Source organism: Prionailurus bengalensis, chromosome C2 (assembly GCF_016509475.1).
Source record: "Prionailurus bengalensis isolate Pbe53 chromosome C2, Fcat_Pben_1.1_paternal_pri, whole genome shotgun sequence".
In the NCBI taxonomy this organism is placed as follows: Eukaryota; Metazoa; Chordata; class Mammalia; order Carnivora; family Felidae; genus Prionailurus; species Prionailurus bengalensis.
Window position 1 is genome coordinate 14,456,697 of NC_057350.1, and position 144,179 is coordinate 14,600,875.

A 144,179-nucleotide genomic window follows, 5' to 3' on the forward strand; every position below is an offset into this window, starting at 1 on the left:
AAATGAAAGGTGATGATCCAGCTTGTTAAGACGCTGTTTATTAAGAAGGGAGCCAGGTGGCTTTTTCCGATAGACGTCTAAAATGGAAGTGACCTACCAGTTTGCAGCTATGTATTGTACTCTTTTGCCGTTGAGCTCAGAAGAAGAGGGAGGAGTATGAAAGGCAGAATGAACCACTTATAGGTAACCAAAGGCACATATCTGAATGATACAACCGAACTGTGGGGTTATAAAAAAAAAAGCCAAAGACAGACACCTGTAGCACGGGTTAATAGAAAATGGTGCTATTATTATGTGAAGTGACATTTAACTTGTTTATATATGAATAGTAGTGCTGCCTATCGGTGTATATGAAAGCAAAGTTTGTATATTGATGTTGTTATAAAGGAATGATGGCCATATCCTTACCTTTTTGAAAATGATCATCTCAGAATAACAACAAAGGCGACGTCCAAAGACAGTTCCCCACAGAGACCTGCAAATCGATCTAAGTGAAATAATACCAAAAATGAAAAAACAAGTTCATCCAAAAGTTAACTTAAACTTTTCCATTATGCAATATATTGATCAAAACCAGAAAACACAGTACCAAAGTTACTTTGGTAACACAGTCTCAAAGGTAGGACTTATCTATAATTTTCGACACGGTCCTGGCCATCTTCATCAACTGAGAAGGACATCAGATCTGAAGTTTGTGTTTTTCAGATTATCATGGACGAGCTTGTCACAATTTGTATAGAGAATAGAATTGCTCTTGGGAAAAACCATGGAAGCTGAGTCAGGAAATCACAGTAGTACTGAGTACTGAGTACTGTAGGCTGAGCTGCTTGGATATTCCTCAGTAGAATTCATGGGGCCACTGTCTGCCACAGCAAGATAGGCAGCAGCCGCCATGGCCACATCCAGCCTATGGCCGAGTCAGAGCCAGAGCCCAGGCTGCCATCATGGTGGTGGTTACAGTGCATGGTGTCAGGAATAGAAGGTTCCACTGAGGAGCAGGGAATTATTTTCCTCAGTTTGAATGTCACCATCTGCGTGTGGCATTTTACATACCTTCTGTGGTGTATGAGGCAGCATGGCCTCATACTTTAGGCGAAGTTTGAATAATAACATTTCACGAAACACTTGTTTCAATAAGCCAGAAGATGTCCTTATAGGAAATGTTACTAACTATTTCTTTTGGAATACAATAATCATGTCACAGGTATTTAGATTCTTTTTATATTTTAGAGATCTTCTCACTCACGTTTTGTTATTAAAGTCTGTACTTAGGTTCCTTGAAATGTTGTTGATATTCAAGCGCCTGGACTCAATTTTCCTTGTTTTTTTTTGCTTTGTTTTTGTTTTGTTTTCTTACAATAGTAATTTCTATTGCGTATCTACATATACAGTCAAGGAATTTAGAGACTGTCTGAGAGAGGAAGTGATAAAAGTGTGGTTAGCTGAAGTCAAATATCTTTTAAATTCTATAATTCCTTTCCTTCAGGCAAACAATTCCTCACACCAAATAATATTTTCTACTACTTACTGACGATGAACTGACTATATTTCCGTTAAAGAGTGAATACAAAGCTGCATTTTTTCCTCTTGAGAGTTCAGCTTATTTGTTAACCGTAACTTTCTAGAGGACTACACCATTATACTATGCAATGAAGCATTTATTTAGCAATCTCAACCTATGTGCTGGTTCTCCTCCCTCATTTCACCTTTTGCGTTCCCATATACTCACATTGGCTTTAAAGTTGTTCTTGGATTTTTCCGGGAAGATTTTCTTGAAATAGTGGCAGAAGAAACATGGGCCGTGGATTTCTCATATCTGCTTCGTCATTCAGTCTATTGTGGCAGCGAGTCATGCAAAGCATATATCTGGAAAACTCTAGGGCATATTCATGGGGTTATTAGAGTGGAATAGGTAAATATATATATTATGAAAATACTTTGGGGGCTTATGAACCCCTTGAAAGGGTCTCTGGGTCCCACAAGTGGCAACAGACCACAGTCTGATAAGCCCTGGTCTAGAGCAGCGATCTTCAAACTTAAAAAAAAAAAATTCACGTTTATTTATTTTTGAGACAGAGAGACAGAGCACGAGTCAGGGAGGAGCAGAGAGAAAGGGGTAGACACAGAATCCAAAACAGGCCCCAGGCTCTGAGCTGTCAGCACAAAGTCTGGCACAGGGCTTGAACCCATGTACCGTGAGGCCATGACCTGAACTGAAGTCAGACACTTAACAGACTGAGCCACCCAGACACCCCAGTGTTCTTCAAACTTAAAAAAAGAAAACTATACCAGTAAATATTTGCAGGCTGCATCCAGCATTTGAAGATAAGAATTTACTTACAATATGTTACACGCATTCATTACTATTAAATAATCATTGAATATTAAAACATACAAAATTGGGGCACCTGGGTGGCTGGTAAGGTTAAGCAGTCAACCCTTGATTTCAGCTCAGGTCATGATTTCGTGGTTTGTGAGTTTGAGATCCGTGTCCAGCTTTACACTGAGAGCATGAGCCTGCTTGGGATTCTCCCTCTCCTTCTCTCTCTGCCTCTCTCCTGCTTGCACACGTGCCTTCCCTCTCTCAAAATAAATAAATAATCTTAAAGAAACATGCAACATTATTTATAACAGTAAGAACGCACATTTTGATAGGCTCTGCCTTAACATGTTAGAAAAATTTTTAAGATTTTGTAATACACAGATTTGAAGTTTTGGCTCTAAATTCAGTTTATTTTAATTTAATAATTTAATAATTTAATAATTTAATTATTGGAAAAAAGGTAATATTTGTTATGTTCACCAAATCTTTTTTTTTTTTTTTGGAATCAATCTGTATCCTATTATTTAGTTATATACTTTATTCTTGAAATTTGGCTAATCTATATCCTTCTTAATTTCAGCAGTTTGTTTTTACAAATTAATGTTGAGAATCTTTAGTTTTATATACATAGGGTGAAAACACACTTCAATTCTTCATTTGGGAAAAATTTTAAAACACTAGAATATTCCACTTCCATATTTTAATATTACATAGATATCAATGTGTAATCGATGGTACATCCATATAAAATTCAGTAACATGACAACGGAAACCATCTCAAATGACCATCTACAAAATGCTCTCTTTCCAACACAGCGGCATGCCTGGCATCCTTTAAACACAGAGTATTGAACGAATGAGAGACCGAGTGGATATATGAAATGGACTTCGTAATCGGAATGATCTCACATAAAGAAATTTACTAAAGACAGCCAGGTTCTCAGGGCTGGTCCAACACTCCCTAGGTCCACTTTCAGGCTGGGCATGAGTTCTATACAAATGACATCAGGCACCTGAGAAGCTTTCTTGTGATGAAGCCACTAGAAATCAGACGCCTGGAAAACTCACAGAAGCACCACTTAATGAGTGGGTGTGTTCCTCTGGGTCCTGGGGAAACCAGGGCAGCCCGCCAGCCTCATGCAGCTACCAGACTTCAGGTGTGTTTTGAACTATTTTGCCTGCAAATTAAAGAGAAGCCAAATTTATTGAGGGGGAAGCAACCAACCGTGTCACATGGAGGCTCAGCTTTAAATAGAATGGAAGATATTTAAAGGGACCAAAAAAAAAAAAAGATAGAAAAAAAACAGATGGAGGAAAGTAGTGTCAACCTGGGATAGTAACCACACACACATTTTTATCTTGTAATCATCCATGGGCAATAATGACAGTGAAAATAAAGAAATGTGACAGCATCTTTGCAAAAAAGATTCAATTTACTGAAAGATGTACTTAGAGATCAAGAAGAAAACTTTTGTTGCATTTTAAAAGATACTCTGTATGAGCTTGCATGATGGAGCCAGAGAAAGACGACACCTTTCTTTCACCATAGCCTGGATTGAGGATTTTGCTACTTTGAAGAGATAGCATGGGATGAATACGACCAGAAGCGGAATCCATGTTTCGCAGGAGGACACGTCTTGTGAGTCCAGGGGTTCTAGAATTTTTCAGTACAATCCATATGACCAATATCTACCATAGCAGGATGGGCTGCAGCCTCCATATCCGTAGCCACCGTACCCGTGACAGCCACAGCCGTAGCCACGGCCATAGCCCCCATAGCAGTTGCTGTCGTAGGTCATGGTGTCAGGGAGGATGGCGTAGAAGAGGAAGATACTTCCCTGAGTTCGAATGTCACTGTTTCCATGAGGTGTTTTATATTTCCTCCGTAGGAGGTGAGGCAAGTCACAGGCAAAGTTGCGCGTGTTGCAAATTATTTTGCATTAACTACGAACAACACCAACTGCAAAACTCTCATTTCGTTAGGCAGCGTGAAGCCTTCAGAACCCAAATTGCTCTGCTGTTGTGTCAAGGTTTTCGGTCAGATCATGTGCATTGAATGACAGATGTCTGACTTGGTTTTAAAGCCCTCTCTCACTGAGGGCTCAAATTTAAATTCCATAATGGAGTTCTATGAAATCACAAAAATTGTGCAGACTTTAATTGATTCCAATCGTTTTGGGCTTATTAATAACAACCTCAAGTTCATCTGCCTGTTGCAGATGAAAAAGCTACTCAGTTTAGCTTTGGAAAAACACAAGTGCTAAGGGGTAAATTTTATTTAAAGTATGAGATATATAATATTGCCCAATACGTCTTTTCAGTTAAAACAACTCATTTTATTTGAAATGCATAACCCAGGTGACATTTTTATAAGATCAATCTTCACAAGTGTACCCCTATGTTTTGTTTTCACATTTTACCAAATTCTATCTTGGATTGCCATTTCCACCTGACGGCACAACATTTCTTCTTGTCCCTTCCAGGCCAACAACAAAATTCAACGACATTCTAGTCTTCAGAATGAAAGCTCACTTGAATTAAAACCTGCACCTCTCCTGCCCCTCTTGAGGTTGACTTTATTGTGCAGAGGTATGCTTTTGATTGAAAGGGAATGCCTTCATCTGTCCTGCGCTGACATCTGTGTCTGCATAATGCAGGTTGTCAGTTTCCATTGCCATTAACCAAAAAACTCCTCTGGTCAATCCATTACCTGCCATCCAGTGCTACATCTTTGTGGCTTTACAGCCAGAAAAGTTTTTCGCTGTGCGAGGGAAAATCATGAGCCTGCACTCAAATCCATCCGGTAGGCACCAAGTGTATTCTCTACCTGCTGGTGTTGTGTTTCTTGGGTCACTCATGGGACTTGCTCCTTCTCAGGAAAATCGGAGTGTGCCTTTCTCTACTTTTATTTTATTTTATTTTATTAATTTTTTTCAATGTTTACCTACTTTTGAGAGAGAGAAACAGAGAGAGAGAGAGAGAGAGAGAGAGAGAGAGATACAGAGCTTGAGTAGAGAAGGGGCAGAGAGAGAGGGAGACACAGAATCCAAAGCAGGCTCCAGGCTGTGTGGGGCTCAAACCGATGAACCATGAGATCATAACCAGAGCTGAAGTCGGACGCTTAACTGACTGAGCCACCCAGGTGCCCCTTTCTCTACTTTTAGATGCAGAGCCTTCATGTAGGGGTTTCTTTTTCCTTTGCAATGACCCAAGACCCCTACATGAGGACTTAAGTATGTCTGACCGCTCTTGTTCAACTCATCCGCTCTCCACTAAAGCTTATAGCCAGGAAAGCAGTTTGGGGATGAAATAAATGATAATAAGAGCAAAGGATATTCTAGTACCTACTACGTGCCAGACAGTGTTGTAAGTGCTTGACACACACTAGCTAATTTGACTCTTCAAAATTGTCTCGTGGGGTAGGTGTTACTGTTACCATCCCACATACAAGCGGAGCCTACTGTTAAAGTCACAAAGCTATAAGTGATAGGGGTAAGATTTGAACCCAGAGAGCTGATTTCAGAAGTTTCATTCTTCTCTATTATGCTCTACTGACTCTTATGAATTAATCTTACTAAGAACACAAGTTCAGAGAGCTATTTCTCTTAATTATTGCAGTAAGCTCAGAGTCTCATTGCATTAAAAAACACTGGGCATTAGAAACGTATTAACGTTTCTCATAATCCAAGATATTTTACCAAGACGTCATTGCTTGTTGTTGAAACGCTATTAGCACCGTGAAAGATATCTCTGCCAGTATTGTTATTTTAAAGAAAGAAATGCCTATATTCACCTTTGAGTCAAAACACAAACATTACAAATGTGTTGGATTTTAAAGAAAACTCTTTCATGAAAATGCAATTTTATAAATTAAATAAAATCTCATTTCTGTTTTTTGGCTATAGATGCGGACATAAATTTGAAACCGTGAAAAAAATTGATGTTTTAAAAATGAATCATAAAAGGAAATATTAATGTAAGTGAAAAAGAAAAGCCCGGTCTTCCCGGGACTGGTGGTCCCGAATTTCAAACTGTTGGCTTTTTGTCGATGGTCTCATGAAATTGAGTGATACCTTTTGGCTTTTCCTAGTAAACCATCTCTCATGTGAAAATATGGAAAATCCCTAAAGAGGAAAAAAAAAATGAGTTTGGAACAGAAGAGATGGAGAATCTCAAATGAAGGTAGATTATTATGGCCTGTTGGATGTCAGCCAAAAAAGGGTAAAAAAATTGGTTGTTTGGAGCCCAGAATGTTTACTACAAATGTTGTTTCTTATCATAAAGGCTGGTTACAAATTGCTAATTTGAAGGTCTTGTGTAAGTAAGGTTTTGAAGATGAGACAATTGATTCTTATTAATGATTCACAAATGATTCAGGTTGTGGCTGTTGTTACAGCAAATGTCTTCATTACCCCTGAAGCCATACCCTAAAACCAGGAGTGAACAAATTACTCAGAGAGGTCTTGCAAATTATCCAGTGGCCTGACTTGTGTGGTGGGTCCCACTCACACTGAGGGCATATAAAAGGCCCTCTGTAGGGGAATCGTCCACAGTGAAGTGACACTTCTCTCCTTCTCTACCCAAGCACAACCTCAACAGCCAACACCATGTGTGGAAGCTACTACGGAAACTCTTACGGAGGCTGCGGCTATGGAGGCTGTGGCTATGGAGGCTGCGGCTATGGAGGCTGCGGCTATGGAGGCTGCGGCTATGGAGGCAGTGGCTATGGAGGCTGCGGCTATGGAGGCTGCGGCTATGGAGGCTGTGGCTACGGAGGCCTGGGCTGTGGCTATGGCTCCTGCTATGGCTGTGGCTATGGATATCGCTCCCACTCTCTCCATGGCTGTGGCTCTGGCTGTGGCTACTAGTAATGAGGGCACCGTGGGAGACTCTCACCCTCTACACCTGGACGTGGGATTCACCAATTCTGAGCCCCACACGTTCTGAGCCTTTCCCTTGGGTGACGATATCCTGCAGGATGAAAGTCTAGTAGGTCTGTTGCTGCCTACAGCCTAACCTACACATTCCTGGATTTACCTCGTGGAGTGGAAGATGGTGAAATTCACCTGTGACCCCACAGTTCCGCCCTCATCTGGATGATGGTGTCACAGCGACTGCCTTGATGATGTCCATGCTGGAGTTCGTTTCTGTGACCTAATAAACTTGTTCAATCCAAATGGCAGTCCTGGTTTTGATGTTGGTCATTTAATGCCCAGTATTACAACTTTTGTTTTGTTTTGTTTTCTGTTTTCAAGAAAGCTAACAACTGCTTTCTTTGGGAGGTATTTTTTTTATCTTTAGGTCAGTCGTCTTAGAAAAGTTTTTGTAAAGTTCAGTTTCCTCCTCCTCTGCTACTGAGGGAATGCTATCTCTTATGCTGGGTAACAGGTAGCAGTAAATCAAGTACTACTTACATATTAGGTTAAGCATTGCCTGGCATATAGTACATAATAAATAAAAAATTAATTTCCCCAAACTTTTATATTCGTGTTCCATAAATCAAATGAACATTGTTGCTGTATGCTTCTCTACTTTTAATCTTCCATCTCAAAGGTACTATTTTAAGGGATGCCTGGGTGGTTCTCTCAGTTAAGCCTCCAACTTTGGCTCAGGTCATGATCTCACAGTTTAAGTGCGGGCCCCGCATCAGGCTCGGTGCCGATAGCTCAGAGCTAGAGCCTGCTTCAGATTCTGTGTCTCCCTCTCTCTCTGCCCCTCCCCTGCTTGCACTCTCTGTCTCAAAAATTTTAGTATATGTGCTGCCGAAGCGAGCACGCTCTCTCTCAAAAATAAACATTAAAAAATTTTTTTTAATAGGCACACATTTTTTAAAGTTATCCATTTTATTTTTTTTTTATTATTTTTTAATGTTTATTTATTTTGTGAACTTGTGAACTGTGAGATCATGACCGGAGTCAAGGGTGGAGGTTTAACTGACTGAGCCACCCAGGCATCCCTCAAGGTATCCATTTTAAAGGTATGAGAGACATAACCTAAGGAATAGTTTAACGATCTATTACATCCCAAGCTGGTAATAAATTGTAAAACTATTTGGAATGCATGGTGGGCCATAATATTTAGATAAAATCTCTGTTTCCCATGTAGGCTGAGAAGCTTCAGGGTCTCATGAGATTCCAATTCCAGATGTTGGATAGGACTGTGGTCACATCTGAGGCTTAGCTGGGATGGATTCATTTCCAGACTCATGTTATTGTTGGCAGATCTCAGTTCATTGGAGTTGTAGGAATGAAAGGCTCATTTTCTTGCTGGCTGTTGGCCAGGGTCCCTTGCAAACCCTCCGCTGGCAGTCACCTTCAGTTGGAAAAGGTTGCCCATGGTTCCTTGCCAAGTAAATTTCCAACATGGTTGCTTGTTTTCTCAAAGCCAGCAAGGAAGAAGAAAGACTCCAGCCAGATGAATGCCATAATCTCATGTAACATAATCACTTACACATAACTATTAAATTTGCCATATTTTATTGGTTACAAAGCAAGTCACAGGTCTCCCTCACACTCACAGGGAGGAGGTCATCCCAGGGCATTTTCATCAGGAGGCAGGAATCAAGGGGGCATGTGGAGAGTCTGTGTACCACAGACTCAATATTATTCATCCTTTATAATAGGAATTAACAAGTTGTCCTTCATTTTCAGTGTTCTTCAACAACTAAGATAATAAGATCATCTCATCCTTGAATTTGGTAGAATTCTGAGAAATCGTCTGTGTCTTGGCTATTTTGTGAAGTATTTTGTTAATGATTTTCTTTATTCTAAAGAAATTGGTCTGCTTTTGATTTATAAATCTAATGGCATCCATTTTAGTAATCTGTATTTTCCTAAGAGATGATCTATTTCATCTAGGTTTTCAAATTTATTATATACATAGAGCTCTTAAAAGTTGCCTGCCTCATATGATGTTTAAAATTTCTTCTGTTTTAATGTTCCTTCATGTTATTTATTTTTTATATGGTTTCTGTCTCTCTTTTTTTTCTTCATCAAATTAGCAAGGTCTGTTAATTCTCTCAAATAACAGCATTTTGGCTCGTTATAAATCACCTTTTTTTTTGTGATTCCCTACCTCATTAATGTCTACGTTTCTATTTATTATTTCTATCTTTGTGCTTTTTTGCTTTTAAAAGTTTCCTTTATAAGTGTTTTAAAGCATAGTATGAAATATGAATTTATTTTATTTCATTTTTACTGATGAAAGTCTTCATGCTATAATCTTTTTAAAACACTGCTTTAAATATTTCTCATAGGCCCTGTTATGGACCATTTTCATCATTTTAATTATTTTAAAATCTGTAATTTCACTTGTATGACCTCTCTCACCCAAGAATTTTTTGACAGAAGGCTTTATATTTTCCATGTAAACGGGTATTTTTTTTTTTTTTTTACAGCTTGATTTTATTTTTAAAGGGCTTTCTGTTCTTTGGTTTTGTTAACAATTATTAGTTTTATTGTCAGACATCAGAGAGTATTTTTTTCTAGTATTTCTACTTTACAAAACTTATTAATGCTTTCTGTAAATACATAATAAATTTTTGTGGATGTTTTGTGGGAGCTTGAGAAGATGATTCATGTCTGTTACTAGTATATAAAGGTTAATATGTAACCATAAAAGCTACCTTATTGATCACATTGTTTAAGTCTTTGCTTTTTTTAACTTATTTTTTCCACTTTGTCTTGTTCTGAAAGTGCTGCTTTAAAGTCACCTATTACTAATATGTTACTATCTATGTCTTGGCATCATATATCTGTACCTTCATATGCATCTTGAGAAGTGTAAGACATTTCTTGTGGTTGGTTTTGTATTTGCATGAGAAAGCTCCCCTCTTTGTCGCAGTTCATGCTTTTTGGCCTGAATTCTATTTGGTTGATATCAGGATTGTTATATTTTCTTGTGACATTTTGCCCAGATACCTTCGTATATGTCTTTATTTTTGTATTCCTGAATATTTTGTTTTAGATGTATATGTAGAGCACATATATACGTGTTTTGTTTCATGAGCCAAATTTAAAATGTTTTCTTTAATAGGTAAATGAAGCCAATTCATATATGTTGATATGATGGATATGTTTCATAATTCAATACACTTTAATAAATTATAAAAATGGTATTTGGATGGTTGTGGTTTTTCTAGTGGTTATTTGGGTCTCTTTGTATCCATAACAATTTTAATGTGCTTAGTTTCCCTTTTGCTTATTCAACCTTTTATTATCTGACACATATATATTCATATATATCTGACATATATATATACTAGTTATATTCATATTCGTAACTTGCCCTGTTGTCTATACAACATCAGCTTCATTTATTTTCCTCTTTACCTCTTCTGCTACTCCCTTGTCTTTTAGTTGGATTATTACTAGTTTGTCATCACAACACATTTATATAACATATTTATATATTATTAATATAATTCTGTATAATTAATATATAAATTATATATTATTAATTAATATATTATAATCTTCAAGTCTAGTCTTTGTTTTGATTTGGCTGTATGTTACACTAAATATATATCACTGCACATGCACATAGTCACACATATGTATATACGTATACACACAGACATGTATACACACACACACACACACATCTATATATCTCTATGTCTTCAATGTTTTGCTACTCAGTATAGGCTTGTGGGTGAAGAATTTCCTAATTTCTTCTATGCTGAAAACTGTTGTTCTAATACATTGTTATATGAATAACAGCTTCCTTAGATATAAAGTCTTTAGTTAATGCTTGTTTTTATTAGTCTTTAAATGATTCTCTTCTGTCTCTTTTTGAATGCAGCTCTTGAAAATTCTGACTAATAGCCGAATTATTTATTCTATGTAAATTATTTGATTGCCTAAAAGCCTTGAGTAAGCTTTCTTTATCATTAAAATATACTATTTTAATAGCTTATATTTATAATTAATAATTTTATATTAATGTTCTCTGTTTCCAATTAGGACCTGTCAATGAGAATGTTTAGATCAAGCAAAATAAATTAATACCAAAATGCACCAAAATTACAATTTTGAAAAGTAAAGACAAAGAAAAAAATCTTGAAAATCACCAGACACACAACACATTATCTAAATAACAGCAATTTGAATAACAGTTGATTTGTCATCTGAAAGGATGGAGTAATAAAAAACAGCATAGTATTTTTCAAATGCTGGGAAAAAAAGAACTGTCAATGTATTTTACATCTTGCAAAACTATTTTGAAGAATGAAGGGTAGGGTCCCTGGGTGGCTCAGTTGGTTAAGCGTCCCACTCTTTTTTTAATGTTTATTTTTTTATTTTTGAGAGAGAAGGAGGGGGAGGGGCAGAGAGAGAGGGAGACGCAGAATCTGCAGCAGGATCCAGGCTCCGAGCTGTCAGCACAGAGCCTGATGTGGGGCTCGAACCCATGAACTGAAGCATCCCACTCTTGATTTTGGCTCAGCTGGTTCTGGGCTGCCAACACAGAGTCCACCTGGGATTCTCTCCTCTCTCTGACCCTGCCCTGCTTGTACTCTCTTCCTCTCTCTCTCTCTCAAAATAAATAAGTAAACATTAAAAAAATGAAGGGGAAATAAAAACATCCTCAGGAGAAAATAAATAATTTGTCGTTAGTAAACCTACATTTAAAGATTGACTTCAAAAAGTTCTTCAAACAAAAAGGAAATGCTAAAGGAGGGGATCTTGAACCATCAAGAAGGCACAATGGAAAAAACAGAAATATGAGTATATCCAATAGACCAATCTCTTCCTCATGACTTTTAGAAATCATAGTTGGTGATGGAAATAAAAATTATAACACTATAAGCAATAATATTAAAAGTAGACATGATGAAGGAATCTAATCAAAGGAAATGCCCAACACTTCACTTGTGCCCATAAATATTGATATACCAGTACACTGTTATAAGTTACATGTGCATACAGTAATACCCAGAGGAAGCATTAAAAAAAAAACTATGCAAATATATACGTTCAATAATACCATAAGTTAAGATGAGAGGAGAGGGGAGTTAAGATGACACAGTAGTAAGGAGACCCTGGGTTTGTCTCCTCACTCAAACACAGCTAGATCAACATCAAACCATTTTGAACACCTAGGAAATTGATCTAAGGATTAACAGAATAGCCTGCATAATTTGAGGGATAAAACTGGGCAGGCAGGTACCTAGTGTGGAGAGGTGAACTGGAGGAGAGAAGAGCCATAGTGCTGGAGAGGGGACAGTGCCCTTCTTACCAAGAGGAGAAAGAGGGAGAGGGAGAGCAGTTCATCAAGTTTGCACAAGAAAGCGTTCCCTCTGAAAGCAGCTGGGAGACCTACATAGGAGACTACACAAGAAAACTGTTCCCTAAAACCATTGACAGAGAAAAAAGGAGCAGGTTTTAATACCACTAGATTTTTATAAACAGCAGAGCACAGAGTCTGAAGTTTCAGAGGTCAGCCCCTGGTGGTGCTCTGGAGAGAAAGCAGAGCAGAGCCCAGGGAGTGGGCAGTGTGGTCTGAGGATTCCCTGGGTGGACTGGGGAGAAGCAGGTACCCTGCTGGGAGTGCATTTGGTAGAGGTGATGCAGTTGCTTCTGTGGGCAAAAGACCCACTGGACTTCATTAAGCTGCCACGTTCACCAGTATAGACGGGATCCGGCGCGTTCAGGGTGGTATGACCGTAGACTCATGTTCACCAGTATAGAAAGAAAGAGTCTAGCTGAGGGCAGCAAATCCTGGTGCCGGTGTGTGTAGTGATTTATCATAAACTCTAAGCTGCTGTGGCTATGCAGTGGCATGACTGTTTCCTGGGACAAGCTGACACCAGCCACAGCACGGTGAGACGGTTCCCCAGATGTTGTGGGTCTGAACCTCAGGGGTCGCTGAAGTGTGGGTTTTGAAACACCGCTGCACTTAAACTTCTGGAGAGAGGTACCACCTGGTGGGCAGACAGCTTGGACACAGGGGGAAGGTGGGGAGCTGATGGAAGTGGGGGATAAAGGAAGGATGACTGTGCATCTGTGAAGGCACAAACTCCCTGCTCTGAAGACCAGATGAAGCCATTTTAACATTAGCCCATCAACACTGATAGACCCCAGTGAACTAAACAGTGCCACCAAGTGGAGAATGGAGCCATTACTGTGCTGTGCCCTCCAGGCACATCTCCAGTAGGAGAAGTTGGCCTGAGAATCAGAGCAGCAGGTCCCTCCCCCAGGAGACCAGCACAAATCCCTTCCACCTGCTTAGTCCACTGACCATAGAGTTCTACAAAATTTCAGCTCTGGGGAAACTGGATTTAATTCCATTTAGTTATTTATGTTTATTCATTTTGTTGTTGTTGTTGCTTCTGTTTTTATGCTGTTGCTGTTGTTTTTCTTTTCTTTTGTTTATTGGATGGAGAAATAGCAAATTGTTTTATTTTATTTTACTATTTTTTTTGCTTTTTAGTTTTTTAATTTTTTTTCTCTTTTTGTCTCTTTTCTCTTTTTTCTATCAAGCTTCTCTTAAAAATCAGACCAAAATATGCATAAGATCAAGCTTCCTTTATTTGATTTTTTAAAATATTAAAATTTTAATTTCATTTTATTATTATTATTATCATTATTGTGTTTCTTCATCCAAAATGACAAGACAGAGGAATTCACCTCAAACTACAGAACAGGGAGAATAGGCAGCGAGGCATTTAATCAATGAAGATATAAGTAAGATGTCTTAACTAGAATTTAAAACAATGATTATAAGGATATTATCTGGGCTTGAAAAAAGTGTAGAAGACACAAAAGAATCTCTTTCTGCAGAGAAAAAAGAACAAAAATCTAGTCAGGCTGAAGTTAACAATGCTATAACCAAGATGCAAACACAAATAGAGGTGATAAAAACAAGGATGGACAAGGCAAAGGAACAAATTAGCAATATAGAATATAGAATTATGGGAAATAATGAAGCTGAAAAGAAGAGGGAAACAAAGGTCAAGGCTCACTAAGGCAGACTTATGGAAATCAGCAATTTATTAAAATGTAATAACATTCTTTTTTTAAAAAAATGTTTATTTTTGAGAGAAAGAGAGAGACAGAGTATGAGTGGGGGAGGGGCAGAGAGAGAGGGACACAGAATCTGAAGAATGTGAGGCTCCAGGCTCCAGCGTGTCAGCACAGAACCTGATGTGGGGTTCAAACTCATGAACCACAATATCATGACCTGAGCTGAAGTTGGCCACTTAATCAGCTGAGCCACCCAGGCACCCCAAAATGTAGTAACATTCATAGCATAGGAGTCCCAGAAGATGAAGCAAGAGAAAAAGAGCAGAATATTTATGTGACAAAATTATAGCTGAAACTTTCCTAATCTGAGGAAGGACACAGACATCAAAATCCAAGAAACACAAAGCACTCTCATCAAATTCAACTCAAGCTGGCCATCACCAAGGCATATCATAGTCAAATTCACAAAATACTGGGGCTTCTGGGTGGCTCAGTGGGTTCACCCACAGCTTGTGGGTTCGAGCCCCATGCCGGGCTCTGGGCTGATAGCCCAGAGCCTGGAACTGCTTTGGATTCTGTGTCTCCCTCTTTGCCCCTCCCCCACTCATGTGCTGTCTCTCTCTCTCTCTGTCTCTCTCTCTCTCAAAAATAAATAATCGTTAAAAAAAATTCAAATTCCCAAAATACACAAACAAGGAAAGAATCCTGAAAGCAGCAAATGAAAAAAAGTCCTTAACCTACAAGAGAAGACAGATCAGGTTTGCAGCAGATCTGTCCACAGAAACTTGAAAGGCCAGAATGGAGTTCCACAATATATTCAACGTGTTGAGTGGATAAAAATATGCAGCCAAGAATACTCTCTACAACAAGGCTGTCATTCAAAATAGAAGGAGAGACAAAGAGTTTCCCAGACAAACAAAAACTAAAGGAGCTTGTTACCACTAAACCAGCCCTATGGGAAATTTTAAGGGGGACTCTATAAGTGGAGGAAAACAAAACAAAACACCAAAAGCAACAAAGACTAGAAAGGATCAGAGAACATCATCAGAAACACGAACTCTATAGGTAACACAATGGCACTAAATTCATATTTTTCAATAATCAACTGTGAATGTTCCAATCAAAAACATAGGGTATTGGAATGTATAAAAAAAAAAATCCCAAAACAATATCCATCTATATGTGGCCTACAAGAGACTCATTTTAGACCTAGGACATAAACAGAAAGCTGGAGTAGCCATACTTATATCAGACAAATTATATTTTAAAACAAAGACTGTAACAAGAGATGAAGAAAGACACTACATCCTAATTAAAGGATCTATCCATCAAGAAGTTTGGGGAAATTGGTTCAAGAATTCCTTATACGTACATAAAAGGGTTAAAAAAAGCTTTGGGCAGAAAGCCACCACCACAGGGCAAAAGCACCCAAAGTTAATCATTAAGTAGAAAAAAAGCTTAGGGTGGGAAGCCGCTGCCACAGGGCAAAATTTCCCAGAGTTAGTTAGTGAGGTATTATGATGGAGTCAAGAGTAGCTGGCATATTATCTGCAAGAGACTACTTTCCATCTGGCACCTGTATACTTTGATCCCAACTTCAAACTCCACTTGCCCCCCCCGCCCGCCAGACCTTTGCTTCTTACACACAGAAGTTAATGATTACTATCTGATTGTTTTCTTCACATTTACCATGTGTAGAAGATCTTGAGAGATCAATGAACATGAAGACAAAATCCCTGTTTGGGATCCTTGTCTTCTCCCAGACATTAGCCTTCCTCATTTTCATTTCTGCATCTGCTCTCTTGCTGGACAAGAAAGAACTCCAGACTCATGGTCTGTGACAAAGAAGATCTAACAGTTGTAAATATTTATGCTCCCAACTTGAAAGCACCCAAATACATGATACAATTAATTACAAACATAGAGAAACTTACTGATAATAATAGAATAATAGTAGGGGACTTTAACACCCCATTACAACAATGGATAGATCATCTAAGCAGAAAATCAACAAGGAAGCAATGGATTTGAATGACACGGTGGACCAGATGGACTCAACATATATTCAGAACTTTTCATTCTAAGGAAGCAGAATACACTTTCCTTTTGAGTGCACTAGAACATTCTCCAGAATAGATCACATATTGGGTCATAAATCAGCTCTCAACAAGTACAAAAAGATTGAAGTCATACCATGCATATTTTCAGATCACAATGCTATGAAACTTGAAGTGAACCACAAGACAAAATTTGGAAAGCCCTCAAATACATGGAAGTTAAAGAACATCCTATTAAAGAACGAATGAGTTAACCAAGAAATTAAAGAAGACCTGAGCCAAAGTCAGAAGCTTAATTGACTGAGCCACTCAGGCACCCCTGTTGGATTTGTATATACCAGTAATGAAGCAGCAGAAAAACAAATCAAGGAATACAGATACAACTGCACTTAAAACAGTAAGATACCTAGGAATACACCTAACTAAAGAGGTAAAAGATCTATACTCTGAAAACTATAGAGCACTTATGAAAGAAATGGAAGAGCACAAAAAGAAATGGAAAAACATTCCATGCTCATGGATTGGAAGAACAAACACTGTTAAAATGTCTATACTATCCAAAACAATCTACAAATTCAATGCAATCCCTATCAAAATACCACCAGCATTTTCACAGAGCTAGAACAAACAATCCTAAAATTTGTATGGAACCACCAAAGACCCTGAATAGCCAAAGCAATCCTGAAAAAGAAAAACAAAACTGGAGGCATCACAATTCTGGATTTAAAGCTACATTACAAAACTGTAGTCATCAAGACAATACTGTACTGGCACAAAAACAGACACATGGATCAATGGAACAGAATAGAAAACCCAGAAATGGACCCACAAATGTATGGTCGACTAATCTTTGACAAAGCAGTAAAGAATATCCAATGGGAAAAAAACAGTCTCTTTAACAAATGGTGTTGGGAAAATTGGATGGTGACAAGCAGAACAATGCAACTGGACCACTTTCTATAGCATACATAAAAATAAATTCAAAATGGATGAAAGATCTAAATATGAAACAGGAAGCCATCAAAATTCTAGAGGCGGCAACTTCTTTGACCTTGGCTGGAGCAACTTCTTACTAGACACATTGCTGAAGGCAAGGAAAATAAAAAGTAAATATGATAACATCATGTTGACATCAAGATAAAAAGGTTCTGAACAGTGAGGGAACCAAGCAATAAAACTAAAAGATAGCCTATGGAATGGGAGATGATATTTGCAAATGGCATACCTAATAAAAGATTAGTATCCAAAATCTATAAAGAACTTATCAAACTCAACTCTCAAAAAACAAATAACCCAGTTAAAAAATGGGAAGAAAACATGAACAGACACCTTTCCAAATAAGACATCCAGTGGCTAACAGACATGAAAAGATGCTCAACATCACTCATCATCAGGGAAATACAAATCAAAACCACAATGAGATCCTACTTCACACCTGTCAGAATGGCTAAAATTAACAACACAAGAAACAACAGGTGATGGTGAGGATGAGGAGAAAGGAGAACACTCTTGCTCTGTTGGTGGGAATGAAAAGGGGTGCACCCACTCTGGAGAACAGTATGGAAGTTCCTCAAGAAACTAAAAATAGAACTACCCTATGATCCAGGAATTGCACTATTAGGGATTATCCAAAGGATACAAAAATACAGATTCAAAGAAGTACATCCACCTTAATGTCTATAGTAGTTTATCAACAATAGCCAAACTATGGAGAGAGCCCAAATGTCCATCGACTGATGAATGGTTAAAGAAGATGTAGTATGTATATACTACATCCCACATTATATACATATATAATGGAATATTACTCATCCATCAAAAAGAATGAAATCTTGTCATTTGTAATGACATGGATGGAGCTAGAATGTATTATAATAAGAAAAATAAGTCAATTAGAGAAAGAAAAACACCATATGATTTCATTAATATGTGGAATTTAAGAAACAAAGCAGATGACCATATGGGAAGGGGCGGGAAAGAGGAGAGATAGAAATAAACCACAAGAGACTTTTAACGATAGAGAACAAATTATGGGTTGATGGAGGTAGGTCAGTGGTTGATGGGCTAGATGGGTGATGGCTACGAAGTAGGACACTTGTCATGAGCACTGGGTGTTTGTTGTATGCAACACTGAATTCTACTCCTGCAACCAATATGTAACTGTATATTAACTAACTAAAATTTAAATTAAAAAAACCAAAAAAATTAAGATGTAATGCTATAAAATGTTAAAAAATAACATAGAAGGCAAGAAAAATAATCAGAGTAACAAGAATTAGAAGAAACAAATAGAAAACAAATAATAAAGTGGCAGACTTAATTGCTAACATATCAACAATTTGATTGAATGCACGTGGTCTAAATACAACAGCCAAAAGACAGAGATTGGAAAAGTGCATTAAAAAAATCCAACATGACCTACCTATATTCTGTTCATAAGAAACTGACTTCAAATTCATTGACATAGGTAGGCTGAAAGTAAAAGGATGGAAAAAGTTAGGCTCTATAATTGTTAACAAACTAAAGCAGGAGTGGCCACATTAAGACCAGATAAAATAGACCTCACATCAAAGAACATTACCAGAGACAAAGAGAACTATTACATATCTTATGAGGATTAATCCACCAGGAAAAATAATAATTCTAAGTATACACCAAACAACAGTATCAAAACATATGAACAAAATGTGATCCAGTTGAAAATAGAAATAGAGAAATTTACAATTACACTTGGATATTTTCAACTCCCTTCTGACAAACTGATAGAACTAGTATGCAGAAAATAACCCAAGAGACAGATGATCTGAAGAACACAATCAGTCAAAAGAGTTTTTCATATATAGAATTCTTCACCCAGCAGTGAGAATATGTATATAGTTTTTGTCTTTGTTTTGTTGTTGTTTGTTTGTTTGCTTGTTTGTTTTTTAGGCTAGTCTTTAAGGTTTGCCCTGCACCCAGGAGGGCTCTTAGCCATCTTTCCTCCTGGTTCTCTCTGGTAAACTAGCCAGCTTATGGTTTAGCTTGTTGTCTTAGAGCAATCAACTTCCTCTTAATTGTTTATCATCAAAATCTCTATTGTTTGAAGCATACCCTTAAGTTTGAATTTCCTACACACTATTCTAAATAAACTAATTCATTTGAAGAAGTGTTCAGAGCTCTCTGTTTTATTTTTCATTTATTTTTATTTATTTTTAATGTTTTTAAATTTATTTTTGAGAAAGAGAGAGAGAGACAGAACGTGAGCGGGGGAGAGGACAGAGAGAGACAGAGACACAGAATCCGAAGCAGGATCCAGACTCTGAGCTGTCCACACAGAGCCCGACATGGAGCTCAAACCTACGAACTGTGAGATCATGACCTGAGCCAAAGTTGGACACTTAACTAACTGAGCCACCCAGGCACCCCAGAGCTCTTTGTTTTTATGGCTTGCCTCCTGCTCTGTGCAAAATATCTGAGCAACTACTCCAGAACTGGAGATAGAAACAGTTGTTTGCTTATTCTCTCATAGAGACACATCTGCATTACTAGTAGTCACTGGGCTTGGGCAGTAGCCTCTAGGTTTTTAGGTTTGAGGTACCCGTCCTGTCATGAAACCTCCTTCCTATGAATGGTGTGATGGAAAGCAAGATAGGGACTTATGGCTGTTAGCTTGTTGGGTGATGGGTAGAGCTTGGCACTACAGGTAGGAATGGGTAGATGAAGGGAACCACCTACCTCTTGGCCAAGTTCACTTGCAACTTAGTCATTGCAACATAGAACAAGAGATCATGAGATATACTAATGGCCTGCCTACACAGGAGAGATACTGTAGCCTTTGACAACAAAGAGGGGGTACTATTTTTATGGCCTCCTCTGCCCAGTGTTGACCTTCTGCCATATTAACCTGGAGGAGAAGAAACAGAAGGAGCAGATTGTAGCTTAAGTAGATCAAGACTCTCACTAAGGGGCGCCTGGGTGGCGCAGTCAGTTAAGCGTCTGACTTCAGCCAGGTCACGATCTCACGGTCCGGGAGTTCGAGCCCCGTGTCAGGCTCTGGGCTGATGGCTCAGAGCCTGGAGCCTGTTTCCGATTCTGTGTCTCCCTCTTTCTCTGTCTCTCCCTTGTTCATGCTCTGTCTCTCTCTGTCTCCAAAAAAATAAATAAACGTTGAAAAAAAAAAAAGACTCTCACTAAACCTAGATTATGTTGATTTTTTTGAATGAATGTTTCTTCATCTGTTTTGTGTCCTTGGGATAATTTCAGAAAGACTTGAATTTTTTTAAGCGTGTAATATATCTGAAGAGGGCCTGATAGCTGATGGCCACTTTTTAAGTGTGTGGGATTGAGTCAAAAGCCATAGCTTCCACATGGCTTCCACTCTGACCTTTTCGACTGCTTTAAGACAGGGACCTCTGTTGACCTGCCTTTTAAGACTTCTGCCCACTATGGCAGGACCAAAGCCAAACTTATTAGAAAGGGACTTACCTTAGTGTTTCTCCCTCTAGTTTCACTGCCTGTCAATGTTTGTAGATGTCAGAGTGGTACAATTATGTGTTGTCTGTTTTCAATTGATGGAGGATAAACAGACATCCTCTGGATGCCTTCAGGAAACATGCATTTTGTTGCTGGTTAAGAGTTTTTCCAGCTTCATACTTTAATAGCCATTCAGGAAGTAATTTTGTATGAATCTTAAATTAGTTGTAAAGGCCCCAAATTCTAACATAGTCATTAAATGTTTAGAAGATATTGTTATGTTATACTTTACCATTATTGACATCATCATTAACATTAATAATAAATGGGGTAAATGAAGAAGTGTTATTTGCTGAACACGAACCAAACTAGAAGGCTCAATGCTGCACTTTCCAGCCTATAGTTGGGTCAAAGTTGCGTTTCGTGAATTTGGCCTACCCGAATTACTGCTTTGTTATGAACAATAAAAGGTCATTGGCTTGAAGGCAGGCAAATATCAACCTCTGTGAAAAATTTAGGGAAGCAGACTTAAATTCTGTGTTCACTCTATGCCCACATTGGAATCGCAGGCAGAATAGCTACCTGTGTAACCACCATGCATAGATTGAGTTTGAGAATATATTTTGTCGGTGAGTGACAAGAAACAGGCATCCTATATAATTTAGAGGAAAACAGTTACAGTTGCCCAGAACCACAAATTCAACTGCTGAGTATCAAGAAACAATGAAATTGAATGAAGCATTAAGTAAGGGGGCACTGTTTTTACCAATGATTTTAGCCAAACACTGGAGATACTGAAGATGAGGCTTTGATAAGACCAAGGTATATTACAGTAGCCTTTGGATCTGCCCATGAAAACACATTTTGCCAAAGTGCTGGTTGAATACAGCGATCAGGCTTAACACATCCATATTATCAACTATACATTGCCAAAGGGCGAGCAAACTGTCTCTCTTTCTTTCACACATACAGCAATATATATATATATATAAACACACGTGTATAGTGTATGCTGTGCATTTGTAAAATAAGATTACTTTCAGTGAAAAATGAATTTGGATATTTTTTCAAATGGAATTGTTAAGGTTGCTTATATTTAATCATGTAAGAATAACACAACATTGAGGCTTTTTGTTTTTGTTTTAAATTGTTAGAAACTCTAGATAATAGATCAAAGAAGTCCTGATGTGGTTCTTATAGGACAAGATTTGGTTGTCATTGTTTGAATAGCCCATAATACTGTTATTATAAATAATGGAGGGGATACACATAGTGCCTCACAGGGTTATGATCTATAAAGATCAACAATCTAGATTTCTGAGAAGAATCCAGAAGACCAGAATCTTTCATAGCAGCATGGACGATAAGAGGCATATCCATAGCCACTGTAGTAGCCATTTCCCAGGCCTCCATGGCCATAGCTCAGGCCATCATAGTAGTTGCTGTAGAAGCTCATCTGTGAGAAGAAGGCTCAGAAGAACAGAGTCAGTTTCTAGAGCTTTAAATTTATAATATACCCAGAACCTTACAAACGAACTGAGTGGTATGTGGGGCAAACCACAGGCACTGTTGGATTCATGTTTCAAACTAGTTGGTATTAAAACCATCTCAAGAATTTCTCATGACCAATATATTTAAGACAACTTTACTGTGTGTCAGGATGCCTATAATGAAATCATGTGCCTTTGATGAGAGATTCTTCTACTTTGGTGACTTGTTTATTCCAGATTCCAAATTTAGACTATGTTATTGCTACCATGCCATCATACAACCTATGCAGATTCTACCTGTGTAAAACCCTAGTTTTATGTAAAAATATTCTCCTTACACCTGAATATTTTCTGTCTTGGGAACAAAAGGACAGTTTCAAAGGGGGAGAGAAAGATGGAAAAATTGTGGGAGAGGAGACATAGTGCCAGGATTCACTTGTAAACATTGAATGACTAAGTGTTTTATCTTTTTTTGGGGGGAGTAATATTATTAGCTTTGGTTTTTACTTCACATGTACATGTAATCTATAATTATATACATGACCCCAAACCAGACAGTGACCTTGAAGTCTGACCCAATTACCCCTAAATATATAGAAAAGAAGGGACTTATTTTATTAGAAATTTGAGTTTTAAAGGATGCCAGAAACTCTCAAGTGGTTTATTGATGTCATGCACTGTTGGGTATGTTGCCCCGAAAAGACACATCTCTTCTGGTTTCCTTGCTCAAAATGTATACCCTCAATCTAAGTATGATAAAAATTCAGACAAATCCAAATTGGAAACTCTTCTACAAAACACCCAAATCTTTCAAGCTGTCAAGGCCAGGAAAGCCAAGGAAAGACAGAGAACTGTCACTAATTGAAAGAGACTAAAAAGATCCTGCAACTAAATGCAGTGTGAATTGGATTCTGAAACATAAAAAGGACACTAGTGGAAAAAAATGGTGAAACAAAATCTATAGTTTATTTTATTTTATTTTATTTTTAATTTTTTTAACGTTTATTTATTTTTGAGAGACAGAGAGAGGCAAAGAATGAGCTGGGGAGGGACAGAGAGAGAGGGAGACACAGAATCTGAAGCAGGTCCCAGGCTCTGAGCTGTCAGCACAGAGCTCGACACAGGGGTTCAACCCATGAACCGTGAGATCATGACCTGAGCTGAAATCAGATGCTTAACACAGGCACCTGTAAAATCTACAGTTTAAAGTATTGTTCAAAGTTAATTTCTTTAGTTTGATAAATATACCATGGTTATGAAAGATGTTAACATTATAGAGCATTGAGTGTTGGGCATATAAGAGTTTTCTGTACTATTTTGGCAACTTTCTATAGGTCTAAAGTTATTCCAAAATATGAAGTTAAAAAGTAAAAATAATCTTTCATTTTATTGACTTGGCCATTTACTAATTCACTTGTCAAATTTTATTAAGAACGAACTATATACTAGGCATTATTATGAGCACTGGGATGGGGCAATGAACAGGACAGACAAGGATGCTATTGTTACAGAACTTATGTTCTAGACTAAGTAGGGGCAGAAAATTCAAGACGGACAAAGATTAAGGGAGTGAATGAGATAACTTCTGATAGTGACGAGTCTATGTAAATAATAAATCAAGATGAGCTAAAGAAAACTTCAAGAGTTATTGGTGAAGGATTACTTCAGACTGGTCATGGAAAGCTTCACTGAAAGAAGCAAGAGAAAGATAAGCCATTCTCGATGTTACTTCAAGGGATCAAAGGCAGAGACTTTAAGGTGGAAAGAAGCTAGGGCCATTTGAAGAGCTGAGAAACCACTGTGATCTATATATTATAATGGAGAGGAATCATATGAGCTCATAGATGTAGTCAAGGCTCTGAGATGCAGGGTCATGTCGGCTGTATTTGCTAAGCTTCGGGGTTGCTAGGTGTAGCAAATAAATATTGAAATTCAAATTTAACTGCATGCCTGGTAGGTACTCAAGCCATCCTAATGTGGGTAGTAGACACTGAAGGATTACCATCAAGGAGGGCCATGATCTGATCTGTGCTACGCATGCCTTGAGACATAACAGGAAAGAATGAAAAAGTCTGGGTAGTATAAATAATCATCAGCTTAATTTTGTCATGTTAAATTTCTAATGATGATTAATCTATGAGGATATATACATTTATATATTAAGATTAGAAGTATATGAAATATTATATATAATACACCTGCAATGAGATTGGAAATATACATAGAGACTGATTGGAGAAGAGAATGTATACAAAGTGATCCATCTAACAAGAGTTTGGGTAGAGACCAGAGACCATAAGTGGGGCAAATACCTAGCGAGACCTTCTCACATTTGAGGGTAAAATCTGAGACGTAAAAAGACAGGACACTTAGAAGAAGCAGTTACTGAGGTTGGGATTAAACCAAGTGTGCCTGGTAGGTTGAAGGTGAAGGTTGGAGAGCCTTTCAGGAATGAAGACAGAAGTTGGTGAATCTGAACGCTGCTCAGAGGCTGAGTAAAATAAAGACTTGACCTCTAGATTTGGCAGGACTGCGGTCTTGATGACCTCAGTAAGAGCAGTCTCAGAAGCATATTGGAGATGAAACATCAAAACACAGGACCAGAGCGATAAAGGTTCTCAGAACACTGCCATGGAAATACAGTTGTGAAGTTTTGTTATGAGGCAAGATATAGAAATGGGGATTACTCGGAAGAGTACTAATTTATGATAATAGAATATATTGAGAATGGAGTATATTTAGGACAACACACCAGAAAAGATAGAAAAAAAGAAAAAGCAAGTGCGAAGCTTTCATTGCTATTATCAGAGAGAATAACTTAATTTTTCAGGAGAACCACATTAATTTTAGGAAGTAAATTCTAGAGAGATAAATGTCTAGCAAATGTTATTACAGATATCATTTGTACAAAATGCAATGTATTCGATATCCTTTAAATAAAATACAAAAACCTTAATTATAGTTTTTTTTTAAATTTTTTAATTAACTGATGCAATTCATGTTTACCAAATTTAGGCAATGTTTTAAGAGTGTAAGTATCTTTGAAGAACAATAAAAATCATGCTATTTCCACTATTTTTTCTTAAAAAATAATTGTTTGCTAAGGCTCTGAACTCTGAGAATTGAGTTTATTGCTATTTACTACGTGGGAAATTTGAATGTCATGTGGTGAAGATGTCCTACACCTATATGTTGGTCCAGCCGATAGTGACTAAAATGTCACAATAATGTGGCACTTTACAAAAAATGCACCTACCAAGAAATGCACCTGGAAAGTACATTCAAAAACATGATCACTGAATGTGATGAATGTGTTGTTGTGATCATTAGAATGAAACAACTTTTTGTTTAAGAGGCTATTTTTTTTTTTTTTACTCATTTGAAATAGTTACCACGTAAGACAAATTGAATAATTTGGGCAACTCTGTGTCATTATTCTAATGATCTCCAGAGAGAGTTGATTAAAATGCAGAAGGTGTCTAACTTCTTGAACCATCTTCATGGTGATATAAAGCATCCCCAATTCCATTCTACAAACCCTGCCTAACATTACTTGAGAGAATAGATAAAATGGCATTTTGCCTAAGAACTATAACCCAATATCAGAAATCAATGTGACTACATAGATAATATTGCCTTCCCACATGCATTTTTCTCAAATACACAGCAGTGCATTTTTTAACTCTAACATAAAACTCCCCCTCCCCACTTTTCTTTGGCATCACTTTAAGATGAGCTATCACACTATTTGAATGAAGATAGTTATAATTCAAAGGTTATACAAGAGGGCTCAGCATGTCGGGTCACAAAGCATACTGTTTTGAGAAAGAAACAGTTCTCTGTCTAAATTTATTAACAAAAATGCATGATGCTAAGCTTATTGGACAGTTACTTAGAATAGTAACTAATGATAGCATATGTAATTAGGACAAAAAAAAAGAAATGTAAAAATTGGATTCCACCAGAATAACTTGCATTGTCTTGTCCTTCAATAGAAGCTGGACATAAATGAGAATAAAACTCATTGGTATAAGTGCAAAAGTAGAAGATATTTTGTTCAGACCTGTTTCCCTTGAAATTTTAATGAGTTAAATTATTATCAACATTATGAGCATGAGAGATGCATTATGTTTTCAATATAGAAAAAGCCACTAAATCCCTGAAGAAATTAATTATTTGGATCAAAAGAGAAGAAAAACTCATTAATGAAAAGAAATGCTATTCTCTGTGAAATGTTTTACAATAATATAATTATTTGGGGGCCAAGACCATAGCAAATGTATTCTTTCTTGAAATAAAGGATGATTATAGGAGGTTAAAGTGAAGGTCTAATTTGGGGTAGGACTGTGTAGATGTGACTGAGTGCCTCCCCGCATTCAAGTTCTAAACTGGATACATGACGTCCGGACAAAGCAAATCACCGTAATACCTCTGAAGCTTTATCTTATGTTTGAAGAACAACAAACTAACCCAATTAGTCATAAAATTAGCCAACGACATGACACATGTAGTGGGTGACACCCACATCGAGAGCATATAAAAGGTCTCTGCAGGAAGAAATGTTCACAGTGAAGTGACACTTCTCCTCGCCTTCTCTACCCAAGCACAACCTCAACAGCCAACACCATGTGTGGAAGCTACTACGGAAACTCTTATGGAGGCTGCGGCTACGGAGGCTGCGGCTATGGAGGCTGCGGCTACGGAGGCTGTGGCTACAGAGGCTGTGGCTATGGAGGCTGTGGCTACGGAGGCTGTGGCTATGGAGGCTGCGGCTACGGAGGCTGTGGCTATGGAGGCTGCGGCTATGGAGTCTGCGGCTATGGAAGCTCTGGCTACAAAGGCTGTGGCTACAGAGGCTGTGGCTATGGAGGCTGTGGTTACAGAGGCCTGGGCTGTGGCTATGGCTCCTGCTATGGCTGTGGCTCTGGCTGTGGCTACTGGTAACGAGGGCACCGTGGGGGACTCTTACCCTCTACGCCTGGACGTGGGATTCACCAATTCTGAGCCTCACACTGTTGGGTGCTGATTATCCTACATCACAGGTTTTAGACACCACTTTTCTGAAGAGTTGAACTCTGGTTCTCTCTACGTCTGAACGACGAGTCCTTCCTTTCTTGAATATAACCCGTGAAAAGTAGAAGAATGTGAAAATTATCCTCTGAGCTCCTGTGTAGTGTTTCATCCGGATGAGGCTGTCATGGTTCCTGTCTTTTGATTTTCATACTGAATATTTTTCTCCATTTCTCTAATAAACTTCTTCAATTTGGCATAACAATCCTGGTTTTCTTATTTAATATTAATAGTTATCTTTTTTGGCTTGTGAAAAATTATTTGTATTAAAGGAAGCAATAGCCTTCTTTAGGGGATATTTTCTTTTTATATTTCTAATTCCGTTGTCATACCAAGTCCTTGATTTGTGATATGAAGAAAGTAACAATCTTTGTAATGGTCAGTTTTCTTCTCTGGTAAAGCAGTAATAATGTGTGACGCTGGGCTATTGTTAAGATAAACAAGACAGTATTTGCCAATTTAGTTACGCAGTACTATATATTCCATGTACGTTTACATCAACATTTTCATCTATGTGAAATTCCTTACAAGATATGAGTTTTGATGCATGATTCCAATATCTAGTCTTTGGTTGGGGCATATTTAAAGAATTTTTTTTTTTCAACGTTTATTTATTTTTGGGACAGAGAGAGACAGAGCATGAATGGGGGAGGGGCAGAGAGAGAGGGAGACACAGAATCAGAAACAGGCTCCAGGCTCTGAGCCATCAGCCCAGAGCCCGACGCGGGGCTCGAACTCACGGACCGCGAGATCGTGACCTGGCTGAAGTCGGACGCTCAACCGACTGCGCCACCCAGGCGTGGTTGGGGCATATGTAAACAAGTGTTTCTTACGCTTGTTCCACTCAAGAGTAAAGTGGTTCAAATCCACCCCAGCCTGTTTCCAGCTAACAAGTCTTGTTATAGTTTAAAAAATAGTTCTTAAAAGATTATGCCATTTCTAAAACCCATTATGTATTTATGTTTAAAGCTGTTTCATGGCATCCCCCATGAAAACAGGGTACTTGTTTATCCTGAGTTGTTTCTTTCCCATCATTTGTGTGGTTTCAGAGTTGTAGCTGTAGTTATTTGCCTTTCTCACTAGTGTGTGTGTGTGTGTGTGTGTGTGTGTGTGTGTGACTCATATGTCTGTAAACTTGTCAATTATTTTTTCTTGAAAAGTGATTTCTAAACCTTGGACATGAATGAGTTTAAGTGCTGTGCTTAGTTTAAGGTCATGGATATGCCCCAGTTCACAGGTTGATAGCTTCACACTTTGAAATTATTGACCTTGCAAGAAGGAATTAAGATAACTGGAAATATCAAACCCCCAAAGAGAGCATATTTTCCCCAAAGTATACCTATGTGAGGACTTGTCTTTCCTATTTATTCTTGAAGCTTAGAATTTTTGTTTAGTATTGAGTAAAAATTAGCCAATCTATGCTTACACATCAAAAGAAATAGTAGATTTTACAACTATTTTAACTTGCTTGGTAAGTCAAAACAGTTGGAGACAAGCAATGCCTTTGATGTAGCTCACGAGTGAAGATTGTTGGTTATGATTTTCCAAGATCTCCACCCACCATACGTTTTAATGTCACCTAGAATTAATTAACATTCTTAGTAGCTCTAACATATGGAATCTGATGTTAAATGTTACCATTATCATCCCCAAAGAAACATCCATTTTTGTGCTCATATTGGTTGGTTTGTGTCTTCAAAGTCTTCAAATTATGAATATCTCTAATTGAAACTGAATTATATAGGCATCTTTTACACATTACCCTATTCCTTATCCGTGTCTCTCTTTCTCTAGAGTGACAAACCTCCACCCCAACAACGCTGTGTTTACCCTATCCAACGATATACACAAAATATTTCCTAAATTACCACCCTAAAATGTAAAACATAGGTCTCATGACATTTGAAAAATTATGGAACCCCTTGGAAATTGGTGTTCTTACCTAAATGTGAGGTATAACGGTAGAACCAGTCTTCTCAGATTGCTATGAAGTGTTAGTATCTAGTAAATGTAACTTTTTGCTATCTCATGCATGGTTTATTTTCTGAATTCTTTGCATATAAAAGAACAATTTTCTGTCAAGCTTATTCTGTGCTGCTTCTGTAATTCATATGCCAAAGCTCTGTATATATTTATATTTATAATATATATTTATAATCTAAATAATAATAATAATAATGTAGCAGTTTTTAGCTGTTTACCATAGGACAATCACTTGCCAAGTCCTTATGCATATCATCCCACAGAAGCGCCAGAACAACTCTACAATGTGTTAAAATTACCCTGCTTTACAGCTGAATAAACAAGCAATGAGTTCACTCACTTTCTCACGGGCAGTTTTTTTTTTTAATTTTTTTAACATTTATTTATTTTTGAGACAGAGAGAGACAGAGCATGAACGGGGGGAGGGCCAGAGAGAGAGGGAGACACAGAATCTGAAGCAGGCTCCAGGCTCTGAGCTGTCAGCACAGAGCCTGATGCGGGGCTCGAACTCACGGACCGTGAGATCGTGACCTGAGCGAAGTCGGACGCTCAACCGACTGAGCCACCCAGGCGCCCCTCTCACGGGCAGTTTTAATGTGGCAAAGGAATGTTTTATAACTACTTGTTTGTTTTCTCTGTGCATGTGAATATAAATTTCTATTGGTTTGTCCTGCTTACATAATTGCCAGGATTTTTTTCCCCCCACTAAATGCAAAAGGAAGATAAGTTGAGTTACTAGTAGCATTTATTATTAACTAATATTAAATTTGTGTATAATGTGATGACTAAGTTGGTTTTCTAACGCTTCTTCCCCATTAAAAAGTCTTCCATTACATTCTTCCTTCCTCCTTTATTCTCTTCCTGCCACTTTGGTTATGAAATTCCAAGTCTCCTTTGCTAGTCATCTAGAATCATTGACGTATATGTCTTACTCTACTTGGCACAATTGTCTTTTTCTGCTTTTGCTCCAAATTTTAGGAGAGTCTTTCAGTCCTTCCCCCCCATCTCAGCTTATGTTAAATTTTCTACCTCCAGTAAATTTAGTACATTTTTCATGACAAATATATGTTTCTTCCCTTTATATTTTGCTGTTTGCTTGTATACTTGTAATAGCATCATCTATGCCATGTGTCCTAAACATTATGAATTCTAGAATAAAAAAAATATGTTAAAGCCTTCTCCCTTATTTTGCAATAGCACTTTGACAGATGGGCTTATTCCAAGCCCTTAGATAGATTCTTTGATTTTTGCAACTTTTTTTTTTTAAGAGAGAGAGAGAGAGAGAGAGAGAGAGAGAGAAAGAGAGAGAATGTGAGCAGGGGAGAGGGGCAGAGGGAGAGAGGCAAAGAACCTCAGGCAGGCTCCACACTGAGCATGGAGCCTGATGCAGGGCTCACTCTCACCACCCTGAGATCACAACTTGAACTGAAATCAAGACTTGGATATTTAACCGACTAAGCCACCCAAGCATCCCCCAACTCATTTCTTTCTCAATGGATATATATCCAATCTCTCTTTTTTAAAAATGTTTTTTTATTTATTTTTGAGAGAGAGAGAGAGAGAGAGAGAGAGAGAGAGAGAGAGAGAGAGAGAAGGGCAGGGCAGGAGCAAAGAGAGAGGGAGACACAGAATCTGAAGCAGGCTCCAGTCTCTGAACTGTCAACATAGAGCCCGACATGGGTCTCAAACTCACGAACAGTGAGATCATGACCTGAGTCAAAGTCGGACACTCAACTGACTGAGCCACCCCAGATGCCCCGATATCCAATTTCTTTTTTAGGGAACTTTGGAATTTATCAGGGCAACTGAAGTCTAGGAAAAGAGAATATCTAAATTTTTAGAATGCTATTGTCATAGGGTCTGAGCTCACGTTTATATAGGGACCCTAAATACAAGAATTGTCTCTATTAAGCTGGAGGCACACAAAGACCAGATGTCAGTCAGAGTTCTGATCCAAATCTGTCTCACCATGGGATTAATGGTTCCATAAACCCATTTCACAGTAATTTCGGCAGTCTTGTGGGCATAAATAGCATGGATATACGTAGAAGCTATGTTCCCTCACCAGTATAGTGGGAATGTTCGAATGGAAGACCCTGAAAAAATATATATAAAGAGAGAAAGGAGGATTTATGATAGGCATTGTCTCACAGAATTATGGAGGCTGAAAAGTCTCACAATTTGCTATCTACAAGCTGGGGAACTGGGAAAGCCAGTGGAATGTGAGTCCAAAGGCCTTGAGAACCAGAAGCACCAATGTCTGAAGGCAGACGATGGGCATCCTGGGTCAGGCAGAGAGCAAATTCACCCTTTCTCTCCCTTTTTGTTCTATTTATGCCCTCAGCAGATTGGATGATGCCCACTCACCTTGGTGAGGGTGACCGACCTTCCCTATTTAGTTTATGAACTCAAATGCTAATCTCATCTAGGAACATCCTCACAGACACATCCAGAAATAATGTTGTATCAACTATCTGGGCATCCATTAGCCCAGTCAAGTTAACACATAAAATTGACCTTCATAGCATAGAATGACAGGGATTATTGCCACCATTAAAGACTTATAGGATGTAGGAATAGTGATACCCATCACATACACACTTGATTCATTATTGTTCCTCCTGCAAAATTCAGTTTTTGGCAAACCCCCATGTGTGAGTTGTAGCACAGATGGCTAGCTTTCTGGAGCAAGGCCGTATTGTGGCAGAATATATTCACAGCGCAAAAAGAAGCTCCTGGCATACTAATGGACCCAAGCAGAGACTGAACATCTGTCACTATGCAACATCAAATGACGATGTGTGCTGACCTTCATGACTGGGTACTCTCAGACCCACCAAGTCATAAATTTTGGCAGACTTAGCGGCAGGAGTCTGATGTTAAGTGGTAATATAGATTCAGAGTCAGTTAGAGCAGGTGCAAAGGGCATGAATGAGTTGCACGTGTTCCTTGCCTGAAGACTTAGGGGGCCTAAAGCCTACCTGTAGCACTGAAGTCTTTCTATCAGTTCACTGCTATAGCCCTACGGGGGTGTTCAATTGACTAAATGGCAGAGCGAGAATACATTCAGGCCCGGTTCATGGATGGGTCTTCTCAATATGTTGGAATTAGCCTGAAAATGGACTGCTGTTGCATTCAGAATTGCTCTGAGAAAGAATAGTAAGGGAAAATGTTCCCAGGAGACAGAGCTTTCTAGAAGTATACCCAATCATGAAATTTACGTGGAGAGAGACGTGGCCTGAGGAAAGAACATACAAGGACATTTGGACAGTTATTAATAGTTTGGTTAGTTGTTCAGGGGTCAGAAAGAGTATGATTAAACAGAGATCTGGGGAAGAACTGTACAGATGGACATATTGGAGTGGATACAAATTAAGTAGATTTTTGAGCTTGATGTCAGTTTTCACCATAGTGCATCCACAACAGAGAACGTACAAAACAATCAGGTGGACAGTGACTCGGCCAGGAAATGTCTAACAGCTTCTGTCATCTGTAATACCAGCATATGTGCAATGGGCCCAAGAATAGAATAGCCATAGTGATAGAACTATTTCTTCTTTTACAAAGCTGATCTAGCTGATATTGGGATTGAATATCCAATCTGAAAGCATCAAAGGATTTTTCTGAGCCCTTGATGTGGGGATACCATACTTAGAGGATTCCAACCAGCTCTTTCTGGCAAGTTGATTTTATCAGGCGCCTTCCATATAGATGGAAGTTGCTATTTAATAAGAATGATAGATATTCTGGGTATGGGTTTGTCTCGGCTGCCCACAGTGACATGATCATCACCAGTATCTGAGACATGTGGTGGCTTATTTATCATCACAGAATTCTGCACAACATTGCTTTGGACTGAGACAGTCTCTGAGAAGAAAGTGAAATAATGCACCCATTGCTATGAGATCTATTCATCTTAGCACATACCACATCAGCCCGCTGAAATGGCTTCTTAAAATGCTGCGAATGAATGTGCTAAGGATTATAGTTTGTGAGATTTGGTATTGTCTTTACAATGGAGAATATATTTTTAACCAATGCTACCCCGTCCCCAATATCTAGAATATATCGGTCTGAAAAAAACACCTGTTAGGTAAAATTGCTCTCTTTCACCATGGCTCCCTGGGACCCACTAGTTAATGAATTAATATAGAGTTTTTGCTTACCTGATAATCGTGGGCTCCACCTACCAGTAGACAGAGAAATTAATTACAGTGTTGATTATAATGAAGAGATGTAGTTCTGCTCTATAGTGGGAGTTTGAATGTCCATGGCAGAAACTCACAGGATCTACTGGGGTCGCTTCTATTCCCAAAGGACTGCTGTACACGGGCATAAGACCTGAGGGGTCAGGCTTCTCAGGATAAAGTTTTAGCTGCCAAGAACAGCAGAGGTGCCAGAAAACTCTGAAGGCAATGGAGAATAGGTAATAAAGAACAGAGACAATGAATGTCGATTACTGCTTAGAAAGCAGTTTGGAGCTGAAAGGAGACTTTGGCTGGTCCGACCAATCTTTTTGCTGTTCTTTAATAGTGTTTTGTTTTTCAGAATTCATGACCGGCTATTGTCTTTAAGGAGTGGTGACAGAAAAACTTGAACATGACATGAGATACGCCTGCACCTGAGTGATGTAAAGAATAAACTCTAGATGATGCTTGAGGGTGCTTCATCAGTGTCTCATTCATCATTTCACTCATGCTGATGGCTTCCTAGTGCAAGCCATTGCAGTTCTCAGAATGAAGTCTTTGTCCTTTCAAGTGCCAATGAAGTCACGTCTTTGGAGCAGACTTTAGCTGGTAGAAAAATAGCAGCTATACAGCCACACACACACACGCACGCGCGCGCACACATTCTTACGCTCAGAAATGATGAAGATAAATAAATGTATGTAAACAAATATATGGCATACTTGCAAATGAGCTTTTATTTAATGAAAAATAAAAACGGAATTTTCCCAAATAAATATTAAGATTGGATTTGTGCACACGTACAGAAACGAACGGATATGTTTTCCGACAAAATCATTGGATAGTCTAGATAATGAATTGATTGGTGACTTTTTTTATCACAGGTGGCCTAGGATTTAGATATTAGTGTTAGAAGAGAAAATAATACTAATATAATAAACAATCCTTATATAATAACAAGAACTATCCAAGGTATCAGAAGTCTAGAATACTTCAATAGAAGCCAGAACACCAGTATCTTCCAAAGCAGCATGGACGGTGGCAGGCATAACCATAGCCACCATAGCCACAGCCGTAGCCACAACCCAGGCCACCATAGCCATAGCCCAGGCCACCATAATAGTTGCCGTAATAGCACATGGTGTCAGGAGCAGAGGGTTCAGTTGAGGAGCAGAATCAGTTCCTTGAGTTTGAATTTCATAATCTGCACAGGGCCTTTTATACAACCTGAGTGGTATGTGGGTAAACCACAGGCAGAATTGACTCATTTCCAAACAAATGATATTAAAAAAAATCTGAAGAATTCCTTATAACCAATATATTGGGGACTCTTTGCTGTAGTGTCATGTGCCTTTAAAACAAAACTTGTTTCCTAATTACACAGTGTTTGCTTACTTGAGAACCCAGCTTCTAAGAGATCTTATGAGCAAGGCTATAATGTTGTTATTTAATTTGAAAAAATATTTGAAGGTTTTTTTTTCTTTTTTAATGTTTATTTTTGAGAGAGAGAGAGAGAGAGAGAGAGAGCACAAGCAGGGGAGGGGCAGAGAGAGAGGGAGACACAGAATCTGAAGCAGGCTCCAGGCTCTGAGCTGTCCAGACAGAGCCCGATGTGGGGCTCAAACTCACAACCCTTGAGATCATGACCTGAGCCCAAGTTGGATGCTTAACCGACTGAGCCACCCAGGCACCTTCGATTTGAAATTTTTTAAGTTTTTATTTAAATTCCAGTTAGTTAACAGACAGCGTAATATTAGTTCCAGGTGTACAAGATAGTAATTCAACACTTCTATACAGCATCCGGGGCTCATCACAATTGTGCTCCTTAATCCCAATCACCTATTGCATCCACCGCCCCTCTGGTATCCATAGATTTGATTTTTAAAAGGTAAGATAGGTAGCTCCTTTTTTTAAAGTTATTTAGGGAAAATTGACAAATATAATGGTATACATTTAAAGTGTACAACGTGATGCTTCGATACACATATTCACTGTGGAATAATTACCACGATCAGGATAACTAGCATGTTTACATGTCTATCATCTTACATCGTTAACTCTTTGTGTGTGTGTGTGTGTGTGTGTGGTAATGAAACTGCTGTAGAAATGTAAAGATAGATGGAAATTAAGATGGACACCCTAGTGTCTCAGCAAGACTTGACTTTAAAGTAAACAAATTTCTCTCTTCTTTTCTTGAAACCTCCCCTTCTCTCTCACTTGTTTTTCTGTAGAATCCTCTCTTCCAGGACCTCGGTATCCATATTGGCAACCGGCTGACCTCAGTGAACACTTAGGAACAACACTCAGATAGAGCGCACCAGCGCTGGTCATGAGACCACCTTGAAGGGATAAGGAAAGTGACTGGTAGGACTACCAGATTCCTATCAAAACCACTCAGGTCCTGTATTTTCCTATAAAACCCCTCAGCCTTTTACCCCTGGTGGATCTGCGATTTTGAAGGCATTAGCCTGTTGCAACATCATTTGCCTGGTAAGGTAATACAACAATCATTCCTCTTAATCCCTAAACCCGGTCTTCATGTTATATGTTGGCTCTGGAACACATAGGTCAGTTTTCATAAACAGTAAGAGTGCGTGAGATCTTCTCTCAACAATGTTTAAGCATACAACTGTTGTGAACGATAGTCACCATGCTGTACGTCAGCTCCTCAGAACTTTTATAACTGAGAATTTATGCTCTTTGACCTACATCACCCCATTTTTTCCTTTGCCCCAGCCCCTAGCAAACAATGTTCTATTGTCTGTTTCTATGAAATTGTCTTCTGTTTTTGTCTTTTGTTTTAGCTTCCACACACGAGTGATACCATACAGTATTTATTTTTCTCTGTCTGGCTTATCTCCCTTAGTATAATGCCCTCCCAGTTGATCAATGTTCTCCCGAATGGCAGAAGTGCCTTCTTTTTTTATGGCTGGGTTTGTGCCATTTATCTTTATGGGACTTAGACATGGAGAAGAAATATTTATTCTATTGGAAATCTCAATTTAGAAAGCTATTCTACATTGTTGCTTTTTTTTTTTTTTAGTTGTTTTTTTATTATGAACTTACTCCATGCCAGGGATTCATTTCAAGCATATGGGATGAGGAAATGAAAATGATAGATATGGTCCATATTCTCAAGGAACTTAAATTTCTCATTGTAAGGAAGACCGTCAGTGACAGACACACAATAGGCAATTAAACTCTGAAAGAAATATATTAAATTCTGATAAGAATGACTACTTGAAAAACACAAAAACCCCAATGAGTTGAATAAGCTTATTTATTACTTGGGGGAGTTAATTTTAAAGTGAGTGGTCAGAGAAGACATATCTGAAGAGATAGCACTTTAATTGATACCTGCTCAAGGTAGGATTCAAGCATTCCTGCTGTAATTTCCAGACAGGGAGGTCAACAGTACAATGGCAAGGAGGGAGAAAACTTGGTCTGAGATACTGAAGAGCCACTGTGTTTGGCATATGGAAGATGAGAAAGAAAATGGTAGAGGACAGTGTTGGAAAGAGATAGTTTATTGTAGGATATTCTAAATGCAATGGAAAGTCTATGTAGGTATGCCCCAGGGGGAGGCTATGATTTAATTTTTTCTTGAGCCATGAGATTGAGATATTGGAAGAGAATACATTCGGTGTCATAATGGGCTCTTTGTGGGGAATGTTAAATTTCTGATGGCTATTTAAGATAAAAATTGAATTATCAAGTGGAAAGTTGAGTGGACATCTATAAAAGGGTGAAGATAAAGGACATAGAAAGGCCAAAAACAATGGTCTGAGATTTGGGTCAAAGTAGGGATCATATAATACAAAAATTTCTGAAAAAGTGAAGTTGGAGGCAAAATAAGTGAGTAGATTGTATCAGAATCCAAGAGAGAGAATATGTCAAGAACAAAGAGTTCAACTGACCTGAATTTTCAGAGCTTTGGTAAAATTAATACAGAGAAACAAACCATATTTAGATTTGGTAAGACATGACAGGCACGCTTTCAGTGGAGTGGTGGGTCAACAGTCTAAATGTTTGAGAGAAAAGGATACAAGACAGTAGATGCAGTATCTTAGAAATACATTCCTGAAATTTCTATGAAGAAGAATAGTGAATTAAGAAATTACCTTGGAAAACTCAAGGAGTTTTGTTGGGGAAAGATTTGTCTGTTGTTTGCTTTGTTTTTCATGAGAGACAATTAGCAGTAATTATATTTCAAAGCATTGGCCAGCAACACTTAAAAAAAAACCTGGAATGTCATGGTGCATACATAGGCAGAGCACAAAGGATTTTTAGGGCAGCGAGACTATTCTATGTGACACTACAATGGTGGCTATCTGTCATTATACATTTGTCAAAACCCATAGAATGTATAAAATCAAGAGTGAATCCCAATTTAAACTATAGACTTTGACTGTTAATATGTCAGTGTAGGTCCATTGGTTGTAAAACATATTCCATTCTGCTTCCAGATGTTGATAGCTATGGGACAGATGGAAACTTCCACAATCATTTTAACCAGTTACAAAACTACCCGCTACATAATTATTTTGTTAACTAATATAATTTAGTCATACACCCTTCTGGCAATGAATTTATTCAATATATAGGATTTAAGTCTAAAAAAATGACAATCACATTATTCCAACCAGCATTCATTAAAAAATAAATTTCCATGGAAAGATAACTGATTGATGGAATCTAAAGTATGATAAATTGAAACAAGTATCTGATGTAGTGAGATTTTCTAACAGTTATTACCATGGTGAAGGAGGGACTGAAATGATACACGACTGTAATGATGTGTCTAGTTTGTGGAAATACACTTATCGATAAAATAAATAAATAATACATGAAAAATGCATGGTAAATGGATAAGTGATTGTGTTTAACCTGATTATTAGTAGAAAAACATTGCTGTGTTCCATTTAGAGGCTATTTACCCTTGGATAATTTGAATTACTTATCAAAGCGGATGAACTGAATGAATTACAAAGATCTTGGGCACTGAATTCCACAGCAGGGTTAACTGTGGTTTTCAGTCTCGAACCCTCTTTGCTACTGCATAACCCATTCTTATACTCCTTGGTTATGTTTAAAGGTTATTTGAAGAGATATGTAATAACAATCTTTAGACACAGAAAATCATTGTATTGTGACCACCCTGGTCACTGACTATGGATTTGTGTGTGTAATTGTACCTCCTTCCTGAATCATCCTGATGACATAAAATCTAGTTGTTTTCACATGATGACAAGATTCTCCTGGGTTTTCTGTACCTCCTAATAGCCTGGATTATCATAGTGAAAACAATGAAATAAAAAAAATTCAATGATTATTTAAGAGAGTTCCATGTGCCTGATTAAAAATAGGTTGCCTTTTTAACATTGTATATCTTTACAAATGAACTTTCCTTTGTATAATGGGCAAAATCAAGTATCTGAAGATAAAAAGAAATATCAGTTAGTCAGAATATTAGCTGATTATTATATATTCCCAAATGTGAACAGATATCCCTATTGACTGGTGAGGAATTACCAAAAAAAAAAAAAGTTTTGGGAAGCACTGACATTTCAGATACATTTCTCAAAGTTAAAAAAATGGCCAATTGAAAATGGCAATTGATAGAAGTCTTAATAAAACAGGATTAATTATTATCACTCTTTCTGGTGGTAGGCTCTGAACAGAAATTGCAGTTCATAGGATAAACTATTTTTAGTGTCCTGAAGAAGAATTAGGCATAAAAAAAAAAAGACTAATTTGTATAAGTGAAAACCCGGAAATGCAGTTGGCTCAGGCTGGCTCTCAAGACATGGGAAACAGCCAAGACTGGCTGTTTGTTGAGTGTAGTACAGAGATGGACGGGCATTGCGATTTTCTGTGCTGCGTCATTTCAGGGGAGGACCGACAGCTGAAACACTGAAGAGGAAGAATGTTTTGAAACAAGGTAGAGGCAAAACTCATTGGTTAAAAATGAGTGCTATTGGTTTTTGGAACGATAGGGAGAAGAATAGAGATTTTATTTTGTGCCAAGAGCAAGTCAAAATTGGCCTGCTGCAAATGCTACCTCTTGAAATGATGGCTGTTTCTTGAGGTTTGAGTATTTGGTGTCATGCAGAGATTTGTATGTCTATCTGCTCTCATCGCTGACATTGAATTATCTCGAGGGAGTCCCGAGTCTCTAGATAAAAAAACAAGCTTCTTTAATGCCTCTGTGGTTTTATCTCATGGTTGAGAAACAACAAACTAATTATAGTCACAAGATTAGCCAGTGGCCTGACTTGTGTGGTGGGTCCCACTCACACTGAGGGCATATAAAAGGCCCTCTGCAGGGGAGTTGTCCACAGTGAAGTGACACTTCTCGCCTTCTCTCCCCAAGCACAACCTCAACAGCCAACACCATGTGTGGCAGCTGCTATGGAAACTACTACAGAGGCTGTGGCTATGGAGGCTGTGGCTATGGAGGCTGTGGCTATGGAGGCTGTGGCTACAGAGGCCTGGGCTGTGGCTATGGCTCCTGCTATGGCTGTGGCTTCCGCAGACTAGGCTGTGGCTATGGCTGTGGCTACGGGTATGGCTCCCGCTCTCTCTGTGGCTGCGGCTATGGATGCGGCTCTGGCTACGGCTGTGGCTTTGGCTACTACTATTGAGGACACCATGGGAGACTTTTATCACCTGCACATATAACTTCATCCTTCACCAGCCTTGATTCCCATGCCCTTGTGTTCCCACACTAGATTGGGATAATTCTGATGTGATTTGCAGATTACCTACAGTCTGGCGGCTCCTGTCTGGATCTGAAAACCTTAGTTATTTATCCCCAACCTTTGCTTCCTAAAAAGGGAGAATGTGATTTTCATCCTGTGAACCCACTTTACCTTCTTACTGGTCACTGATCCTACCTTGATAATTCTCATGCATGTTTCCCAGTGATCTTAATAAATTTGGCTAATCTGAAATAGAAACCTTGGTTTTCTTTCTATTTATTATAAGGAATAGAACTTATTGTATTTAACAATTTTTTTTTGTATTTGCTTGATTCCAAGAAAGGTTGAAATTGCTTGTTTTTGCCATATATATTTTTTGCTCTCTACCAGTTCTATTGTGTCTCTATTGCTGGGAGGTTTTAGACTGAATGACATAACATTTTTCAATTAGTTCATTTTGCTTAGCTCATGGTAAATATTCTGTGTATCTTTTTCCTGCATAAACCATCATCTGCAAAGCCTCCCTAAATCATTTTTTTTATGTTTTATTTTTAAATTATAGACAGAAAAGTTCACTCCCTTGGTGTAGAGTTCTGTGATTTTGAAAAATGCATGATGTCGTGGTACAACCATCACAATCAAGATGTAAAATAGTGCCATCACACTCCCCCCCCCCAAAATTTCTCATGCTTTGTTTTCTTTGTGGTTTCAAGTTTTTATTTAAATTCTGGTTAGTTAACGTACAGTGTAATATTGGTTTCAGGAGTAGAACTTAGCAATTCATCACGTACATATAAAACCCAGTGCTCATCACAAGTGTCGTGCTTAATGCTCAACACCCATTTAGCTCATGCCCCTGCCCACCTCCCCTCCAGCAACCCTCAATGTATTCTCTGAAGTTAAGAGTCTGTTTTACAGTTTGCCTCTCTCTCTTCCTCCCCCACCTCTGGCCATGTTCATCTGTTTCATTTCTTAAATTCCACATATGAGTGAAATCGTATGGTATTTGTCTTTCTCTGACTGACATTCCCCTTGGCATAATACACTCTAGCTCCACCTACAGCGTTGCAAATGGCAAGAAAAGATGCTCAATTCATCATCAGGGAAATACAAATCAAAACTACAATGAGATATCACCTCACACCTAGAATTAACAGAACAGGAAACAACAGATGTTGGTGAGGATGTGGAGAAAGGGGAACCCTCTCATACTCTTGGTGGGCATGCAAACTGGTGCAGCCACTCTGGAAAATAGTAGGGAGGTCCCTCGTGCTTTTTCAAAACCTCTTTGCAATCAAGCCCTCCTCACACTCCTAAACCCTATAAATAATGGATTGTTCAATCTATCTACACCTTTGCCTTTTCCAGGTCATATTGTGTTGGGGGTTCCTCAAGATCATGCCCAGTCTTGGAGATTTGCTAGAAAGACTCATGGGCTCAGCATAGAATTGTGCTCTTGGTGAAGATTTATTATAGCAAAGTATGTCATGATACATAGCTAGATAGTAAGGGGAAGAGACCCAAGCAGATTCTGGAGGTATCCTTGTGAAGACCTTCTTATTCCTTCTCGCTCTAGGAGGGGCCACACAGAACTTACTCTTCCCCCAGCAACAGAAATGAAGCAATCCATGGGTGTTATTTCTTCTCAAGGAAGCCCATTAGAGACTTAATGCCCAAAATTTTAACTGAAAACAGATCAAAAAGGCTCCAGACTCCCACAAGGAAAACACTAGTTCAGCAAAAACCACATTGTTTATACAAAAAATCTAGGCACAGTGAGTCTTGCTTATCAGTTAGGGAATGGTGGGAACACTTCTGACATCCAATTTCCTGGATTTGGTATCAGGGTAATGCTGATTTCATAAAATAACTGGAGAAATATTCCCTCCCCTCCTACTTTTTTTTATTTTTTCTTCTCTCTTTCTCTCTTTTCTGGAGAGATTCCATGTGACTTGCATTGTTTCTTCCTTTCATGTTTGGTGGAATTTACCAGGGAAATTATATGAACTGTGAGTTTTCTTTTTTGGAAAGATTTTAATCACAAAATGTAGTTTCCCATGAGTCATGTGACCCTTCAAATATATATTTCCCTTTGAGCAAGTTTTTGGCAATGTCCTGCCTTTTAAGGAACAGATCCATTTCACCTAAGTTGTTGAATTTATGAACATGATATTGTTCCCTGTGTCCTCTTATTGTTTTTGATATGATTATAGGGTCTGTAGTGATGTCCCTATTTTATTGCTACTCCTGGTATATGTATCTTCTTTTTTTCTTTTTTTTCTTTGTGAGTCTTGCTACAGGTTTATCTTTTTTTTTTTTTTTTTTTTTTTTTTTTTTTGAGAGAGAGAATGAACGCATGCCTGCATGAGTTGGGGAAGGGCAGAGGGAGAGGAAGGGAGAGACTCCCAAGCAGGCTCCATGCTCAGCATAGAGCCAGATGTAGGGCTTGATCTCATGACTGTGAGATCACGACCTGAGATGAATTCAAGAATCAGACACTCAACTAACCGAGCCACCCAGGCACTCCAGATTTATCAATTTGATTGAAATTTTCAGAGTTGGTGTTTGGTTTCATTTATTTTCTCTATCTTCTGTCTTAAATTATATTACTTCCAGCTGTTAGTTCTATTATTCCCCCTTCCTTTTTTCGTACTTTCTATTAATTATTTTGGAGGAATCTTGGAATACTGATTTGAAAACTTTCTTAATTTTCAATATAAAAATTGACTTCTATAAATTTCCCCTTTTAAGCACTGCTTTATTTACATCACACAAATTTTGATACCTTGTATTTTAATTTTCAGTTAATTCAAATATTTTTAACATCCCTGTAAATTTTCTCTTAGCCACACACACACTTTGTATGTGAAGTGATTTTCTGATAAATGATACATTTATTATATACTTTAGCCAATTGACAGTCTAATTTTAGCCAATTTGACAATCTCTGTCTTTTAATTGATTACCTGAATATTCACATATTATTTAATTATTGTTACCATGGGAATTATTTCTACCATTTTACCATTTATTTCTTTTTCTATTTCTCAGTTTCACTTCACTGCCTATTTTGTATTATTTATGTATTTTTAATATTAGATTTTGTCTTGTGACTTTTTGGCTATATCTCTATTGATATAGATTCTCCATGATTTCCTTATTTGCTGCAAATAAGTTTCTTTGTGTGACCCCTCAGCCTGATGCAGTTTCTAACTCACCAAGGAGTGAAACTCACTTTGGTTCAGTAACATAGAATCGTAATTTTTTTTTTTAGTTTATCCTAATTGGGATTTATTACTTCTTGACTCTGTAAATTTGAGAATTGTACCAAATTTGAGAAAATTTAAGCCATTATTTCTTTAAATATGATTTCTGTGCCAATCTATATTCTTCCTCCATTTGAGATTCCAATGCCGTGAATGTTAGAAATTTTGGTAGGTCTCACAAACTCCTGAGGATTTTTATTCATATTTTTAAACTGTATTGTTTTTTGCATTCAATAATTTCTCTTGATTTATCATCATATTCTCTGACTCTTTCCTCTGATATCTCAGTTCTGCTAGTGAACCCATCCAAAGAAACTTTTTTTTAAATTTCTGATATTAACTTTTAATTTCTGATATTTTTAGTTATAAACTTTTCACTTGGTACATTTAACAATTCCATTTCTCTTTTGAAGATACATTTTTTTCTTTTCATTCAATGCTTATCTTTACCCCGTGGATCATGGTTATAAAGTTGCTTAAAACTCTGATAATTTGGGGGTTGGCATCTATAATAGTTTATCTGTTGTTGTTACCACAAACTTAACATCTTAAAAATCACACACTTACTTATTATTTTTGCATTTTTTGTTAGTCTCTGCTCCAGGCATGGTTTAGAATGGTCTTCTGCCTAAGGATTTTTCACAAGGCTGCAGTCAAGGTATCATCTGGGTCTTAAAACACAGAATTGCCTCAAAGATTGACTGGGGAAGGATCCATTTCTAAGCCCACATGTTTGTTGGCACAGTTCAGTGACACACAGGTTATGGGACTGAGGGCCTCAGTTTCTTGCTGGCTATTGGCTAGATGCCACTTTCAGTTCCTTCCCAAATGGACCTCTCCGTTGGGCAATATACTACATATCTGTGCGCTTAATCATAGCCTGTGAAGAAGAAAATATGGAAGAAAGATGGACATTATGGTCTTACATAACACAATCACAAAAGCAACATCTTATTACCCTTCTACACTTATTGATTAGAAGATGCCACAGATCCTGTCACACGGAAGTGTGAAGGATGTGAATATCAGTAGGTGGGGGAAATGTGGACCATCTTAGTATATACACCAGAGCACCTCTCTCAATTGTCTCCTCCCTTGAGAATGCATCATAATTAGTAGGTTTTTGTATGCTATATGATTTCATATTGTACCTTGGACATTTTGAATATTATGTTGTGATTATCTGGATCTTGTTAAAAATCTTGTGACATTGTTATTTGTTATTGTTGTTTTCGTTAGCAGGAGATCAGCCTGGTGAGCTTCATTCTACTACAATTTGTCTCAAATTCATGATCGAGTATATCAAAGCTAAAGAAGAAACCTGAAGCCAGAAGGTAAGATTTTATACATTCAGCTATGTTCATATAATATGTTCTCAGGCTGCAATATCTCCTGTCTATTATGAACCCATAAAAATTAGTGTCAAATAACTTGCTGAAATATTGATACTAACCCGTATCTATGGCAGATTCTAAATCTTTTCAATAGAGCACTTGGGCAAACTGAGCCATGTTATTTTCCCCTCCACTCCTAAATACGATTTTCTTTTGCTGATCTGAATGGTTGATAGGGCCTGTGAGCAACTAGGTATAAGTGAAGATTAGGGTTCTGTGTGGATTCCAGTGGAGAGAATTCATACAGGGCTTTCTGCACTGTAGGTTTGGCATGCACTTGACAAAGTTCCATATGTCTTATGTAAGTACTATAAGTGAAACTTATTGACAGCATCAGTACTCTTAAATCTCTGGCCACATAGGGGAATCTCTGGTCAACTTCAGCCCCACATGCCAGGTCTCTGTTGAGACTGGAGGCAGCCTGAAGTAACCATTAAGCAACTACAGAAATCTATAGAGCAAGAAACATAAAGAGCTAAAATCATTATAAGGAAAAAATGTATTTCCCTCTCTTTACAAGATAAGAAATAATATTTACAAAGGTCACAGATTTTTCTGTAGTCACAAATCTTGGAAGCACTACAGTAAAACACAAGGTGATATTGAGGACAGTTATTTCCTGAAGAAAAGTAATTGTTACCCCACTAACAACCAAAAAAACAGAGTCAAACTCTGCGTAATACATAAGTAGAAAAAAAAAAGTTTTCTCTTTCAGATTTATGAGGAAATTCAAAATTTATTAGGAAAACAGAGAAGCAAATTTAGCATAAAATTACAAAAATAAGCACTATAGCAACGTCATCTTGTTGGAATATGAATTCACAGGTTGAACTTTATATTCTTCCAGACATTAAGTGACATCAGTTCCAGATATCAGACTTTTAGCAAATCATGTCAGAAGTTTACAGGGTAGTGTAGACAAAACATCACTTAGGGGTGAGGCAGAAAATTTGTGTGGTTCAGAACTGCTGAATCATTAAGTGATGGTTCAGAGGGTGAATTTCTCATGGTGTTCTCAGTAGTAATAGCCACAGCCAGAACCAAAGCCATAGCCACAGCCTAGTCTGCGAAAGCCACAGCCATAGCAGGAGCCATAGCCACAGCCCAGGCCTCCATAGCCGCAGCCTCCATAGCCACAGCCTCCGTAGCCACAGCCTCCATAGCCGCAGCCTCCATAGCCGCAGCCTCCATAGCCGCAGCCTCCATAAGAGTTTCCGTAGTAGCTTCCACACATGGTGTTGGCTGTTGAGGTTGTGCTTGGGTAGAGAAGGCGAGGAGAAGTGTCACTTCACTGTGGACAGTTCCCCTGCGGAAGGCCTTTTATATGTCCTCACCCACCACACATGTCTTGTCATTGGCTAATTTGTAGGACCAGTGTGAGTAATTTGTTGACTTCTGGTTTTAGACATGGCTTCAGAGGCAATGACAAGATCTGTTTTGTTTCACCACATCTGAACCAGTTTGTGGGCCTTTAATGAGAATCAGTTGTCTCAGCCTCAAAGCTGTACTCACAAGATCTTTAGTTGCCCTTTGTAACCAATCTCTATGGCAAGAAATAGCTTTTTTATTGACAAACTCTGACCTGCTCTCAACAAATAATTTTACCTTCACGGTATTGACATTCAGCAGATCATGCTATTCTACCTTAACCTCAAATCTCTCCACCTGTTATTACCTCCCGCTCCAAACCTATTATTTTCCATGAGGGATTCTTCCCATTTTCACGTGAGCAATGCTTTACCACTAAAAGCCAAAATTAGTTACTTGGCTTCATGAAACTTTTGATAAAAAACAAATAGTTTGGTATTCGGAAATACTTAGACTTTCTCATTTGCATTAATGTTTCTTAAGCTTTTAACACTCTATTTTTAAAGCATGAAATATTTTCCTCATGGTTTCAAATTTATATCCTGAATTCACAGTGAGGAAAAAGGAAAATGATGAGATTTCATTTGATTTATGCAATGACATTTTCATGAAATATTTTTTGAAGAATTAGATGTTTATACTCTTTGTGATCTGATGGGAATATGGAATTTTTAATTTAAAACAATAATATTGGCAGAGATAATGTCTCATGGAACCTACTAGATTTTCCCTAATAAATAAACTCTTGGTAAAATATCCCATACCATGGGAAATATGAGAAACACATTGCTACTATTATAATTATTATGTTATTGCTTTTACTACAATGAAGTTCATTGTTGAATTCAATGATAAAGTCAAATAACCACTTTGAACTTCTACGTTCCTAGAAAAATCAAATCATAGGAGTCAGTAGAGCATGTTTGATATATATAAACTGAGTGTTACTCTATGTTTTCACGTATTTACCAAATTTTTTTTCAGGAAAAATTTTAATTTAATTTTTACTAAATATAAGCTCCTTTGGAAGCATATATTTTTTAAATTTTTTGTCAACGTTTATTTATTTTTGCGACAGAGAGAGACAGAGCATGAACGGGGGAGGGGAAGAGAGAGAGGGAGACACAGAATCGGACACAGGCTCCAGGCTCTGAGCCATCAGCCCAGAGCCTGACACGGGGCTCGAACTCTCGGACCGCGAGATCGTGACCTGGCTGAAGTCGGACGCTTAACCGACTGCACCACCCAGGCGCCCCTGGAAGCATATTTTTAAAATGTATATTCATTAATCTCCATCATTTCTCTGTGTGAAGGTATGTGTATTGTATCTGTGTGTGGGCATGCGTGTGTGTGTGTGCAGCTGCCACTTTTCTTTTAAAGGGGGTTGGGGCACTTCACATCTTTTCCACTTGCAGGGACAAAGTCCTCAGGCTGAATGCAAGGGGTTTCAGTAGGAGACTTCCAGCATGACTAAAATGATTAATGCAAAGGAATATGGTTGACTTACACAGGTATCTACCTCCTATAAGAATCTGGAGATTCAATCTGCTTGTTGACCTGCCTACAAAAAGTTAGGATGAAAGATAATCACAATAACTTAGGGGTCTTCGTATAAGAAAACAAATCTCACCTAGGGAGAAGATAGAAGGAATCTGAAGTAGAACATCAATGAACATGTGTATAAAGTCTTTTACCCAGTATTATAAATAACTAACTCTGCCTGCCCTGAGAGTAATGGATATTCCCAATGAGGCAAACTAAAAGGAGGTAATCTGAATACTTTTCTTTAAGTTGTCTATGTTTGAGGGGTTTACATATGAACACACATACGTTCTGATAGAATAAATCTCTAGTTCAGTAGTGGGTGTGCATAGATCAATCTTTTTATGAAAGGAACTAGCAGTTCCAAATCAGAAGATCAATCCGGGGATGCGTAATGACTCCACCTTTCACAAGAAGACAAGGGAAACACTATTGGCCATTTTTTTTTTTAAGTTTAGAATGTTTAAGAGACACATAATTTAGAAAAGCATAGCAAGCATCCATGCAAATGGCAAAATCCGAGACGAGAAAATACATTTGTCATGAAAGAGTCATACTCAAATGTAAACATTCATTAAAGGCAGAAAAATATGAATATGGGGTGAGATGGAGGGCAAATTCAGAAATTCTAAAATCTCGACTAAAAGGCTAATGAGAAAAATGATACAAAAATATCCCGCGCCGGGCTCTGCGCTGACAGCTCCGAGAGCCTGGAGCCTGCTTCCGATTCTGTCTCCGTCCCTCTCTGCCCCTCCCTCACTCTCCCTGTCTCTCTCTCTCTCAAAAATAAAATGAAAACATTAAAATTTTTTTTAAAAGAATCGTACACACGCAAGGTGACAAACAGAGAAGAGGAGCAGGGAAACATTTAAGGGCATTTTCAGGAGGGGAGTTCCTATTTAGCTTCATCATCAGACATTAATAATTAAAGGATACTAATATTTAATTTTTTTTTTCAACGTTTATTTATTTTTCGGACAGAGAGAGACAGAGAATGAACGGGGGAGGGTCAGAGAGAGAGGGAGACACAGAATCGGAAACAGGCTCCAGGCTCTGAGCCATCAGCCCAGAGCCTGACGCGGGGCTCGAACTCACGGACCACGAGATCGTGACCTGGCTGAAGTCGGACGCTTAACCGACTGCGCCACCCAGGCGCCCCTGAAGGATACTAATATTTAAATGTCCCGGGAGTTGCTTTGCCTTTCCTGGGGAAAATAGCACCCAGGAAATATTACCTAAGATATTTTCTTTTTTTTTTTTTTTTTAAATTTTTTTTTTTCAACGTTTATTTATTTTTGGGACAGAGAGAGACACAGCATGAATGGGGGAGGGGCAGAGAGAGAGGGAGACACAGAATCGGAAACAGGCTCCAGGCTCTGAGCCGTCAGCCCAGAGCCCGACGCGGGGCTCGAACTCACGGACCGCGAGATCGTGACCTGGCTGAAGTCGGACGCTTAACCGACTGCGCCACCCAGGCGCCCCTCCTAAGATATTTTCTAAAACAATATTACCTACACAATATTTTATATTTACATACAGGAGACAAAAATCAGGTAGTGCTGAGAACTGCCGCTTGAGTCTGTTACTCCTCTCTACTTTTTCGCGGGTGTAAAATGTCAATGGTTTTTACCACATCTCAGAGTCTTTCTGAGGATTATGTGAGGTAATGCACCCAAGGGGTTTCACGCAGTAACTGCTCTGTGGTAAACAGCTAGTAACTGCTGTGGAATGGTCATTATTATTAAAATAATAATTATACATTGTTACACAGAGTTCTGACGTAAGAATTCCATGAACAGCCCCAGGCAAGATAAACACACAATATTGCCATGTATACAAAGAAGCAGAAAATACACCATGCATATAATAGTGCATGATACCCCATCGACAACATTTATTAAATTCCAGGCATGGTTTAAATGCTTTACATGTCTTAACACATTTCATTCCCATAAAAGCACTAAAATGTAGGTGGTGATTTTTATATTAGAATGGCAAGGCCCAAGAATTTGCATAATTTGCCCAATGTCATAGGCAGCTAAGTGATGGAATCGAAGTCTCACACAGTGCAATGTTGCTGGAAGCCGAGCTGAGCTGTCCCAGCCTGAGTGGCAGGGCCCGGGCTGTGGACGGATTGGTGACTGCAGGCGGCCCACCGACAGTGAAGCTTCTTGTCCTCCCACTTTTAGGTAATTTGGCCTTAATAAAGTACCTGGGGTATCGTCTGTTGGGGAATGGCCTTCGGCAGGCCGCCTGGGAAAAGAACCATCAGGGAAGAAAATAAGATTCCGCAAGAAATTGTGCGGCCTTACGTTTAGCCCTTGCCATTCCCCTTGGAGACTCTACTTACAGGAAGGATAGCCTCATACGTTTGCCAGCAAAGAGGGCCTGTAAAGGAGAGACATATGGATTTGAAAGCCCCACTCCGGCAACTAAAGAGTATATCTCTGGGCACAGGTGACTTCAACCCCTAGACCCACCTGGCCTCCCGGAGACATTCCAGATGATGACTGAACCTAGTCGGATAAGGTACAGAATGGTTCATTGGTCCCTGGGTGCACTGTCTCTCTGAGAATGTATGGGGCACGGGTTTCTAAGGCTTTTTCGGCCCCTTTCTGGCACCTCGGACCGAGGCAAACACATTGTTCTTCTGGCCTCATGTGGTTAGGAGGTCACGTCCCTGTAACTGTTCCACTTGAGGTGTTGAGAAATGGAGGGCCTTTCACGAGAACAGCAAAGCAAATGCTTTGTAGATTATAGATAAACGCAGATGCATAATGGAATAATGTAAGAAATTAATCAAGAATCAAAGGGTATGTAAGAACTTTACGAGAAAATCGCCCTGTTATTTCTTAAAGGTTGATCACACATAGGAACATTTTTAAAATGAGGCGATGTTAGAAAAACATAGATGACGTATGCTACAAGGAAATCACTAGCATATATAATGCCATGTTTGCTATAATAAATCAGCCAGTTCAACACACTGCTGTTGTCTGTGTCCCTTTTTATTTTTGTTTCAGTTTTATTTTCACCTTTTCGCGACGCCGTTTGTCCTTTGGGAACCCCTGGACCTTCTGGAGCCGGACTCTGGCACAATGTATTTATACATACTTTTTGTCTCGTGAGACAGCCTAGGAGTTGTGATTCCTGCTATAATAATGGATTATTTATAACGGAAATCCATGAATTTACACTGATGTAAATAAAGGAACAATGAAGCAGAGGGAAAAAGTCCCTTACAGTAGAATGCCAGCCAATGTAATGAAAAAAGATGAAAATCAGAAAAATCAACATTTGCAATCCATCATCATCGTAAATAATTCAGGCAAGGAAGAGAAATAAGTGCTAAGACTAATGATCAACTGGGGGATTTGAATGGAATATTTATAAAGTCACAAAATATCTCTACCAAAGTACTTCTTAATGGCTAACAGAATAATAAAAATACCTTTCAAGTCGAGAAACCTGGTCCTCACCATAAGGATCAAGTGTAAAATTATCACCATCAGTATTAGAACAAATCACCTTCGAGTGTGAACCGACAGAGTATAATGAAAAGAAAACATTTGCACTCCCTTTATTTGCTTGACAAAATGCATAATCTTTTTCTAAAGTAGTTACATTTTTTTTTGTTTACTTATTTTTGAGAGAGAGAGACAGAGACAGAGAGAGATACACACAGAGTGAGAGCAGGGGGAGGGGCAGAGAGAGAGGGAGACACAGAATCCAAAGTAAGATCCAGGCTCTGAGTTGTCAGCACAGCGCCTGACACGGGGCTCAAACTCATGAACTGTGAGATCCTAACTGGAGGCAAAGTCAGCCACCTGACCAACTGAGCCACCCAGGCACCCTACGTAACCTTGTTCTAATCATGAGGAAACATTAGGCAAATCAGAACTGAGGAATATTCTAAAAGAAAAGACAATCTCTTGTAATCTGTAAGAATATTAGGGTCATAGAAGAGACTAGACAGTGTGACAACTGGGTGCACTGTGTGACCCCAGATTAGATTATTTTTCTATGAGACCATTCTTAGAGCAATTAATTCCTGGAATGAATATTGTAGAAATGAAGAGGCAGAGGCAGACTGGATGGGGCGGGGGGAAGCCGAGTTGGCTGTAGGCTCAGTGGAGGGCTCAGGAAACAATATGGGAGATTCTGAAGTTGGGGTTTCCCAGAAGAGTAGTTGGAGGTTGGGGCGAGAAGGCATGTCATTATACCCTACGCTGATCCATCACAGGAGGCTGGCTGCAGGAAACAGGTATTGTTTTGTGCCAGGGGTACTCTTCAGCTGAAGGCACTTTGCTTGTAACACCCCCAGCAAATGGAGAGTCATTTCTTCATTGCTGAAAAAGATACAGTACTATTGCCCCCCAAAATTCGAGGAAATGGGGATCCAAGGTGAATGCACAACATTGAAACTTACGTGTGTTAGGGGTATAAGCATCATAAATGTAAAAAAAAAAATAGTGTAAAGTTCTTAAGTAATTCACCTATTACCCAGGATTCTCGGAGATACAATTTTGATACTTCATAGGTGAAATTTTGGTCTCAGGATTTATTATAAGGCACAAAGTTGTCTTATGTGCACTCAATGCTTGATTGACCTTTCGGTTTCCTAACTTTTGGCATATATAATGATCTTAATCTTTGTTTCAGAAAATATTGGTTTATGAGGGGCACCTAAGTGGCTCAGTCGGTGAAGTGTCCAACTTTAGCTTAGGTCATGATCTCATGGTTCTTGAGTTCAAGCCCCACCTCAGTCTCTGTGCTGACAGCTCAGAGCCTGGAGCCTGCTTTGGATTCTGTGTGTGTCTCTCTCTCTCTGCTCCTCCCCAGCTCTTGCTCTCTCTCAAAAATGAAAATAAAAATATTAAAAAATTTAAAATATGTATTGGATTATGAAATATATATTATAATTGATGCAATCAGAAAAAATAGATTTTGGCATGTTTTAGTAAATAATTATCTTGCAATGTTAAGAATATATTAATGTATTGGGGCACCTGGGTGGCCCAGTCGGTTGGGATTCTGACTTCTGCTAAGGTCATGATCTCGCGGTTTGTGAGTTCTAGTCCTGGGTCAGGCTCTGTGCTGACAGGTCGGAGCCTGGATCCTGCTTCAGATTTTGTGTCTCCCTCTCTCTCTGCCCTTCTCCTGCTTGCACTCTGTCTCTCTGTCTCTCTCTGAAAAATAAACATTAAAATTAAAATATATATATATTTATTAACATTGTGAAATAATAGAAGTTTGGGAAGTGCTCTAGATTTCATGAAATGCTAGATTATAATAAGCAATAAGTTGCAAAATATGATAGTTTTTATGAATTGAATTCTGTATCAGAAATAAAAGCTATATAGGGGGTGCCTGGGTGGTTCAGTCAGTTGAGCATCCGACTTTGGCTCAGGTCATGATCTCAGGTTTGAGCCCCATGTCAGGCTTTGTGCTGACAGTGCAGAGCCTGCTTTCGATTCTGTCTCCCTCTGTCTCTGCCTCTCCCCAGCTCATGCTTGCTCTCTCTCTCTCTCTCTCTCTCTCTCAAAAATAAATAAACATTTAAAAAAGAAATATTAAAAAATTGAATCTGACTATGAATTATGTAACAGTATTGTTCAGGAATGATTGCATGTGCTTGTGCATTCGTGTGTGTGTGTGTGTGTGTGTGTGTGTGTGGTGAGAGTCAGACACAGAGCCACAGAGAGAGACAGAGAACAGACAGGCAGAAAGGGGGAAACCAACGTGGCAAAATGCTAACAATTGTCAAATCTAGGTAGAGAGTACTTAGCTGTTCATTATACTGCCTTCTCCACTTAATTGAGGGTTTGAAATTTTTCAAAAGTAAATGCTGGGAGAAATGAGTTTATACAGAGAAAAATACTGTTTTTTGGAGTACCAAAATCTGCAGTGAGTCACTTCTTTAATGCCTAAATGTAAGTGACTCCTGTTTGAAAGGCTGAATATAAGCATAAAGGATAAAAAAAGGAAAAATAAAACCCATAAAATAGAATGATGAAAGAGTGCAAAAAGTATGCAACCTTTGGGTAACACAAAAGGAAACTAAGAATACATAAATACAATATTTATGCTTGCTTCTGCACTAAGAAAGCAGAAGAAAATGAAAATACAAATGGGGTGAGTGCAAATGGATGGGAGGGATAAATATAGGCATGAGACTTGTCTGAATATATCTTTTTATATAGTTTTGATTTCTGAACCATGGAAATACTTAATATATTAAAAAAAACAGAATAAATACACCTGAAATTGAATATAAATGGAAATAAAAGAATATCCCCCATAAAATGAATAGCATAACTACTCAGGAAGAAAATTAATTCATATAAATGTTGAACACAATAATCTGTCCATTCTTGGTGGGATCTCTTCTGATGCTAAAAATGCTGCTAAGAAACTTTAGAGGTTGCTCACGGGCATTGCATTCAGTGTGGCAATTCAGACTGTATATTGTGCGCAGGTTTGAATAGAGTTAACACAGCAATGTGTTGGGGCCCAGAGTGTTCACTGTAAGAAAAAAAAAAAAGAAGCAATGTGGAACAGGGAAATGTAAAGGAATCTTATGTTTTCCAGTTTCGGTTGGAGTCATTCATAATTTGAAGCTATTAAAGAAGTGAACAAACCAATGTGAATACAAAGTAGATGTTCGCTTGGGGCTGTTAGCAGTGGTATTTAACCCGAAGTGAAATATGTTAGAGAAGATAACAATGTCAACCAAATATGGTCATGTTAAGACCGTGTAAGAGGCAGGGGTGCCTGGTTGGCTCAGTCGGTTGAGCATTGACTTTTGATCTCAGATCAGGCCTTGAGTTTAAGTCGCATGTTGGGCTCTGTGCTAGGTGTGGAGGCTACGTTAAAAAAAAAAAAAAAAGCTTAAGGGCAGATCTTGGAAAATTATAATCAGCAACAATTTTGTCTTGTGAGTCTATAATGAGGGGCCTATTATCTAATTTGCATCAATATCTAATTTATTTGTGTTCAATTATTATGACCTATGAGGCAGGCCAAAATAGTTTTAAAATCTACCATTTCTTGGGATGGACAGCATAGACCATCCAAGCTTTTGCATACTATGAAATAGAAAATTCTAAGCTTCAAGAGTAAAGGAAATTAAGAAAGACAAGTTTTCATAAAATAATGGCTTTCTAAAGAAAAAAAAAGAAGGTGCTTTCCTTCTGGGTTATGATTTTTCCAGGGATCTTAATTCCTTCTTACAGTTTCAACTTTTTTACTACCTTGGGCCAGTCAAAATGAATTGGGACATATCCATTATCTTGCGCTAAAACACTACTTAAACTCATTCATGTCTAACACAAAAGCTTGAAATGCTCTATCAAGAGAAGATAATTGGCCAAGTTTACGGGCACATTAGTCACAGAAAATTAGTGGAAAAACAAGTGATTACAGCTACCACTGTGAAATCACATAAATCACAGGAGAAAGAAATCTCAAGAAAACAAGAGTATAGAATGCCATCAAATGGCTCTAAAGTTAAATATGTAATGGATTTTAGGAAAGTTGTCACTTAAAAAAACTATGTATTTCCAGATACATTGGAGTTATGTAGAAGAATAGGTTGAAACCTCTCTACCTCTTGTGTCAAACAAGCATAGGAAATGCTTCTTATTTATGCCCCAAAACAGATTAGAACTGGAGAATCGTATGCCAACTTTCGTATCTTCTAAAGTATTTTGCTGGTTATGGTTTTGGTGTAAAAGCACTTGGAACAAATAGCGTTTCCAGGCAATGTTTAACTAAATCGACAAACATTATCTTTTCTCGTCCTCACAATAAACCAGCATAACACGTGCTATCAGTGCCTTACCCAAGTAGAAAAACGAGGACATTAAATGAACAGAAAGCTAGGTTTATTATTTCAGACCGAATAAGTTTATTAAGAAAACAGAGAAATAGTTCTTGCATGAAAATCGAAACGGAGAATCTGTGACTGCATCAAGGCAATGAGGAACCACGCAGTGCTCAGGGTGAATTTCAAATGCTCCCACTTTTCATGAGTTGAATACAGGAATGATAATTCTGTATTTGACCAAAGGGCACCAGAAGGCAAGCCTTCAGCAAAGGTCAGACTGCGTGGGGCTCAGATTTGGTGAATGCCACATCCAGGCGTAGAGGGTGAGAGCCCCCCATGGGGTGCTCATTACCAGTAGCCACAGCCAGAGCCACAGCCAGAGCCACATCCATAGCCATAGCCCAGTCTGCGGAAGCCACAGCCATAGCAAGAGCCATAGCCACAGCCCAGGCCTCCATAGCCACAGCCTCTGTAGCCGCAGCCTCCATAGCCACAGCCTCTGTAGCCACAGCCTCCATAACCGCAGCCTCCATAGCCGCAGCCTCCATAGCCACAGCCTCCATAGCCACAGCCCCCGTAGCCGCAGCCTCCATAATAGTTTCCATAGTAGCTTCCACACATGGTGTTGGCTGTTGAGGTTGTGCTTGTGTAGAGAAGGCGAGGAGAAGTGTCACTTCACTGTGGACAACTCCCCCTCCAGAGGGCCTTTTTATATGCTCTTGATGTGGGTGTCACCCGCCATATATATCATGCCACTGGCTAATTTTATGACTAATCTAATTAGTCTGTTGTTCCTCTACCATAAAATAATTCTTGGAGGTGTTTGGGAGGCTTGTTGTGTTTGGCTGTCAGTTTGGACTCTCCTTACCCAATTGAGGGCTTCAAAGAGAGGAGATACACCCTCACACCAAGGCAGTGTTGTCCCAAATTAGACTTTCATTTCAGCTTCATATAACCATCTTTTATATCAAGAAAGAATACATTTATTAGTCTCAATCTTATTTGCTCTTGGCATTGGTTGGTTGCACTAACATTTTTAACATTTCATAAGAACCAAATTACTTAAAAAAATTTTTTTTCCCAACGTTTTATTTATTTTTGGGAAAGAGAGAGACAGAGCATGAACGGGCGAGGGGCAGAGAGAGAGGGAGACACAGAATCGGAAACAGGCTCCAGGCTCCAAGCCGTCAGCCCAGAGCCTGACGCGGGGCTCGAACTCACGGACCGTGAGATCGTGACCTGGCTGAAGTCGAACGCTTAACCGACTGCGCCACCCAGGCGCCCCAGAACCAAATTACTTTTGACTCATCAGTTTTTCTTTTTCTAAAGAAATAAGGTTTATTTATTCATTTTGAGAAAGAGAGAGCAGTGCGGTCGGGGAAGGTCGGGGAAGAGAGAGAGAGAGAGGGAGAGAGAGAATCCCAAGCAGGCCCTGTGCTGTCAGCGCAGTGCCCGATGCAGGGCTTGAACCCACGAAATGTGAGATTGTGACCTGAGCCAAAACCAAGTTGGATGCTTAACCGATGGTGCCCCATCTTCTCTTGATCCAAGTTAATTGTTTTCTTCAGGGTTTCAGCTCATTTTCTATACTAAAACCATAATGTAACTTTCATCCTCATGATATTGATAATAATCTAGTTAAATTTTTCAAAATACCAAGTCTGAGAAAAATGTATTACACTTTTCTATGTATACCAATAGGTCTGATTCTCACTTATGTTCAGTCTCTACCTAAGAACTACAAGACAGACGTTATCCCTCAGAATCCAATTGCTCTGCTTTTTCCCCTCTAAATCAGGCACACAATTATACAAATTAGTATTATCATTAATATTAGAATTATATTCTAAGTAACTATCCAACAGGTTTAACATCACGTATTTATGTTTATCAGTGTATCACACAGAGGTCCGTTCCTTTAGCAAAACACCCAATCATTATTCTCTTTGTAACCAATCATATTGTGTTCTCTTGCATAACCTTGGCATTATTATTAGTCTTTATTCAAATTAATGTGATAATGCCTCCCATTGGGAGGCACAGGAAAAGTGAGAATAGCTTCACATGACAGACTTTACAAGAATGAATTTGGGGAGGTGTCATTACCCACACATCATGTGTAATCTGTCAGTATATTTCTGTTATTGTATTGATATTTCTGAATCAAACTATTATCTTTATGTATCCCCTCATAACCGTAGGTGGGGACAGAGAGAATAAGCAGTTGGACACTCTCTGTATTTTAGTTAACTCTTCTCCAGAGATCATAAGAATGAAGATACAAGATTTAAAACTTTTCCAATCCATCTGTCCTTTTAAGTATATCTAATGAGTCAATGCCTCTTAATAAAATAGAACGTTTTCAGGGGCACCTGGGTGGCTCAGTCGGTTAAGTGTCCGACTTCGGCTCAGGTCATGATCTCAAGGTTCTTGAGTTCCTACATCGTGTTCTTTAGCGCAGGACCCGCTTCAAATTCTCTCTTCCCTTCCCTCCACTCATGCATTCTCTCTCTCTCTCTCTCTCTCAAAAATAATTAAACATTAAAAAAATAGACTGTTTTCATACTAAGGATCCTATGAAACACATTCAACCTGTAATTTAATGTGTGTGTTTGAATGTTCTTTCCATGCATGTCTTTTGGTAGCTTCATTTTTATGAAATAGACATATTATTGGGTCATTTTATTCACCATGTGCTGGGTTGAGATATTACAAGGAGAGGACATTTTCACTATATCATTTTCAAATTTTTCGTAAGGAAAATAAAAGTAACTTCAACTGTCACAGTGCAGTCAATCAAGTAATAACTTAGAATAAGTTTGCAAATAAAAACTAATTTAAATAACGTGATGATCAGTCTTCCTCGAGGCTAAGTTCTTAGAACATCACCTGAAATTTGTATTGCTAAATGGTAACAGTCAATTAAAAAAAAAAAAACCCTATTATTAACTTTTAAAAAAAATTTTGGTAGTTGATTAACGTAGCTGCAAAAGACATTACTGTTCTGTGCAATACGATGTCTCTAATAACAACATTCACTAGGTTATTTCTCTATAGAATTTACTTCCTGGAGCTGATTTGTTTCTTCTGGAGAACTGAGTTCTTTCTCTGATGATAGCAGTAAGAGCTTGCCAGCCCAGTGAGATTCCAGTGACAATTTGTTTTCTGCTGTGATTTTCTGAACTATGTTTGGTTCTTAAGTACATCCCATAATCAAAAACAGAGTAAAAGAACGCTCCTTGCGTCCTCCTTTGCAGCTAATATCCCATTTTCTTCTGTTTCATTGCAAACCTTAACACGTGTTTCCATCGTAGCTTTCTGTTCTCTCTTTACATCTTTGATCACACCTTTTGGTCTTTGGTCCTTACCACGCCCCACTAAAACCGCCCCTGAACGTCTCACCAACACCCCAATCTTGTCACATCTAGAGATTCAGCCTTCTTCATTTTACTAAGTCTCTGAGAAGTGTTCAGATTCACCCGTTTCTCTTTTCCTTCCTGAAAGGCTCCCCGACACTTACCTACATCCTACCACACACATTTGATTTAATTTCAGCATCTCCAGTTGCTCCCTCTTAGTATTTTTTTTTCTTTTCTCTTTTTCAGATTTTGTTTTCAAATATGAAGGTGCCCAGCTAGGCGCTTGACCCTCTTATAGTTTCTATAGAAATTCTCTTTTTGTAAAAAAAAAAAATTAATGTTTATTTAGTTTTGAGTTGAGAGAGAGAGACAGAGCGTGAGCTGGGGAGGAGCAGAAAGAGAGGGAGGCACAGAAACCGAAGCAGGCTCCAGGCTCTGAGCTCTGAGCACAGAGCTCAGCACAGAGCCCCACACAGGGCTCGAACTCACCGACCACGAGATCATGACCTGAGCCGAAGTCAGATGATCAACTGCCTGAGCCACCCAGGTGCCCCAGAAATTCTCTTTTTCTAAATTAAGTTTTTAATTTTAATTCTGGTGTAGATAACATACAGTGTTATTTTGGTTTTAGGTGTACAATATAGTATGTAAGCTCTCTTCAAGGATTATTTTACATACATTATTTTAGCCAGTTGATCTCATTTCACATTTCCAATTCTGACACATATCCAAATGATCACTTGACATCCCTCAAGAATTTAATAAAGTGAAACTAAGTTCTTGATTCTTCATACCCCCCCACAAATCTTTTTTTTGCCACATCTTCTCCACAAGTTTTCCATCCTTCTCTACCTCTGTGAAACCATACTTTTGTTTCCAAAGGTGCATATTTGCAGATGGGAGGGAGGATCTTATTAAAGAAAAAAAAAAGAATTTTGAAGAAGTGAAATCTGTATGGGTTATGTGATCTCGTGGTAGTTAGTAATATACTTTAGATCTCACATCTGGAGCAAACAAGTCACCACAATAGGTGAAAAAACTTTCGTTAAAACGCATGATTTCATTACAGGCATCCTGACACATGGCAAAATTGTGTTATAGATATATTGGTTACGCGGAATTCTTGAGATGATTATAATGCCACTTAGTTTGAAACATGAATCCAATAGATTGTGGTTTGCCCCATATATCACTCAATTGGCATATAAGGCCCCTGTAGATTATAAACTTAACACCCTAGAAAACGATTCTTCTCTTCATCTGAGACTTCTCCTCACACTATGAACTTCTACAACAATTACTATGGTGGCCTGGGCTATGGCTATAATGGCCTGAGATGTGGCTACGGATGTGGCTATCGTGGCTATGGATATGCCTGTTATCGTCCATGCTGCTATGGTGGATATTGGTATTCTGGATTCTTCTGATAAATTCTAGATTGCTAATCTATTTAGGAAATTTTCCCATGAGGTACTGTATGTACCTCCTTTATTATGTATAATAGACATGTTACTTACTGTCTGTTCAAATAGTGACAGTCGAATCTTAGACTACCATGTAACATCAGAACTTTTTTGATTGAAATAACTGGGGTTTTCAACAATTTATAAATGTATTCATTTGATCTTATATTATTTTATGATCAAACACAAATAATCTTCACCATTTCCATTTGGGAAAATGTCTAAATTCATTTTTCATTAAAAGCAATCTGTTTTGCATACCTACAACATTTTTGCATATATTTATTTACCTAGGTTTCGTGTGTGTGTGTGTGTGTGTGTGTGTGTGATTGTTGACCCTTTGGATACCTTTAGTTTGTAAGTTAGAGGTGTGGTTGAATAACTACATTCAACCACTGCTTTTATTTTTATTTTTATTTTTTAAAATTCTGATACTGTATGTTAACATACAGTATTATATTAGTTTCAGGTGAACAATATAGTGAGTCAACAATTCCTTACCACCTACTTTTCATCAGGACAAGTATACTCCTTAATCCTCACCACCTATTTCAAGCATCCCCCTACACCTCCCCTCTGATAACCATCAGTTTGTTTTTCACAGTTAAGAGTATTTCTTGGCTTCTCTCTCTCTTTTCCCTTTGCTCATTTGTTTTGTTTCTTAAATTCCACATATGAACGATATCTTATAGTATTTGTCTTTCTCTGACTGACTTATTTTAATTAGCACTATACTCTCTAGGTCCATCTATGTTGTTGCAAATGGCAAGATTCCATTCTTTTTTATGGCTTAATAATATTCCCTGGTATATACATGCCACATCCTCTTCATTCATCCTTCTATTGATGAACATTTGGGATGCTTCCATAATTTGGCTATTGTAAACAATGCTGCAATAAAAATAAGGGTTAATTATCTTTTTGAATGCATGTTTTCATATTCTTTGGGTGAATTCCTAGTAGCAGAATTACTGGATCATATGGTAGTTCTATTTGTAATTTTTTGAGGAACCTCCATAATGTTTTCCACAGTGGCTGCGCCATTTTGCATTCCCAACAAGAGTGCATTAAGTTTCCTTTTTCTCCACATCTTCACCAACACTTGCTGTTTCTTGTGTTTTTTATTTTAGCCATTCTGACAGGTGTGAAGTAATATCTTACTGTGGTTTTGATTTGCATTTTCCTGATGGTTAGTGAGGATAAGCATCCTTTCATGTGTCTGTTGTCCATTTGAATGTCTTCTTGGGAGAAATGTCTGTTCATGTCTTCTGCCCATTTTTAAATTGGATTGTTAGTTTGTTGTTGAGTTGTGTCAGTTCTTTTTTTTTTTTTAATTTTTTTTCCAACTTTTTTATTTATTTTTGGGACAGAGAGAAACAGAGCATGAACGGGGGAGGGGCAGAGAGAGAGGGAGACACAGAATCTGAAACAGGCTCCAGGCTCTGAGCCATCAGCCCAGAGCCTGACGCGGGGCTCGAACCCACGGACCGCGAGATCGTGACCTGGCTGAAGTCGGACGCTTAACCGACTGCGTCACCCAGGCGCCCCGTGTCAGTTCTTTATATATTTTGGATACTAACCCTTTATTGGATATGTCATTTGCAAATATCTTCTCTCATTCAGTAGGCTGTCTTTTAGTTTTTGTTTTGATTGCTTCCTTTGCTGTGCAGAAGCTTTTCATTTTGATATTGTCCTAGGTTTATTTTCACTTTTGTTTCCCTTGCCTCAGGAGATACATCTAGAAAAATCTTGGTACAGCTAATGTCAGAGAGATTACTGCCTGTGCTATCTTCTAGGATTCTTGATTTCAGATATTCACATTTAGATCCTTAATTCATTTTGAGTTTATTTTTGTGTATGGTGTAAGAAAGTGGTCCAGTTTCATTATTTTGTATGTAGCTGATCAGTTTTCTCAATACCATGTGTTGAAGAGACTGTCTTTTTACAAATGTATATTCTTTCCTCTTTTGTCAAATATTAACTGACCGTATAATCATGAGTTTATTTCTGGGACTTCTATTCTGGTCTATTGATTTATGTGTCTATTTTTGTGCCAGTATCATACTGTTTTAATCATTACAGGTTGGTAATATAACTTGAAATCTGGAAATGTGATACCTCCAGTTTTGTTTTTCTTTTTCAAGATTGCTTTGGCTATTCAGGGTCTTTTGTGGTTCCATACTAATTTTAGGATTATTTGTTCTAGTTCTATGACAAATACTGAGGAAGATATAGAATCAGTGAAACTTTCAAGGGGTCAATCTCTGCTTGCCTCTTGGAAAGAGACCTATTTCATGACAAGGCAGTGGCTTGTGTGGACTACATATTATGTAAACATAAGTCTGATCCAAAATACAGGATGCAAAGTGTATCCTTGATCCTGGTAGTCTGTTCAGTAAACGTGTTTACGGTAACTTCTTTTAATTGACTAGATTTATTATTATTATTAATAACAATGCCAACGATAATAAAATATGAATCAACAGTATCTATTAATATTTCAAGAAGTAACACTGGAATTTTGTAAAATGAAGACTGACCATGGGTCCACACAAAATTACTTTCTGAATAGAGATGAAAATATGAGGCTGACCAAAATCTTATCCTGCCCCCAAACGCATGTTTTCTAAAAGCATCTAAAGAAGAGAATTAGGTAGATATGTCTTCCTCCATCAGCTGAAGATAGCACATGGGACTATGTATGATTTCAATTATCTTAAATTCATTGGCTCTTGTTTATGACCTAGCATATGATCTATCTTGGAGAACATTCTATACGTGTACTTGAAAGAAATTTGTGTTTTCTTGGAGTTGGGTAAATGCTCTCTAGAAGGGTGTTAGGTCTATTTGGTTTATAGTGTTTTTTTTATTTTTCAAGTTTATACACATTATAATCTTTTATGTAGTTGCTATACCCTTTATGCAAAGTGAGATATTGACATCTTCAGTTATTATTGTTACAGTCTCCCTTTCCTTTCAATTCTGTCAATTTTTTATTTACTTCAGCGCTCCATTTTTAGCACCAGGTGGATTTAACACCAGTACATATGCTGTATCTTCCTGATAGATTACTCTACTTATCTTTGCAAAATGTCTCTCTTTATCGCTATTAAATTTTTTTGGCTTTTTTTTTTCAACGTTTATTTTATTTTTGGGACACAGAGAGACAGAGCATGAACGGGGGAGGGGCAGAGAGAGAGGGAGACACAGAATCGGAAACAGGCTCCAGGCTCTGAGCCATCAGCCCAGAGCCCGACGCGGGGCTCGAACTCACGGACCGCGAGATCGTGACCTGGCTGAAGTCGGACGCTTAACCGACTGCGCCACCCAGGCGCCCCAAATTTTTTTGGCTTTAAAGTATATTTAATCTGATATTGTTATAACCATTCCAGCTTTCTTAGTTGTTATTTGCATAATATGTACGTATATTCCTATTTTACTTTCAGGTCATTCGTTTCAAGAGGATTTGATTGTTAAAACATTTTATGATGGTTACTTTAAAATTTGTTCATATAATTGGAAAACCTGATAGTGTTAGGGTCAGTTAATTATCTTTTCTCATCGGAGTTATAATTTTCTTGTTTCTTGGTATGATGGTATGGTGGTAATTTTGTGTATTAAAAGCATCCTGATCCTATTAAAAATGTTTTTTCAAAAGTAGGTAGTCACCCTGTTTAGGTTAAGCACATGGGTCTTGTGGGCTATGATTCATTATTTTCAGAGTTGCTGCAGTGTTACTTTGGTCTATTTGGTTTATCTTGCACTGCCGGTTGTCCCACTGGCCCCTGCCTTTGCTACCTGAAAGTGTGGAAGGAGTTTTGCCAGCTTATCTGCTGTGTGTCTTTTGGTGGAGCAGTAACATGGTGAGAATCCCCACTTATCTCCCTCACTGCCTAGAGGTCTTATGAAAGGAGCATGGGAGCCTCAGGTACATGAGGACAGAGTCTTCCTGGATCAGGAAATAACTCCTATTAAATAATATATAGATGAAAGGAAACTCACATGAGAAGTTCAAAGATATTTTGACTTGATTAATAAAGAAGTACAACATACCAAATGTGTGGCTTACCATCGAACAAGTTATTAGAAGAAAATTTATAGCTTTATATATTTATGTCAGAAAAAAGAACATTTTAAAACTCAGTGCTCTAAGATTCTTTAAAAAGCTAGAAATGGAGGAAAGATTAAATACAAAGTCAGAAGAATGAAGGAAAAATAAAGACAGGAGAGGAATCAATTTAACAGAAAATGAACAAACTATAAAGAAAATTAATAATATGGTATTTACCTTTCTCTGAGTTATTTCACTTAGCATAATACTCTCCAGCTCCATCCATCTCATTGCAAATGGCAAGGTTTCATTCTTTTTATGGCTGAGTAATATTGCATCTTACATATCTGTACCACATCGTCTTTATCCATTCATCAGTTGATGGACATTTGAGCTGTTTTGATAATTTGGCTATTGTAGATAATGCTGTGATAAACACTGGAGTGCACGTATCCCTCTGAATTAATATTTTTGCATTCTTTGGTCAACTGCCTAGTAGTGCAGTTGCTGGATCGTAACACAGTTCTGTATGATTTCACTCATATGTGGAATTTAAGAAAACAAGCAAAGGGAAAAAGAGAGAGAGAGAGAGAGATGCAAACCAAGAAACAGACTCTTAATTATACAGAACAAACTGATGGTTACCAGAGGGGAGGTGAGTGGGGGGATGGGTTAAATAGGTGATGGGGATTAAGGAGTGTACTGTGATGAGTACCAGGTGATGTACAGAAGTGTTAAATCACTGTATTGTGCACCTGAAACTAATGTATGTTAACTGTATGTCAACTAACTGGAAAGAAACAAAAGAAAATCAATAATACCCAAAGTTGGCACTTTGAATAAATCAGCCAAATTGACAAATTATAGACAGATTGATCAAGAATATAAGACAGAGGGGCACCTGGGTGGCTGAGTCGGTTAGGAATCTGACTCTTGGGTTTTAGCTCAGGTAATGATCTCACGGTTCATGGGATCGAGCCCCACATTGGGCTATGTGTGCACAGCATGGAGCCTACTTGGGATTCTCCCTCTCTCCCTTTCTCTCTGCCCCTCCCTTGCTCTCTCTCTCTCTCTCTCAAAATAAATAAATAAACTTAAAAAAATAACTTTTGAAAAAAAATCTGTAGGCCCAGGTGTCTTCACTGGAAAATTCTTTTAAATATTTATACCACATTCTTACGTGTAACTTAAGAAAATCGCAGAAGCCTTGGTACTTGAACCCCAATATTTTTCTCCCAAAGTGATACCGAACAAGAGCTATTACACTTGTGAGTATTTTACTTTTGTGCCCAAAACACAGAACACAGAAACTGTTCTTTTCTTTAAATGATTATTTATTTTGAGAAAGAGAGAGAGTGTGAGTGGGGGAGGAGCAGGGAGAGAAAGAGAGAGAGAATCCCAGGCAGTTTCTGCACTGTCAGCGCAGAGCCCAATGTCGGGCTCAAAGTCATGAATAGTGAGATCATGACCTGAGTTGAAATCAAGAGTTGGATGCTAAACTGATTGAGCTACCCAGGTGGCCTGGAACCCAGAAACTATTTCTATGAAGAATACATGTCTATGACTCTATCCCTTCTCTATTTTTCAAGGAGATGTAGATAGAAACACACTAATAATGAAGTCTTTAATATACCATTCTCACAAAAAGTTAATAAAAGGTAGCACTTAAGGATATCTATCTATCCATCTATCTCTACATTGATAGTAGAAAATAAACCTTCCCAAGCTTCCACATAAAATACACAAAAATTAATCATATATGAAGCCACAAAGGGGGAGCCTGGGTGGCTCAGTCAGTTAAGCATCTGACTTCAGCTCAGGTCATGATTTCACAGTTCATGGGTTCCAGCCCCATGTCAGGCTCTGTGCTGACAGCTCAGAGTCTGGAGCCTGCTTTGGATTCTGTGTCTCCCACTCTCTCTGTCCCTCCCCTGCTTGGTCTCTGTCTCTGTCTCTGTCTCTCTCAAAAATAAATAAACATTGAAAAAAAAAATTAAGTCACAAAGAAAAAATTAGTAAATTTTTAAAGTAAAAATACTGCAAAAACACTCCTTGATTTTTATGCAGTATAGCTAAAAATTGTTAACAAAAACAAAGAATAGAAAATCCTGTTCACCTGGAAAGTAATTCTTTGGTTAAACAATTCTCAAGTGAAAATAAAATATAATATGAATATTATATCATATTAATATACATAAGAGTATATATTAATATGATATAAATGCTATAGCATTTTAAAATAAATAACAGTAATAAAAAGACTAGTTAACAGAATTAAAAAAAATTCAAGCAGTAGAGAAAAAAATCGTAGCACATAACGCTAAACACTTTCTGTCAGTGAAAATGAAAGAAATAACATGAATGAGTTAACAACCCAGTTAAGAAAAGCTTCATAACTAACAACTAAGTAAACCAAATAAAGTGCAAGGAAACATTTTAAATAAATGATAACAAATAGATAAACAGAACTTAGTAGAGAAAAGACAAAAAAAGAAATTTTAAAAATGACTCAGAATGCTATTATTTGAAACAACTAACATTTATAAATCACATGCAAACTTGGTCAAGAAAAAAAAGGGAAATGGTATGTACAAAATAAATAACAAGAAAGAAAGAAATATGGAAATAAGTTTTAAAATTATACAAATCTACTTTGCTCGTTTTTATGGGTATAAACTTGAAAACCCAGATTCCTAGGGGAATACGGATTATCAAAATTGATAGTGTTACACTGAGGAATTACAAAGAGATTAATTTTCTTAGAACAAACAGAAAATTATTAAGGAAGTGACTCACAAAATATTCCAGATTCAGATATTTTCTCAGAGAAATTCTACCAAATCTTTAGAGACAAGGTATTCTGAATGTGTTATAGATGGTTCCAGAGCATTGCAGGCAAAGGGAAACTTCCTACTCCCTATTAGGAAGGACACACAGCATTGATATCAGTGGTGGACAGACAATTAAGGTGCCTCTGTGATTTCTGCCTCTTGGTGTCAGTGCCTTGTATCATCCCCTTCTCTTGAGTTTGAGCATATCTTGTGACTTACCTATAATAAATAAGATGTGGCAAAGATAGTAAGACATATGTAATTGTGTGTATGTGATTATGTTGCATAGAATTGTGTCGTATTGTGGCACCCTTCTTGTTGGAGTCTCTCTGCCTTCCTTCCTGGCTTTGAGAAGGCAAGCAACAGTATATGGGAATCCACATGACAGGCACTTATAGGCAGCCTAGTCGAGCTAAGAGTAGCCTCCAGGAGACAGCCTGCAAAGGCCTGTAGCCAACAATGTTGAACTTCAGTTATACATAAGGGACTGAATTCTTCCGAGCATGTGAGCTTGGAGGCAGATCCTTTTTCAGTTGAGACTCAGTTGAGACCAAGCACCTGGCAAACATCTTGGTTACTGCATTGTGAGACCCTGAAACTTTGCCTATACCTTCAGTGCTGTTTTTATCCAATTATTATGGCCCACCATGCATGCCACATAGTTTTACAATCTACTCCTACCTTAGGAAGTAATAGATTATAAAAATTTTCCTTAGGTTGTTTCTTTTATTAAAATATTTTTTTAAAAAGAAGTAGAGAAGAATATAACCACATCCATTTATTTTAAGAGATACATGAATATAACATTGGGGAAATTATTATTTTTCTTAATTATTTATGATACACCGCACAAAACTTAACTTATAATTTATAAAATAATATCTCATTTGGTGTTAAGAGATACACAGCATGAAAAGATTATTCCCTCAGTAGCAGGGGAGGAAACTGAAGCTTCCAAAAAATAAGTTACTTTCCTAAGACAATTGACAATGGAATTGGTCAAGAAGCTGACCTAGGAATATCAGGAAACTATCTCCCTAAGGAGATAATTGTTACCTTTCTTGTAAACTGAAACCAAAATATGTTAGGAAGACACCTGGGACAGCAAATGAATGACATAAAAACCAGGGCTGCTGTTCAGACTGGACAATTTTATTAGGTCAACACAGAAATGAACTCCAGCATGGACATCATCAAGGCAGTTGCTGTGACACCATCATCCTGATGAAGGCGGAACTGTGGGGTCACAGGTGAATTTCACCATCTTCCATTCCACGAGGTAAATCCAGGGAATCTGTAGGTTAGGCTGTAGACAGCAACAGACCTACTAGACTTTCATCCTGCAGGATATCGTCACCCAAGGGAAAGGCTCAGAACGTGTGGGGCGCAGAATTGGTGAATCCCACGTCCAGGTGTAGAGGGTGAGAGTCCCCCACAGTGCCCTCGTTATTAGTAGCCACAGCCAGAGCCACAGCCATAGCAGGAGCCATAGCCACAGCCCAGGCCTCTGTAGCCACAGCCTCCATAGCCACAGCCTCTGTAGCCCCAGCCTTTGTAGCCAGAGCTTCCATAGCCGCAGCCTCCATAGCCACAGCCTCCATAGCCGCAGCCTCCATAGCCACAGCCTCCATAGCCGCAGCCCCCATAGCCACAGCCTCCATAGCCACAGCCTCCATAGCCACAGCCTCCATAGCCGCAGCCTCCATAAGAGTTTCCGTAGTAGCTTCCACACATGGTGTTGGCTGTTGAGGTTGTGCTTGGCTAGAGAAGGAGAGAAGTGTCACTTAGGTGTGGATTTCTCCCTGCAGGGGGCCTTTTATATGCCTCAGGGTTGGGGGGTGGCTCCCATACGTGCTCCTGTCATTGGCTAATTTTTTGACTCATCTAATTAATGTGTTTTTCAAGACCAGAGCCCAATGCCTGAAGGCATTAAGGAGGCTTGCTTTAACCACCCGAAGACCTTTAATAAGATGGTAGAGTCACAGATACAAAACTGTCTTTCATAACAAATCTTTACTATAACATTCTATAACCAGATATCATATAATGCAGGGAACATTTTCAGTAGTTTCACTTGACTTGCTCTTGACCGCAATTCTTTTTTCTCTTTGACCTCCCCAAATTCTATTGCCCTCCATAATATAGTTTTACCTCTTGTTCTAGCCTGAGTCAAATTATGTTTTGTGGATTACGTAACAGTAATGAGATTAAAGTAGGGAACAAAGATTAAATATAGTATGAAACTAATTTGGGAGATCCTCTGTATCTCAATCAGCTCTCCCCTAATTATCAGAGGTGCGAGGACACAAAATCTTTATGTTACTGATTTCATCTGCCTTGATAAGAAATTCAAATAAGGAAAGAGGATTTTAACTCAGTCAAACCTATAAATGAAACAACTTTTTTCTTTATTCAAAATGTTTCCTTTCAATGTATGTCTTTGTAAATATATTTTTGTAAACAAAATACATAAACACATGATTGTTGTGAAATGTTAGTGTCCTTCTTGATAGGAACATATTAGCAGACAGATCTTGACCATGTCAGTGTGAATTTTCCAGTAAACAAAATGGAATTTTCACTCTGGAAATATTATACAATATTGTTATCGTCTGTCCAAATTTGACCAAATCTAATCTTTGACTCCTGTGGGTCATAAGTGCACTGATTGGTGGACTTTCCTATCAATTAGGGGGAAAAATACTTTGATATTTTATTACTCTCATATGTTTATGTATAGTGTTAACAATTTTCATGTGGGAAAATTTCTAGTTTTACTTTTCAAGAAAACTAGTAACTTTTACAGTATGTAGTACTTATCATAAATATTCATGTCTCTCCATCATTTGCACCCTCGTGTGTGTGTATGTGTGTGTGTGTGTGTGTGTGTGTGTGTGTGTGGTGGTGGTGGTGTAGGGGGAGGAGGAGGAGACAGATACTGCTGCCCTTGTAGCTATTTAACTACTGGTGTGGCAAAACAGGTAAGTCATGACTAATGGTTTTTCTAATGGGCATCTACGTAAAAGTATTTTCACGTGCAGCTCCAAGACCTACTATGCTCTACATTAATCTAATGTAAGTCTCATTTTAGGAAAAATCAGTGTTTTATCCAGGTCATTGGGTAAAAATGGTAGCACTATTGCCTATGAAATATTCTATTTTCCACCCCAATTTTCTCTATACTGATAGTATATATTTCAACATGCGCTTCTAGACAGATATAATATCACCCCTACCTTATGTATTCTTATATCTCCTTTCCACTCACAGATAAGAATCTCTATGCAGCTGGTTGATATGCCTGATAACCTGGTATTCCCCCAGCAAAGATGATCTCATTTTAAGGTCAGTCTCAATGAGTCTTTTAAGTGTGTCAGACTCTGGTCATCTCCTGGCAGAGTCCCTATTTCCAGGAAGTGGTGGCTCAGGTAGAATCACATCATACAAAGCACATGTTTGGCCCAAATGGAGGCTTAATAGTATGGTCTCAATCCTGGTAGCTTAACTGACTTTCAGTGAAGCTCCTGGTGATGAATCCCTACCTTTATTTTCCTTATTTATTGATAGTCTTAATTAGGCACTCATAATATAAAGAAATGGCAGTAAAATATAAAGAAACAATGGTGACTATTTTTTATTTGCCATTCTTGTAGATAGCAGGCCTGTTAATGAAAAAGGATCCATGTAGGGATCCTTAGTAGATCAACATGAGAGGCTGGCATTATCCTCGTTGGTCCCTAACTGAAGGCTTTCTGAAAGCAAACAGAGGCAAGAACCCTGTGTTGGCATCTACTCCTTCCTCCACAAAGTGAAAAAGTCAATCCATTATGAAGTGCTAACTTGACTTTCCCAACTAGTGACTGGGTAGAGAAGTTGGTGATCATTCCTTTGAGAAAATATGAAGAGAAGAGGGAAATGATTTCTCCTTACTAAAATATATGTTGGGCCAATGCTGAGTATTTGCATACACTATCCCATTTAGTGGACCAACAAATTTATAGGTGAAGCATTTTAATTTCTATTTTAGCTACGCCAAATTAAGCCAATTCTCAGAAATGGAAATTTGAAGGATTTTTGGTGACATTTTGCAGAACTGAATATCAAATATATTTATTCTTGAACACACATCTGATTCCTGATACAAATTGGTGATCTAGAATGTGATGGAAGCCATTGTAGTCTTGAATAATATTTCTTAATTATTAACATGTTGTGAAAGTGGGTTTCAGGGTATCTGTTCCGGCAGCTTGGAACACAGGACCATAAGACAGCGAACAAAATATTTTGTATCTAATATACAAATCATGTATACCGGTGCCAAATATACAGCCAATATACTTTTATTTATATAAAGTTATAGGAAGCTAAAGGACAGGAAAAACATTAATTATCAGTGATAGCAATACGAATAGTGGTTACCTCTGGCTAACATGAGTGTGAATTCATTTCTTTAAGTGTTTTTTTCTGCATCTGTTGGGACGATCGTTGATATCTTTTGCCTTATTTATTCTGTCCATATTGTGAAATCTATTGATTGTCATATGGTAAAAAAAACTTTGCATTCCTAGTTTAATTTTATTTGACAAAGATTTATTATGCAAATATTTCTTAAAACATTTTTGTTTGGTAATATTGGTCTTATGTATTGCATGGAAAAATGTTCCCCCTCCCTTAATGTGACATAGATATTTTTAAATTCAATATTTGATGTAATTTATCATTTAAGAACTTTGACCTGAATGTTGTATGTGTGTGTGTGAACATTTAAAAAAAATGTGTATATTTTAAAGATATAAGGTTATTTAGATTTCATATTTATTTTGTACTAGTTTTGATTATGTGAGTCTTTCAAGAAATTTTTCTATTTAAGTTGTCGAATTTATTGTTACAAAATTATTCACCCATCCCTGTATCTATTAATCATGTCTATAAGATCTGTGGTGATGTCATTTGTTTAATCTACATACTGATCATGTAAATTTGTAATCCTTTTAAATTATCAATTTAGATTAAGATTTTTCAAAAAATCTTAATGTTAGTTTCATGATCTTATTCTTTTGTTTTCTATTTCATTGATTTCTGATTTTATCTGTTTTATTCCCTTCTTCTATGTAGTTGATAGAGTTTGTTCTTTTTTCTAAGGTAAAACCTTAATTGTTGATTTTAAAACTTTCTTCTCTTCTAAGATATGCATTTAAAGCCATAAATTATTCTGCAGTCACTGCTGACATATAATCCCATAACTTGTAGTATCTTTTTTTATTGTCTTTGTAATCCTTTCAAAAATTTTTTTAACTTTCTTTGTGATTCATATTTGATCCATGAGATTTCGATTGTGTTGTTTTGGAGATATCCCAGATATTTCTGTGTTCTTAATGTTTTATTTAATACCGTGGAATTTATTCCTTTTAATTATTGAATTTAATTTATTAGAATTTATTTTATAGTCCAGCTTATGATCGATCTTGGAGGATTCCATATGCACGTGAAAACAATGTACATTCAACCACGGTTGGTATAATGCCCTGTTGGTGCCAATTAGGTCAATTTGGTTGATATCTTCCTGTTTCCATAAATATGATTTTTCTGTCTACTGAGTTCTATCAATAGCCAAGATAATTGTTTTGAAATCTCTAGTTAAAATTATGGATTTTTCCATTTTTCCTTTCAGCATTTTTTAGTTTATGCTTCACCTCATTTTGAAATTCTGTCATTAGGTGCAGGCACATTTAGAATTATTATTAAGGAATTGATTTTTCTATCATTATGACATATTACTCTTCAGCTTTAGTAATATGCCTTTTTCTGAGATGTATTTGATTGGTAATGATATATATCTGCTCCACCTTTATTATTATTTAGTCTTTCTGTGTCTTTACATTTAATGTGGATTAATTCTGGATAAGCCACGTTTGATTCTTATTTATAGTTAACATATTTTTACTTTCAAATTCAATGTATCTTGACACAGTTTTATTTAACTCTATACTATCTCATTATTTGTTTCCTATTTCCTAACCTATCCTTCCCCCCATCTGTTAATTTTTTATTGGCTTATTTTATTGTTTTATTAATTCTACTTTCTCTCCTCTACTGGCTTATGAGATATAATGTTATTTATTAGTCGCTACAAATAGTACAGTATGCATCTTAATTTATCACTTTTTTTTCAAATAATGTGATACTATTTCATATAAGATAAACTTACAGCAATGCACATCCTTTCTTCTATCCCATTCTTAATGCTATTGTCAGGATTCTTAGGGATTTTGTGTTTCACTGAAGAATTTAGTTTTTGAATTATTTTTTGGTTTGAGGCTTACCTTATCTGATATTAAGATAGCCTCTCCAACTTTCTTAAACTGGTGTTTACTATGTATTAATAATTTGTATGCATAGTATATATTTATTCATCCTTTTATTTTTAATTTATCTGCATTTATATATGTGTTGTGGGTTTCCTTTAGAGCATAGATATGGGTCTTATTTTTAATTGTCATGTTTAGACCATTTTAATTAATGTAATTTTTGTCATGGTTGTGTTAGGGTCTATATCTTGCAATTTGGTTTTATTTTTTTTTCTTTAAAATTATTTAATGTTTATTTTTGAGAGAGACAGAGATAGAGGCAGAGCACGAGTGCGGGAGGGGAGGGAGGGAGGAAGACACAGAATCCAAAGTAGGTTCCGGGCTCTGAGCTCTCAGCACAGAGCCCGACCCAGGGCTCAAACTCAGGAACCATGAGATCATGACCTGAGCTAGAGTTGGCCTCTGAACCGACTGAGCCACCCAGGAGCCCCTTGTTGTTTGTTTTCTACTTACTACATTTGTTATTTCCTTTTCTTACCTTATTTTTTTGTCTCCTTCCGATTTTTTTTTAGTGTCCCATTTTATTCCTCCATTGATTTATTAGATATATTTATGTTTGTGATTTTAATAGCTTCTGTAAGGATTACAGTGCATTGCCACTCCATGCTGAAAATAATATTATACTACTGTACACATATATACTAACCTTATACCAGTGTACTTCCTTCCTCCCACTTTTTGCTATTATAATAATATTTACTAGTTTTAGTGTAAGGTTAATTAGCATTTAAAGACATTAGAACATGAAAAAAATGTTTCAGTTTACCCAAATATTGATTATGATAATACCTGTCCTGATTTTCTTTGCGTTCTTATTACTTGGTGCTTGTTGAGTTCTTCAGTCTCTGAGTTTATGGTATCTTTTTTTATTAAATTTTTTTTTCAACGTTTATTTATTTTTGGGACAGAGAGAGACAGAGCATGAACGGGGGAGGGCCAGAGAGAGAGGGAGACACAGAATCGGAAACAGGCTCCAGGCTCTGAGCCATCAGCCCAGAGCCCGACGCGGGGCTCGAACTCACGGACCCCGCAAGATCGTGACCTGGCTGAAGTCGGACGCTTAACCGACTGCGCCACCCAGGCGCCCCTATTAAATTTTTTTTAATGTTTCATCTATTTTTGAGAGACGGAGCATGAGCAGGGGAGGGTCAGAGAAAGAGGGAGACACAGAATCTGAAGCAGGCTGTCAGCACAGAGCTGATGTGGGGCTCGAACCCACAAACCATGAAATCACGACCTGAGCCAAAGTCAGATGCCTAGCCAACTAAGCCAGGCACCCCTATAGTATCTTTAAAAAAAATTAACTTTAGGAATATTTCAGCCATTTGTTATTCAAATATTCAAAACTTGTGATGTTTTTGAATGGGCATGTTCCTATGTGATACAAGTCACAGCTGCTCATATTCCTTACATTCCAGACATGTCACATGGCAAACCCAACATCAGTGGTATTGGGAACATATATTTGTTTTACAAAGAAGAGAGAGATTTTGGGGAAACAATAAAACATTTCACTGCACTGTACCTGTACATGCTGTTACAGGTACTGCTCTGGTGAAAGTTTTGCCCATATACACTTGCACTGTGGTGAGCTATTTACGTAGAAGCTTCATTAGTGTCCACTTAAACAAGAAACCTTCCGGTCAAGTGAGCCCGAAGCACTTGTCAGTCTGTTCTCGACTTCCTTCCTTCTAGTCTATTCTCTTGCTGCCTTTTCTTCTAGCCCTTTCTACATTGGCTTTTAGTTTTCACAGCACATCCAAATACAGTCCCCTACATGTATAGCATGCAACATTTTAGATTAAAAGTCAGAGGGAAAGGCTTTTATTTTTTTATTTTTTTAAAGTTTATTTATTCGGAGATAGAAGGGGGGAGGGCAGAGAGAGAGAGAGAGGGAGAGAGAATCCCAAGCAGGCTCAGCACTGTCCATGCAGAGCCTGACGGGGACTGGAACTCATGAAATGTGAGATCATGGTCTGAGCTGAAAACACGAGTCGGACGATTAACCGACTGAGCCCCAGGCGCCCCAAGAGGGAAAGGCTTTTAGATTCCACGTTCAACTTCTAATGGCATGATGATGATGTTGATGATGATGGTGGTGATGCTGATAAATGTTAACACCTGCATAATACTGTGCAAATCTAAGTGTTTGACATACATAAACTCATTTCATACTTTAGATAATGCTATGAAGCAATTGAAAATATCATTTTAACTTTATGGATAGGAATGATCCAAGATACAAGTGTCAGAAACAATGGTTCCCTCGGAACAGACTTGTGGTAGGAAAAGGAAGTGGAAGGTGATCGTTTTGTTCTCTACCGTATTTTTGAAGCTGACCTCTTTAGCCACTTATTAGCTGCTTTCTTCCCCCCTGTACTGAATCAAAGGGTGGAGAAGGAGAGTAAGAGGATAGAACAATCTTATTTGGCCGGTGGCCTTTGTGTTCTCCGTGCTCAGCAGATGGTTAAAGCTGGCATGTCTGGCATTATGTCCTGGGAGACACTGAGGATGACATTTCTCTCACTGGGTACTAGGAGACTGCTCTCGTAGGTTCCCAAATCCTTACTTCCCTTGGTCCGGCGTCTTGCCACGCTTTCTGGCATGTGTCGTTTACCACCATCACAGGCTCTAACTCCGAAGCTTTGAAGACCGTGGCACCTCGCGCTGAATTCTATTCTTACACTGAATCCATCAAATCACATGTTAATGCAGACACTGATTTTAAGCACTCTTACCTCAAAATCCCTTGGTACCCTCGTCATGTTTGCTCTACTAGCAAATCACTCCCAGATCCACACTTGTCCATCTTAGAGGGTGCTCCTTTTCTAAAAATGAAACCAATATTCCTTGCCCTCTTATTTTTTCCCAATTCTTCACACCTCACTGAAGGCCATGTCATTTCATCTAGGCAATCAATATAATTTTTGTTCTGGATCACCTCATTTTAATGTTATGCTTTTCACATAATTTCTGATACATGCTCTGGTTCATAGCTGTTGTCCTGGGAGTATTCTTAATAGTGCCACCTTCGATATTCAAGTGTATTTAGTGTGGACGGCAAATTATACGGCCTTCTGTCTATGGTTTGTCTCATTCCTTACCTTTCTTTCAGCAACCTCTTTTCTCCTTCTAGCCCCCTTACCTGGTCAACTGTCATCTGTGCATCAATGCAAGTCTTCTCTACTCCAAACCCAGGCTCCCACCTGCTGCCGGAGGAAACCCCAGTGCCACACGGGGTGGCGCCACTTGCATTGACAGCATTCTCGGTGTAGGCTGAGTCCCCAGTGCCGCTTGATCATCCTTCCCCTTGTTCTCAGAACTCTTTCTTTCTTTCTTTCTTTCTTTCTTTCTTTCTTTCTTTCTTTCTTTCTTTCTTTCTTTCCTTCCCCCACAGCTATTCATCCCACCCTTCACCATCAGCCCTAAAGCCTCTTCAGTGCTCACTTCTGCCTCCGCCCTCCTCTGTCTGTAACTCTTGCTTCATATTTCACGGAGAAAAGAGAATCTATCAGGGGAAAACTCTATCAACTCTCTTCCCACACACTTATCTACATTTGCACCTGTCTCTTAGCCTTTTATCTTAGTCTCAGAGGAAACCATATCCTCCCTCCTGTCCAAAAAATCATTCTTCCATTTTGCGTTAAATGCCGTCTCTTTTAGCACCTTGTTTGATAAATTATCCTCTCTGTTGCTATATTTCCAGCTCCTTTTTTTTTTTTTCCACTGACACCTTCCCTTCAGTCTATAAACATGCTCAAGTCTTTTGATAGTAAAAAGCCGGTCTCAACACCAGATCACCCCTAGCTGGCTTTCCCTCAACTTCTTTCATGTCGAAGGTTTTAAATAGTTTCCTCTGATGCCTTTCAGTCTTCACTCTGCTCTAACCTGTCTCCAGCCCTCTATAAGCCAAGGATTGTTCTCCCTCAGGTCACCGACAGCCTGTTGACTATGCAGTCTCCTTGACGTGTCTCGTGTTGGTCCTCTTTGTTTTAGGACATTTAGTGCCGATGACCACTTCTTTGCTTGGCTTCCATTATATGCTTTTCCTCATTTTATTCTCTTGCTTTGATAATGTTTCTTACCAGTCTACCTATAGGTCTGTTCTTCCTCTGTCAGCTGGAGGTCTGCTCCTGGTCCTTGTCTCCTCCACTAAACACACAAAATGGAATCTCATAAGCAGGACATAAATTCCATTCTGATGCACCTCCTGGGTTAGTATCTAACACCATTCCCAGCTAGTCCCTCATATGCCAATAACTGTTTTATCCTGTTTTCCCTTAGAGTTTTCTGATTGTGACATACATTCATAGACTTTCCTGTCCGGCCAATCTCTGAATCAACTGGTAAGTCTCAACTTGAGCATCACACCATCTGAGGAGAGTTTCCTTGTCTGCCTCATACACAACCTACTTGGGCACATCAGCAGATCCAGGTAATTTCATCAGTCATCATCCACAGAACCCTGACCTTTTGTTACTATCGGACTTAGCATTTGTATTACGGTGGTTTATTTTAGGCCTACTTCAATAAGATTTATTAATTCATTAATACATTCATTCATTAACGCATACATATTATATAAACTGAACACTTATCATAAAAAGAGAAATAAAGCATAACCCCTGCCCTGAATGAGCTTGTATCCTAGTGAGTTGGACAGACAGGTGAGTATACACTTCAGGTAGGTGCTCCGAGAGAGGTGGCTATGAGGGGTATCATGGGATCATTAAAAGGGAGACATCAGACTGATAGTAAGATAAATGATCCAGAAGAAAGAACACACAGATTGAGTTTTCTATGACAGTGATGGAAGTCAAATAAAAACAAGATGGGAGGTTTTTCTGGGTAGAGGGCATGACATATAAAAAGGCATAGATTTACCAAACAACCTTGTTTCTCAAGAGATATACGTAGTGATTATAAATTCCTTAAATGTCTTGTCTTGTTTATTTCTGTATTCTCAGCAGTAAGCAGAATTTCTATGACAGAAGTTTGGCTCCTAAATGAGTAAACGAGTTACCAGATCAAGAAATAAAATACTAATTATTGGAAAGGCCAAATTGGGGCTGTGTCTATTTCTTGAGTAACAAAACACTGCCCAACAATTATTAGTCCCTCAATAGTTCTGGACATTGATAAAGGTTTTTCATAGTTCAAAGTCAGCAGAAGAATGAGATTCACTGTACCCGACATGTGAACTCTACCGTCGTCACTTCTGTGCCAACTGATAGATGAGTTTGGGTTTGATACATCGCCACTGAGAAAATGTGATAGAACTACAATTCCGTGGGATGCATAAAAAGCTATGCTACAGACTTCATATTATATTTGTAAACAATATAGTGCGCATATGTGTCTGATGTCTCACACATCCTACTTCTTAAATTAAAACATTTTTCTTTTTTTGCCAGAAGGCGCTGCCTTGTCAGTGAGGTTGTCGAAGATGATGACAGACTGAAAGGGCTCTATGAATAAATTCTAGCAAAACCTGATAGTGTGAATGCCTCTGCAGGGGAAGTTGTTTGTAAGAAAGAGCTATGCTTAGCCAAATTTGGTGATGTAAATGTAGTAACTAGGTTGGAAAGGAATCTGTGCTCTAATCGGAATGTCAGAATCTGAAGGAATATTTCTTTAATAAATTAATAGAAAGTAGACTGAGGTAAACTTATTGAGTAAAATTTGACAATAGTGATATGTATCTTGATTCTGGGCATTTTTTTTTGCTGTCAATTATTAGTCACATTAAGATTCTAAGCAATATGGTTTTTATTCTTAAAGGAATTTGTCTTATTTGTATAAAAACTTTGAGCTTTTAAACAATCTCTCTAATTATTTTTATGTAAATATACTTAAAGCTTACTGGGGTGCCTAAGTTGTTTAGTTAAAGCTGGCCAAATATCTGCCTCTTGCTTTCCTCTTGGTACTAAGGTCCAGGAGCATGCGGTAATACTGTTACCTAAATGTGCTATTATCCCGATAAAAAAAATTATTGCAACACACCCACAACGATAGCAATAATGCCTTTGAGTGACATGGTATTCTTAGCATTACTTGATTCTTAAGTATAAAATGTATGTATATCACTAATTCATAAAGGATGTTGGCCATCTAGATCCTTAATTGCTCTTCAAATGTTTGGAAACATTGAGGAGGTCCCATAGGTGGAGTTCATGCCAGCTAATCAATACCTGTTAAAATACAAGAGGAGAGAACAACCTTTTGGTTGTAGAACAATTTTGGTCCGAAGACAACAAAATTGTTTGTCAGATTATGCATTACATTATTTCCCTTGTACCTCTAATCAAATAGGTGTTCTAAACTGTAAACTGATTCTGCGATCTCAGATATCATTAAGAAACCACTCAAAGTGGGGTGAGCTGGATACATGTGATCCTTTGAAAACTGGTAGTGGATTGCCACAATCCATTGTGGGCAAATAATTTAATTGGCAGAATTTAACCATAGAAGGTAGTTAATATGAGTTATCTAGTATAAAGAAGTTTCTTTATTTAGAGTATTCAGATCAGTCAATGCATTTCTTGTGAAACTTCATCCATCTGTCTATCCATCCATCCATCCATCCATCCATCAATTCATTCAGCAAATACTGAAGTACCTACCATGTACCTGACACTTGGCGAGACAATGGGGTATGGAGATGGGTACCCTAGGGTCTGTGCCCTGAAGTAGCTCATAGTTTCTTATGTGAGACAAGAATATAAGCATATAATCAAAATAGAGTTGTCACGTTAGGGTGTCAGAGAGATACAGTGTGGACCTGCTGAACTGTCTGAAGGAAGGAAACAGAGAAGAATTTAGAAATGATGGGTTATTCAGGCCATACCATTAGGATGCCAGGTGTGCCTCTGGTTTGCTGCAGTCACTACTGAGCATATGAAAGGTCACGTGCAGATAAGGACATTCAAACTCAGGAGCTTGACTCTGTTCTTTGAATTGACCTTGCACTCCTTATACCATGTGTTATTAAGGCTACGATTATCGTGGTTTGGCCTATAGGGCCATTTTTATAAATGCTGCCATCCTTCTGGTGGTGGCAGATGTTGGTGACACAGATTCTACTGAAGAGCCTTCAAAACCCGTCAGCCCATTGGATTCATCTTCCTGTGAAGTGCTGTTAGCTCTTTTCCCAGGGTTCATCATTTCATCAATGTTATCAAAAGGTCAACAACCCATCTAGACCTACAGTTGAATTGCTTTAGAATAAAAATCTGCAGAATATGGATTAAACAAGAAGTACCTCAAAATTTTTATTTCTTTTGAAATTGTACTGTTTTAATAATCCCACACATGGCCAGTTAATATTATTTGTGTGAGAAGTTCTTGTTTTTTTAAATTAAATATTATGTAATCTTGTAACGATCGTTATTTTTATTTATATTTGTTGATTGCAATAATTTTGCATCAGTGTTTTTATACTTGTGTTTTCATGACCAATAATGCTGTTGGTACTTTGAAGTCAATTTGGTTTAATTGCACAAGTATTTGTGGGATGGTTGCTTGCTAGGTACGTTACCATCCAGGCCCCATAGATACAGAGACGGACAAGACGGATATGGTGTCTCTCCTCTTGGATGTACAATCTACCTGGGGAGGTACTCTTTATCTATTAGGCAATTATTTTACAATTTGATATTTGAAATTCTTAGAATAGCATCAGATATCCTGGGACCATAGATTGCGGAGAGGTGAAAGCTTCCTGGAAGAAAGTTAAGTAAGTGAGTGGGAAGAGTGCTGGATGAAGAAGGTGGGTCCTGTGTGTGTGTGTGTGTGTGTGTGTGTAAGTGAAATGATGGCAAGAGGGTTGTGGGTTCTGGAATGAAGAAACAGGAGAGAAATAGAAAACATCATGAGTTAAAGTAACTGGTAGACATTCAATGTGAATGGACTCCTAAAGATTCCATGAGAATGAGAGAAAGAAAGAGAAAGACTTAATATTGACACGGCCATATTTTAAATCTTTGAATCACCGTGGAGCTGAAGTGTCATGTGTTTTCAGCATTTTTTTTCAAGACTGTGAATACAAACATCAATCCTTTTGCAAACAGGGCTGCGACTGTTAATCACAGCTGAATAGATTAAATCATCAACTTCCTAGACTCACCTTGAGGTGAATGGTATTGCTGCAAAATAGGACGTCTTTTCTTATTGTCACATTTAATTAATTCTGCTATTAATTTGCCAAACATTTACTGAATATGAGCTCTCTGTCAGCAACTATCCTGAACCTGGGGAAAACTGAACAATGGACTGTCTCGTCTAACAGGATTCTCCTGGTCTTGTACGTCTTTTTCACTTGCCTCTTTTCCAAAGAGGCTATGTTCTTAAACTTACCAGAACCTTATCTCTCCACTTTTCTGTATGCTATCACTTCCTGCCTTATTAGGAGCTCTGCTTCTCTTGTGCCTTGAATATTAAATCTCCAGGGTCTTCACATTCTCTATCTTCTGTATCCTCCTGAAATTCAAATATTATGGGACAATGTAAAATGTGGAGTATGTAACATACACACACACCAATAATAAATAAACATAAAATTATAACTTAACAAAGCTTCTGCAAAAAGAACAAATAATACACACTAAAGATGCCAGTTCCCTAGAGACTCATTTCTTTATTTTCTATCAGGGGCAAGTTTCTCAAAACAATCATGTGCACTTATTGTAACCAGTTCTGTCTACCCAGACCAATTCGTTTTAATCTGTTTTTTGTTTGTTTGTTTTTGTCCTGACCACCACTGAAACGTCCCTTGATGATGTGAAATTTGATCCACCATAGACTACACTTCCTTTTACTCATCTACATTATTTCCTGGGTCCCTGTGGACATTTTCATGGGAAGTCTCTCCTTTGTACTTTCTTTATAGTTGTCTTAGAACAGGTTTCACCCAAGTGGAGCTGGAGAATGGGCCTTGTAGACAAATGTTTTATTGGGGTACTCTCCAAGGAGAATTCTCTAAGACAGCGAGGGAAGCAGAATAGGTCATGGAAGAAGGCTAAGCAACTATGTTCTTGAAGCTGAAGTCTAGCCTCTGCCTGATCTCACAGGAATCAAAAAAGTCTGAAGGGTACCTCAGAATTGTCTCCCTTTGAGGCAGGAGGGCTGGGCCTTTTACTCCCATATCAATTAACCATTGGCTGTGGGCTACTCTTCATTGAAGAAGGGATGGATCTCGAGGAGAGGAGAGGTGGCTCTTATCAGCTGAGGGCAATTCTCTGAGGAAGAGGACAGCTGTGGGCCATTAGTATCCAACACAGTGCTTGGCAATGGGTGCCCCAACTGATAAGGGGGAACTGGATGATGTAGCTGCAGCATCTTCCCCATTAAGTAATCTTTGCCCCCCTCTCTGCTTTACATACTGACTACATGCAACACACTCCACATGGTCATTGTTAGCCCAGACCTCTCAGCGTGACTTGCATATCTAATTACCATCTTATCAAAGACGCATTTAGACATTTCAAACATAATCTTTTCCTCATATCCTTAATTTTCCACCAATACTTTAGATCTCAGAAAATTCAATAACTTCCTCCAAATTCATCATGCCCAAACCCTGGAATTTGTTGGAGATAATCTCTTTCTCATCCCTGAATTGAATCCATTACCCATTTCCATTGGTTGTATTTTGGAAACATCCTAAAATTATCTGTCTTCATTGTCATGTCCCTCATCTAAAATGCATCATTCTCCGCTTGGACTATTGCTATAGACCCTTGTCTGTCTCTTCACTTTATTCCTGCTCCCTCTCTAGAGAATATTTTCTAAAGCCTATCTCGTACCTCACTCATAGGAGGGCTGGGCCTTGTACTCCCATGTCAATTAACCATTGGCTGTGGGCTACTTTTCAAACTTTTCCACAATGGAGCTTCTAAGGAAAGAGTATGTAAGATCTATAAAAACAGGTATTCATTTTGCTTCTGCTGTATCACCAATTCCAAAGTAAGACTGTCTTACACATAATGGGGGCCCAATAAGTAATTTTAAGTGAAGTACAGTTTGAAATCACAACCATGCAATGCCTGGGATCATCTCCTGAGCAACTCATTCCAAACATGGTATTTATAGTTACTTTTGCAATTTTTCTATTTTTCTTTTTCTTTTTCAGATTTTGCATTATATTCATATGTAATCATATAAAATCTAAAAAATACATAAGCATCAGGGGCACCTGGGTAGCTCAGTAGGGTGAGCGTCCGGCTTCGGCTCAGGTCATGATCTCACAGTTCGTGAGTTTGAGTCCTACCTTGGGCTCTGTGTTGACAGTTCAGAGCCCGGAGCCTGCTTCGGATTCTGTGTCTCCCTCTCGCTCTCTGCCCCTCCCCCACTCGTACTCTGTCCCTCTCTGTCTCTCAAACATATATAAACAATAAAAAAATTTAAAAAACACGTAAGTATCATGAACTACTTAGGCTTTTAATAACTTAAAAGTTGTGTTCTAGGCAGATGCTCCTTTTTTGTTCCGTGTCTTGGGTAGCCAAGGCACAATGAATGAACACTTCAGCGTGGACAAGAAAGATTTACTAGTAGGGCATTGCTTCAATGCCCTAGCACAACATATAAACTCACCCATACTTTCATTTTTGCTTGATTTTTCCAGCCTCACCTCCTCCTTCTGTTTCTGTTATAGAGCTTACTGATATAATCACATGCACCTGAATTTTAGCATGAAACTTAAGCACAGAAGTTCGCAAAATTAAAACTACAAGCAACATAGCTTAACAGAGTGAAGGTTTAAAGGTTGCAGTGATGGTACGCCATTCCTGTCAGAGTCAGTGCCTCTTTATTGGATTAATTTCTCTTTGTTCTTGTAGGTGATGGAATGGAGTGACGGATAGTGGAAATCTGGAAACAGGCTGTTAAGGTTCATGTGTTCCAATACTTACTACCTGTAACGTTTGGGGAAACCTCCTAGCAATCTTATCTTCCGTAAAATGAAAGTGATACACATCCTGCTTCAGAGTGTTGAGAATTAAATGAGATGATGTCTATAAAAGATATAGCGTAGTGCCTGGAATATAGGAAGTGCTCAAGATATATCAGCATTTTTATTAATACTAGCTTGTTACTCCAGGCTAATGACCACATATTGTTTCCAGACACTTGTTTTCTGCAAACTATAAATAGAATATGTATTTTCTTTTATAACACTTCAATTTCATGAAGATCCTGACCTCTTTTTAGATACGTAGAACATCATGGCATTGGAGCTGTGCCCCTTCTATGACATCTCACTATAAAATTAAAGTGAACACAGCCACAGAATGTACTAAGCTCTTGGTAGCTCAGACAAACAAAGTTGAAGTCACTGCAAGATTTCCTGGTGCTATGGTATTTATTAGACGGGAGCTTGTAAGAAAGCAATTGGTTTCACTGTGTTTCCTGTATAATGGATGTTAGTTGTCTCCTACATATTGTTTAGCTATTTGCATAATCTCAGCTTCTGGAACACAGGAAAAATGTGGGAGTGGATGCAAGCAGCAGTAACACTAAAGATGACTTTGTTTCTTCAGTGAACCTTCCAGTAATGCCACTAATGGTAAAATGAGGCCGTTTTTGTTTGTTGCCCTTGGATTATGAGCAGAAGTGAAAATGAAGCATATTAACCCCATAACCCAACCACCTCTCGAGTTACCCAAGCTCTTGTGTCAAGTACATTTGTCAGAAAGTAGTTTACTTTGATTACAATGAGTTTGGCTGTTTTGAAAAAGCAGTTGAAGTTCTAATATTAATCGCCTTAAGTTTTGTTGTTCATAGGGTCCAATGATAAACATTATATAATGTTTTGGGTCTTTTCTACAGCCACTGTGTCTTGTGTTGTCCTTGAGAATTACACAGGCAAAGGAGGAAACAGAAGGTAATACACGGAAGTGAGAAAAAGAGTAAGAAATTCTGGGGTCACAAGGATTCACAGGTTCACTGAGTATTAAAACTGGAAATAGTCTTACAGTTTTGTTCCAACGAGAGTATATGAAAGTTTAGATACTAGGGAGTCTCATGGCAAACCCACAATACAACAATATGACAAAAGGTTTAAGAGGAACCAAGTTCCTACATACATTTAAATACATCCGGACTATGTTACAAATAGTTATTTTGGGGGTCATGTGAGGATACCGATAAAATGTTCTTAAAGTAACATACATGTGGGTGAGCCAGGGGTCTGCCTCTATTTTTGATGTTCTTCTGGCTTTGAAACTGCCAGCGAGATGCAAACTATTATTTCCTACTATAAAACAAGGTATAGCTTGTATTAAATATGTGATATAACTGGATTTGAAGACAACTTGTCAGAAACTCTATCTTGTATCTCTCTTGCCCTAACCCTCAGCACAGCATCTGGCACATGGAAGGGGTTCAAGTGTTTGGGACTGATGAGTGAGGGATGTGCTGTAGGAACTGGGGTAGGAAGGAAGCAAGAGACTTGTAACCCACATAATCATTCTTCAGTAAAAGGATATGGTATGAAAGCAGAGTAACCTTTAGTTTTAATGAGCATGCAAACCTTATCTTATCTGAAGAAATATATTAATGCCATCTCCTCCACACCATACAATTAGTCTGGAGACAGTGATGGGTGCTTGCTTCATATCCCTTCTACTGAGCGAGTATAAGAGGACTTGTGTGTGGGGTTCTCAGAAGATACTCCTGAAACCTCATGCTACTGTGGCAACTACCAATATGGCCCGAACTGTGGCTCTGGACGGAGATGTGACTTTGGCTGTGGTGGATGTAGACGCAGCTGTTGACAACCAGGCTACTTTGGAGCATGTTGGTCCCGTGGATGCTACTTAAGGTCTTATGGTGTAGTGTATGCCTCCGGATTCTTTTCTCTTTGAACCTATGACTTTACCTCTAAGTTGCTTTGTATCTTCTGCTTTATGTTCAGTCGGGCAATAAATCCTCACCTATGGCATGCAAAAGTATAGGATTTCAACCTCAGCCACCAGAATGAGCAAACTATGTTTTTGAAAATTGAAAAAAATAGGTAGGTTCCATTTTATTTTTTTACTTTAGCTTTTCCCTCTTATGTGACCTTCACACATTCAAATAGTTTTAGCTTAATATCTAATGTAGAAAAATTTTAGCCTTCTTTTTCATTGTCACCTGATTTCGACATCATGACCGCATGTTACTTTTGGTTATTTCTCTCAATGATATTTATTTGCATCTGTGGCTTTGTGATTATCAGAGTGAAAAATTTCCCTCAATAGTAAAAGGTATAGATGAAGAAGATAGTTTTAAACATGCTAATGTGTTTTTGTTTTCTTTTGCAGGTAATACTCAGGTACCTGGTATTTACTATAAATAGTTCAATTGTTCTTTATTGGGTACCTGAGAGCATATAACCACTCACCGCAAAAAGTTGAACATAAGATTACTTATTGTTGATAAATAGACACATGGAACCTAACATAATAAGTTGCAAACTTATTAACGAGAAAGGTGGTTTTAAATAACAACCTAGCTGGAAATCCCTCCCTCTCTTTCTTCACCAAATACTGAAGACTTATAAAATCCTTATTTCTTTACTAAGTTGGAGATATAGAATTGGGAAGGGAAGAACATAGATTGCCGTGCCAGAGAAGATATTAGGTAAGTGTCCCCAAGAGACTGAGCGAAAGCAGGTCCAAGAGGAAAAGCAGGAGCTAGGACTTTCTTGTAACTTTCCTGAACCAATCAGAGCAACTTTTCCTTAATCTTATCAAGCAGAATTCACTTTCTTTCCTTTGAGGAATTTGTTAATCTGAGTCATTGCACTGATTTTTCAAAGCATCCTGTAGCTTAGTGATCTCGTTTACCCTAATAAGGCTAAACATCATTTGCATTCCCATGAAATCTTTCTTTCCAGCCCAGATCCCTCATTTAAAAACCAGACTCGTACATCTGACTTTTTATATAAATCATACATATCTCATAGTTATTTTAAGCAGAACATGTCTAAAAATAAACTTTTAATCTTTCTTTACCCCAAAGACAATTTGACCTACCTTTCCCATATATGCTAATGACATATTCATATTTTCAGGCCAAAAGCCTTTGAGTTCCTTGACGACTCTCTCTTGAGGTCTACATCCAATCTCTCCAAAAGTCATATTAACTCTACTTTAAAAATATATCCAGAATCCAACTGTTTCTTGCCACCTCCAACTCCATATCCAGAGTCCTGGTCCATGGTGCACATAGTGGATTCTCTTCGTATTCCACACATATCTCCTTGGATCTCTTTGCCAATGGCTGAGCACAGTGGCTCCTTAATTGCTTTTACCACTCAAGTCTCTTTGTTGGAGGCTGCTGACACCTACTGCTGCCTGCCCTCAGGGAGAGTTGGACCTGTTTGGGAATTAGTGCACTCTCCTTATTCCTGCAGGCAGGCTTGAGGAATGAAAGATGGAGAAAGGGATATAAGTCATGCAAGACCATGGCACTCTTTTCTAAATTCTCCTCTAGCTACTCACCCCATTCCATTCAGGGTAAAAGCCAGATTCCTCCAATGGCCTCTAAATGCACCTCCCCATCTGCCCCTCCCCAACTCCTTCCCCCGCTGTGGTACTTCTCTAAAATGCCAGCCACACTCTCCCTATCAATGCCCTATCACTTACAGTTCCTTTGAACTAGAGTGAACTAGTGTTCTTCCAAATGTCAGCACAATTTTCTCCCCCATTTTGTCCCACAATTGTCTCAAAATGTCCTTCTCTGTGAAGCTTTCTGGGCCACTGTGCTGAAAACGTCAACTCCCTGGTTGCACTCTCTAACTCCTTTCTGTACTCTGTTTCCTTCCATATAGTTTAATGTCACCTGGTATATTTGTTCTCACCTGGAAGAATGTGTGCTCCATAGGGACAGGGACATTTGTCTCTTGATTTTATTTTTCCCGTTAGAGTATCCCCAAAGTTTCAAAGATGACTTTACCATTCATGTTCAATATACAGGTTTGGGGTGAATAAATATGAGAACGAGTGGATTTCAAGCTACAGTGACTTACTAATTTTATATAATTTCATGTTGGAGAGCTGACTTCAGGTCTCATCAAAAGAATTTTGACATCTTCATGTCGGCTACAACTCACTGGTCTGCTCAGTTATGTTTCCTGGGAACCCAGGATCTTGGCAGATTCTGTCTTCAGTTATGTGCCTTCAATCTATTTTTGAATTCTTTTAACTAAATGTTCCATTTCAAGTCCTTGTGCCAGCTGCTTAAGAGGCATCCTCTTGTTCTGTGCACATATCCAGCTGAGAGAATTATCCTGGAGAACATTACCCTTACTCTGGTAAATGAATGTTTTCTTCTTCTGTCGATTAAGGCTTTTAGGTAAATGTTCTTTATATGCACCTACCTTACGGATGATGTCTGTGTTCTATATGTCTTAAAAAAGAGCATTCACCTACATTTTTCACAGTAATGAAAGCCAACACTTAATAAGTGTTTATGTTGTGGGAACTATCATACTAACTTCTCATATCCCTTTTGCTCTCACAACAATCCTGCAAGATATACAATATTATTAACCCCTGTCCCCATATTTTTCTTTGAGATTTTATGTAACTTAGATTATTAAAACCATACAGTGATTTTTGTGTACTGCCTTTGTTAATTAGCATTATATCACTAGGGATTTCCCATGGCATTAAAATCCCTTACAAACATTGTTTTTAATCATAACAGAGTATTCCATGCTGTCTGTGTACTTTATTTTACTATTACTCTATTGTTGTACATGTGGATTATTTGCCACTTTTGTTCTTAATATTATAAAAACTATTATAAAAAACTGAGATAAACATATTTGTGCATATACTTTTATCATTGTTCTGTGTCTTATCTTTGGGATGAATTATTATGATTATCACGTGCATTGTATACTTTGAAGTCTTGTTTGTTTTTTAGGAACGATCCATGACTTTGGTTTAATATTTCCTGGTGAATATCATAGGTATTAATTATATGAGTTAGTGTCTATAAGATAAAAGTAAATCTGCTTCCCATATGATATTATGTCTGGTCCTGAGAGCTAGAAAACATACTTGCATGAATGTTCATCATAAACTGTAAGCTATATAATGTAGTAGATGCTATCTATACTGTAAGTAGAATGTAATGTAAGGATCCATACTCTCTGAAGTCAAGTTTTATTTTTCTTGTCATTACAAGAATAAACTTCAGAAAACTTGCTCTTATCAGAGTGCTCAACAATAACAGATGGCATAACTCCAAAGAGCAAATCAATAAATGTAATCCTATTGTGGCTGGAGAAAAATGTCATCATCCAGATGTTTAACTCTCCCAATTTGAATTTATCTTAGGATATATTTTAGAAAACTGTACATAAAAAAATCACGAGCATCACATTCAAGAATCCTGTATGAATTTTTTTAGCTTCACTAAGTTCAGACAGCTATCTTATTTCACTGAATTCTAGGTTAGAATTCTGGAAGAATACCAGGGATTCAGAGATTCTACATTGTGGTTAAGTGCGAAGCATGTGCTTGAACAGTGAGCTACCTTGACTAGAATTTTATGAAAGTCACTTTGCCTGCCATGGGTTTTGTGTGTTTGCTTTTTAAGAATATGAGCATTATATTTGTAATACTGCAGTACTGTGGAATTTGAATCAATCTGTTTTTTGGTCTCAGAGGAAAGAGCTAAAGAAAACTCAGATTTAACCATGACTCCCCACTAGTTAGTGCAGTTTGTGATTTACTTTACATTACTGTTTCTATATGGACCATCTCAGTATTTTCTGAAACAGTTAGGGTTAGACAGTTAGGGTTCGGCTGCCAGGGTATGGACATGAGAGTAATTGTCTTGTTTACAGTGTAGAGGCCTCTGGGCAATATAAAGGGAGAAATTTCAAACACATAAAGCAAAAGGTCAGGTAGTCCTGGTGGTTAGTTTATGGGGTTAAAAAATGGTAAACAAAGATATAACGAGCTTCATGAATTAAACAAAGACAGCTAACTGTAAAGGAGAATATAACATTTAACCTACTAGTACATTAAGGTAGAAACCTGCAATAATATAAGCAAAATCAATCTGTAGTTGCCATAGAAGTGCAGGTAGTGGACCACATCCCTGAGACATGCACAAGGGCAATGACAGTAACTGCTATGCAAGTTTTTGTGCTTGTCCATCAGACTGTTCCAGAATATTGTTCAATAAATGTGTTAAAGAAATGGGCTGGGTAAATATATACCGTGGAATACAATGGGTATGGGGGTTAGCCCCAAGCACATGTTGACTAAAATAATTTCATTGTATGCTAAATACTTCTTAGCTCACAGAAGACAGAAGAAGAATCCAGAATCTCCTGAGAAGAGAAAAAAAAAAAAGTCTAATCCCCAGAAGACTCTAGGGAAAACATCAATTGCCCTGATAAGTTTATCCCGCTCCAAAATCTAGTTCTTTGGGTTGTAGGCTCAGTTAGATGGTTTGGTTCAGTTAGTACGTTGAGAACAAATCCATTTCTCAGGGGCTGACTAACATTAACAAGTTCAAGTGAATCATCTATAAAACATAATGCCAACTCATTAATATACAATAAGAAATAATTGTTGCAGGAACTGTAATACTTGAGTTTGCTTGATTTGTGAATTCTCCTTATAGCTAACCTACATGGAAATCCAAATTATAATTAGATCACTTTATTAATTTACGAGACAAATTACTGCTACAGGGAAATGGAAATACTCAAAGCACATTTTATCACCATATCATCTCTATTTTATTTGGGGAACGAAATCATTATCAGAGGCCAATTTATTAATGTACCCTGAGAAATCACTGTCAGAATGGCCAAAAGGCTTAAACCCAATATAATAAGCTTACTTTCTTCCCGAAAGGAAAGGCAAGACTGATAATAATCAGAAAGTTGTGTTCTGGGCCAAGAATTAGAACATAGGGAGTTACATAAACTGAATGTTTAATGATATCAGACTAGGATAACTTAATAAAGTCATTACACAATGTATTTGATCATCTTAATGTGACTAAAAGTACTTGAAGTCTTATATTAAGGTCACTTTCGCCCTGAAGAATACTTGTGTTCTTTACCGTAACCCCAGGATCCAAAAGAACCCCACTAAAGCCTTGATGGCCCCTTTCTCACTCAATACTTGACCTGTGCTAGATGAACTTTACACCGTATGCCTAGATCCAGTCAACATTTTCCTCACCGACTATAGTTATTACTAGAAAAAGACCCCAGTCCCAAGATCTTCCAAAACATAAGACAAATTTCCTTCATAACAATCCATAACTTTCATTTTCAAGTGGTTAATCTACTCATCCCTTTCTGAAAGTAATCACAAAATTCAAAAAGTTGACTGTTACAAATACGTAGGACAATGACTATTTTCCTTTGCCTATGAGTGAAGGGAATTTGGAAATAGCAAGATCAATGCTCTTTGCTATTAAAAAAATACTTCATATCTCAATACTTTAGTAATTTGAGTGTCCCACACTAGGCTTCAATTGCCTGGCTTCTGAAATCATCTAATGTAGCTTTTTCTAACTTCATGTGCCTTGAACTACTGGCTTCCCATTCATCTCTTGAGATCATATTTAAAATGTTGTGTTCATACATTTTTCTTTGTAAAAATAATACGCACAATTTTTAATTACACGGTAAATTGAAGGATACATAACCTTCAGAATTTTGTGACACTGCCTAAGGCACCATTACTTCATTGTTACAAATGTAATCTTTATCTAATCAGTGATAATTCTGGCAAATAATTACTTCAAGCATTTGGAGTATATAGCTGCTAGGTGTTGGTAATGGTCATCAGTTTCAAACACAATAGTAGTCAGTATGTATTTTAAAAAGATAACCAAATGAATTCTACCAAACATTCAAAGAAGAAAGACTTAATACCTATTCTCAAACTAGTCCAAAACAAAAAACAAAAAACAAAAAAAAACCAAAAAAACAAAACAAACAAAAAAAGAACAGAAAAGGAAGGAAAGCTTCCCAATTCATTCTATGCAGTATTACCCTGATTCCAAAACCAAATAAAGACTCCACTAGAAACAAAAACTACAAGGGGTCCTGGGTGGTTCAGTCAGTTGAATGTCCGACTTCGGCTCAGGTCATGATTTCGCAGTTTGTGAGTTCTAATCCCGCATCAAGCTCACTGCTGCCAGTGTAGAGCCAGCTTTGGATCCTCTGTCCCCCTCTCTCTCTGCCCTTCCCCTGCTCACTCTCTCTCTCTCAAAAATAAATAAACATTAAAAAGAGAGAGAGAGAACTATAGGCCAATATCTCTGATGAACATGGATGCAAAAATTTTCAATAAAATACTAGCAAACCAAATGCAACAGTACATTAAAAGAATCATTCACTATGATCAAGTGGGATTTATTCCTGGTTTGCAAAGGTGGTTCAATATTCACAAAAAAATCAATGTAATACACCACATTAATAAAAGAAAGGATAAGAACCATATGATCCTCTCAATAGATGCTGAAAAGGCTTTTGACAAAAGACGGCATCCTTACTTAGTAAAAATGCTCAACAAAGTAGGTTTAGAGAAAATATACCTCAACATAATAAAGGCCATATACAAAAAAAAGGAAAAAAAAGAAACAAAACAAAACAAACAAACAAACAAACAAAAACCAGAACTAATATCCTCAATGGAGAAAAACTGAGAGCTGTTCTTCTAGGGTCAAGAATAAGACAGGGATGTCCACTCTCACCACTGTAATTTAATATTGTATTGGAAGTCCTAGCCACAGAAATCAGACAACAAAAAGAAATGAAAGGCATCTAAATAAGCAAGGAAGAAGTAAAATTTTCACTAGTTGCAGATTACATGATAGTACATATATAGAAAACCTGGAAGAGTCCACCAGAAGATCACTAGATTTGATACACGAATTCAGTAAAGTCACAGGATACAAAATCAACATACAGCAATCTATTTCTATTCACCAATAATGAAGCAGCAGAAAGAGAAATGAAGAAATTAATCCCATTTGCAATTGCATCAAAAGCCAAAAGAGACTGAAGAACAAACCTAACCAAAGAGGAAAACATCTATCCCCTGAAAATTATAAAACACAGATGAAAGAAACTGAATAAAACACAAAGAAATGGGAAAATAGTCCATGCTCAGGGCTTGGAAAAACAAATATTATTAAAATGTCTATACTGCACAAGGTAATCTACACATTTAATGCAATCTGTATCAAAATACCAACAACATTTTTCACAGAGCTAGAACAAACAATCCTAAAATTTGTATGGAACCACAACAGACTTTGAATAGCCAAAGCAACCTTGCAAAAGAAAAGCAAAGCTGGAGGCATCACAGTTCTGGACTTCAAGCTATATTACAAAACTGTAGTGATCAAACAAGTATGGCACTAGCACAAAAATATACACATAAATCAATAGAACAGTATAGAAAAGCCAGTAACAAACCAGAGAGCTATATGGCAAATTAATCTTCAACAAAGCAGGAAAGAATATCCAATGGAAAAAAGTCTCTTCAACAAATAGCATCGGGAAAACTGCACAGCAACATGCAAAAGCATGAAACTGGACCACTTTCTTACACCATATGCAAAAATTAATTCAGAATGGATTAACGATTTAAATGTGAGACAGGAAGACATTAAAATCCTAGAGGAGAACACAGGCAGTAATTTTTTGACATTGACTGTAGTAACTTCTTACTAGGTATGTCTCCTGAGGCAAGGGGAAAAAAAGCAAAAATAAACTATTGGGACTTCATCAAAATAAAAAGACTTCTTCACAGTGAAGGAAACCACCAACAAAAGTAAAAGACAACCTATGGGATGGGAGAAGGTATTTGCAGATGACATATTCAGAATATCTAAAGAACTTATAAAACTGAAAACCCTCAGAAATGAATAATCCAATTAAAAAATGGGCAGAAGACGTGAATGGACATTTTTCCAAAGAAGACATCCAGATGGCCAACAGACACATGGAAAGATGCTCAACATCATTCATCATCAGAGAAATACAAGTCAAAACTAGAATGAGATATTACCTCACACCTGTCAGAATGGCTAAAATCAACCACAAAGAAACAACAGGTGCACACAAGGATGGGGAGAAAGGGGAACCCTCTTATACTGTTCATGGGAACGAAAACTGGCGCAACCCTTCTGGAAAACAATATAGAGTTTCCTCAAAAACTTAAAAATGGAATTTCCTTACAACCCAGAAATTGCACTACTACGTATTTACTTAAAGGTTACAAAAATACTAATCCGTTGGGATACATGCATCCCGATGTTTATAGCAGCATTATCAACAATAGCCAAATTGTGGAAAGAGTCCAAATGTCCATCAAATGATGAATGGTTAAAGAAGATGTGGTATGTATGTATGTGTGTACACACACACACACACACACACACACACTGGAATACTACATGGAGATAAAAAAGAAAGAAATCTGAAATATTGCCACTTGCCACAACGTGGATGGAACTGGAGTATATTACACTGAATGAAGTAAGTCAGTCAGAGAAAGACAAATATATGATTTCACTCATACGTGGAATTTAAGAAACAAACCAGATGAACATAGGGGAAGGGAAGGAAACATAAGATAAAAAAAGAGAGGGAGGCAAACTATAAGAGACTCTTAAATACAGAGAACAAACTGCAGATTGCTAGAGTGGAGGTGGGTGAAAGGGGATGGGCTAAATGGGTGATGGGCATTAAGGAGGGCACTTGTGATGAGCATTGGATATTATCTGTAAGAGATGAATCACTGGGTTCTACTCCTGAAATCAATACTACATTGTATGTTAAATAATTTGTGGAAAACTACCTTCTTTTTTTCAGATAAATATTAAGATAATTTTGGAAATTTCCCCCAAATTACACTGTGATGTTGATGAGGATTCTATTGTAGTTATGAATTAAAATGAGAAGGGCTATAATCATTTCTATATTTTATCTTCTCATACAGTGAAATACATGGCATAACTCTTTATCCATCCTGGCCTTCTGTAGTCGCTCCATGCAATTTTTTCACCAATGTCATGCACATTCCTCCTTAAATCCATCACTCTATCTGACATTGTTATTCAAATTGAAATAAGCTATTATTCAATTATACTTTCTAAAAGACTTTGTTAGGATACGTAAAGGTCTGTAATCATGTAATGTTTATTTTATAACTACCCATCTAACTATAGTCTCTTGTTACTCTCATTGGTAGTTGGTTTGATTTTGTTGTGTTTTCCAACTGTGACCATACCATCGATTTTCTAATGATATTTCCATTTCACTATATTATCTCTTGGTCTATTTTCTTTTTCAGGTGGATTGACATCCTCTACAGAAAGATGTTCAGTAACAGCGGCAGTTACAGAAATCCTTGCCTTATTTCAGTGTTCATTCCTGAAGTATACACATGCTTTTAACATTGACGATAAAACTTAATAGTACACTTAAGCTGAAGCAATCATCTTGAACAATATAGAGATAAAGAATGGTTAGTTTTCCTATAACAAAATGTTCATGGAGTTATTTAATAATAAAAGTTATGTCTCTATCTTTTTCAATTATTATCACCATTGGAATTGTGTCAAGAAAATGATCTAAAGATTTAATATAGATATTTTTGAAATCTCCATCCATTGAAAATTAATGCTTTTTTGCCTCAAATAACTCTGTTTCATAAAGACTCTGATCCTTTCTGGGGTAGAGTGTTCCTGCCATATTTGTACTATACTTTTTATACCATTATTATTTGTTATGCTATAAGCAACCCCTAGATATTACCACATTAAATCTACCTCTCAATCTATACACTTTACTACACACACCTCAATATACACACACACACACACATCTATATTATATACATTTTACTCTACATACCTCAATATACACAATACATCAATATTACACACATAGTTTTTACTGGTAAACATATTTAGATATCTCATGCTTAAGAAATGTCGATGGATATAAAAGTAAACACCATACAACCACATAAAAAACATGCAAACTAATAAGAATGACAGTATTCATGAATTTGGCTACACAAATTACTTGTAACCAAGTACCAGAATCAGTCCTGTCAGAAAACTGAAACAAAACAAAAAGCAGTGTTTCTCTGGACATTGAGGTTCTCTCTCAAAACAATATTCAAGACAATGTTGATTTAAATCCTGCTCTTGCAACCTCTGGTTTCTGTGCATTTGTGCTTTAAGTGTGAAGAGGGATGATATTATTTCATGGCAAGCGTAAATCATACGTGTGGTTTTCAAGCCATGCAAACTCATGAAGCTGCGTTATAGAGATTAAATAAGACAGTAAATTTGTTTTCACTATGAAGTATATACTATGTACTTGAAAGCATTTGGAGGCAGCAGCAAAGGAATCCTCAAATTAATGGGTGTGAGGGCTTCTCCTGTAAATGAATGCACTGTTAATGACATGGTTTTCATCCAGATTAGTGGATAAAATGCACGGCATGATCACTTGTGGTTTGCCACATGCACTACTGAGGGTGTATAAAAGGCCTCGAGGAAACAGAAGTTCATATTCTGTAAGCAGACACTGCTCTCACCTAACTCGTCAACTCTTGAAACCATGAGCTACTACTACGGCAACTACTATGGCGGTCTGGGCTATGGCCTTGGCGGCCTGGGCTGCGGCTATGGCTGTGGCTGTGGCTATGGCTGTGGCTATGGTGCTGGCTACGGAGGTTACGGATACAGCGGCTATCGCCCATGTTTCTATGGAAGATATTGGTCCTCTGGCTGCTACTGAGAAGTCTTGAACACAACCTTGCACACGACAAAGGACTTTCAGCTGCTTTTCCTCTTGCCGACTCTACCTTCTAGATATCTCATTCTGTTGGTGCCTCTTTTCTATGAAATAATGATGAGCCAATCCTCGGTTATTGGGATAGACCTTCCTTCAGATTTGCCATGCCAAGACTGACTTGATAAGAATCATCTGAATTTGCAATTCTAATATTGGAGGGAGACGGGGGGACGTACAGTTTGGGTAATGATTCTCCTTTGGGTTACGTTTTTGTGGCAGAACTCTCATTCCCAACTGTGCATGAGAGGCTTGTGAAAATTCACTTTACATTAAACTTACTTTGCCTGGCATTGTCGATGGCCACAGTGTCTCTTCTCTCCCTCATAGACAAGTGTTCTACATGTACAAGCACTGAGTGTGAGTTTATGCCTCTGTATGTCTGCTGTGTGTGCCCGTGTGCTTTGTAAAAGCTCCTGACGATGCTCTTAGACCTGTAATCCTGAGTAACCATAAGGGAAAAGAGACTGTCCGCGGTTCTTTTCACACTTTGTTCAAAGTATATCAACACAGCTGTAGCCGATCTTACCCAGCCTCATAGCCTCACAGTGGGATCATTATGCAACATTATAACACTATTTTCCACTGTTGTCCTCAAAACCCTGCCGTCTTTTACCATTTCCAAGCAGGACAGGACTCTATTCTGTTGTTGGAAGCTGTGTTCTTTATGGATTTTGTCTCCTGTGGCTGCTATTTGGGCCTCACTTAAACAACAATTGAAGAAGCTCAAACAGCCTTCAGAATTACATGGCAATTGGTTAGCGGAGTTGCCATCCTTGTTTCCAGGTGCCCAGAGCTCTCTGTTATATGTGGATATGTAGTTCTGTAAGTGCCTACACTGGGAGTCCAAGTAGACATTTGTCATACTGTAGATATTTGGTCCTTCCAACGTCCTACCTTGATTAATTTTGTCCCCTTGATAATCAGATGAATTACACTTATGTAACTTGGTTTGTGATGCTATTTAAAGGGCCAAAAGTCCGTCTATGAAATGTGTGTGTTTGAACATCATTTCTGTTTCTAGGCTTCCAGAAATACCTGCATTGTCCTGGTTATTCTGTTTACCCATTGTTTGTACTTCCAGTTGCCATCTTCACCTTTTATTCAACATTTTTAAAAAAAATTTAACAAGACTTGCTTCACTGAAGTTAAAACCCTGCAAAAATGGCAATGGTATGGAGCTCTATTGTCTTTCTGAAGAACTTTTTTTTTCAGTTGTCAAGAGGCAAGTTCTCTTGAAGTGTCTTAAAATGAATGACAGCTTATTGAAGGCAACTGCATTCAAGATATAAACACAAAATAGGTCAACATTTAACCTACTTATATTTTAATTTATGAGAGTGACATCCTGACGTCTGGAGTCTATAAACAAAACTGATCAAAAACAAAAGCACATGAAATCTGGAATAAAGTGGGGAGGGAAAAATTCTGAAAATTTTTTCTTTATTCATTCATCAGTCAATGGACATTTGGGGTCTCTCCATAGTTTGGCTATTCTTGATAATGCTGTTATAAACATTGGGGTGAATGTACCCTTCACATCTATATTTTTGTATCCTTTGGATAAATAGCTAATTGTTCAATTGCTGGGTCATAGGGTAGTTCTATTGTTAGCTTCTTGAAGAATCTCCATATTGTTCTCCAGAGTGGCTGCACCACTTTGCATTCCCACCAACAGTGCAAGAGGATGCCCCTTTCTCCTCATCTTCACCAACACCTGTGTTTTCTTGTGTTGTCTACCCAACATTTAAAGACAATTAATACCTATTCTTCTGAAACTCTTCCAAAAAATAAAAATGGAAGGAAAACTTGCATACTCATTTTATGAGGCCAACATTACCTTGATTCCAAAACCAGACAAAGATCTCACTAAAAAGGAGAATTATAGCCCATGATGCATCAATACCCCATGATGCAAAATTTCTCAACAAGATACTAGCAAATCAAATCCAATAGTACATTAAAAGAATGATTCACCACGATCAAGTGGGATTCATTCTTGAACTACAGGGGTCGTTAATATCCACAAATCAATCAACATGATACAGCACATTAATAAAAGAAATGATAAGAACCATATGATTCTCTCAATAGATGCAGAAAAAACATTTGAAAAAATATAGCATCTTTCTTGACAAAAATTCTCAAGAAAGTAGGGATAGAAGGACCATACCTCAGCATCATAAAGGCCATATACAAAAGACCCACAGTGAATCATCCTCAATGGGGAAAAACTAAGAGCTTCTTCCCTAAGGTCAGGAACATGACAGGGATGTCCACTCTCACCACTGTTCAACCTAGTACTAGAAGTCTTAAGCCTTAGCAATCAGACAACAAAACGACCTGAAAGTCATCCAAATCAGCAAGGAAGATGTAAAACTTTCACTCTTCACAGATGACATGATACTCTACGTAGAAAACCTGAAAGACAGCACCAATAAATTGCTAGCACTGATCCATGAATTCAGCAAGTCACAGAATCTAAAATCAATGTACAGAAATCTGTTGCATTTCTATACACAAATAATGACGCAGCAGAAAGAGAAATCAAGGAATCAATCCCATTTACAATTGCACCAAAAACCATAAGATACCCAGGAATAATCCTAACCAAAGAGGTAAAAGATCTGTACTCTGGAAACTATAGAATACTTATGAAATAAACTGCAGAAGACTCAAAGAAATGGAAACATTCCATGCTCGTGGATAGGAAGAACAAATATTGTTAAAATGTATATACTACCCAAAACAAACTACACATTCAGTGCAACCCCTATCAAAATAACACCATCACTTTTCACAGAGCTAGAAAAAACAATTCTAAATTTCTATTGAACCAGAAAAGACCCCAAATAGCCAAAATAATGTTGAAAAAAAAAGCAAAGTGGGAGGCATCACAATTCTGGACTTCAAGCTGTATACAAAAGCTGTAATCAACAAGACATTATGGTACGGGCACAAAAACAGACACATAGATCAATGGAACAGAAGAGAGAATGCAGAAATGGACTCACAACTATATGGCCAACTAATTTTCCACAAAGCAGTAAAGTCTGGCCAAAAGACAAACTCTTCTACAAATGGTGTTGGAAAAACTGGAGAGTGACATGTAGAAGAAGGAAGCTGGGCCACTTTCTTACACTGTATACAAAAATAAATTCAAAATGGATTAAAGACCCACATGTGAGACAGGAAATCATCAAAATCCTACAAAAGAACACAGGCAGCAACCTCTTTGACCTTGGCTATAGCAACTTCTTCCTAGAAATATCTTTGTAGGCAAGGGAAACAAAAGCAAAACTGAAGTATTGGGACTTCCTCAAGATAAAAAGCTTCTGCACAGTGAAGGAAACCATCAACAAAACTGAAAGGCAACCTTTGGGATGGGAGAAGATATTTGCAAATGACATATTGTATAAAGGGTTAGTATCCAAAATCTATAAAGAACTTATCTAAGTCAACAACCAAAAAATAAATAATCCAGTTAAGAAATGGGTAGAAGGCATGAACAGACATTTCTCCAAAGACATACAAATGGCTAACAGAAACATGAAAAGATGCTCAACATCACTCATCATCAGGGAAATACAAATAAAAAACACGAAGATATACCACCTCAAACCTGTCAGAATGACTGAAATGAACACCTCAGGAAACCATAGATGTTGACCAGGGTGTGGAGAAAGGGAAACCCTCTTACACTGTTGGTGAGAATGCAAACTGATGCAGCCATTCTGGAAAACAGTGTGGAGGTTCCTCAAAAAGTAAAAATAGAGCTACCCTATTAGGTATTTTTCCAAAGGATCCAAAAATGCTGACTTGAAGGGGCACATGCACCCCAATGTTTATAGCAGCATTATCAACAATACCCAAATTATGGAAATAGCCCAAATATCCATTGACTGATGAATAAGGAAGTTGTGGTGTATATATAAACAATGGAATGTTGCTTGGCTATCAAAAAGAATGAAATTTGCAACAACGTGGATGGAACTAGTGTATTATCATAAGCAAAATAAGCCAGTTAGGAAAGATAAACATTGTATGATTTCACTCATAGGTATAATTTAAGAAAAAAAAAAACAGATGAACTTAGGTAAAGGGAAAGAAAAATAAAACAAGATAAAAACAGAGCGGAAGGCAAACCAAAAGAAACTCTTACATACAGAGAACAAATTGAGGGTTGCTGGAAGGGAGTTGGGTGGTGGGATGGGCTAAATAATTGATGAGCATTAAAGGAGGGCACTTATTGGGAAGAACAATGGGTATTTTATGCAAGTGATGAATCACTAAAATCTACTCCTGAAACCAATACTTCACTATGTGCTGTATGGTAACTAACTTTAACTTAAATAAAATCCTGGAACAACAACAACAACAACAAAAAGATACAGCATGTTGCATGTAGCCCAAGTTCAAGTTCAGCCCAATACAAAGTTTTTTTGAACTTTACAATATGATTGTAAGTTAATCTACATTCCAAAAAAAACCCGTATCATAGGATGCTCTGGGCTTGGGCATCTAGAAGTATCTGTGCCCGCTGTGTCAACAAGAGCCTTGGCTTATTCAGTGTGCTATGGTTGGTGACGTCATGGTGGCTGATGGCTCGCATGATGGGTTCAGATATCTGTCCAGGGGAATGTATCATCACATTGTATCCGATCTACACTAAGTACCAGAGGTAGAAAGACACAAAAAATTTCCTGGGATCTTGATGAGCTCACAGTTCAGATGGAACTCAGATAACAAATACATAATACAGTGATCTGTGTTAACTTTTTAGAAGTTTATTTATTTATTTTTAGAGAGAAAGAGAGAGCATGAGCAGAGGAGGGGAAGAGAGAAAGGAAGAGAGAGAATCCCAAGTAGGTCCCATGTTGGCAGTGCAGAGCCCCATGTGGGGCTACATCTCAGGCACCGTGAGATCATGACCTGAGCCAAAATCACAAGTCGGATGCTTAACCAGCCCACTGAACCACCCAGGTGCCCCATATCTGTGTTAACTTTTCAGAAAGATCTATGTATTGAGAGCAATGGGACCTCATGGGAGGGATATCTAATCAAGCCTTGTGTAGTCAGAGTTTTCAGAAAAGGTACTACCTGAACTTAGTATTGAAAAAGTGCAAGGGGCGCCTGGGTGGCACAGTCGGTTAAGCGTCCGACTTCAGCCAGGTCACGATCTCGCGGTCTGTGAGTTCGAGCCCCGCGTCGGGCTCTGGGCTGATGGCTCAGAGCCTGGAGCCTGTTTCCGATTCTGTGTCTCCCTCTCTCTCTGCCCCTCCCCCGTTCATGCTCTGTCTCTCTCTGTCCCAAAAATAAATAAACGTTGAAAAAAAAAATTAAAAAAAAAAAGAAAAAAAAAGAAAAGAAAAAGTGCAAGAAGGGGGGATTTGGAATGTGTCGGGGTGCAGTGTTTGTGCTAGCTGTGTGCTCTGTAGAGCCCATTTTGCCATAACCACTGACCAGAAGCTATTTTTCTAGTAGACATGCACTTGTTCAACATTTTCAATAGAGATTCATTTAGAAACTAGAAATTGAAAGGTGGAGTTAGATTGCCTGTAAAGCTCTTCGAGCGAGCTTCATAGGTGATAACCACCATCAAAAATAATGGTGGCAGTTTTCTAGAAATTGCTGTGAGTACGGATATGAAACTGAAGACAGATGATTTAGAAGAATCAGTGCCCTGTTTTGTAATTATTACAAGTCTAAAGAAGATTTAAGTTGGAGAATCGATTGTAGCAGAAAGCCATTACAGTCTGCCCGCCCTCCCCCTGCCCCACCCCAGCCTCGCAGCCATCCTGAAAGAGAGCATTCCTAGGAAACCTTTCATCAGATGAACTGGCATAAAGTGAAGATGCAATTACCATTAATTTATATGGAAAAAACGTCAAGCATTCCTAGACCCCAAAATAACCTCTTTTAGTCTTTTCTAATACCTTGGGACACATCTTGTTAATGGATACGCAAAATCAATGGAGGTACAGCACAGGTGCTCACGAATATAATTCAAAGCTCTACTGGCTGGTACTCAGACGCTGAGTGTAGTTCCTGAGGAGGCCGCTGGGGGCGCTACTGTCATACTTCTGGGTGGGCCGAACCTTTATAATGACACATTGCAAAGCCAACGGTGATACAATTTTCATAAGCAGCCATTTTTTTTTTAAGGGAAAAATCCTCTTAATATTTCTTTGGGTTAGCGAAAGCAGGTACAAATGTAGTTCTTTCATAAAAGCAAAGGGGCCTAACAAGAACTTTTGAAAAAAGACCACCTGTATTTTGGTGATTAAGGTTGTGATCAACAATATCTTGCTGAAAGCTTTCAAGGAATGCTCCTTAAGTGACTTCACTTAAGAATATTGTTATTTAGTAAGTTCTATTATTTTTTCCATTTTCAAAACACCTTTCCGATATATTTTCCTTAACATTTGGAACAGAGTTTTTGAATTATACAAAGCCATTTTATCTTACTTTTCAAAATGAATTTCAACTTAACATTCAATGTCACATTATATGACATAACCAGAACTGAGGCTAACGTGTAACTGTAGTTGGAAGAATTCTAAATTTTAGCTTTTGTTTACCGGTCTGTACAGAGAAGAAAGCTTTCTCTAAGAACAGCATGCTTTTCTGAAGTTTAACAGGTAGAATGTAGCATTAAACTAGCATCAATCTCCTCCATGCGAAAGAGACATAAAGCAGATTCCCAGAAGGTCAACCTCTAATATATTTACTTTGACATGTATAATCAGATACATCATATTACAAATTTAGCATGATACTATTTTCCTAATTCTCTTTGAACCCCTTCTGACTCGTACATGTGTGACAACTCTTATTCCTGATGAAGTTCAGGAATATTACTAATGATTTCAGGGATTGAGTTAAACATATTTGAGATTGTAAGGTTAAGAGACGATATTAGTTTTCTCTTGCTGCTTAACAAATCACCACAAATTTATCAGTTAAAGGTTTTTTTTTTCATGTTTACTTATCTTGGAGAGAGAGAGTGAGAGAGAGAGAGAGAGAGAGAAGTGGGGAGGGGCAGAGAGAGACACACACACACAGAACCTGAAGTAGGCTCCAGGCTCTGAGCTGTTAGCAAAGAGCCCGACATGGGGCTCGAACTCATGAACTGTGAGATCATGACCTGAGCTGAAGTCGGACACTTAACATCACAAATTTCCTCATTTAAAAGAGCACTCATGCCCTCACGCCCCCACCTCTCCTGTAGACCAGAAGTTTGGCAAGGTGTTGTTGGGTTCTCTGCTCATTGTATCCCAAAGCTGAGCTGAGTTCTCACCCGGGACTAAGGAAGAATCTGCTTGTTGAGAGAATCCAGTTCCTGTGGTTGAAGGATTGAATTCCCATTTCTATGCTGGCTGCCAGCAGGGGGCTACTCTCAGCAATGAGATGCCACCTACATTCCGTGGCACATGCCCCACCCACCCCCCACTACATCAAAGTCATGTCAAACCCTCCTCATTCTGAGTCTGTTACCAGCCAGAGAAAACTATTTTTACAGGGCTCATGTGATTAGGTCAGGCCCACCCAGATAATCTCCATTTTTTTAAGTCACCTGTGCTACGTATGAAAGAGCCTAATCACAGTAGAAAAACCTATTATATTCACAGTGCTGAAATAATACAGGGCATGTATGTCAGGAAGGGGTAGATCTTAAGGACCATCTTAACCTGCTACCTAACCAAGTGACATGTTCTCATGTTGCCCTCAGCAACCACTTTCCACCTCTTTCAGAGCAAAGCCAAAGCTTTTAAATGGTGCTGCTAAGAGTATAACTGATCAGCACAGACCTAAATGATCTCACATCTCTCATGCAACCTTCCTCTCTTCTCCCTCTAGTTTGTTCCACTTCAGGGAACATGACCCTCAAGGAGCCTAGCATGACCCCATATCAGGGCACCTGTGTTTTTGGTTCCCTCTGCCTGTCTGCTCTTTCCCCGACAGCTACATGGCTTATGAAAATTCACTTATCTGGGATGGGATGAGCCTTCCCTACCCATGTACCATTTCACTACCCCCAGTGGGTCATTGCATGTCTGCTTTATATTTTGTTCTCATTTTGTTCTTTGTTCTTATTACTATTATCACCTCTGATTTATATTTTGTTCTCATTTTGTTCTTTGTTCTTATTACTATTATCACTATGAAATATACTCTTTTGATGGATTGATTGATCGGCTCCTGTCCCATTAGAATGGAAGGAACCTTTAGGAAGACAGGCTTTTGTCTGCTTCGTTTATTACCTTGAAATGTGCTTCCCAGTGCCTGGAAAAAATGTGGAACACAAAGTAGCCACTCAGTAAATATTTGTTGAATATATACAATCAGTCCCTTTTGTTTATGGTTGTCTCCGCCACTAAAATGTTAGTCCAGGGGAAATGGGGACTTTGTTTTTCTTTTACTACTTTATCTTTAAGACGAGTAAGTAAATGTTCTCTATTATTTGTCCAATGAATGAATGAAAATTAATTTGAATTTGCGGAAAGAAGAAAGAAGCTTGGCTAAGGTATCAGGTTCCTGGCTTGCATAACTGGCTTGCATAACTGGTGAATTTTGAAGCTCTGTGTCAAGATAGGGAAGAGAAAAAACATTGAGTGCTCGGTGCGTAAAAGGTTAGATGGGCAGCGTTTTGTTTTGTTTTAAAGATTTTATTTATTTATTTTTTTAATGTTTATTTTTGAGAGAGACAGAGAGCAAGTGAGGGAGATGCAGAGAGAGAGGGAGACACAGAATCTGAAGCAGGCTCCAAGCTCTGAGGGGTCAGCACAGAGCCCGCGGTGGGGCTTGAACTCACAGACCGCGAGATCATGCCCTGAGCCGAAGTCAGACGCTTCACTGACTGAGCTACACAGGTGCCCCAAGTTTCTTTTTTTTTTAAATACATTTTTCACATATTGAATCTGAAATGGATTTCAAAGCAAATAAGTGTGCCCAGGAGACAGAGAAGGTGGGGAGTGGCAAGGATTGCTGCCTGATGGTAATGTCTGCTTTGTGAAGTACAACTTGGGCCAGAGCAAGAGAATGGGAGTCTGTTTTGAAAGACAGACAGGCATTTGACATGACTGTGGGGAATCGGGGAAGAAACCAACTTGGGCACAGAGATGGATTTATGGGCAGCAGTGAGGGCTTAGTTGGGATCAGATGCAAAACATTTGTATTGCGTTCAGTTTTATGCTTTTTTTTTTTCCTGTTTTGGCCATCTAGTATAATTAACTTGCTAATATACTTCACCACTTATGTTCACTAATGACTTTTTCTTTAAATGCAAAGCACATGCGTGGGCGTGTAAAACATTTTTTTTTTCCAGCCGGTGCTAAGACATACTCTAATGTTAAATCTAGTCATTGGCGGGGAAGTTCCTGCAAATACTGTGGATTGCATGAAGGCGAAAAGAATCAGCAAAGAGATGACATTTGGAAATTTAAACAACTACGGTTCCTGAAAGCAGAGAGAGAGGGTGTGTTTTATTCACTGGCGTGTGCTCAAGACACAGGACCCCTGTGGACCATATTAGGCAACTCAGTAAATGTTTCCAGAGGAAAAATTTGCAGTTTGATCAGATACAATATAAACCTGAAATGAGAAGTGTGTTTTTCTACTGGCCCTAACTGGCAACTCTAAGGCCCACTGACGTTCTGAAGAGAAAGATCGATAAAGAAGAAGGAAAAGGAATGAAAATTATGAAAATGGAAAAAAAAAATAAGGATAAACTAGAAAACACAGTTTTCAAACGCAGCAGGATGAGGCCGCAATCAGAAGCTTCTGGTTCAAAGAAACAAATTATTTTGTTTGTGTCAACTCCTTTGAAAGTCTCAAGAAGTGACAATAGAAAAGCTGTGGTCTTGAGGGAAGAGAGAGAAAGAGACAGAAATCCACATGGTGCCCTGTAGTTATTAAGCTAAAGGACTAACCAGTCTCCCAAGTCAATATCCAATGATTATGTTACAGATTGTACCACAGGTAAGATAACTGCCTAGACCTCCGGACAGAGCTCTTTGCTCATTTTATTTTCAATTCTTTTTTTTCCCCCACTCAAATTATTAGTTATATATTGCTCCTTTTTATTCGTGCTTTACTATCTATCTCTTATTCTGGAATGCAGTATCCATAATGTTCGTGGGCTGGCTTTTCTGTTTTACACTGAGTATATTAGGGACTGAAATGTAGTAATCACCAGATAAGTGTTTGTTGAATAGATTAACCACCAAAAGGTTGTGCAGGCTGCCTTTAGCAAGCTAATACTTCCCATAGATATTTTAAAGTAAATAGTATTATATTAATCAGCATTCCTGGTGGGGTTGCTAAAGAATTAAGAAAGGTCGGGGCGCCTGGGTGGCTCAGTCAGCTAAGCATCTGACTCTTGGTTTTGGCTCAGGTCATGATCTCACAGTTTCGTGGGTTTGAGCCCTGTCAGGTTCTGTGCTGGTAGCTCAAAGCCTGGTTGGGATTCTCTCTCTCTCTCCCTCTCTCTCTGCCCCTCCCCTACTTGTGCTGTCTTTGTCTCTCTCAAAAATAAATAAACTAAAAAAAAAAAAAGAATTAAGAAAGGTTAATTTAGGAGTAACGCTTTATTTTACTAAGCCAACCAATTTTATTTTATTTTTTTATTTAAAAAAAAATTTTTTTTCAACGTTTATTTATTTTTGGGACAGAGAGAGACAGAGCATGAACGGGGGAGGGACAGAGAGAGAGGGAGACACAGAATCAGAAACAGGCTCCAGGCTCTGAGCCATCAGCCCAGAGCCTGATGCGGGGCTTGAACTCCCGGACCGCGAGATCGTGACCTGGCTGAAGTCGGACGCTTAACCGACTGCGCCACCCAGGCGCCCCCTAAGCCAACCAATTTTAAAAAGAAATATTTCAAACATTTGTTTTAATTTATTTTAAAAAGTAATCATTTTTTTTTTTCTTAAATAGGTTAAGCATTTCTTGTTTGAAAGTTAAATGCTTTTCTCTGACGTCGTGTTCTTTCTGAAGGCCAAATGACTTTACCCTTACCTAATGGTAGAGACAGGATTGTGTAGTGAGTAAAAGTAAAGGCTCGTTAACCAGAAAACTGATTTTGAAACTCACATCAGCTACCGATTAGTTGTGTGACCTTGTGTTAGCAATCAAACAGGATGGGAATAGTACTACACAGGATTGTTATGGGGTTGAGCTAAAACATATAAAGGACTTCAAATACTACCTGGCCTATATTGATCCCCTGGTAAATATTTGTATTATCATTGTTTACTTTAAAATGATAGTATAAATTCTGTAGACGAGGTCAGTAAGTATCCTATCTAGTTCTTTTCTAGTCAATGTGTACTCTCTGTGGAGAATCATCCAAAAGATTTCTTCTTCAGGATTGTCAATGAAAACACTGTGCTAATTTTTAAACAGTTTACAAGTTCTTGCACTTGTTTGGCAGTTCTTGGGAGTGCGATGAAATACGGCTTATATATGATTACCTTAACAAATTGGCTGATATCCAGGGTCTATTGAATTGAACCACATTTTGAGGGAATTGGATTTTCCCCATACTCCTTGAAGTTGCTGTTTGATTATTCGATTTTTCCACAGTTGTTTCAAAACCACAGAATAAGGCTGACTTTTAAGTGAACACATTTTAAAAATATACATCGATTAAAAAGAAAATGAAGAATTGTTATAAGAAATCAAAGGAGCCTCTAACACTGATACTTGGCAAAATCTTGAGATGTGAACACAGAGGTATCTTGGAGCGATAAAAGATGGGGAGAAAGTTTCTTTTCTTCGACAACCAGCATGAGTCCTAGGTGGTTGCGAGAGTCTGGTCCTTTCTGTGCTGGGTGGGAAGTGGTGTAGGCTGAGGATAAGACGAAGAGACAGATCACTTGGTGTTTCATGTACAAATACAGTTTAAGGCTATAAGTAGGCTCCTCCTTTACGACTTAAATAAAGCAGAACACAGGAGGTAGTTCCTAGGTTGAACCTTGTGATATCTTCTATTACTGATGTCCTTTACAAGGCAAATACCTGGCTTTATCTGGGTTCCGACAGGATTGAAGATAATAGATTTTAAAAATTTTTACCTTAAATTAGGGGTGCCTGGCTTAGTCGGTTAGCCTCCAGCTTCGGCTCAGGTCATGATCTCATGGTTCATGAGTTCAAGCCCCGCATTGGCCTCTGTGCTGACAGCTCAGAGCCTGGAGCCTGCTTTGGATTCTGGGTCTTCCTCTCTCTCTGCCCCTGTTCTGTTCATGCTCTGTCTCTTTCTCTCAAAAATAAACGATAAAAAAATTAAAAAAATATTTTTCCTTAAATTTTATTAAACCAAATTCTGCTAGTGTAAACAGACCCAAAAAGAGCAGTTCTTTACCATTAATAATTCTCTTCAATTGGTACATTGCAAAACTCCATCCGTATGGAAATAATAAGCCATTTAATCACATTGTACTATTAATAAACTAGTAGGGGGAGGAAGCCTAATAAGCTTAAATGAAGTCCAAAAATCATCTATACGCTTTCTGATATTTGAATATTTTGAGCATTTTTTTCAGCAGAACTAACTACATAAACGTGCTAATTGGTTTCATGTCACTTGCATTTATTCTAATAATAGTGGGAATAAACAATAAACCACAGATATGAGGCAGCACTGCACCTGGGAGATTCAACTCCCTCACCTGCAAGCATAGCCTCAATTTCAAATTTATCTGACAAACTAAGGTTGAATTGGAGCACTTAGGGTTAAAGATGTGGTATATATAATACGATGGAATATTACTCAGTCATAAAAAAGAATGAGATCTTGCCATTTGCAACAATGTGGATGGACCAAGAGGGCATTAAGTTAAGTGAAATAAGTCAGACAAAGATGAACACTGTGTGATTTCACTTACATGTGGAATCTCAAAAACAAAACAAAGGAGCAAACAAAGAAAAAAGCAGAGACAAACATATATACAGAGAACAAACTGGTGGTTGCCAGAGGGGAGGGGTGGGCAATGGGCACAATGGGGAAAGAGGAGTGGGAGATACAGGCTTCCAGTTATGGAATGAATAAGGCATGAGGACAACAGGCTCAGCATAGGGAATACAGTCACTGAATTGCGAGAGTCATATGGGGGCAGACTGTAGCTACACTTGTGGGGGAACATAGTATAATGTACAGACTTGTGGAGTCACTATGTTGGACCCTGAAATTAATGTAACATTGTGTGTTGACCATGCTTCAATAATTAAAAAAAAAAAGATCATTGTTGCATAATGCTGTTGTCTGACTTGGAATTTCTCATTGGTTAAGAAAACAAATAAATAAAGGACACTGACATCAACAGTGCCCCAAGTCTCTTTGAATTCTGAAATCCGATGGTCCCATGATAATATGGAATTCAGATCCTGATATAAGAATGTATTCCTGAGCAGAGAGCTATTTATAATAATCAGCAGGAACTCTTTTTTTTATTCAATCTTCAGCGGAATCTACCAGACAGGCTTACTCTAACGTGAGACATAATGCTTGAGGCATTCTTTTGACTCCCAGTTTGTGGCTGTTCTAAAAATTAAATATCATCCTTGCACCAGGAAACCTGGGTCTCAGCTGACTTTAAAAGCACATTGTATTTAGATGTACATCACAGTTGATTGCCATTGTCACAGGACTAGTATTTCAGGGAACGATTCTGGTTCACTTTATGTGAATTCTTGGTAAAGAAGACACCCTTGGCTTAGAAAAGAGTCAACAGGCATGAATTGTCAAAGGAAAAGATACAATTAGAGGAAAAGATACAATTGCCAAAGGAAAAAAATGCAATCTCCTGTGACGCCGAGATGAAAAATGCCTGAAGCTACAGAGATTTGCTGACGGGAGGGGAAGCCAAGAAACCCAGAGTATGGCGGTTATAAACACAATAGCGTCTTATTAACAGTCCAATGTTTCTCTAGGTATTCAAATGAAGCAGAAAATCAGGCCTGTTGCATAACTTTTAAATAACTAAGTGACATAAACAAGCGGAAGACACGGTTTGGTGTTAGGAAACAAGATGGTTGACATAGTTTCCAAGTAATGTGTTCTATCATATGACATTCAGAGGTGTGGCCTTGTACACCCCTCAGCGTACATATAAATGTCCCTGTGCTGTCACAGTCACAAAACTGGCCCACGATACCGAGCCACACTCACCACCCTGACACCATGAGCTACTACGGCAGCTACTACGGAGGCCTGGGCTACGGCTGTGGAGGCTTCGGCGGCCTGGGCTGCGGCTGTGGCTGGGGAGCCTACAGATATGGCTGCTCTCGTCCCTGTTACTATGGAAGATACTGGTCTTCTGGCTTCTACTGAATAAATACTTGAAAATTTACAATTTGTGCGCTTGTCTCTGATTCATCCAGAAAATTGTATTTCATAACCTCGTACTTTGTTTATCCTGTCTTGAGACTTAAACTGTTATCTGGGCCAGTTGGTTTCTGACAATAATGTGATGAAAACTTGATTCAGTACATGTTTCGTTAACAATGCTCTTCAAGGATCCCCTTCTGTGTAGGATGGAGAGTCATTGTACCCTAGCCAGGCTTTGCCTTTCTATATCTGGTATCTATAGTAATCTTTTTCTGACAGAGTAAACGTGTTTTGAGCTTCAGTTTTGTTTTCTTTCTTTCTTTTTTTAATCACAGTAAATTTGCTGCAGTGCACTAATATAATCATCAACTATGGCAACATTTGCTTCTTTGATCTAAGAAATTTACCAATATACTTTATTTTGTGACTATCACTTCTCCTTCATCTTATCTCCTTTCTCATCATCTTCAATATCTACCTTTTCTTCCCTACCAGAAGGTAAGAATTCTATCTCGTTGGGTTAAAGAGGTTCTGTGATGATATTCAAACTTAGGTTCACTTTTGAAATTCATTTCGCCTTGGAAATTATCTGGTTAATCCTAAAGCAAAATAATAAGGAAATACTTTGGTTTGCATGCAAATTATTTGAGAATACTTGAGAAAATAAACATAAAGGAATTATATCAACATATTAACAATTGGTAAGTCTAGGAGTTAGGTATATGATATTAGTTGTAATATTTATTTTATTTCATAAAATAAAGGTGAAAACCATTTATCATGGCCTATAGTATGTTATCATATTAAATTAAATTTAGGAAAAATGACCCAAGAAGGAAAAACATCTGAAGAGTTCTATATCTCGCATATAAATTGAAATCACAATTAAAAATCTTGCCAAAAATGCCAATTTCAACCTAGATGGTTTTACTGGTAAATTCTAAACACTTTCTCTTCCAAAGAATAAGAAAAGAGGAAACACTTCCCTACTTTTTTTTTTGAAGCTAGCAATATCTCAAAAAATATTATCATCAGCAGAGAAAATTACAGGCCAGTGTTTCTCGCTAACATATATGTACAATTCTTCAGAATATAGAAGCAAATCTAATAAAACAACATATGAAATAGACAATACATCATGGGCAAATGAGTTTTATTTGACGAGTACGAGAAAAGTTTACCATTAGAAAATTAGAAACATATGCCAATATATTAACAGAGTAAATGGAAAAGCATTATGTCGTATCATAGATTATTTTAAATTCCCAGACTGTTAGTTCCAATGTCCTTGTTATATTTGAGTCTAGTTCTGATGATTTTCTCTTCTGCGTGTGTTTTTCCGTGCCTTTTGACATCCCTTGTACTTTTTTGCTGTTGTTGAAAGTCAACTGTGTTTTATTAGGTACTTGGGACAGAGGCAAAGCCTTTAGTGTGAGAATTTATGTTAATGTGGTTGGGAGTAGGGCTGTGTTAAATGTTTGTTATAGCTGTAGGAGCTACAGGTTTGCTTCCTTTTGACTGAAGACTTTTCTAAGTAGTTTTCTTCAAAAGGAGTCTGTGTCTTGCGGCTTTTTCTGCTATAATCCACTATTATCCTGGAGCGCCATTGGAATCATAAGATTTAGGCAAAAGAGTCATTCTATAATCTTAGAATTAAATCTCTGTCTCTTAGTGGATAGTGTCTCAAGGTTGATATTCACAATTGTTTCTTCAGTTGGTACAGCCCTTACTGTCTTCCTTGGATGTAGGGCTCCCTGTATATTTAATTGAAGTCCCGGCCCCTGTAGACTTTGGGTTTTTTCCTCTTTTAGATGAGATAGAGAGGCTGAAAGGGGTTGGAGTGGAAGTAATTCCCTTTTCTCTGGTGCATTAGTTTTTGTTATGGAGGAGGTTTTGGATGTATTTCATACTGATTACTCTTTTCTTTCCCTTCCAGAGCCATAATGGGATCTTTCTTGGATCTTTGTCATGAAAACCGAAGGAAATTTGGAGATAAAGCCCAGTAAAGTGTAGCAATCCCCTTAACACCTTGGTCCCTTAGTCCTAAGAATTTATTATTTTCACCTGATTGGCAATTTCTTAAAATTCTCATGCAAGCTCTTCCTTCAGTCTGTGATGACAGGGGCTTCTGTCCCAGGTAAGCAGATCTAAGTTGTGATTCTAAGAAGCACTCTGTCCAGACTCAAGGAGGCGATTTGGTCTGAACTTCAGTTACCTGGTGGGTCCAATGGAAGTCATTAATTTTTGGGTTTTTTTTTTTCCCCTTGCTCTTCTTGTTCTAAAGAGGGGAGTGATGATTTCCAGTGCTTTGCATGCTGGAACAGAAACCAGAAATAGATAAAACGCATCTAAAAAACAACAACAAAAAAGATAACACTTACAATCAATATGCTACTTGTTGGCAAAATACTAAATGCTTTCTTCCTGAGCTTGGGAAGACATTTCTTCCTCCATCACTTCTATTCGTTATTGTCCTGTGGTTCCTAACAGTTACCACTAGGCAACAATATTAATGAGAGCAGTAGTAATAATAAGAGTAATAATCATTGGAAAATGTTTAATTTATAAGACATTTATTATTTCCCCGGTATATTTAATTTGTAAAAATTCATTGCATTTCTACTTATGAAGCACTAGAAACCAAATTTAAAAATCAATGGAATTTCCAGCAGCATCAAAACCTTAAATACACAGTGGAGAGGAAAGGATTAATGGGAAATCTCTCACATCTTCTCCTAAGAGGTAAGTAAGACATGGCCTCTAGACTCATGGAGTTTAGTGGCTAAAAATGAAAATGAATGGAGGAGGGTTTTGAATGGATTGTTCTGTCCAGTAGCTGATGGTGCTAGGAGTGCTTTTCACAGTGTATACCTGGCTTACCTAGGTAGATTACTATAAATAAACCCCAAATGCTCTACTGTTCTGTGAAAGATTGGAAGTTAGCTATGTAGCCAGATGAAGCCTATGTGAGTAGCAAAATTGAGATCTTACATATCCTATATCTTGTTTAAAAACTTTTTTGAGGTTTATTTATTTTGAGACAGAGAGAGAGAGAGAGAGAGAGCAGGGGAGAGGTAGAGAGAGAGGGAGTGAGAAAATCCTAAGCAGACTCCAAGCTGTCCACACAAAGTCCTGCATGGGGTGGGGCTCAATTTCAGGAACCCTGAGTTTAAGAGTTGAGCAGAAATCAAGAATCAGATTCAACTGACTGAGCCACCTAGGCGCCCCACCCTAAATCTTATTTAGCCCGTGTTAACTGAATCTTTATCCCCTTAGTTTTCCTCACTTGGAAAGAAAAAATGGTTTTGCAAAATGGTAAGCAGCATTTTGCAAACTCATTAATGCAAACTCATTCTGCAAACTCATCGTGAGAATCTGACAATGCAAACCTTTGTGATTGCCCATCTATTAATAAATCCAACAAAAATGTCCAATTCCTAGTAACCTTTAAAACATTACTTAGAGCTTAAAGAAGGTCTAAATATAAGGAAAGATCTGTCACAGTTGTGATTTGGAGGAATCCTCCTTATCGACAGTTCTGACAAATTTAATTTATAAATTCAGTGCAATTAAAATATCCAAGGAGAAATGTTATAGACATTAAAAGGTGATTCTAAAATTTATCTAGAAATGTGAAAAAACAAACAAACCCGAAATAACCAAGAGAATCTTGAGGAAGAAAAACGGTAGGGGTTTCTAAATTTCTGTTTATGAGAAGACACCATAAAAAAATTTGAAAAGATCTGTCATAGACTGGGAAAAAAAATATTTGACATGCATTTATGTGGCACTGGCATGCATTAGATAACTTAGAAACTCAATAAGTAAAAATTTGATAATTTAAAAAATTTATAAAAGGCTTGAACAATCATTTCACAAAAGATATCCGCAAGTCTAATAGGCACATGAACGGTTGTGATCATCAACTTCAACATGTGGGTGTATGTGTGGAGGGGAAGGTTTCCCACACTAACAAGCAATTCTCTAACACAGGCTGGATATTTTACAGTTTAACTCAATTCTGACACTGACTATCCGGAGATAATGTTATATCCCACCGGTTAAGGGACCAGTCCTACAAGACTGTCGTCCATCACTTCAGACACCAGTCATAAGTCCAGGTTAACACCTGGACTTCTGATGGACCAGCTATAGTTTGGAGGCTCCAATAACCACCTCTTTATGGCCAATTAATTTGCTTGAGTGGCTCAAGAACTCACAGAAACATTTTCCTTCCTAGATCATCAGTTTATTACACAAGGATATAACTCAGGAACAGTCAGGTGGGAGAGATGTGTAGGGCAAGGTATGGGGAAAGGGTGCACCTTTCTCCCCAAATCCCCACATGTTCACCAACAGGAAATGCTCCGAAATCTATCCTTCTGGGTTTTTTAATGTTAGCTTCATTACACAATCATGACTTATTAAATCATTGCCCAAGGGCAATCAATTCAACCTGCAGCCCCTTCTCCTTCCTGGAGGTGGAAGTGAAGGACTGAAAGTTCCAGCCCTCCAATCATAAGGGTCGGTTTCCCTGGCCATCGGCCTCCCATTAGGTGACCTAGGGGCATCCCAAAAGTCATCTCATTAACATGAGTATATTAAATTTACTCATAAAACAATTTTAAAGTGCACAACCTTCCTTTGTTAACAAAGTATAATAAAACATAACCCCCCAAACCTGGTACTTGACAATTATAATTCAAAATCCAATTAGAAGAATGTTAAATATTTACAAAACTACATTTTTAAAGCAAATTTATACAGTTACTTACAGTTTTATAGAATTGGCATAAAAGTGACTCCAAAATAGGAGAATTCGGGGTGCCTGGGTGGCTCAGTCGGCTGAGTATCTGACTTTGGCTTAGATCATGATCTCACAGTTCGTGGGTTCGAGCCCCCCAATGGGCTCTCTGCTATCAGCCTGTCAGTGCAGACCCAACTTTGGATCCTCTGTCCCTCTCTCTCTGCCCCTCCCTCATTTGCACTTTCCCAAAAATAATAAATATTTTTTAAAAATGGGAGAACTTCCCTTCATTCTTAAAAAGAAAATATGTCTGATGCAAGTTGTGGAGATTCTTGAGTGCATGAAGTCTTCAATTTCAGTACCTGAGACTTCATCTTTGTGTGTGTAGGAGCCCATGCATGTGAGGGACTGTTTACACTACCAGGTACCAGTGCTCCCCCCACTCCACTAACAGTGTAACAACATTGACCTTTGGCTTCAACCTGCACAGTACGTAGTTTTTGCCAGTGTTGATTAAAGATACTCACTTTCATTCAGAACTTCTGGAATTTTCAGTCATTGAGTTTCTTCAACAATTCCATGTAAAGAATGAAACTGGACCACTTTCTAACACCATACACAGAAATAAACTCAAAATGGCTTAAAGACCTAAATGGAAGACCTGAAACCATGAAAATCCTTGAAGAGAGTACGGGCAGTAATTTCTCGGACATTGGCCATAACAAGGTAGCTATTTTGTAGATATGTCTCCTAGGCCAAAGGAAACAAAAGCAAAGATAAACTATTAGGATTACATCAAAACAAAAAGCTTCTGCACCACCAGGGAAACCACCAACAAAACAAAAAGACAACCTACTGAATAGGGGAAGATATTTGCAAATGATATATCCCATAAGGGTTAATATCCAAGATATATAAAGAATGCATACAACTCAATACCAAAAAGACAAACAATCTGATTTAAAAATGGGCAGAGGACATTTTTCCAAAGAAGACATACAGATGGCCAACTGACATACAAAAAGATGCTCAACTTTACTCATCATCAGGGAAATGCAAATCAAAATCACGACATATATCACCTTGCAGCAGTTAGTATGGCTAAAATTAAAATGACAACAATTAACAAGTGTTGGTGAGGATATAGAGAAAAAGGAACCCTCATGAACTGTTAGTGGGAATGTAAATTGGTACAGCCAGTGATAGAGTGTGGAGATTCCTCAAAAAATTACAAATAGAAATACCATATGATCCAATAATTCTAGTCCTGGGTATTTACCAAAAGGAAATGAAAACATTCATTCTAAAAAATGTATGCATGTCTGTTTATTATAGCATTTTTTACAATAGCCATGATATGGAAGCAACATAAGTGTCTATCAATAGATGAATGGATAAAGAAGATATAGTACACACACAGACACACACACAAACACACAAGAATATTATACAGCCATAAAAAGCATGAGATTATGCCATTAGAGACAAGATGGATGGACTTATAGGGTATTGTGCTAAGTCAGATAAGTCAGGCTTAGATTCACTCATATATGGAATCTAAAAAAAATGAGTAAACAAACAAAAAGCAGAATCGTATCTATAAATACAGAGAACAAATGGATGGTTGCCAGAGGAGAGGGGAGTAAGGGTGTTGGGCAAAATGGGTGAAGGGGAGTGGGAGGTACAGGATTCTGGTTATAGAATGAACAAGTCATGGGAATAAAAGGCACAGCATAAGGAATACAGTCAATGATATTGGAATAGTGATGTAATGGGAAAGTGGTAGCTACTCTTGTGGTGAGCATAGCATAATTTATAAACTTGTCAAATCACTAAATTGTACACCTGGGACTAATGTAACATTGCGGGCCAACTATATTCAAATAAAATCATCATCATCATTATCGAGCATCTTCAGAACCCATATCTTAAAACGTCACATGACATTCTTTGGGAGTCATCCACAATTTGGAAAGAATGGCCACCTATCCCTATGGTTGGGTGGGAGAGTTGAGCAAAGACATGATTCCCCTTAACCACCTTCAAGACTCTTCAACACCATCAGTTATCAGTACATTAAAACCAACAAGGCATCAAATAAACCACCACAAAAGCAGAAAGAGTGACAACATGACAGGAGGTAGGTAGGGTGCAACCCAATTCCCTCGGCAAGTGCCAGCCAGCTCACTGGAGTGAGTGAACAGGAGGGGCTCGCTCAGCCTGAGCTCCAATGGGAAACCCATCACAGGTGTGTGATGTCACCCATATTGACCACACTGATGCTGCCTTCCATAGTGTAGTGATGCAGGGCCTGGAAGTCTAAATAGTGAATTGAAATACCAACCCTGCTAACTGCTGTATTAACAAGCTAACTCCTATCATCTTTTGGAGACTTTAGATGATGCTTTTTTAAAAAAAAAAACCCAATTACAGATCTGCGTTCCAGAAACAACTTTATCTTTATTTCTATTATAAGTGCTAGCTCCCATTTCTTCGGTGTTCTTTAGCAATAAGAAGTCTTTATGGGGGCGCCCGGGTGGCGAAGTCGGTTAAGCGTCCGACTTCAGCCAGGTCACGATCTCACGGTCCGTGAGTTTGAGCCCTGTGTCAGGCTCTGGGCTGATGGCTCAGAGCCTGGAGCCTGTTTCCGATTCTGTGTCTCCCTCTCTCTCTGCCCCTTCCCCGTTCATGCTCTGTCTCTCTGTCCCAAAAATAAATAAACGTTGAAAAAAAAAAAAAAGAAGTCTTTATGTTTAAACGCTTTTTGATTTTCAGTATCACCATGAAGTAAAAATTAAAAACGAAGGTAGAAAACTTGAGCGTTTAGCTTCAACAACAACAAAAGCCCAAATGGTTGTTTTATCTCCACACGGTATTCTATTTTGATCTGTACATTCCACTTTCCCCATTCTTGGACATGGAAAAGGGGGTTAGAAACTTGAATACGTGAGATGACATAGAGCAAAGAGGCTGACGCCCCTCCTTCCTGGTTGCCACAGCATTTGGAAACTGAACCCACAATTTCAGGAAAACGACTCAAGCAGTTGAAAGTCTGGTCTGGTCTGTTCTGTGTTTCTCACTGATGAGGACGTTTTCCGAGAAAACACAAAATGCTCTTTGGGCTCACCGACCTCTGTCGTTTCTGGAGAGAAATGCATCTGAGATGATACTGCTACCTGATATTCCCGAGTGTAAGTCTGGGAGTCATCTGAGAAGAGAGGCTCACCAACGAGTGGCCGAATGCTTTGTGCCCCGTGTGTCTCATATTTTGAACGTCCATATCATCTACGACACTGCAATGCCCCTCTTGCAAACGTGTCCAAGGGAGAAGAGTGAACGTGCCCACCAGCATAAATGTTAAAGGACATTCATAGTAGTGCTATCACACAGCAGTGATAAGGAATGAAGCACTTTTTCCCTCAGCAATGTGGGTGAGCTCCACAGACATATAACTGAACTAAAGACGCCATACAGAAAAGTGTACCTACTGTATGATTATATTAAAGATATGTAATATATTAATAAATAATATAATGTTTAATGGCCAATAAAATAATTAATTAGTATATTAAATACAGGTAAATATATTTTAAGGAAAGGTCGAAAGAAAAGTATATCACATTGAAGCTCAGAATCCATCCTTTCTATCCTGTTACAATCCTCTTATCCTTGACCCTTCAGTCCAGATCTTCCTCCATTGGTGATCAGCCTGATTGGTTTGTGGTTTATATTTCTTTCTCATGCCCAAATAATCTGATATATGTACATTTTCTTATCTTTGTATTTTTTTTACACAAAAGACACACCTTGCTTTTTTCTTTTTTTTTCACGTAACAGTGTTTCCTGGAAATCATTCTGGGCCCATTTCAAGATATGGTCTTTCTTCATTCGAAGTTTTTAAAGTTTCAAGTTGTGTAATGCTCCATTTTGGGCATAGACGCAACCGCCCTTTTTTGTGGGCACTTGGGTTTCATCATTGTTTGTAATTACAAACAATGGTGCGATGAACACCCTTGTTTATATTATATTTATATTGCTATCTTCAGGGTAAATTCCTTAAGAGCCACCTGCGGATTCACAAATTGATGCATTTGAAGTTACTGCCAATTTCTTTTACATATTAGTTTTCTAGTGCTGCTCTAATGAATTCCTACAATCTTGGTAGCTGAAACAATCCATATTCATTATCTTACAGCTCTAGAGGTCAGCCAGCAAGCACACACTGGCTAGGGTTGCATTGCTTTCTGCGGGCTCTCCGGGAGAATGTATTTCCTTGTCTTCTCTAGTTTCTATAGACTGCCTGCCTTTTGTGGCCCATGTCCCCTTCCTCCCTCTTTAAAGCCAGCAATGAACATGGAGTCCTCCTCATGCTGTTATCCCTCTGGTTCTGTGCAGCAGAGAAAGGTTCTGTTTTTAAGGACTAGTGTGATAACATTGGACCCACCTAAATACCTATAGTAATCTCACCTCACATTCCATAACCGACGTGGCGTCTGCCTACTTTCTTTGACCGTGTGAAGTAACGTTTTGCAGGTTATGAAACTAGAATATGGACATTTTTCTGGGGGGGGGGGAAGGCATTATTTTTCCTACCACATACTGCACCTAGTTTTCACCAATTTATATTACCATCAGGAATGTACAAGAATGACTATTTCTCCACCAAAAGAATGCAGTCACGTATTTAAAATTTTTGCCGATCTAATAGGCAACAAATAGCATATGCTAATTTTAATTTGTGCTTGTATTAGCAGCGGGACTGTTTTTTGTTATACTCATTGGACATTGTACAGCCTTTTGCTGAATTATCTGCCCATAGCTTTGCCCATTGCCTTTTTACCTTAATATTCAAAGTCATTGTATGGTAAAAATATGATCCTTTTACATAGAATATATGTTGCCTATATTTTTCCCCTTTTTTTTGCCCTTTTCTTATGGCGGTGCTGCCAAAAAATATATAGGTATAATATATAAATGATAAATATACGATAAATATAGATACAGATAAAGATATACATGTTTACATATAAATTTCAGTTAAAATTCAAATTAAAAATCAAATTTATCAATTATTTTATTTATTATTTATTTATTTATTTATTTATTATTATTTATTTATTTATTATTTATTTTATTTATTGCTCTGGATTTTTAGTCAAGGTTAAAAAGCCTTTCCCTATTACCAGATTGTGTAGGAATTCACTCATGTGCTTTGCTAGTGCTATATGGTTCTTTTATGTGCCTTTGACTCACAGAGATGGAATGGGTTGCTTCTGTGTCCTGAGGAGATATGGATCTACTTTGTCTTTTCTGTGTTTATAAGTTCCTATCTAGTTTCCCAAATATTATTTGTTAAAAAGTATATTTTACCCACCTTATCAATACACTAAGTTTTCTTTTCTTTTCTTTTTTTTAATATGAAATTTATTCTCAAATTGGTTTCCATACAACCCCCAGTGCTCATCCCAACAGGTGCCCTCCTCCATACCCATCACCCACCCTCCGCTCCCTCCCACCCCCCATCAACCCTCAGTTTATTCTCAGTTTTTAAGAGTCTCTTGTGGTTTGGCTCCTTCCCTCTCTAGCTTTTTTTTCCTCCCTCCCCCCCACCCCCCCCCCACCATGGTCTTCTGTTGAGTTTCTCAGGATCCACATAAGAGTGAAAAGATGGTATCTTTCTCTGTATGACTTATTTCACTTAGCACAACTCTCTCCAGTTCCATCCACGTTGCTACAAAAGGCCAGATTTCATTCTTTCTCATTGTCAGGTAGTATTCCATTGAATACACTAAGTTTTCATAGTATTTTGCTCTCTCTCCAGATTCTTAATTTTATTTCTTGTATCTTTTAATTCATGAACCAGTACCAAATGGTGTTCATTAGAGGTATATATTAAAGTTTAATATGCGGTAGCGCTGCAATTTTTTCACAGCCTTTTAAAATTAATATTTTCCTGGCTATGTTCATCTGTTTATTTTGCCACATGAAGTTTAGTATCAATTTCTCTATCTCCATTAAAATAAACAAACTTGTAAATATTTTTTTCTTAATGTTTATTTATTTTTGAGATAGACAGACAGACAGACAGAGCGCGAGCGGAGGAGGTGCAGAGAGAGAGGGAGACACAGAATCCAAAGTAGGCTCCAGGCTGCGAGCTGTCAGCACAGAGCCGATGCAGGGCTCGAAGTCACGAGCCGTGAGATCATGACCTGAGCCGAAGTCAGATGCTTAACTGACTGAGCCACCCAGACGCCCCTTAACTCGTAAATATTTTTATTGAGATTAAATGGAGTTTATAAATTAACTTGAGGAAACATTACTTTGTCATGTTATTGAATTATTTATTCCATGAAGAGAGGATTTTTTCCCACTTATTCTAGTCTACTTTGAAGTCTTTTGGGATTTAAAACACCTAATATAGATTTTGCATATTTTTTTTGCTAAGTATATTTTTAAGTATTTTATATTCTTTGTTACTTTTGTAAATAGAGATTTTTTTTATCACGATATCATTTACTTTTTCATGTACATGAAAAGTATTGATTGTGGTAATTTTATATTGTGCTGCTTAATGAATTATTTTAGTTTTTGGATTGGTTTTATCATTGATTCTCAAGGGTTTCCAGGTATGGTATTATGTTGCCTTCAAGTAGAGATAGTTTCATTTCTTTTTACCTTTTTTCTTTTTTTTTTTGTTTATTTATTTTTATCAGAGAGAGAGAGAGAGACAGAGCACGAGCAAGGGAGGGGCAGAGAGAGAGGGGGACACAGAATCTGAAGCAGGCTCCAGGCTCTGAGCTGTCAGCACAGAGCCCGACATGGGGTTTGAACTCACAGACCACGAGATCATGACCTGAGCTGAAGTCAGACGCTCAACCAACTGAGCCACCCATGCGCCCTTACCTTTTTTTCTAATTTTTGCTCCTTTATTGAGCTGGGCTCTTGCCCAGCTGCATTAGCCAATATCTCCAGAACAAGATTTAATAGTGAATATACTGGGCATTTGTGTCTTTCTCCTGATCTTTATGGAAATGTCTCTAAACTTTCACAATTAATGAAGATGTTGACTTTAAAACCATCTTACTATATTAAGAAATAATCCATCAATTCCTATTTCCTTAAGTACTTTTATTAGGAATGAGTGTTGAAATTCGTCAAAAGTTACTCAGCATTTATGGTAATAGTAATATGATTTTTCTTCTTGAATTTGTTAACATGATGCATTATATTAATAAAGGTCCTTAGAAGGAGATCACTTATATTCTTAAGTTAATGCCATCTCCCCATGATGTATTATTTTCTTTATTATGGTTTTAGACTCAATTGTCTAGTATTTTAAGCATTTTTGCATACATCCTTGTAAGTAATACTGGTCTGTAATTTGCTTTCTGTGTGGGTGCTATCTTTAGTGAGTTTCGATAAATGTATTTGCTTTATAAAAAGTGTTTGGAATCTTCATTCACTTTCAGTGCTCTGGAACAAGTTCTGTATGTTGCATAAACACTATGTCTTTGGATTTTTGGTAGACTAACCTTTGAAATAATGGGACTTGTGGCTTTTGCGGGGGGTATATGTTTGCTTTCCTTCTTGTTTTCTTCTCAAAAGTTAGTCTTGGAGCACGTGGGTGGCCCAGTTGGTTAACCATCTGACTCTTGACTTTGGCTCAGGGCATGATCTCACAGTTGTGAGATTGAACCCTGCTCGTGGGCCTCTGTGCCGACAGCACAGATCCTTCTTGGAATTCTCTTTCTCCCTTTCTCTCTGTCCCTCTCCTGCTCACACTCGCTCTCAAAATAAATAAGTAAATATTTTTAAAAAGTAGTATTAATATTTCTACTTCTAATGGGCTCAATTGTAGTAAATCTTTTTTCCTACAAAAAAAGACTATGCAACCCATCCAGGTTTTCAAATTTATTCGCATAGAAATTTATAAAGTAGACTCTCTATATATTTATACTCACATTTGTGTTTATTATATGTTTATACTGTATATATTTATGCATTATTTAGTTAAATTTAGTTACAATTTTCTTCTTCTTCGTTTTAAAAATTAAGTTAGTTGGTACTTTTTCTATTTTGTTGTATTCAGTAACCATGATTTTACATGATTATTGTATTGTTTCCTATCTTTTTTTTGCTTTGATAATTATCTTTTGTTATAATTCCTTAATTATACCTTCTCATAGTTTACTTGTTTGTACTTCTCAATTTTAAATTGGAAACTTAATGCAATTATTGTATTCTTGTATTTTACTGACGTATGCGCTTATAATGAAATCTTCCTCAATCTTTGTAATTTATACCGCATATTCTGATATGTACTATTTTCACTATACTTATCACCATTTAAAAATTATGTAATCTGGAGATGCCTGGGTGGCTAAGTTGGTTTTTGGCTCAGGACATGATCTCACAGTTCGTAAAATCTAGTCCTGCGTTGGGCTGTGTGCTGACAGCGTGAAGCCCATTTGGGATTCTCTTTCTCTCTGCCCCTCCCCTGCTTGTGCTCTCTCTTTCTCTCTCTTAAAATACATAAACTTTACAAATTATGTCATCTGTTTTCTATTTCTTCTTTCACTCATGAGTTCATAGTTTTTTGTTTGTTTTAACTTCTAGGTGGAAGGGCTCATCAGGTCTTTATTTAATTTTTATCAACTGCATGTTGCACTGCACCATTAGAGGACTTTTTTTGTAACATCTTTCATGGAACTTCCTGATGCTTTCTTCATGATATAAAATAATAAAATTTTGCAATGTTCCTTATATGCTTGAGAATAAGTTTTATTTTGCATTATCAAAATGTAAAGTCATATACAATTTTAAAGGAGTCAATATGGCTCATCAATATGTTTTGGTCCTCCATACTCTTACTTGAATTTTTCCATTTTATGTCTTGTTCTGAGGTTGGTGTGTTATATGCCTCCATACATCTCTAGTATACTTTGCTTTGTAAAGGGGGTGGCTGTGTTATTTCATCCCCAAAATAACTGTTATTTCTTCCTCGTGTTAACCTTCATCGTGAAGATGGCCTCCTTTGATGTGTTTTACCATTTGGTTAGATTGTGCTTTAATGTCAGAGCCACAACCAGTGCCATCTCATTCTTCCCATTTATCTGCTATACCTTTGCCTATACATTAAAGAATTGACCATCTATTTTGTAGAACAGTTTTAGATTTGCCAAAAAAAAACATTGTGAAAATAACACCGAGGATTCCCATAAATCCCATACCTAATTTTTCCTAATATTAACATCTTACATTAGCATGGTATATTCGTTATAACTAATGAATCTATATTGACACATTATTACCAACTAAAGTCTATACTTTATTCAGATTTCCTTAATTTTTTATGTAGTGTGCTTTTTCTGTTCTAAGATACTGTCCAGGGTACCATATTGCTTTGGTCATCAGAGCTCTTTAATTTCTTCTTGACTTTCTCAGATTTGTTCTAGCCCCAAAGGCCCTGAAAGTTTCTAGGAGTACTTGTCAGATATTCCATAAATGTCTCTTAATTGGGATATGCCCAATAGTTTTCTCCTGATTAAACTGGAATTACGTTTTTTTGGAGGAAGATCACAGAAGTAAAATACCATTTTCATCACATCATATTAAGGATATATACTATCAACATATCTTTTTTACCATTGATATTGACCTTGATCAACTGGCTGAGGTAATGTTTGCCAAACTTCTCTCCTGTAAGAAATATATTTAGTAATATTCACTTAAGATTTATTTATGTCTTTTCATCTTGATAATTCAATTATTTTTATTGCTGAATACACTCTATAGATATACTGCAGTTGTTTAGCCGATCACTTAGTGGAGGACATTGCTTCCAGTTGATAAAAATTGTGAATAAAGCTGCCATAAATATTGACATGTAGATTTTGGGTGGGTACAAATTTTCAAATCATTTGGGTAAATATCAAGGAGAACAACTGCTGCATCTTGTGATACAATTATTTTTAGCTTTTTAAGACAGTGCCAAACTGTTTCCCAAAGTGGTTGAACCATTTAGTCTTCTCACCAGCAATGAATGAGAGTTCTTGACATTTTGCACCTTTGCCAACATTTGGAATTGTAAGTTTGTGGGATTTTATCCATTTTAATAAGTACATAAGTACCTAGTTGTATCTCATCATTAGTTTACATATAATTCTATTATTAAACTTTCTTGATCACTTGGCCTTAAATATTTTTCTTGAAAACAGTTGATTCTTGGGACACTTGGGTGGCTCAGTTGGTTAAACATGTCCGACTCTGGATCTCATCTCCCTCTCTCTGCCCCTCCCTTGCTTGCACTCTCTCTCTCTCTCTCTCTCTCTCTCTCAAAATAAATAAATAAACTTAAAGCACAAATATTTGATTCTTCGTGATCTCAAATCATATTTTATTTTAGTAAAGTTAAGCTTCTTAATATTTATTAAGTTGCTATGAGGTTCAGTGTCACTCTGGAAAAATATTTTATAATTACTATTATATTGTTATGTTTGTTCTGCTTCTTTCTCTATATATTGTATTTTGTTTACTCAATATTTTATACACTTCTTTTGATATTTAGAAATGTTTTGATGACTTTTTTAGTGTTTATTTAGTTGTTAATTATGTATTTTTAATGAAAAAGTCCTTAGCCCCTCATTTTCTGCTTTAAACTTTTACTATCTGATTTGCCAGCTTTGTTTTTTTTTTTTTTTTTCAACGTTTATTTATTTTTGGGACAGAGAGAGACAGAGCATGAACGGGGGAGGGGCAGAGAGAGAGGGAGACACAGAATCCGAAACAGGCTCCAGGCTCTGAGCCATCAGCCCAGAGCCTGATGCGGGGCTCGAACTCGCGGACCACAAGATCGTGACCTGGCTGAAGTCGGACGCTTAACCGACTGCACCACCCAGGCGCCCCTGATTTGCCAGCTTTGAATGATAACATTGGAAGATAAACATTTTCTTATTTAAACCTTCAGTATCTGATTTTTTTAAGTTTATTTACTTCTTGAGAGTGAGAGAAAGGGAGAGTGTGAGTGGGGGAGGGACAGAGAGAGAGGGAGAGAGAGAATCCCAAGCAGGTTCCACACTGTCAGTGCAGAGGCCCACATGGGGCTTGAACTCATGAACTGTGAGATCATGACCTGAGCTGAAGTCAAGAGTCAGGCACTTAACCTACTGAGCCACCCAGGTGCCCCACTGTCTCATTTGTCAGCTTGAATGATAAATATCTTATTTAACTATCACATAACTTTTTCTACCCTTTCCCCTCCCCTCTTTTTTATTTATAGTTGTATTAGTTTTACTTTTTCATACCATATAGTGTTTACATATTCTTTTACTCATTTTCATCTTTGGTTCAGTCTTAGATAAAAAAAATAAGTATATTAAATTTTCAAAATCAGTCGTTTGCAAAGTTTCCTCAGATATCTCTCTTGGATCCTTGGCTGATCCACCAAAGAAGGCTTAAGAGTCCAATATTCCCCAGGTTCTTGCACAGTTAAAATTTTCCTTTCTATAACCAGTATATTTGAAGGACTGAATGATTAGATACAACATCTTTGGTTCAAATTTTATTTTCTTGAGGTTTCTGAAAATGTTGCAAAATTATTGGTTTGATTTGTAAGTTGCCTTGAAGAAGTCTGACAAGCATCTAATTCTTTTATCACTGTAAGTTATTTGATCTTTTCCTGGATGCCCTGAAGGTTTTTTCTTTATCTATAAAATCAATTTTTTTAATGTGTTAAAAAGTATATAACTAGGGGTGCCTGGGTGGCTCAGTTCATTCAGCGTCCAACTCTTGATTTTGGCTTAGATCATGATCCCAGGGTGGTGGGATTGAGCCCCACATTGGGCTTCTCACTAAGCATGGACCAGCTTAAGATTCTCTCTCTTCCCCTCTGCCGCACCCCCCCACCCCACTTGCACTCTCTCTCTCTTTCTAAAATAGAAACAAATAAAAAATAAATAAAATATACATAACTGAAATTTACCAGTTTAATAATTTTTAAGTGTACAGTTTGGTGATATTAAATACAACCCCATTGGTCTGCAACCACCACCACTATCCATCTCTAGAATTTTTAACTAGACTATCTTGAAGTTTTTCATTGTGGGTCATTTTTCCAGGTAGTAAATGGCTATAACATATGTATATTGAGAGCTTTTCTGTTAATTTTGGAATTTTTCTTGGAGTATAATTTTGAATATTATGCTGTTCCTTTTTTTTCCTTTCTCATAAACTCTACTTACATGTAAGTTGACTTCCTGTCTCTCATTTTACCCACTTTCTCTCTTTTATTTCATTTTTATTTCATTTATTTCACTATTATTCTATTATATTATATTCACTATTTATATAAATGATTTCACTATTATCATTATTTCATTTATTTCACTTTTATTTCATTTTTAGCGACATATTCATTAACGTTGATCATTTTTCTGCTTTTTCTTAATTCCAAATTTTTTTTTCCCTGTTTTTCAGGGAGGGGCAGAGAGAAATGGAGACAGAGAATCCCAAGCTGACAGCACAGAGCCTGGCGCAGTCCTTGATCCCACAGAACTGTGAGATCATGACCTGAGACAAAATCAAGAGTTGGATGCTTAAAGGACTGAGCCACGCAGGGACCCAGCATCTTTTGTTTTCATTTAAATCCATACTTCTTTAGGCATCTTGGAACTTTCTTTTCATTCTGAAATGATTTTGTCTTTTTCTTTTACTTGTTTTCTCAGTTTTTCAGCAAATTTTATTTTTTCCTATCGTTAGTACATATAATTTTTCCATATAAAGTATTTTGTTAAAAATTTCTTCTGCCTTTTTGTTTATATTTGTGAGTGGGGGTGGAGAAGTTTTAAGCTGAATGTTTTAATAATAATTGTTTTATTGGTTTTGTTTTATACTTTGTATAGATGAAGATTCTTTATCCATTCATCAGTTGATGGACACGTAGGCTCTTTCCATAATTTGGCTATTGTTGAATTGTGGTTTATATACACAATAGAATACTACGTGGCAGTGAGAAAGAATGAAATATGGCCTTTTGTAGCAATGTGGATGGAACTGGAGAGTGTTATGCTAAGTGAAATAAGCCATACAGAGAAAGACAGATACCATATGTTTTCACTCTTACGTGGATCCTGAGAAACTTAACAGAAGACCATGGGGGAGGGGAAGGGGAAAAAAAAAGAGGTTAGAGTGGGAGAGAGCCAAAGCATAAGAGACTCTTAAAAACTGAGAACAAACTGAGGGTTGATGGGGGGTGGGAGGGAGGGGAGGGTGGGTGATGGGTATTGAGGAGGGCACCTTTTGGGATGAGCACTGGGTGTTGTATGGAAACCAATTTGACAATAAACTTCATATTAAAAAAAAAAGATTCTTGCACCTCTGTATTTGTAGATAAGGCTGGTAAAGTTCATTATGATATTCCTAGTGTAGGTGTGTCCTCTTGTTTTGGTGTATCAAGTATTGTTAATGAATTGCATCACCTTATTTGGAAGGCAGTTGGTAGTTATCCCTCAGTCTTTTTCTTCTCTCTATTAGGATTCTCTATTTTCTCCTCACACTTTGTTTCCCTCATTGTTCTCTTCCGGCTTAAACTATTCTTTCCAAATCCATTGCCTTTCCAAAACTGACTGGTACTCTATTTCTGCATTCTTAAGCACTTCTGTGCAGTTTGACTTTATCTGCTATTTTTTTAAAGTTTTCACTTAAATTCCAGTTAGTTAACATACAGTGCGATACTAGTTTCACGTGCACCATATAGCGATTCAACACTTTCACACCACACCCAGTGCTCATTGTGACAAATGCACCCCTTAATCCCCATCACCTATTTTACCCACCCCCCCCAACTCCCCTCTGGTAGCTGTCAGTTTTTCCTTACATTTCAGAGTCTGTTTCTTGGTTTGCTTCTCTTTCCTTTTTCCCTTTGGCTTATTTGTTTTGTTTCTTAAATTCTATGTATGGGTGAAACCATATGGTATTTGTCTTGCTCTGACTGCCTTATTTCATTTAGCATAATTTTTTAAAAGCACTATGTCTCCTTAGGGAGAAGGTTTTCTTTTTCTTGGGGGATTTTTGTTGTTGTCGATCAGTCTTTGGTATTCTGTTTCTCTGTTGACATTGCTTTGTTCTTTACAAAGAGTTAGGAGGAAAATTCAAGAAATGTCTCCACTGGAAGTGGATGCTTCTTCTGTCCACTTCTTTTTCTAATTTGTACTTTATAGTCCCCTCCATCTTGTAGTTATGTTGAAAGCATAGCATTTGTGTGATTTTATAATTTTCTTTTTGTAGCTCTGTGTATTTGTCAGGAGATACATTAGGAGACTCGGACCTCCGGAATTGTTATTTCACCCACCCAGTAAATCTAAGAGGCTAATGATAAACAGAAACATTTCCAGAATTTTTGTTTAATTTAAATTTATTTCACTTAATAGAGTAGAAGAATATAAACACATGTAAACACATTGACGTAAATAAAACTTGGTATTGACCACAGAAGAATGGAAAACCCATAGATTCAAAAAAGCATGGATTGTACATAATTTGTTTCTGTGGATCTATTCATTTCATAATTTATGCATTCAGCTAACAATATATTACCTACTCTATTCCATCCACAAAAGTTATAAAATGTGATTATAATAAATGTTCTTGCCCTGAAGGAGTAGATAGTATAGTGGAAAAGATAGTAAACAAATTAATTAGTGTACTAAAATCTGATGAAATGCTAAGATAGAGCATTTTGTTTAGGGCATATGGCAGCACTCTCAAGCATTTTCTAAGTCAGACAGAAGTAGAAATAACTTGTGATGTCTTTGAAGTTTTCTTGGAGAAGGTTACACTTGACCTATGTTTTGAAGGATGAGTTGGAATAAGGTCGGTAAAGAAGTACAAAAAAAGCACGTAGTAGGTCAACGTCATTGTTACATGTGGCATAAATGGAAGTATATGGTCAATTGTAAGTAAATAGGATAGAGAAAAATAAGTTTAGTGATAAAAAACCTTGTTTTTGAATTTAAGAGTTTAATCTTTCCTATAATGACTTAAAGGTATAAGGGCTAAAAAATGAAATGATCAAAAAAAAATTTTTTTTAAATATTCATTTGGACTCTGTATGGAGAACAGATCAGATGAGGGCCCTTGCTTGGGGCAATGTGACCATTGGGGAAGCTATTATATTAATCCAGGAGAAAGTGATAGAGGATTAAATTAAATAATAACAAATAATATGAGTACTTATGAGAAATATTCAGGAAAAAAACACTTATGTGGTTCATTTGGTGATCAACTAAGTGCATGATGTTGATGGTCAGAGGTGCGGAAATATTCATACCATATGAAAGAAGATCACGTCTTGGCCATGCGGCTTGAGTAACTGGTAATCTGGAAAAACAGTTTTTTGAGGGAGAAATGAGCTTCCTACTAGACATGGAATCACAATGTAGTTCAAATGGGAGAGATGCAATAAACAACAAGATTGATGGAGTTGAAGTTTAGAGGAACCCTTTGCAACTCATCAGTATAAGCATCGCAATTAAAAACATTTGGCAAAATTCCATGGAAAAGTGTATACATCGAATATGATAGAAAAGGGGCATTGAAAGTTAGTGAAGGAATACCATATTGGGAGAGGAAACTAATTGAAAATTTGTCACTGGAAACAAGGACAGAAACCCTGACAAAAAGAACAAATGGGTGGGGAGGGTAGCAATGCCAAATGCCAAGGAAAATTTAAAAAACAAAACAATGAAGTAAGAAACCAAAGTTTCATCTCATTTGACAATCTGGAAATCGCTAATGACTTGGCGACTATGCCCTGGCCACCATGGAGAAGAGATCACGGGTTTGGGGAAAGTCAGTAACTAAGACAATTGAATGCAAAAAAAAAAAAAAAAAAAAAAAAAAAAAAAAAAAAAAAAAGCAATCTGAGCTTATACAATTACAAGGCTACTGGAAACTATCAACCAGATTAGACCATTTTAATTGGAACACCAGCATGGCCTTTGAAGAGGCGATAATCACTTTTGATCTTGGAAACATTTGGTTTTCGGTACACAAACTCATTAAAAAATAACCATTAGTTAATAAAAGCCCTTTGAGAAGATTATGAACCCTCTTTTAAGTAAGAAAAGAATAATTTGAATTAATTTTTAGACTTTAAATTATTCTGTCATATAGGAAGGAGACCATCTGCCCCTTGTTGTTCAACACACCAGCTACTGAGGGTGTAAGAACGTTCTAGGAAGCTAGAGACCTCCTGAGGAAAATCATCTTCAGCACCAAACCAAATCCCTAACCCCTGACGCAATGAGGATGAGCTACCACGGCAGCTACTATGGTAGCCTGGGCTGTGGCTGTGGCTGGGGATGTGGCAGCTTCCGCAGACTGGGCCGTGGCTGTGGCTAAGGGAAGAGAAAGATATGTCTGCTGCCGCCCATCGTGTTTTGGAGGCTATGGCTCCACTGGCTTCCGCTAAAAACCTACAGATCCTCAGTCTCTTTCTGTCCCTATGCTGCTGCCCCTATGCTTCAGTGATGTGATCGCTTTTCTTAAGGTAGAGAAAACATCTATCATCTATTGGCTACATGCTCCAAAAGGAATTAGTCCTTCCTATCTCTAGAAGAATCTGGAATCTTTCCATTGAATCAGGATTTCACCCATTATTATTTAGTTACTAGTATCTGTTGTGATCTTGTGTAACTTGTACTTAATTTTTTTTTTTTAATACGCATATTTAACTGGCGTAGGGGATGCGGCTTTCTCAATTCATTTCAGTACATTGCTAATGAGTTAATGAGATTTCAATCAGAATGCTACTTTTCTTTCTTCTGAATAGGTGTTTTGACTCAACGGTGTTTTGACTCAGTAATGAATTTGATTCAAGAAAGGTTCACTGCATGTCCCGATGTGCTGGGTAGTGTTCGAGGTCTTGAGGATGTGGGAGAACAAGATGAACAAAACCTTGATATGCTTTCATATCTTACCTTTCATTTGTTTTCAGTGGTTTTTGAATGTAATTTCATTTTTATAAAGTCATCCTATAAGCTATTATTTTTATGACTTAAAAAATAACAAATTGCAAACTTCATTTCAATATACATGGTTTGTATTCTGCGCTTTATTATGGGACCATAAATCTATGGTGATTAAACAAAATATTTTTTTTTATAAATTTTTTTTTTCATTTTTTATTTATTTTTGGGACAGAGAGAGACAGAGCATGAACGGGGGAGGGGCAGAGAGAGAGGGAGACACAGAATCGGAAACAGGCTCCAAGCTCTGAGCCATCAGCCCAGAGCCTGACGCGGGGCTCGAACTCACAGACCGCGAGATCGTGACCTGGCTGAAGTCGGACGCTTAACCGACTGCGCCACCCAGGCGCCCCATAAAGAAAATATTTTTAAAGAAAACATTGAGCTGATACAAAATAAAATGTATAATAATATGTAAGCAACAAAAAATACTGCAAGTAATAGAAAAGCCCTGTACTCAACACTGAATTTTCAAATTTCTAATGGTTTTTATTTATAACCAGGTCAATTTTATATCCTAAAATAAATATATAAAAATAAAATACATACATATATGTATACATACATACATATATATGAAAGTATACTTTGCTTCTTTGACTAATTAATTTACTTAATTGACTTTTCTGTTTCCTGCCTGTAGAATGAGGGTCTTGTTTTTTAAAAGACACGTTTATCTCCAAGTAAGCATAAAGGCTACCTGAATTAAAAATACCTGGAGTGCATTACCAATTTAGTTTCCTGGGGTACATACTCTGAGATAATTTGTTTTTAATAGGTTTGTTATAGGCCCCCAAACTTTTTGTTACTCAAAACTTTCCCTGGAAAATCACTGCTAGATGGTACTCAACGTCTCAACTTACGTTAAAGCAAAATGCTTGATATCCATTTCTATCTGTGCTCTCTTTTCAGCCAACAATGTTTGTTGTGGTAGCTTTTGGATGCTTTGCACTCTTCAGACCACATCATCTAGAAATCGGTACAATGATTCTATGCACTTGGAAGATCTGATCTGGGCGAGAGCACACATGACAATTACAGCAAAAGATGAAATAATAAACTGAAATTACACCATGTTCCTCTGGATAGTTCATGTTGTGTTTATTTCAAACAAGTTCTTGCGAATGATGGGAATGGTACTGTTTGGTTTATCTTATTTTTTATTGTGTAGCTGCGTTTTCCTACATTATGGTCATTTGATAACCTTCTTAGAGGCATCGGCCTGGTTTTTAATTTTAACATACACACCCTTGCTGGGGAAACGGTTCCAGGAAATTTGCAAATCATTTAGTCTTAAAATTTTTAGTTTATAGGACTGAAAATAAAACTGACAAAAAAATTCATCAGTTATCAAGCAGATTTCCTGTTACAGGGAGTTATTATTTTTTCAAGTACAAAGATAAGGAAATTACCTTGAAGAAAATAAATAAGCCCTTCTCTAAAACTTTAGATGCTGAAGAATGTAAGCTGTGTTTTTTTTCTTTTATTTTAATTACAGACATACCTTGGAGATATTGTGGTTTGGTTCCAGACCACTGCAAAAAGCAAATATGGCAACCAAGTAAGTCAAAGGAGTTTTTCGGTTTCCCATATAAGTGTTATGTTTACATAATACTGTAGTCTATTAAGTGTGCAATTGTATCATGTCTTAAAAAATACATACCTTAATTAAAAAATACTTTATTGCTCGAAAATGCCAACCATCATCTGAGCTTTCCGTGGATCATAATCGCTGATCACAGATGACCATAACAAATATAATAATGATGAAAAGAATTTGAAATGCTCAAGAACTCTCAAATGTGACAGGGAGACACGAGGCGAATAATTTCTGTTGGAAAAATGGCTCTGATAAATTGCTGGACGCAGGGTTACCACAATCCTTCAATTTGTAAAAAATGCAGTATCTGTGTAAGTTCAATAGAGTGAAGCACAATAAAATGAACTATGCCCATACTGGTTCAGTGTGTAAAACTGTTGTGAAATAAAATAGTCCCTTTTCCACTGAGAAAATTAAGATGGGTCTAAGATGAGTCACCCCATGCTTATTTGCTGGAATGGAGAACTGGGATCAGGCTTGTTAGTGCCCATCAGTGTTAGTGGCTGTGAATTGGTGGTTAAGAACAAACAGTATCTCTCTCATTGTACCGACTTTGAGGTCAGGTTCTGTCTGTTCTCCTTGCATTGATACATTGCCCAATACAGACAGATGCTCAACAAATATTGGTCAGAAGAAAACACATCAATTTCATAGAATTTTTTGGTCCAAAGAGGTTATTGATTAGGACTGACTGGGACCTCCAATGACAGAATTAAAGTACCAGCTGAAATTGGGCAAGGCATTGGCAATTGATTTCCAAATCCTCTTTAGAAACAAAATTGTATTTTAACTATTATATTTTGATTCTTAAAAGTTCATCTTTGATACGTTTCTTCCAGATGAACTGAAGTAGGAGTAAAGTGATAGGAGTCACGCTAACGTCTCATTTATTTGCTTATATATAACTTCGTGAAAATCTCCTAGCCTTTCAAAAATAGTGACAAAATTGCCTAACTCTACTTCTGAATGCAAAGTACACATAAAATGAAGAAAGCAACATTTTCCAGCAAAAGTTCAGAGTTGTCAATAGGACCAGAGGAAGATACGTATGTGAAAGTTCAAATTGCTAATTGCATGTAAATAAATCATTTTACAAGAGTCTTTTTGCTGTAGCTTATTCAGAAAAAGTATATAACTATTAAAAAAAAAGCAAACCAACAAAAAATCCAAATGTACTGAGTATAACTTTCAAATGAAATTGTGTTTCCTTTAACAATGCAAATCCTGATCTTTCGATTTCCTGGTAGGTCAAAGAGATTAGCTTTTTATCATACATGTATTTCACCTTAAGTTAATCCTATGTCTAAAAGTTCCTGCGGGAAATAATATAATTGGTGTCTTTTTAGGACTTTTCACATTAGAGGTTCAAAGGTTGAAGTTGCTTGAGGACTTGCTCACAGATATCTTAGATATATGAAGCTTTCTGATACTGACACTTTAAGGAATACCCTTTAAGGAATGATGAATATTTATTTCATTTATGAAATAATTGGTGCATAATTTAAATTCACAGTTAGTGGTTTGAATGTAAAAATGATGCCTATTGAGCCATCAGCAATGACAATGTTGTTTTGTGTTATCTTTTTAGTGCTAATGATTAATATCCATTGAATAATTTAGCTGCTTGTCTTGTAGATGTTTTTATTATAAAATAAATCTTGGAGCTGTGGTCCTATCTGGAGACAACTAACAGAGGAAATCTAACTATTCCTAAAGACATTGAATCTTCATTGATTTCTTTTTTTGACTCAAATAAATCCAACATGTTCTACATGAGTAGCACACAGTGGTAAAGGGACAAAGCATTCCTGTTACATTTTCCTGAAGAATCAAAACAAGAGTCCTGAGTTGGGGACAGTTTTTGTTTTGTTTTGTTTTTTAATCTTTTTTTTTTTTTGCTGATGGTTTTGGAAATTCAGGATCGAGTGCAAAATGAAAAAATTGTGTTGAATTCTCACGTGACTCCAGCCAGTCAGGTAAAATGAATGGACATTCAAGCTAAATTCACTGACAGGTCTTTGGGAATTATTTGATGAGTGAATTGTGAAAAAATATCCCACAACTTATTTTACAAAAAGGATAGAAAATTCATGACAGCCAAACTTTTAAGCAACTCTATTTTTGTGAGAAAAAAAATAAATTGTTCAAGATCTTAATGGAATAGAGTGTTTAAGACCTTGATAGAACAGAGTGAATAAATGGCATATCTGGGGATGTTGAATAAGGATCATCAACATTTTTTCAGTCTTACTGGAAAATTAGCTATAATTTCCCATGATATTGGCTTCAATCAGTAAAGAATGTGTCCATTATTTTGAACAGAAATGAGATGCTATTATGTCTGGCTAGAGGATTTTATGGATGACAGTCATATCTCATACATGGTCTTTGAAGGTACCACAATCATTGTCAACATAGGGAGTATTTCATTGGAATCTGTGAAAACTGTCTTAAATTAGAAAACAAAGAAATTAATGAGTCTGTTTTTCATGCTACTCAGGCCATGGAATGAGGATTATGCAAGTTTGTTTTTATTGCCACACCTATTTTGGAGGTATAAGAGTCCCTGGGCAGATGGCAACATTCATACTTGGGAAACACACCCAATTACCAAACAGAAACCCCAGCTCCTGACACTATGAGATACTACTACGGCAATGACTATGGTGGCCTGGGCTATAGATGTGGAGGCCTGGGTTATGGCTATGGCCTAGGCTGTGGCTGTGGTTGTGGTGGCTTTAGTGGCTTAGGGTGTGGCTGGGGAGGCCACAGATATGGCTGGTGCCGCCCATTGTGCTATGGAGGATATGGATTCTCCAGCTTTTATTGAAAAGGAAAAAGACTGGTGTTTTGGGACTTTAGAACCCTACAATCACCCTACTGCTAATTCTTTCATGTCTCTGTATTTCCATCAGATTCCAGATGCTGCTCTGGCCATCTGGCCACGTGTATAGTGAAGACGATCAAAACTCACACTGAAACCCTGAAATTAATCAACAACAGCACTTCATTCCATGAATTGACTGGGAATTTTACAGATTGGGTTGCCTGTGGCATCTCTGTGTTCAATTTTCAATAAAGCTATTTCTTTGGATGACAAACTGGGCATAATTTCTTCTACATGATCTCGTATTGATGTTTGCCAATTTTGAAGTTGCCAAATGGACCGATTATTCTGCTTTAGGAATATTCTTTCAGGGATCACCTTTTCAGAGGACTTTGTACTATATTTTTGTTCAAAGCATAATCTCTTCTTTTGACCTCAGATTTAAAAGTTCAGTTTTTCTCTGCTTTCTTTAGACATTTCTCCTTATTTTATAGCATAAATCATCCTATGGGGAAACAAATCTATTTTTTTTTCATAGTGATGCTTGGAAGTTGGACATTTCTTTGCAGAGCCAACCAGAAAGCTTCTAATTACCAGACAAGGGAAAGATAGCAAGGGAAGTTGAAGTAATTTTGGATTCAGCAAGAAAGGAGAACACAGATTTGAAAAAGATTGTCCCAGACGGTTCATCATATGTGATTGTTTTGGTTTTTTTTCATTCCTTCTTTCTCATAAGCCATAATAGGAGAAGGAGAACAATGAGAGATACTGTTGGTCTTTATTTCCCTAGAGATTTACATGTAGTTAGTTGAAAGGTTATTGAACTAAAGAAAAACCAAAGACTGAAGGGAAAACCTTTGCAAGAACTTTGAGGCTAAGCTGCTTTGCATCTTAACCTGGAATGAACAGGTTTCTAGGAATGAACAGGTGCCTAGCACATAACATGAGCTCAAAAAATATTTGTTAAATAAATGGAACTAATTAGTGAGAAAAGAGGAAGGTAATTAAAATTTCTGCCCTACTGTGTGCCAGATATTTTGCAACATGTATAATCATTTAATTTTCCCAATACTCCAAAACATAACAATTAAAGTGTGAAAAGCTTTTTAAATCTTCAAACAACTCTAAGGAGTATTTAGAATAGTTGGAAAATGTGGAATTTGGAGACAAAGAGGCTGGGATTGTATACCTTCCTCACTAATAACTGTATGACATAAAGCAAATCTCTTAACTTCATTCATCCACTTTTAATCAGGTACATCTGACAATAATTTTTACTTTCAAGAACTGTTGTAAGATAAGCCTACCCTCCGCTACATGCTTAGACATGTAAACAAATAAGTATATACCATGGTGTAAAGACAGTAGGTGATTGTATTAATTTCCTAGGGCTGCTGTAATAAGGCACCACCAACTGGATGCTTAAAACAAGAGAAAGATGGGGTGCCTGGGTGGCTCGGTTGGTTAAGCGTCTGACTTCGGCTCAGGTCATGATCTCACGGTCCGTGAGTTCGAGCCCCGTGTTGGGCTCTGTGCTGACCGCTCAGAGCCTGGAGCCTGTTTTGGATTTTGTATTTCCCTCTCTCTCTGCCCCTCCCCTGTTCATGCTCTGTCTCTCTCTCTCTGTCTCAAAAATAAATAAACGTTAAAAAAAAAAGAGAAAGGGAAATTTATTTATCTATTTATTTAAAAGTTTATTTATTTTAGGGTGAGAACGTGTGGGGCAGGGGCAGAAAAAAGAGGGAGAGAGAGAGAATCCCAAGCATGGTCCCCATTGCCAGTGTGGACAGAGCCTGATGTGGGGCTCAAACCCATGAACCGGGAAATCATGAGCCGAGCAGAAATCAAGAGTCGGAAGCTTAAGTGACTGAGCCACCTAGGCACCCCTACAAGAGAAGTTTATTATCTCACAGTTCTGGAGCCTAGAAGTCCAAACTCAAGGTGTCAGCAAGGTTATACACCTGAAAACTGTAGGAGAATCCTCCCTTGCCTCTTTCTTGCTTCTGGTGGTAGGCCGGTATTCCTTGGCTTGCTGCTCCAGGAGGAGCAGAACTCCAATCTCTGCAGTCATTGTCACACTGTATGTCCCTTCAATGTCACTACATCCTGTTGGCTCTATGAGTGTCTGGCTCTGTGTCCAAAATTTCCCTTTTAAATGGACACCAGTCATGTTGAATAATCAACATGATTAATAATCAACCGACCCTAAAGATGTCATGTTGACCTCATGTCAGCTTGATTACATTTAAAAGACCCTATTATTTATTTATTTATAAGGTTACTTCTTTATTTTGAGAGAGAAAGAGCAAGCAGGGGAGGGGCAGAGAGAGACGGAAAGAGAGAGAATCCCAGGCAGGCTCCATGTTGAGCACCCAGTCTGATGTGGGGCTTGAACTCATGAATTCTAAGACTATGACCTGAGCCAAAATCAAGAGTTGGATGCTTAACTGGTGGAGCCACCCAGGTGCCCTAAAAGACTTGATTTCCAACTAAAGCCACATGACTCACATCCATATGGGTGGGAAGGTTAGGTGCTCAGTACATCTTTTGTGAGGGCACAGTTCAACCCAAAGCATCAATCAATATTTTGTGCTTCATATTACTTTATTTCAATGATATAAACTAACAGATGATTCAACATTAAAGTTTTGACTGCAGTCTTAAAATCCTTTCCACAATTATAAGCTTCTCTTTCTGTAACTGAGAGGTTTGAGAAGAGAAGACAATGATTTGGATTTTGAATGGAATGTGCTTCAATTGACAATTAGAAGGTCATTTATAACTGCCCATTAGGGAGCTTGCGGTTTTAATTTATATCCTCTCATAAATATGTACAGCCAAACAGCCTCATAAACAAACATGGAGACATTAGCCCAAGGCAGCTCATAATTGATTTCAGAGAACTGGTTTGTGATTTTTTTTACTATCTACTCAAATTAACTATGCAAATCAAGATCTTTCTCTGTTTTCATTGCCAAAGAGAGTTCAGCTTTTCAAGATTATGTTCACTTTCCTCTATATCTTTCTGCTCTTGGACAAAAGCCTACTTTAGGCTCTTTTCAAATGTCTATTCTTAGAAATAACAAACTAAATATTGTGTCCCTTCAACATTATACTTTCCTATTTCTGGAAGAATTTCTCAGCTTATTCTTTGATTTTTCCACAGGAAGTAAACGGGTAAAGCCATGTCTGGGGCCTTTGAGCAACATTTTTTACTGCTCTCTTATACATGAATACCACTTACAAGATTTGTGAAATTGAAAAATTGGAAAAAATAAATTACATGCTTCTTTTTGGTTGTAACATTCTATGATCCTCTAGAAACATTCAGGTAATTAAAAATATAAGTTAGTCTTTTCAGGGTTTGGGATGAAGGAGGGGGCAGGGTAAGCTTTCTAGCACAAGAGATTTGTTTCCATATACCTGAGTAACTCTACTGTTTCAACAAATTCTTGCTGGGTATGTGTTTGGTTAGTTGAAGAAACTGCAGAACCAGTCTTCCCTACAGCTTGATTAAAACAATCTCTTACATCCGCTTCCCATGTGGAAGGCCATTAGTGCCCTTAATTGATAATATTTCCAACAATTTTGTCAGTCTTGAATTTAAAGGCACTCTCTCCACAGATTTATCATTTTTTTTTTGCATTAAGCTCTTAGGTTTTGTTAATGTTAATGAAAATAGATCTTAAGAACTTTAGGGAAGAACAAAACTTTCTCATTTTTTTATTATTTGCTCGAGAAAGCTAGAGGCAAGGGGAGAAGCAATTTTACAAATGTTTCCATTATTAAGGACATTTGATTTTGTCTAATAAATGTTAGCATATTTATTGATTCCCAGATACTCTATTTTGCAAACTTATTTTTAAATCATTTGAACTTTTTTTTTTTTTACTCAAGACCGGGGTTGTCATGTATTTATTCATTTATTTTTTTACACTTGGAAAAATTTGAGATGATATAAAAATTACACTTTAGAAACTACTAAATGACCATAAAAGGGCATTAAGAGATTGATACATTTGCACAACTTTTATTAAAAGGGATCATGGTTTTTCATCATTTTCCTGAGTAAATGTTATGCTATTAGTTTAATAGTAATAGGAAAGAGATGTGGATACCATATGGGATTTAAGAAATACGTTAGCAAGGTAATATAATTAATGGTTAGAAAGCATTATTTTATAAGAGAACGACTTAATGTTATGAAACCTGTTTTTGAGATTTAAATGTAGAGAGGAGTACTTTGAAGATGTAAATACCATTTCATCGTAGCCACAATTTTGCCTTGAAGAATGCAAGCTAAACAGAAAGAAAATGAATGGAGGGCTTTATAAGCAAGTTCAGATCTTCTCTCAAATATGAAACGAATGGTTTTATCAACTCGTCTGTGCAATTTTTATCTAGAAGGAGAATGTGACACGTCTTCAAATTTTCTTAATCCCACTCTTAAAGGGATCTGAACGTCACTACACAGGTAGTTACAATGCAGACCGCCCTGCAAACCCAATGAGATCCTTAGTTCCCGACATGGTGAGCTGCAACAGAAATCACTAAAGAAGGCTGGGCTGTGAGTGTGGATGGGGATGAGGCAGTTTCCATGGGCCGGTCAGTAGATGTGGCTCTGGGCATGGTGCTAGCACCCATTTAGTAGCTGGTTCTCCGGCTTCTGCCAAATTACTGTCTTGATTAACTGGTAACTGGGTACAAGATGTGGACTTGAAAAAGTAGATTGTGAACTTGAAAAAGTAGATTGTGGACTTCTAAGTCACCATTAGCCTAATAGAGCCAAATATTCAACAGCTACATCTCTGAAACAAATTATTCTCTAGTTGTGCTAACATCATGTCTTCAGACATCATTTACTTGTTCATCAAAGCTGAGAAGAAAATAGATTCGCACTTCATCATCGGGGTTTGGTGTTAAAGAGCCTTGGGTTTGAGTTTGGGTTCCACTTCTCCTTACCTCTTGTGGTCTTGAACAAGTTAATCTCTGTATGCTTTCATTTCGCCTCTACAAGTTGTGTTTAGTGCCCATCTCATGGGATTTTGACAGTGAAATGGAGTTGACTCCTCATCATAGAGGTGGGATGTTTCAATGATTGATTCATTTATTTTAAATAACATCGTGGTTTACATGACTTAGCAACGAATTGTAAGTTTCATTTCTTTCTCTTTTTTTTAATCTTTTTTTTTAACATTTATTCATTTTTGAGAGATAGAGAGGCAGAGCGTGAGCAAGGCAGGGACAGAGAGAGAGGGAGACACAGAATCGGAAGCAGGCTCCAGGTTCTGAGCTGTCAGCACAGAGCCCGACGGTGGGGCTCAAACCCACGAACCGTGAGATCATGACCTGAGCCGGAGTTGGAAGCTCAACCAACTGAGCCACCCAGGTGCCCCAATTTCATTTCTTTAATAAGAATAACATATATATATACATATATATACATATATATATGTATATATATATATACACACATATATATGTGTGTGTGTGTGTGTGTGTATAAAAGAAAGCAAACATGGATTTTTCTTCCATTTACTTATTTCAACAAATTATTTTCATTTGCTATTCCTGACAAATTAAGCTACTAGGAACAATTATTATGATCTCTTGGGCTGTAGCTATGGATATGCTAGCCTAGGGACATGGGTCATTCCTCTGCTGGCTACAGGTACAGCTCTGGGTGACTGCGGATATGACAGCTATTGCCAGCCTTGTATGATGGAATTGATAGATTAAAAGTTTCTATTGAAGGACTGCCATATAATAAATGTGCTATTTCAAGGAAGTATCAGGGATTTCAGTATTAGCGTCTGAGAATCAGTTAAACAGCTCAACAAACCATACACAAGATACAGATGGTTTGAAACCGTTGATGTGAATTTTGTAAAGACTATTTCTATTTAAAGAAATACATTGATGTCCTGTGAGTCCTCATCCTGAGGAGAAGTAGAATATTCTTTCTGCCTTACTTGAATGAGTAGGGTTCTAATAAGACCACTCATAATGAATGATATTATTTTTCTTTAGTTATGTGCACAATGGACTATAGGATCTGATTCATATCTGTGGAATCTAATGGGTGAGAAGGAGTGTCTAGCTGGCTGCTTTAAT

At 37.7% G+C, this 144,179-nt stretch overlaps 10 protein-coding genes across 11 annotated transcripts; 6 read left to right on the forward strand and 4 right to left on the reverse strand.

The window, feature by feature from the left end:
• The first annotated feature begins 6,765 nt into the window (after nucleotides 1-6,765).
• Nucleotides 6,766-7,505, forward strand: LOC122492302 (keratin-associated protein 21-1-like). The gene has a single exon (XM_043596015.1). The coding sequence runs from the start codon at nucleotides 6,931-6,933 to the stop codon at nucleotides 7,189-7,191; it is 261 nt and encodes an 86-aa protein (XP_043451950.1). The 5' UTR covers nucleotides 6,766-6,930; the 3' UTR covers nucleotides 7,192-7,505.
• Nucleotides 7,506-22,206: 14,701 nt separating this feature from the next.
• Nucleotides 22,207-27,560, forward strand: LOC122492262 (keratin-associated protein 21-1-like). The gene is made up of 2 exons (XM_043595977.1): nucleotides 22,207-22,253; nucleotides 26,860-27,560. Exons 1-2 carry the CDS (start codon nucleotides 22,207-22,209, stop codon nucleotides 27,227-27,229), a joined length of 417 nt encoding a protein of 138 aa, XP_043451912.1. The 3' UTR covers nucleotides 27,230-27,560.
• Nucleotides 27,561-34,237: 6,677 nt separating this feature from the next.
• On the reverse strand, nucleotides 34,238-34,702 carry LOC122492303 (keratin-associated protein 20-2-like). The gene has a single exon (XM_043596016.1). The coding sequence runs from the start codon at nucleotides 34,663-34,665 to the stop codon at nucleotides 34,519-34,521; it is 147 nt and encodes a 48-aa protein (XP_043451951.1). The 5' UTR covers nucleotides 34,666-34,702; the 3' UTR covers nucleotides 34,238-34,518.
• Nucleotides 34,703-39,856: 5,154 nt separating this feature from the next.
• LOC122492304 (keratin-associated protein 6-1-like) lies at nucleotides 39,857-40,484 on the forward strand. The gene has a single exon (XM_043596017.1). The coding sequence runs from the start codon at nucleotides 39,921-39,923 to the stop codon at nucleotides 40,167-40,169; it is 249 nt and encodes an 82-aa protein (XP_043451952.1). The 5' UTR covers nucleotides 39,857-39,920; the 3' UTR covers nucleotides 40,170-40,484.
• Nucleotides 40,485-45,602: 5,118 nt separating this feature from the next.
• LOC122492263 (keratin-associated protein 6-3-like) lies at nucleotides 45,603-50,908 on the reverse strand. The gene is made up of 2 exons (XM_043595978.1): nucleotides 50,832-50,908; nucleotides 45,603-46,172 (listed from the first exon to the last, which is right to left on the reverse strand). Exons 1-2 carry the CDS (start codon nucleotides 50,906-50,908, stop codon nucleotides 45,902-45,904), a joined length of 348 nt encoding a protein of 115 aa, XP_043451913.1. The 3' UTR covers nucleotides 45,603-45,901.
• A 4,757-nt stretch (nucleotides 50,909-55,665) lies between these two features.
• Nucleotides 55,666-56,315, reverse strand: LOC122492305 (keratin-associated protein 6-3-like). Of its 2 annotated transcripts, XM_043596019.1 has the most exons (2): nucleotides 56,122-56,315; nucleotides 55,666-56,091 (listed from the first exon to the last, which is right to left on the reverse strand). In XM_043596019.1, the coding sequence occupies exons 1-2, from the start codon at nucleotides 56,243-56,245 to the stop codon at nucleotides 55,973-55,975; spliced, it is 243 nt and encodes an 80-aa protein (XP_043451954.1). In that variant the 5' UTR covers nucleotides 56,246-56,315; the 3' UTR covers nucleotides 55,666-55,972. The 2 variants fall into 2 exon arrangements, with proteins under 2 accessions (XP_043451954.1, XP_043451953.1); XM_043596018.1 differs by having other exon boundaries at nucleotides 55,666-56,315.
• A 3,948-nt stretch (nucleotides 56,316-60,263) lies between these two features.
• Nucleotides 60,264-60,410, forward strand: LOC122492306 (keratin-associated protein 22-1-like). Its single transcript, XM_043596020.1, has one exon. The coding sequence runs from the start codon at nucleotides 60,264-60,266 to the stop codon at nucleotides 60,408-60,410; it is 147 nt and encodes a 48-aa protein (XP_043451955.1).
• An 8,049-nt stretch (nucleotides 60,411-68,459) lies between these two features.
• On the reverse strand, nucleotides 68,460-69,104 carry LOC122492307 (keratin-associated protein 21-1-like). The gene has a single exon (XM_043596022.1). The coding sequence runs from the start codon at nucleotides 69,060-69,062 to the stop codon at nucleotides 68,778-68,780; it is 285 nt and encodes a 94-aa protein (XP_043451957.1). The 5' UTR covers nucleotides 69,063-69,104; the 3' UTR covers nucleotides 68,460-68,777.
• Nucleotides 69,105-111,701: 42,597 nt separating this feature from the next.
• Nucleotides 111,702-111,883, forward strand: LOC122492308 (keratin-associated protein 19-7-like). Its single transcript, XM_043596023.1, has one exon. The coding sequence runs from the start codon at nucleotides 111,721-111,723 to the stop codon at nucleotides 111,868-111,870; it is 150 nt and encodes a 49-aa protein (XP_043451958.1). The 5' UTR covers nucleotides 111,702-111,720; the 3' UTR covers nucleotides 111,871-111,883.
• A 25,963-nt stretch (nucleotides 111,884-137,846) lies between these two features.
• On the forward strand, nucleotides 137,847-138,333 carry LOC122492309 (keratin-associated protein 19-4-like). The gene has a single exon (XM_043596024.1). The coding sequence runs from the start codon at nucleotides 137,877-137,879 to the stop codon at nucleotides 138,066-138,068; it is 192 nt and encodes a 63-aa protein (XP_043451959.1). The 5' UTR covers nucleotides 137,847-137,876; the 3' UTR covers nucleotides 138,069-138,333.
• Nucleotides 138,334-144,179: the final 5,846 nt, after the last annotated feature.

Bases quoted from the DNA above. Each gene is read 5' to 3' on its own strand.
- LOC122492302 (XM_043596015.1), top strand. From the start codon at position 6,931: ATGTGTGGAAGCTACTACGGAAACTCTTACGGAGGCTGCGGCTATGGA.
- LOC122492262 (XM_043595977.1), top strand. From the start codon at position 22,207: ATGGCCATAGCTCAGGCCATCATAGTAGTTGCTGTAGAAGCTCATCT. The intron at 22,254-26,859 runs GTGAGAAGAAGG...TTCACAGTGAAG, and splicing joins GTTGCTGTAGAAGCTCATCT to TGACACTTCTCCTCGCCTTC.
- LOC122492303 (XM_043596016.1), bottom strand. From the start codon at position 34,665: ATGTGCTATTACGGCAACTATTATGGTGGCCTGGGCTATGGCTATGGT.
- LOC122492304 (XM_043596017.1), top strand. From the start codon at position 39,921: ATGTGTGGCAGCTGCTATGGAAACTACTACAGAGGCTGTGGCTATGGA.
- LOC122492263 (XM_043595978.1), bottom strand. From the start codon at position 50,908: ATGTATAAATACATTGTGCCAGAGTCCGGCTCCAGAAGGTCCAGGGGT. The intron at 46,173-50,831 runs GTGAAAATAAAA...TCCACAGTGAAG, and splicing joins ACAAACGGCGTCGCGAAAAG to TGACACTTCTCCTCGCCTTC.
- LOC122492305 (XM_043596018.1), bottom strand. From the start codon at position 56,245: ATGTGTGGAAGCTACTATGGAAACTATTATGGAGGCTGCGGCTACGGG.
- LOC122492306 (XM_043596020.1), top strand. From the start codon at position 60,264: ATGAACTTCTACAACAATTACTATGGTGGCCTGGGCTATGGCTATAAT.
- LOC122492307 (XM_043596022.1), bottom strand. From the start codon at position 69,062: ATGTGTGGAAGCTACTACGGAAACTCTTATGGAGGCTGCGGCTATGGA.
- LOC122492308 (XM_043596023.1), top strand. From the start codon at position 111,721: ATGAGCTACTACGGCAGCTACTACGGAGGCCTGGGCTACGGCTGTGGA.
- LOC122492309 (XM_043596024.1), top strand. From the start codon at position 137,877: ATGAGATACTACTACGGCAATGACTATGGTGGCCTGGGCTATAGATGT.